Source organism: Ranitomeya imitator, chromosome 2 (assembly GCF_032444005.1).
Source record: "Ranitomeya imitator isolate aRanImi1 chromosome 2, aRanImi1.pri, whole genome shotgun sequence".
Classification (NCBI taxonomy): Eukaryota; Metazoa; Chordata; class Amphibia; order Anura; family Dendrobatidae; genus Ranitomeya; species Ranitomeya imitator.
Genome location: NC_091283.1, coordinates 649,694,629 through 649,838,807, shown reverse-complemented (window position 1 = coordinate 649,838,807; position 144,179 = coordinate 649,694,629). Strand labels below are relative to the sequence as shown.

The 144,179-nt window shown below is 44.5% G+C and overlaps 1 protein-coding gene across 2 annotated transcripts; it reads left to right on the top strand.

The window, feature by feature from the left end:
- Positions 1–34,912: 34,912 nt before the first annotated feature.
- Positions 34,913–103,961, top strand: LOC138667060 (oocyte zinc finger protein XlCOF7.1-like). Of its 2 annotated transcripts, none has more exons than XM_069755307.1 (15): positions 34,913–35,068; positions 59,529–59,656; positions 62,215–62,272; positions 64,440–65,516; positions 82,477–82,630; positions 83,271–83,462; positions 83,546–83,672; positions 83,757–83,839; positions 83,925–84,027; positions 94,795–94,931; positions 95,017–95,211; positions 95,290–95,413; positions 95,918–96,135; positions 96,282–96,387; positions 99,507–103,961. In XM_069755307.1, exons 1-15 carry the CDS (start codon positions 35,016–35,018, stop codon positions 100,352–100,354), a joined length of 3,603 nt encoding a protein of 1,200 aa, XP_069611408.1. In that variant the 5' UTR covers positions 34,913–35,015; the 3' UTR covers positions 100,355–103,961. The 2 variants fall into 2 exon arrangements, with proteins under 2 accessions (XP_069611408.1, XP_069611409.1); XM_069755308.1 differs by having other exon boundaries at positions 34,919–35,068; positions 59,532–59,656.
- Positions 103,962–144,179: the final 40,218 nt, after the last annotated feature.

The window sequence follows — 144,179 nt, the reverse complement described above, 5'->3', positions numbered from 1 at the left end:
AGGCAATTTAGACAAGGGTACCATCTTAGAGAAGCGATCAAAAACCACCCAAATGACCGACATCCTTTGAGAGACAGGGAGATCTGAAATAAAATCCATGGAAATATGCGTCCAGGGCCTCTTCGGGACCGGCAAGGGCAAAAGCAACCCACTGGCACGAGAACAGCAGGGCTTAGCCCGAGCACAAGTCCCACAGGACTGCACAAAAGAACGCACATCCCGTGACAAAGAAGGCCACCAAAAGGATCTAGCCACCAAATCTCTGGTACCAAAGATTCCAGGATGACCAGCCAACACCGAACAATGAACCTCAGAGATAACTCTACTAGTCCATCTATCAGGGACAAACAGTTTCTCCGCTGGACAACGGTCAGGTCTATCAGCCTGAAACTTCTGCAGCACCCGCCGCAAATCAGGGGAGATGGCAGACAAAATTACCCCCTCTTTGAGAATACCCGCCGGCTCAGGAACACCCGGAGAGTCAGGCACAAAACTCCTTGACAGGGCATCAGCCTTCACATTCTTAGAGCCCGGAAGGTACGAAACCACAAAATCAAAACGGGAGAAAAAGAGCGACCATCGAGCCTGTCTGGGATTCAACCGTTTGGCAGACTCGAGATAAGTCAAATTCTTGTGATCCGTCAAGACCACCACGCGATGCTTGGCTCCTTCAAGCCAATGTCGCCACTCCTCGAATGCCCACTTCATGGCCAACAACTCTCGATTGCCAACATCATAATTGCGCTCAGCAGGCGAGAACTTTCTAGAAAAGAAGGCACATGGTTTCATCACCGAGCCATCAGAACTTCTTTGCGACAAAACAGCCCCTGCTCCAATCTCAGAAGCATCAATCTCGACCTGAAACGGGAGCGAAACATCTGGCTGGCACAACACAGGGGCAGAAGAAAAACGACGCTTCAACTCCTGAAAAGCCTCCACAGCCGCAGAGGACCAATTGACCACATCAGCACCATTCTTGGTCAAATCAGTCAACGGTTTAGCAACACTAGAAAAATTAGCGATGAAGCGACGGTAAAAATTAGCAAAGCCCAGGAACTTCTGCAGGCTCTTCACAGATGTCGGCTGAGTCCAATCATAAATGGCCTGAACTTTAACAGGGTCTATCTCGATAGTAGAAGGGGAAAAAAATGAAACCCAAAAATGAAACCTTCTGAACTCCAAAGAGACACTTTGACCCCTTCACAAACAAGGAATTCGCATGAAGGACCTGGAACACCATTCTGACCTGCTTTACATGAGACTCCCAATCATCCGAAAAGACCAAAATATCATCCAAATATACAATCATGAATCTATCCAGGTACTTTCGGAAGATGTCATGCATAAAGGACTGAAATACAGATGGAGCATTAGAAAGCCCGAATGGCATAACCAGGTACTCAAAATGGCCCTCGGGCGTATTAAATGCTGTTTTCCATTCATCGCCCTGTTTAATACGCACAAGATTATACACCCCCCGAAGATCTATCTTGGTGAACCAACTAGCCCCCTTAATCCGAGCAAACAAATCAGACAGCAGCGGCAAAGGGTACTGAAATTTGACTGTGATCTTATTAAGAAGGCGGTAATCAATACAAGGTCTCAAAGAACCATCCTTCTTGGCCACAAAAAAGAACCCTGCTCCCAACGGTGATGACGATGGGCGAATATGACCTTTCTCCAAGGATTCCTTTATATAACTCCGCATAGCGGCGTGCTCTGGCACAGATAAATTGAACAGTCTGCCCTTAGGAAACTTACTACCAGGAATCAAATTAATAGCACAATCGCAATCCCTATGAGGAGGTAGGGCACTGGATTTGGGCTCATCAAATACATCCCGGTAATCCGACAAAAACTCAGGGACTTCAGAAGGAGTGGAAGGCGAAATTGACAGCAATGGAACATCACCATGTACCCCTTGACAACCCCAGCTGGACACAGACATAGATTTCCAATCCAATATTGGATTATGGACCTGTAGCCATGGCAACCCCAAAACGACCACATCATGCAGATTATGCAACACCAAAAAGCGAATATCCTCCTGATGTGCAGGAGCCATGCACATGGTCAATTGAGTCCAGTACTGAGGCTTATTCTTGGCCAAAGGCGTAGCATCAATTCCTCTCAATGGAATAGGATACTGCAAGGGCTCCAAGAAAAAACCACAGCGCCTGGCAAACTCCAAGTCCATTAAATTCAGGGCAGCGCCTGAATCCACAAATGCCATAACAGAATAGGACGACAAAGAGCAAATCAGAGTAACGGACAAAAGAAATTTAGACTGTTCCGTACCAATGGTGGCAGACCTAGCGAACCGCTTAGTGCGCTTAGGACAATCGGAGATAGCATGAGTGGAATCACCACAGTAAAAACACAGCCCATTCTGACGTCTGTATTCTTGCCGTTCAGCTCTGGTCAAAGTCCTATCACATTGCATAGGCTCAGGCCTATGCTCAGAGAATACCGCCAAATGGTGCACAGCTTTGCACTCACGCAAGCGCCGATCGATCTGAACGGCCAAGGACATAGACTCATTCAGATCAGCAGGCGTGGGAAATCCCACCATGACATCCTTAAGGACTTGAGAAAGACCCTTTCTGAAAATTTCCGCCAGGGCACACTCATTCCACTGAGTAAGCACAGACCACTTTCTAAACTTCTGACAATATACCTCCGCTTCATCCTGACCCTGACACAAAGCCAGCAAGATTTTCTCTGCCTGATCCACTGAATTTGGTTCATCATAAAGCAATCCAAGCGCCAGAAAAAACGCATCTACATCACGCAATGCAGGATCTCCTGGCGCAAGGGAAAATGCCCAGTCTTGAGGGTCGCCACGCAGCAAAGAAATAATGATCTTTACTTGTTGAACGGGGTCACAAGAGGAGCGGGGTTTCAAAGCAAGAAACAGTTTACAATTATTTTTGAAATTCAGGAACTTAGATCTATCCCCAGAAAACAAATCAGGAATTGGAATTCTAGGCTCTAACATCGGATTCTGAACAACAAAATCTTGAATGTTTTGTACACTTGCAGTGAGATGATCCACACAAGAGGACAGACCTTGAATGTCCATATCTACACCTGTGTCCTGAACCACCCAGAGGTTAAGGGGAAAAGAAAGACAAAACACATTGCAGAGAAAAAAAAATGGTCTCAGAACTTCTCTTATCCCTCTATTGAGATGCATTAACACTTTGGGCCAGCTGTACTGTTATGGACCTGGTGGTTAGGAGCACCCGGAACGACCTGATAGTTAAACTAACACAGGACAAGCTCTGGGAAGTGGGAGCTCTGCTGACCGCAACCCCTAATCCTATCACACACACTAGAAATAGCCGTGGAGCGTACCTAACTCTGCCTAGACGCCTCTTCACAGCCTAAGAGCTAACTAGCCCTAGAGATAGAAAATAAAGCCTACCTTGCCTCAGAGAAATTCCCCAAAGGAAAAGGCAGCCCCCCACATATATTGACTGTGAGTTAAGATAAAAGTCACAAACACAGAAATGAAACAGGTTTCAGCAAAGGAGGCCCGACTTACTAAACAGACTGAGGATAGGAAAGATATCTTTGCGGTCAGCACAAAAAACTACAAAAAGACCACGCAGAGTGTGCAAAAAGACCTCCGCACCGACTCACGGTGCGGAAGTGCCACTCTGCATCCCAGAGCTTCCAGGTAGCAAGGCAAAATCATGATAGCAAGCTGGACAAGAAAACAATGAACAAATAATTAACTAGCAGGGACTTAGCTTCTGCTGGAGTAGACAGGTCACCAGAAAGATCCAAGAGCGAACTGAACTGCACCTCAGAAGCAGCAGCTCCACTCACAGCCACCAGAGGGAGTCCATGGACAGAACTCGCCGAAGTACCATTCATGACCACAGGAGGGAGTTCGATAACAGAATTCACAACAGCATTCCAAATGCCGCTCCTTCCCTTCCGAGCCCTCCCATGCGGCCAAACAGTGGTTCCCCCCCCACATATGGGGTATCAGCGCACTCAGAACAAATTGTACAACAAATTTTGGGGTCCAATTTCTCCTGTTACCCTCGGGAAAATACAAAACTGGGGGCTAAAAAATAATTTTTATGGGAAAAAATTTTTGTTTTATTTTTACGGCTCTGCATTATAAACTTCTGTGAAGCCCTTGGTGGGTCAAAGCGCTCAAAACACATCTAGATAAATTCCTTAGGGGGTCTACTTTCCAAAATGGTGTTTCAATGTTTAGGCACATCAGTGGCTCTCCAAACGCAACATGGTGTCCCATCTCAATTCCTGTCAATTTTGCATTGAAAAGTCAAACGGCGCTCCTTCCCTTCCGAGCTCTCCCATTCGCCCAAACAGTGGTTTACCCCCACATATGGGGTATCAGCATACTCAGGGCAAATTGTACAACAACTTTTGGGGTCCAATTTCTTCTCTTACCCTTGGGAAAATAAAAAATTGGGGGCGAAAAGATAATTTTTGTGAAAAAATATGATTTTTTATTTTTACGGTTCTGCATTATAAACTTCTGTGAAGCACTTGGTGGGTCAAAGTGCTCACCACACCTCTAGATAAGTTCCTTAGGGGGTCTACTTTCCAAAATGGTGTCACTTGTGGGGGGGTTTCAATGTTTAGGCACATCAGTGGCTCTCCAAACGCAATATGGTGTCCCATCTCAATTCCTGTAAATTTTGCATTGAAAAGTTAAACGGCGCTCCTTCCCTTCCGAGCTCTCCCATTCGCCCAAACAGTGGTTTACCCCCACATATGGGGTATCGGTGTACTCAGGACAAATTGTACAACAACTTTTGGGGTCCATTTTTTCCTGTTATCCTTGGTAAAATAAAACAAATTGGAGCTGAAGTACATTTTTTGTGAAAAAAAGTTAAATGTTCATTTTTATTTGAACATTCCAAAAATTCCTGTGAAGCACCATAAGGGTTAATAAACTTCTTGAATATGGTTTTGAGCACCTTGAGGGGTGCAGTTTTTAGAATGGTGTCACAGTTGGGTATTTTCTATCATATAGACCCCTCAAAATGACTTCAAATGAGATGTAGTCCCTAAAAAAAAATGGTGTTGTAAAAATGAGAAATTGCTGGTTAACCTTTAACCCTTATAACTCCCTAACAAAAAAAAATTTTGGTTCCAAAATTGTGCTGATGTAAAGTAAACATGTGGGAAATGTTACTTATTAAGTATTTTGTGTGACATATCTCTGTGATTTAATTGCATAAAAATTCAAAGTTGGAAAATTGCGAAATTTTCATAATTTTCGCCAAATTTCCATTTTTTTCACAAACAAACGCAGGTACTATCAAAGAATTTTTACCACTATCATGAAGTACAATATGTCTCGAGAAAACAATGTCAGAATCACTGGGATCCGTTGAAGCGTTCCAGAGTTATAACCTCATAAAGGGACAGTGGTCAGAATTGTAAAAATTGGCCTGGTCATTAACGTGCAAACCACCCTTGGGGGTAAAGGGGTTAAAATTTTCACTCTTTGTTTCATTGCAGCCATTTGGTAAACTCAAAGTTAATTTTTTTCACATTAATGTACACTCTGCACCCCATGTTGACTGAAAAAAACAGAAATGTAGAAATGTTTGCAAATTTAATAAAAAAGAAAAACTGAAATATCACATGGTCATAAGTATTCAGACTCTTTGCTCAGACACTCGTATTTAATTCACATGCTGTACATTACCTTGTGATCCTCCTTGAGATGGTTCTACTCCTTCATTGGAGTCCAGCTTTGTTTAATTAAACTGATAGGACTTGATTTGGAAAGGAACACACCTGTCTATATAAGACCTCACAGCTCACAGTGCATGTCAGACCAAATGAGAATCATGAACCTGCCAAAGAGCTCAGAGACAGAATTGTGGCAAGGCACAGATCTGGCCAAGGTTACAACAGAATTTCTGCAGCTCTTAAGGTTTCTAAGAGCACAGTGGCCTCCATAATACTTAAATGGAAGAGGTTTGGGACCACGGAAGTCTTCCTAGACTTGGCCATCCAGCCAAACTGAGCAATTGTGGGAGAAGAGCCTTGGTGAGAGAGGTAAAGAAGAACCCCAAGATCACTGTGGTTGAGCTCCAGAAATGCAGTAGCGAGATGGGAGAAAGTTCCACAAAGTCAACTATCACTGCAACCCTCCGCCAGTCGGGCCTTTATGGCAGAGTGGCTCGACGGAAGCCTCTCCTCAGTGCAAGACATATGAAAGCTCGCATAGTTTGCTAAAAAACACATGAAGGACTCCCAGACTATAAGAAATAAGATTCTCTGGTCTGATGAGATGAAGATAGACCTTTTTGGAGATAATTCTAAGCAGTATGCGTGGAGAAAACCAGGCACTGCTCATCACCTGCCCAATACAATCCCAACAGTGAAACGTGGTGGCAGCATCATGCTATGGGGGTGTTTTTCAGCTGCAGGGACAGGACGACTGGTTGTCATTGAAGGAAACATGAATGCAGCCAAGTACAGGTTCACCTTCCAACAAGACAATAACTCTAAGCACACAGATAAAATAACAAAGGAGTGGCTTCAGAACAACTCTGTGACCATTATTAACAGACATTATTGACAGAACTTCCGGCGGAAGATTCCATATAATGAGGCAGATGGAGGCACTGTGAACGCCATAGGACCTGTGATCCCGCGGTGTCCGTCTTTTTAGGCGTGCATAAAAATGCAGACCATAGATTTGTACACCTCCTGAAAGGAAGGACAATGCTGAACAGAGGCTAGACTGAGTCCAGAGTAACTCTGCTGCCTCATTATAGTGAATAAATCCCTCAGGGTTTCATCTGTCACGTCACTCAGAGATTTAGATGAATTCCCCAAATCCATACTGTACAGCAGCATATGGGGTATTACCACATTCAGTAGAAATTGTGGGACAAATTCTGATGCCAATTTTACCCACTTCTTCTGTGAAAATATAAAATCTGGGGCTGAAAAAAAAATTTTGTGGTTAAAAATGTAATTATTTTTTCTTCACTTATAGTGAATCAATCCCTCAGGGTTTCATCTGTCACGTCACTCAGAGATTTAGATGAATTTCCCAAAGTATGTGCTCAGTGTAGAGCGCCGGATAAATGTGATCCCGAACGGCATGAAAATTTTTCCCAATAAAAGCTTCAACTCAATCCACAAAAAAGACCTGAGTGGGGACTTGCTGTCATCTGTTAACGGAAATATGGGGGCTTCTACGTTACTAGGATCTGGAAAAACAAAATGGCTCATTCTCTGTTGTGAGTTCTGTTTTTGGGCTCCCTCTGGTGGTTACTGATGGTACTGGGTGATTTGTGTTCTGCTGTCTCTGGTGTCCACCTGTTCTATTAGGATTTGGGAGTTTCCTATTTAACCGGGCTTTCTTGTCATTTTCCCGCCGGCTATCAAGGTTATCAGAGTGTTTTGTTTCCTCAGCTTCTGGCTTCAGTAATCTTCAGGACAAGCTAAGTTTTTGATTTTCTTGTTTCTCGTTTTGCTTTATTTTTGTCTTGTCCAGCTTGCATCTAATTTTTTCTTTGCTGCTGGTTGCTCTAGTGGGCTGTAATTGCTCCTCATGTTCCATGAGTTGGAACATGAGTTCAAGTAATTACAGGATGGTTTTTTGAAGGGTTTTTTGCTGACCGCGCAGTTTACTTTTGTATCCTCTGCTATCTAGTTTTAGCGGGCCTCATTTTGCTAAATCTGTTTTCATACTGTGTATGTGCCTGCCTCTCATTTCACCGTCATTATATGTGGGGGGCTGCTATTTCTGTGGGGTATTTCTCTGGAGGCAAGAGAGGTCTGTGTTTCTTCTAATAGGGGAAGTTAGATCTTCGGCTGGTGCGAGACGTCTAGGATCAACGTAGGCACGTTCCCCGGCTATTGTTATTTGTGTGTTCAGGTTTAGGGTCGCGGTCAGCTCAGGTTCCATCACCCTAGAGCTCGTGGGTGCTTGTCCTTTTGTGATTCCCTGCCATTGGAATCATGACAGTATAGCCGGCCCAAAAATGTTTGGGCTGAAGTAGGAGGAAAAGTAGTCTGAGGAAGTTTTTTTTTTTTTTTCTCTCCTCTGAGGTTGCTGCCTAGCCTTATTTGCAGCCTGGCTGATTTTTTTTTTTTTTTCCTCCTCTTAATCCTTGAATGGCTCTGACCTTAGCTGTTTATCATGGACGTCCAGAGTTTAGCTTCCAGCTTGAATAATCTTGCTGCTAAGGTTCAAAATATACAAGATTTTGTTGTACATGCTCCTATGTCTGAACCTAGAATTCCTATTCCAGAGTTCTTTGCTGGAGATAGATCTAGTTTTCTGAATTTTAGGAACAATTGCAAGCTGTTCCTTTCTTTGAAATTTCGCTCTTCTGGAGACCCTGCTCAGCAGGTTAAGATTATTATATCTTTCCTGCGGGGTGACCCTCAAAATTGGGCATTTGCATTGGCACCAGGGGATCCTGCGTTGCTTAATGTGGATGCGTTTTTTCTGGCATTGGGTTTGCTCTATGAGGAACCTAACCAGGAGATTCAGGCTGAAAAAGCTTTATTAGCTCTCTCTCAGGGGCAAGATGAAGCAGAAATATATTGTCAAAAATTTCGTAAATGGTCAGTGCTTACTCAGTGGAATGAGTGCGCCCTGGCTGCAAAGTTCAGAGATGGCCTTTCTGAGGCCATTAAAGATGTTATGGTGGGGTTCCCTGCGCCTACGGGTCTGAATGAGTCTATGACTATGGCTATTCAGATTGATCAGCGTTTACGGGAGCGCAAACCTGTGCACCATTTGGCGGTGTCTTCTGAACAGGCACTTGAGACAATGCAATGTGATAGAGTTCAGTCTAGAAGTGAACGGCAAAACTATAGGCGGAAAAATGGTTTGTGCTTTTATTGTGGTGATTCAGCTCATGTTATATCAGCATGCTCTAAACGCACAAAAAAGGTTAAGTCTGTTGCCATTAGTACGTTACAGTCTAAGTTCATTCTGTCTGTGACTCTGATTTGCTCATTATCATCCATTTCTGTCGATGCCTATGTAGATTCAGGCGCTGCCCTGAGTCTTATGGATTGGTCATTTGCCAAGCGATGTGGGTTTAGTCTTGAGCCTCTGGAAGTACCTATTCCTTTGAAGGGAATTGACTCTACACCTTTGGCTATGAATAAACCTCAGTACTGGACACAAGTGACCATGCGTATGACCCCCGTTCATCAGGAGGTGATTCGCTTCCTGGTATTGTATAATTTACATGATGTTCTAGTACTTGGTCTGCCATGGTTACAAACTCATAATCCAGTCCTTGACTGGAAAACAATGTCTGTGTTAAGCTGGGGATGTCAGGGGGTTCATGATGATGCACCTCCGATTTCTATCGCTTCATCTACTCCTTCTGAGGTTCCTGTATTTTTGTCTGATTATCGGGATGTTTTTGAGGAGCCTAAGCTCAGTTCGCTTCCTCCTCACAGGGATTGCGATTGTGCTATAGATTTAATTCCTGGTAGTAAATTTCCTAAAGGTCGTTTGTTCAACCTGTCAGTGCCAGAGCATACTGCTATGCGGGATTATGTTAAGGAGTCCTTGGAAAAGGGACATATCCGTCCATCTTCGTCCCCTTTGGGAGCAGGTTTTTTTTTCGTGGCCAAAAAAGATGGGTCCTTGAGGCCTTGTATAGATTATTGTCTTTTGAATAAGATTACCGTGAAATATCAGTATCCTTTGCCTTTGTTGACTGATTTGTTTGCTCGCATTAAGGGGGCTAAATGGTTCACTAAGATTGATCTTCGGGGTGCGTATAATCTTATACGAATAAAGCAAGGTGATGAGTGGAAAACCGCATTTAATTTTGAGTATTTGGTAATGCCTTTCGGACTTTCTAATGCTCCTTCAGTCTTCCAGTCCTTTATGCACGATATTTTCCGTGAATATCTGGATAAATTTATGATTGTGTATTTGGATGATATTTTGTTTTTTTCTAATGACTGGGAGTCTCATGTTCAGCAGGTCAGGAAGGTGTTTCAGGTCCTGCGGGCTAATTCCTTGTTTGTAAAGGGCTCAAAGTGTCTCTTTGGAGTCCAGAAGATTTCTTTCTTGGGGTATATTTTTTCCCCTTCTACTATTGAGATGGATCCCGTCAAGGTTCGGGCTATTTGTGACTGGACGCAGCCTGCATCTCTTAAGAGTCTGCAGAAGTTCTTGGGCTTTGCTAATTTCTATCGTCGTTTTATAACTAATTTTTCTAGTGTTGTTAAGCCTTTGACGGATTTGACTAAGAAGGGTGCTGATGTTGCTGATTGGTCTCCTGCGGCTGTGGAGGCCTTTCAGGAACTTAAACGCCGGTTTTCTTCTGCTCCTGTGTTGCGTCAGCCTGATGTTTCGCTTCCTTTCCAAGTTGAGGTTGATGCTTCCGAGATTGGAGCGGGGGCGGTTTTGTCACAGAGAAGCTCCGATTGCTCGATGATGAAGCCATGTGCGTTCTTTTCTAGAAATTTTTCGCCCGCTGAGCGGAATTATGATGTGGGTAATCGGGAACTTTTGGCCATGAAGTGGGCATTTGAGGAGTGGCGTCATTGGCTGCAGGGTGCTAGACATCGTGTGGTGGTCTTGACTGATCACAAAAATCTGATTTACCTTGAGTCTGCCAGGCGTCTGAATCCTAGACAGGCTCGTTGGTCACTGTTTTTCTCTCGTTTCAATTTTGTGGTTTCATACCTGCCAGGTTCAAAGAATGTGAAGGCGGATGCTCTTTCTAGGAGTTTTGTGCCTGACTCCCCTGGAAATTCTGAGCCCACTGGTATCCTTAGGGATGGGGTGATTTTGTCGGCCGTCTTCCCAGACTTGCGACGTGCTTTGCAGGAGTTTCAGGCGGGTAAACCTGATCGTTGTCCGCCTGAGAGACTGTTTGTTCCGGATAGTTGGACCAGTAGAGTCATCTCCGAGGTCCATTCTTCTGCGTTGGCAGGTCATCCTGGAATATTTGGTACTAGAGACTTGGTGGCCAGGTCTTTTTGGTGGCCTTCCTTGTCGAGGGATGTGCGTTCTTTTGTGCAGTCTTGTGAGGTTTGTGCTCGGGCTAAGCCTTGCTGTTCTCGAGCCAGTGGATTGTTGTCACCTTTGCCTATCCCGAAGAGGCCTTGGACGCACATTTCCATGGACTTTATTTCGGATCTCCCTGTCTCTCAAAAAATGTCCGTCATCTGGGTTGTGTGTGACCGCTTTTCTAAAATGGTTCATCTTGTACCCTTGCCTAAGTTGCCTTCCTCCTCTGAGTTGGTCCCTCTGTTTTTCCAGAACGTGGTTCGTTTGCATGGGATTCCGGAGAACATCGTTTCTGACAGGGGATCCCAGTTTGTGTCTAGATTTTGGCGGACGTTCTGTGCTAAGATGGGCATTGATTTGTCCTTTTCGTCTGCATTCCACCCTCAGACGAATGGCCAGACGGAGCGAACTAATCAGACCTTGGAAACTTATTTGAGGTGTTTTGTTTCTGCTGATCAGGATGACTGGGTTACCTTTTTGCCGCTGGCCGAGTTTGCCCTTAATAATCGGGCTAGTTCTGCTACCTTGGTTTCTCCTTTCTTTTGTAATTCGGAGTTTCATCCTCGTTTTTCCTCTGGTCAGGTGGAGCCTTCTGATTGTCCTGGAGTGGACATGGTGGTGGATGGGTTGCATCGGATTTGGAGTCATGTGGTGGACAATTTGAAGTTGTCCCAGGAGAAGGCTCAGCAGTTTGCTAATCGCCGTCGCCGCGTGGGTCCTCGACTTCGTGTTGGGGACTTGGTGTGGTTGTCTTCTCGTTTTGTTCCTATGAAGGTCTCTTCTCCGAAGTTTAAGCCTCGGTTCATCGGTCCTTATAGGATCTTGGAAATTCTTAACCCTGTGTCGTTTCGTTTGGATCTCCCGGCATCGTTTGCTATTCATAATGTGTTCCATCGGTCGTTGTTGCGGAGGTATGAGGTACCTGTTGTTCCTTCGCCTGAGCCTCCTGCTCCGGTGCTGGTGGAGGGAGAATTGGAGTATGTTGTGGAGAAGATCTTGGATTCTCGTGTTTCCAGACGGAAACTCCAATATTTGGTCAAGTGGAAGGGTTATGGTCAGGAGGATAATTCTTGGGTGGTTGCCTCTGATGTTCATGCTGATGATTTGGTCCGCGCTTTTCATAGGGCTCATCCTGGTTGCCCTGGTGGTTCTCGTGAGGGTTCGGTGACCCCTCCTCAAGGGGGGGGTACTGTTGTGAGTTCTGTTTTTGGGCTCCCTCTGGTGGTTACTGATGGTACTGGGTGATTTGTGTTCTGCTGTCTCTGGTGTCCACCTGTTCTATTAGGATTTGGGAGTTTCCTATTTAACCGGGCTTTCTTGTCATTTCCCCGCCGGCTATCAAGGTTATCAGAGTGTTTTGTTTCCTCAGCTTCTGGCTTCAGTAATCTTCAGGACAAGCTAAGTTTTTGATTTTCTTGTTTCTCGTTTTGCTTTATTTTTGTCTTGTCCAGCTTGCATGTAATTTTTTCTTTGCTGCTGGTTGCTCTAGTGGGCTGTAATTGCTCCTCATGTTCCATGAGTTGGAACATGAGTTCAAGTAATTACAGGATGGTTTTTTGAAGGGTTTTTTTGCTGACCGCGCAGTTTACTTTTGTATCCTCTGCTATCTAGTTTTAGCGGGCCTCATTTTGCTAAATCTGTTTTCATACTGTGTATGTGCCTTCCTCTCATTTCACCGTCATTATATGTGGGGGGCTGCTATTTCTGTGGGGTATTTCTCTGGAGGCAAGAGAGGTCTGTGTTTCTTCTAATAGGGGAAGTTAGATCTTCGGCTGGTGCGAGACGTCTAGGATCAACGTAGGCACGTTCCCCGGCTATTGTTATTTGTGTGTTCAGGTTTAGGGTCGCGGTCAGCTCAGGTTCCATCACCCTAGAGCTCGTGGGTGCTTGTCCTTTTGTGATTCCCTGCCATTGGAATCATGACAATTCTCCCCAAAAAGAAATTCAGCGAATTCTGCGCTACCAAATCTAGATGCCCCCCTCCCTTCTGAGCCCCTGTGTGCATAAACCACCTTTAGCGTTCACATTTGGCAGGGGTATAATTTCCAAAATGGCATCACTTGAGGGGGGATTCTGCTCTCTAGCACTTAGGGGCTCTGTATATGGAGTCCACAAACTATTCTAGGAAAATCTGCACTCCAGGAGGCAAATAGCGCTCCGTTCCTCCAGAGACTCTCCGTATGGCTAAGCAGTACTGTACAGCAGCATATGGGGTATTACCACATTCAGTAGAAATTGTGGGACAAATTCTGGTGCCAAATTTACCCACTTCTTCTGTGAAAATATAAAATCTGGGGCTGAAAAAAAAATTTTGTGGTTAAAAATGTAATTATTTTTTCCCAATGGTATAAAATTCTGTGACCCAACGATAGTGAGAAAATGATCACTGCACCCCTAGTTTAATTCATCAAGAGGTGTATTTTGTAAAATGGGGTCACTTTGAGGAGTCCTGCTATTATGGCACCTCAGGAGCTCTCCCAGTGGGTCATGGCACACTCAAACCATAATAGTAAAATCTGCACTATAATATGTGCTCCTTCCCTTTATAATGTGCCTCAAAAGTAGTTTTTACTCACACATGGGGGTATTGGCACACTCAGGAGAAATTGCACAACAATTTTTGGGGTCCATTTTCTCCTGTTACCCTAAATAAAATAAAAAAAAATTTGTGCTAAAAGATGTTTTTTTGTGGAAAAAGTCTTAGTTACTCACCGGTTAACAGTGTTTTTCGGAGTCCATGACAGCACCACGGAGAGAGGGGATCCGCCCTTCAGGAACAGGAAACCTACAGATACATAAGGGCGGCACCTCTCCCACGCATCAGTTGGTTTACAGAGCACAAGAGGACCATCAAGGTTAATAGCATACATAATAAACAATAATACAATAACTAACTATTCACTACCCGTGAATTATATAAACAAAGGAAGAGGTGTACACCCAGAACTTAAGAAGATGGGAGGGTATGTACGGGTGCTGTCATGAACTCCGAAAAACACCGTTAACCGGTGAGTAACTAAGACTTTATCGGTCGTCCATGATAGCACCACGGAGAGAATTACAGAGAGTAACTGTTTTAGGGAGGGATTACGGCTTGCAGCACCCTTACACCGAAAGAGAGGTCAGAGGAGGCACCCAGGTTCAATCTATAATGGTTATAGAAAGTGTTTGGAGAAGACCAAGTAGCAGCCTTACAAATTTGGTCGATCGACACCTCCAACCTTTCCGCCCACGAGGCCGCCATAGCTCTAGTGGAAAGCGCTTTTAGACCTTCAGGTGCAGGCTTGCCCTTTGAGATGTATGCCAGCGAAATAACCTCCCTGATCCATCTAACCAATGTAGATTTCGATACTCTATAACCTTTCCTGCTACCCTGGACACGAATAGGGCGTTATCTATCTTCCAAGGATCAGTCAGTGCTAGATATTCCAGGATACATCTTTTTACATCTAAAGTGTGTAGTTTCCTTTCCTTATCATTAGTAGGATTAGGGAGGAAAGATGGAAGAACTATCTCCTGTGTTCTATGGAATCTAGACACTACCTTAGGAAGATATGCTGGATCAGGGGACAGTATCACTCTATCATCCCTAAGTTGGATGTAAGGGAGAACCCTGGATAACGCCTGGATGTTGCCTATCCTACGCGCTGACGTTAGGGCCACCAGGAAGGCTACTTTAAGAGACAGATTTTTAATAGAGGCTGAAGAAATTGGCTCAAATGGGGCCTCTGTCATGGCTGAGAGGACTACGTTCAGGTCCCATGGCATGACCCTATTCTTCACCACCATTGGCCTAGACCATTTTGTCGCTTTGATGAATCTGCTGACCCAGTAATTTTCAGCAATGTTGCAGCCAAAGAGGGCCCCTAAGGCCGACACCTGTACTTTAAGAGTGTTTGGGGATAACCCCATATCTAACCCCTTTTGCAAGAATTCCAAAATCTGGTCTATTGGTATTGACTGACCAGCTACTACCCCTGAGTTTTGAAGAAACCTCTTCCAGATCCTGACATAAATTTTTGTGGTGATTATTTTTCTGCTCTTCAGTAGAGTGTTAATGAGGCCCAAAGAGAACCCCCTATCTTTTAACAGCGCCCGCTCAAAATCCACGCCGTCAGATGAAGGCCAACTGCCCGAGGATGGTAGACTGGGCCCTGGGATAGGAGATCCGGGATGTCTGGTAAGACCCATGGGTCGGATATTGACATAGTCCTGAGGCATGGAAACCACGTCCTTCTGGGCCAGAAAGGGGCAATTACTATAACTGTGGCCTTGTCCTTCCTGATTTTCCTCACCACCAGACGAAGTAGAGACAGGGGAGGAAAGGCGTAAGCTAGTCTGAAGTTCCAGTCTATGAGGAGGGCGTCTACTGACAGAGGATTTTCTCTGGGGTTCAGAGAGCAGAGTTGTGCCACTTTTCTGTTTCCCTTTGTGGCGAACAGATCTACCTCCGGTTGACCCCACCTTTCCACAATGAGGTTGAAGATTGAGTCGTTCAGGGACCATTCTCCCTGCCTCAATGTGTTGCGGCTTAAGTAATCCGCCATAGTATTTTCTGCTCCTCTTATGTGAAGAGCCGTCAATGAGAGAAGATGTTGCTCTGCTAGATGGAACAGACGATCTGCTACGTTCATTAGGGATTTGGAACGGGTTCTGCCTTGATGATTGATATATGCCACGGTGACCCGATTGTCGGAGAATATCCGCAAGTGGTGGCCCTGTAGATAGACAAGGAGTGTTTTAACTGCCTATTCCACTGTCGTTAATTCCTTCAGGTTGGAGGACATTTCCATCTGACGCTGATCCCAAAGCCCCTGGACCAATATTTCACCCATGTGAGCCCCCCACCCAGAAGGGCTGGCGTCTGAGGTGACTATACGAGTTACATTATATTCCCAGGGGACCCCTGTGGATAGGTTCTCTCGGTCCAGCCACCATTCGAGGGATACAATAGTGTCTTGGGATAAAGTCAGCTGGCTCTCTAGACAACCCCCCAACATTTTTTGTTGTGACAGCACCTCGCCCTGAAGTATTCTTGTATGATACTGGCCCATCGGACCGCTGGAATGCAGGACGAGAGAGAGCCTAACAGAGACTTCACTTTCCTAAGGGACATGGTGGGGTTTTTAGAGGCATTCAGCACCTGAAGGTGCAGGCGATCAATTTTTTCGTGAGGTAAACGGCATTCCTGAACCTGGGATTCCAAGGTCAGGCTTAAAAATCGCTGCACCGTCATGGGCTGTAACCGTGATTTTTTGACATTTAGCAACCACCCCAGATGCTCCAGGGCCAACATTACTTTATGTAATTGTTCTAGACTGTGATTCGCCGTTTTACCCACAATAAGGAGATCGTCCAGGTAGGGGATTATTAGAATGTCAGACTCATGTAGGTGGGCCATAACTTCAGCCATTACCTTAGTAAACACCCAAGCGGTGACCGATATACCAAAAGGGTGGGCCCTATACTGGAAACGTCTGACCACCCCATCCAACCGGACCGCCACCCTCAGGAATCGTTGGTGTCCTGCATAAATGGGGATATGGTAATAGGCGTCCTTTAAATACAACACTACCATAAAGCAGTTTTTAAACAGTAGCTTTATTGCGGTGTTAACAGTCTCCATTTTAAACGATTGTACGGTCAGAAAATTGTTAAGAGCCCTAAGGTTGATAATAGTTCTGAAAGAGCTGTCTGGTTTACGAATCAGGAATAGAGGAGAGTAGAACCCTCTACCCCGTTCTCCTTCCGGAACCTCCGATAGGACATTCTTATTGAGCAGGTCGTGAACTTCCGTTTCCAGGGCTGGAGAGGACCTGAGTGGCGTAACTCTGAAAAAATTATGAGGGATAGAGGAGAACTCTAGCCGCAGACCCGTGGCTATTATCCCCAAAATCCAATCGCTACTGGAAATTTTGGACCAGGCCGGGTAGAAGGCAGATAGTCTACCTCCCACCGGGGCGACTAGTCATTGGGGTGGTTTTTTGACCTCACGGGATGGCTCCTGACGTCCCCCTCCTCCAAACATAAATCCAGTACCTTTTTTTCTTTTTATCGTCCCATCTGCTCTGGTCCCTAGCTGGTCTTCTGCGAAAGAACCTTTTCCCAGTGAAGGGACGCCTATAATAAGTAGTCGGTAGACTGGGAAATTTTGTTTTCTCGTCTTCGGCTTTCTCCAGCAGTTCGTCTAGGACTGAACCGAACAGGAATTCTCCTTCGCACGGAATAGAGCACAAACGGGATCTGGATTGAAGGACACCTGGCCAACATTTCAGCCATAGGGCCCTGCGTGCTGCATTTGATAATCCTGCCGCTCTAGCCGCCATTCTTGCACAATCTGCAGATGCGTCTGCGAGAAAAGCAGCGGCATTCTGAATTGTTGGCAGGAATTTTAACATGGATTCTCTGGAGACTCCATCTTCCAATTTAGACCCTAGTTGATCCAGCCAGACCATCATTGATCTGGCTGCACAAGTCGCAGCTACTGCAGGTCTTGGGGCACCTGCCGACATCTCCCAAGTCCCTTTAAGAAAGGAGTCTGCTTTCTTATCAAGAGGATCTTTTAAGGAAGCCATGTCATCATAGGGAATAGAGGATTTTTTAGACGCCTTAGCCACCGCTGCGTCCAATTTTGGTGCCTTATCCCACGTGTTCACCAAGGGGTCCTCAAAGGGATATCTCCGTTTAAAGGCTGGTGGAAAGGAGCCTTTTTTCACTGGCTTTTTCCATTCCCTCTTGATAAGGTTATGAACCTTGTCATTAAGCGGAAATGATTTATGCTTTTTCGGGTCTAGACCGCCAAACATTAGGTCTTGCGCTGAAAGCTCTGGCCTTTCGTCAGCCACCCCCATGGTGGATCTAACCAATTTAATCAGCCTGTCCATCTGGTCCAGCGGGAAGCAGAATCGATTAGAATCCTCTTCTGAAGAGGACGCCGAGGAGATGGAGGTTTCCGAATCATTTTCCTTTCTAGGGCCAGCGGACGAATCTGAATCTGAGGCGCTAGGCTCCCTTCTTCTCTTGGAAGGCTCCCCCTGGGACAAGGATTTTAGGGAATCTTTTACTTCTTTCCTGATAATCTCTCTAATGTTTGAAGTAAAATCGGGAGACTCTTCCGCCACCTATGGGAGCGGAAAAAAGAGACAAAACAAACCCCTATGTAATTTAACTGGTGCTACCGCTACACAATGTCCCATCATTTTATTCTCTACCGTCTGTCGCACACACGACTGACAAAGTATTTTAGAGTAGGCGTCTGGCAAAGGACAACCGCATAGTGCGCACTCCTTGTTCTTTACCTTACCAGTGCATTTTTTCCCCTAAGGAAATAAACATAGGAAAAGACTGCATCAGGGTACTTTCACGTAGAACTCTTACCCAGGCAGTAGCGGTAGGTACCGTATTACTAAGGGGGCGAACCGGATGCTTCTGTTTAGATTTGCGACTGGGCTGGCTACTGCATCCGCGGGTCTTCGGCTGGGGGTTTGCATGGGACCTTTCTGAGGCTCTGTCCTGCTCCAGCAGACCGACGGCAGCTTCCGGCTCATCCATAGCTGCAGATAGGCTCACAAGCAGCCCTGCAGCGTTGCGGCGCTCCCAGCAGAAGCCGGCCGGCGTTTGAGTTCTGGTCCCGGCCCCGCCTCCTGTGCGTCACTTCCGGTATCGGGCAGTGCGCTCAGGGATGCGCCGGGAAGCCGGGGAATGTCGCCGTCGGACGACCACGCTGCCACGCCATCGCCGCTCGTGGCCGCAGCATAGCAGCAGAAGCCGGCCTGCGCCCGACCCCCGATCCCGGCCCCGCCGCGTCACTTCCGGCCCTGAAGAGAGCGCACAGGGATGTGCTGGGAAGCCTGGGCACGGCGCCGCACACCGCCCCGGCCGACGATGACCAGACGCAGGGGAAGCAGAGGCACAGGAGACTGAACGGACCCCCGGGGGGGGAGAACATACTCACCTCGCTGGCCTCTGGAGACGGATGTCCTCCAAACCCCGCTCCTCTCTGCACCGCTCACTGTCGTGGAGCCCTACCCGGACCCACCGTGGCGCTTCCAGGGACCCGCACTGCCCTAGGTAGGAGACCCCCTCGCTACCTGAGTCAGCCGGCCTGGGTATTCCAGATGAAACTGCAGTCATATCTGTAGGGCATCCTGTCCTCCAGGAACAGGAAACCAACTGATGGGTGGGAGAGGTGCCGCCCTTATGTATCTGTAGGTTTCCTGTTCCTGAAGGGCGGATCCCCTCTTTCCGTGGTGCTGTCATGGACAACCGATAAATTATGTGATTTTTAATTTGCACGGCTCTACGTTATAAATTTATATGAAGCACCTTGAGGATTCAAGGTGCTCATCAAACATCTAGATAAGTCCCTTGAGGGGTATAGTTTCCCAAATGGGGTCACTTGTGGAGGGTTTCAACTGTTTAGGTACATCAGGGGCTCTCCAAATGCAACGTGGCATCCGCTCTCGATTCCAGACCATTTTGCGTTCAAAACATGAAATGGTGCTCCTTCCCTTTTACGAGCTCTGCCATGCGCACAAACAGTGGTCTTCCTCCACACATGGCGTATCAGCTTACTCAGGAAAAATTGCCAACAAATTTTGTGGCTCATTTTCTCCTGATACTCTTGAGAAAATAAAAAAAATTGTGTCCGAAGTAAAATTTTTGTGAGGAAAAGTTAAATGTTCATTTTTTCCTTTCACATTGCTTCAGTTCCTGTGAAGCACCTGAAGGGTTAATAAACTTCTTGAATGTGGTTTTGAGCACGTTTAGGGGTGCAGTTTTTAGAATGGTGTCACTTTTGGGTATTTTTTATCATATAGGCCCCCAAAGTCACTTCAAATGTGAGGTGGTACCTAAAAAAATGGTTTTGTAAATTTGGTTGTAAAAATTAGAAATTGCTGGTCAGCGTTTAACCCTTATAACTTCCTAACGGAAAAAAAATATGTTTCAAAAGATGTGCTGATGTAAAGCAGACATGTGGGAAATGTTATTTACCGTATTAACTGTTTGGTGTGACATAACGCTTTGATTTAGGGGCATAAAATTAAAAGTTTTACATTTTTTCTCACAAATAAACGCAAGGTTGTATCAAAGAAATTTTTTTTGCATATATTCTTTATTTAGAAAATATTAAAGAAACCTTACCACTATCATAAAGTACAATATGTCATGAACAATCATTCTCAGAATCACCGGGATCCGTTGAAGCGTTCCAGAGTTATAACCACATAAAATGACAGTGGTCAGATTTAAAAATTAGGGCCTGGTCATTAACCTACAAAGTGGATTGGTCCTTAAGGGGTTAAACTGTGCCGTTACCTGTTAGTCCTTTATTCAGGTATTTCAGTAATGTTTTCATTGTTTTATGCAACTGCATATATTTGAGTAAAATCAATTTATATGCATCACATTGCTATGTGCCAATTAAGTAGGACTAGTCAGACAAAGTGTATACTCACTAAAGGTGCTATTTGTGACGTAGCAACGATATCGTTAATGAAATCGTTATGTGTGACAGCGACCAACGATCAGGCCCCTGCTGGGAGATCGTTGGTCGCTGAATAAAGTCCAGAACTTTATTTTGTCGCTGGACTCCCTGCTGACATCGCTGGATCGGCGTGTGTGACACCGATCCAGCGATGTCTTCACTGGTAACCAGGGTAAACATCGGGTAACTAAGCGCAGGGCCGCGCTTAGTAACCCGATGTTTACCCTGGTTACCATGCTAAAAGTAAAAAAAAAAACAAACACTACATACTTACCTACCGCTGTCTGTCCTCCAGCGCTGTGCTCTGCACTCCTCCTGTACTGTCTGTGAGCCGGAAAGCAGAGCGGTGACGTCACCTCTGCTTTCCGGCTCACAGACAGTACAGGAGGAGAGCAGAGAAGCAGAGCGCAGCGCTGGAGGACAGACAGCGGTAGGTAAGTATGTAGTGTTTGTTTTTTTTTACTTTTAGCATGGTAACCAGGGTAAACATCAGGTTACTAAGCGCGGCCCTGCGCTTAGTTACCCGATGTTTACCCTGGTTACCGGCATCGTTGGTCGCTGGAGAGCGGTCTGTGTGACAGCTCTCCAGCGACCAAACAGCGACGCTGCAGCGATCCGGATCGTTGTATCGCTGCAGCGTCGCTTAATGTGAAGGGGCCTTAAGCCTAGTCCAGGTTCAGTAGTTACAATCAAGCCCCCATGATTGACAGTGCCCACCCTGCCAGCCTCTTCAGTGTTTGCTCTTCTCCTGGCACCACATCTCTGTTCTGCAGTAGACTATTGGGAGAGCTAAGGCAGAGGAACAATGGTGCCGGGAGGATCAGAAACTGTGAAGATGCCGACAGTGTGGGACTGTCAGTCACAGTCAGAGGGGGCATGACGAGGATAAAAACATAAAAAATTTACTGTAGTAGAAAAACTTCACAGTTCACATCACAAATGGGAAAAAATCACGTTTCAAATGCGTCATGCATTCTCAATTGTGGTTTAAGACAAAGCAAACGGAAATCAGGTAATATAAGATCACAAATATCTGTTAATTATGCAAAACAGATGAGGATTTCCTTTCTTGGCTCACAACAATTAGGCTTCCAAGGACGCATCGGGGGAGGTTGCCCAGGGCCCACTCACACACTGGGGCCCACCCAGATCGCCTTCACCTATAACTGTGTCATTGTGCAAGGCATGTCAAAACAGTTAAACTCTGTGATAGAGTACCTGTAGTATACAGAATGGCAGGAATATGCACTGGACGTCCGCATCCAGACAAGCTGGTGTGATGACATCACTTTTAGGCTTCACCTATGCTAGGACACTGACTGTGCTTGAGGATTCTGCAGGATCTGAGGCTAAATTAGTACATAGGGTCTGATTCATCAAAGCTTTATTCCAGAATTCTGGTGTACAAAGCTTTGAAGTGGCAACATTTTGGCACAAACCAAGGCTGCGCTAAAATTGTGTGGATTTTGGCGTTCTCATTCCATTTACGCCCAACACAAACAGTGGGCAAAGCTAGGGAAGGACGGGGTGTGGTGACTCCCACTCCTCAAATTCATGATGAGCAGTGGCGTTCCTTAAGCCACAAATATTACTCCAGTCCTCATCTGTAGTAAGATTTCTGGGGAGGCGCACATGTTATGAACAAGCCTCTTGTCAGATACTCATGATTCATTAAGTGGTATGCATCTCTTATGTGGGTTTTCCCATGATTGAAGTACACTGTAATCAATAGATATTGGAATAAAAATAAGTTCCACATTTGAATGTGTTAAAAAACAAAATGTTCCTGTCCCGTGATAATATTATAAATGTGTAAATTAATTTACTCATTTGTCCTATCACCTTTCGGTTGCAGCTTTATATACTTTCCCCTGCTGGTATTTTCAGCTGGTGATAGTCTCATTTGGATGTCCAGCCATACTGCTGTAGTGTAAGCCAGTCAGTGAAAGATCAGCTAGGGCTTATTTAATTGCTGTTTATTATCTTTACCCTGCACCTATCTTCTGTTTCTTTTTAGGAAGTAGGCGGCATATTTTCTAACAGTTCATACTTAATCCTTTATTTTGTATTTTGTTGTTTGTTTACTTACTCTGGGATATTTTTCTAATTCAGCACACTCTCCCTTTTGTAGGTAATTTACACTCTGCTCCGCCCTCCGGTTCTTCAGGCGGACCGTGAAACGCTCAATGGCCTTTCAGGCAGCATAGGTCAAAGTTGCAATTGTCTAGTCTGAGACTAGGGCTAGCTCAGCTCAGGCAGGAACCACTAGGGACTGCAGGGTCAGGATCTCTGGCCTATACAGGACCCAGCACAATCAGTTGCAGTTTTAATGTGTTAAGTATTTTCCAGAGTGAGTTGCTATGTTATCATAACTGTGTGTGATATACTGATGTATTGTATACTATGTGTATGTGTGTTATACACTGATCTGTGTAATGCATACAGTGGGGGAAGTAAGTATTTGATCCCTTGCTGATTTTGTAAGTTTGCCCACTGACAAAGACATGAACAGTCTATAACTTTAAGGGTAGGTTAATTTTAACATTGAGAGCATGTTGAGATAATAGAATATCAAAAATAAAATCCAGAAAATCACATTGAGTTAGCGCCACGCCAAATCCCTGCTCTTACAGACAGGGCCTCCGGCATGTCACTTCACTCACCCGCGCTGCGGTCGGTTCTCCCCTTTCTCGTGCCACACTCCGTATATATTGCTTCCTCCCCACTGAGGAGGTGCCTGAGAAACCTTCCTGTTCTGCAGTCTAAGTTGTGTAAGGTAGCGTACCAGTCCTTGCTGCACTCTGGTGCAGATCCTGCCTGCTGCACTCTGGTGCAGATCCTACTCCTGCGCTCTGGTGCAGATCCTGCTTGCTGCACTCTGGTGCAGATCCTGCCTGCTGCACTCTGATACGAACTCTGTCTTCTACACCATCCAGTCTGTCCTTCTGGGTCCAGCTGCTGAGCGTCCATTGTTCTGTCCTGGAGTTGCACCTAGTGAACTGTCTGGTGCTCGCTTAGTCACGCCCCTCCAGACTCTCCGCGGTCCGAGGCACAGTGGTTCCACGACCATTTTCGTGACGGTTTGCTTAGGCCATGGAGCCCGCTGGATCCCGGATCCATGATTGGATGATTGGAACATGCACTAAGTGCTCTGCTGACAGAAAAGCATACAGGAGAAATTGTCTATGCAGTTGCAGTCCCTGACTACCAAGTTGGAGGCCTTAAATATCTCTCCAGAATCTCCCCATTTTCATGCAGTCGTGTCTTCTCTGGAGACTTCTCAGTCTGTCTGCCGTGGGTTCATCAATCAGTGCCGGCTACATTTTGAACTCCTTCCTCATCACTTCCTGTCAGACCAAACAAAGGTAGTATTTCTTATGTTGCATCTTGGAGGTGAGGCCCTGGCGTGGCGGAATCCATTATGGGAGAGAGAGGACCCTATCATCTCCAATTTGTCCGTATTTGTGGAAAGCTTTCTCAAAGTATTCGATGAACCCGGGTGAACCACCTCATTAGCTTCCGCTTTTCTTTGCTTACAGCAGTCCAACTCATCTGTGGGACAATATGCAGTATGCTTCCGTACTCTGGCGTCCAAACTCGGTTGGAGTAACGAAGCATTGTTGGCAACATTCAGGGAGGGGCTCTCTGGAAACATTAAGAATGAGCTAGCTGGTTGTGACCTACGAACGACCTGGTCTCCCTTGCCATCCGTATAGACCTTCGTTTCCAGGGGCGTGCCCATGAGGTGGCACGTGAAGGAGTATCGCGGCGTCTGGCTCCGTCCTTTCAAAGACCACTTGTTCCTCCACCCTCCCTTGTTGAGGTCTTACTGGAACCCATGCAGGTTGACCACTTTGCCCTTGACAGTCAGAGATAGAGGGATCGCCGTGCAAAAGGCTAGTGCCTGTATTGGGAGACATAGGCATTTTCATTCACGCCTGTCCGGTGAAGTTGGAAAACTCCGGCATCTAGGGTTGGTAGGAGAAGCCTCGCTAGACGGAAAAGACACCTCTCAACCCTTGACTCTTAAAGAGGCTGTGACAACCGGTGAAACCCAGTTTATTGAGACAGCGTATGTGGATTCTGGGGCAGCAGGAAATTTTGTCCTCCAGGCTGTAGTGGATCGCTTCCAAATCCCAGTTCCTCTCCTCCAAAACCCTCTGGCTATAACATCTGTTGATGGGAGAACTCTTCAGGAGATGGTTTGTCTGGTTACTTAGCCACTTGTGGTCTGTATCGGGATGCTTCATACGGAGAGGATAGTCTTCTGTTATTCCTTACATGTCTCACGCCTTTCTATTATGTCTACGATGGGTACAACAACACGAACCTGTGTTGGACTTGGCAACTGGAGAAGTGCTCCGCTGGTGACATTCCTGTCATGAGAAGTTTCTGGTTCTAGTACGTTCGGCTAAGGTCCCGTCTTCTCCAGCATCGCTGCCCGGTTTACCGTCTGTATATTGGTCCTTTGCCAATGTATTTGACAAAAAGGAAGTAGAGACTTTGCTGCCCCACAGGCTGTTTGACTGTCTTATCAATTTAATTACCGATCTACACTACCTAGAGGTTAACTTTACCCTCTGTCCCCAGCCGAGACTCAAGCTATGTCAGACTACATTTGGGAGAATTTGGCCAGGGGGTTCATTCAGAAGTCCTCCTCTTCTGCTAGGGCTGGGGTTTTCTTTGTTAAAGAGAAAGACGGATCTCATCCGACCCTGTATAGATTATCGGGGCCTCAACCAGATGACGGTGAAAAATGAACACCCTATCTCATTGATCCCTGAGTTGTTTTACCGATTAAGAGGTGCCAGGATCTTCACCAAATTAGATTTAAGGGGCACCTACAATCTAATCCGCATTCGCCGGGGAAACGAATGGAAGATGAATAGAAGACGGTTTTCAACACCAGGGACGGACATTATGAATACCGAGTGATGCCCTTCGGTCTCAGTAATGCACTGGCTGTTTTTCAAGATTTCGTCAATATCTTCCGGGACCTGCTTTATTCCTGCATTATTGTGTATCTGGACGATATTCTGGTATTTTCCCCGGATCTGGCCTCCCACAGATGAGCAGTTCGGCAAGTTCTTCAGCATCTTAGGGGGAGTCGACTCCACGCCAAGTATGAGAAATGCGTTTTTGAACAGTCCTCCCTTCCCTTCCTGGGTTACATTACCTCAGATATCAGACTCAACATGGATACTGAGAAAGTCTCTTCCATCCTTAAATGGCAACTGCCCGTTGGAGTCAAAGCAATCCAGAGATTCCTTGGCTTTGCTAACTATCACCGACAATTCCTCACTTCTCCACTCTGACCACTCCTATCTCTGCTATGACCTGAAAAGGAACCAATCCAAAGAACTGGTCCTCTGAGGAGGCCTTCCGCTCTCTTAAATGGTCCTTTTCCACCGCTCCAGCCAGTGGCTGTGGGGCAGTATGTGTATATTCCATCCTCCCCACTGTGGAGGTGCTTGAGAAACCTTCCTGTTCTGCAGTCTTAGTTGTGTAAGGTGGAGTACCAGTCCTTGCTGCACTCTGGTGCAGATCCTGCCTGCTGCACTCTGGTGCAGATCCTGCCTGCTGCACTCTGGTGCAGATCCTGCCTGCTGCACTCTGGTGCAGATCTTGCCTGCTACACACTGGTGCAGATCCTGCCTGCTGCACTCTGGTGCAGATCCTGCCTGCAGCACTCTGGTGCAGATCCTGCCTGCTGCACTCTGGTGCAGATCCTGCCTGCTGCACTCTGGTGCAGATCCTGCCTGCTGCACTCTGGTGCAGATCCTGCTTTCTGCACTCTGATACAAACTCTGCCTGCCGCACCATCCGGTCTGTCCTTCCGGGTCCAGCTGCCGAGCGTCCGTTGGTCTGTCTTGGAGTGGCACCTGGCGTACATCGGGAGCCAAGCCTAACCTCACCATCAGAGACTCTAGTGAACATTCCGGTGGTCACTTAGTCATGCCTTTCCAGGCTTTCCATGGTCTGAGGCACAGTGGTTCCACAACCACGTCCATGGCACATTGCATAAATTATCTAAATGTATTTCCATTTTGAAATGAGAAATAAGTATTTGATCCCTCTGGCAAACAAGACTTAATACTTGGTGGCAAAACCCTTGTTGGCAAGCGCAGCAGTCAGACTTTTTTTTGTAGTTGATGATGTTTTGGGTCATTGTCTTGCTGGAAGACCCAGCCACGAACCATTTTTAATGTCCTGGCGGAGGGAATGAGGTTGTCACTCAGGATTTTACAGTACATGGCTCCATCCATTCTCCCATTGATGCGGTGAACTAGCCCTGTGCCCTTAGCAGAGAAACACCCCAAAACATAATGTTTCCACCTTCATGCTTGACAGTGGGAAAGATGTTCTTTGGGTCATAGGCAGCATTTCTCTTCCTCCAAACACGGGGAGTTGAGTTAATGCCAAAGAGCTCAATTTTTTGTCTCATCTGACGACAGCGCCTTGGCAAACTTGAGATGGGCCTGCACATGTGCCTTCTTGAGCAGGGGAACATTGCGAGCACTGCAGGATTTTAAACCTTTACGGCGTAATGTTACCAATGGTTTTCTTGGTGACTATGGTTCCAGCTGCTTTGAGATCATTAACAAGTCCCCCCCACTCCCCGTGTAGTTTTAGGTTGATCTCTCACCTTCCTCATGGTCAAGGCTACCCCACAAGGTGAGATTTCACATTGGTGCCTCAGATCGGTCGATTGACATTAATTTTGTATTTTTTCCATTTTCTTACTATTGTACCAACAGTTGTCTCCTTCTCACCCAGCATCTTACTTATGGTTTTGTAGCCCATTCTAGCTTTGTGCAGGTCTACGATCTTGTCCCTGACATCCTTAGAAAGCCCTTTGGTCTTGCCCGTGTTGTATATGTTAGAGTCTGACTTATTGAGTCTGTGGACAGGAGTCTTTTATAAAGGTGACTATGTAAGACAGCTGTCTAACAAGCTGATTATGAGCGTCTAACTGGTCTGTAGGAGCCAGATCTCTCACTGGTTGGTAGGGGATCAAATACTTATTTCTCATGGATATAATTTATACAATGTGATTTTTTTTGGATTTTATTTTTGCTATTCTATCTCTCAATGTTATAATTGACCTACCCTTAAATTTATAGACTGTTCATGCCTTTGTCAGTGGGCAAACTTACAAAATCAGCTAGAGATCAAATACTTATTTCCCCCACTGTACTGATATTTGTTACACACAAGTAACACACTTGTACAGAAGGAGAGAGGACCCTGCCCGCAAGGGCTCATAGTCTATAAGGCAACAATAGCAAAAGAATAAAAAAAAATGCAAAAATAATAACCACTGTTGTACTCCAGGACACTATTCCAGGTCTGTTTACATGGACTGACCGGAGGCGTATACGACTGCCCACCAGTAGATATTTTCTGATTGATGGTCTGATAATTGGCAGACCCCGGTACACAATGCGCAAAGGCCGCCGTCACACATGCGAGTTTTACGGACGTAAGAGCGCAGAATCTACGTCCGTAAAACTCGCAAAAAATACGGCACAATTATTCTCTATGCCCCTGCTCCTATTTGCCGTATTTTACTGATCAGTATTATACGGCTTTCTACGGCCGTACAAAATCGCAGCATGCTGCGTTTGTCACCGTACTGCGCAAGAAATACGCCAATGAAAGTCTATGGAAGCGTGAAAAATACGGATTACACACGGACAAGCAGTGTGACTTGCGAGAAATACGCAGCGCTGTTAGAGAGAAAAGCCGGTAATTCAGTGCGGTGTACAGTAAAATCACACTGACAGCTTACAGTAGAATAGGTAGAATAAATGTGTACACATAGAATAGGTATATATATATATATATATGTCAGTGAGACACATATATGTATATATATTAATATTTATTCCAGCGCTAGACAGCTTGAAAGCCGGTAATTCAATTACCGGCTTTTTCCTTCTCCTTCCTAAAACCCGACATGATTTGAGACATGGTTTACATACAGTAAACCATGTCTTCTCTCCATTTTTTTTGCAGATTCCACACTACTAATGTCAGTAGTGTGTATCTGCAAAATTTGGCCGTTCTAGCTCTTAAAATAAAGGGTTAAATGGCGGAAAAAATTGGCGTGGGCTCCCGCGCAATTTTCTCCGCCAGAGTAGTAAAGCCAGTGACTGAGGGCAGATATTAATAGCCTGGAGAGGGTCCACGGTTATTGGCCCCCCCCTGGCTAAAAATATCTGCCCCCAGCCACCCCAGAAAAGGCACATCTGGAAGATGCGCCTATTCTGGCACTTGGCCACTCTCTTCCCATTCCCGTGTAGCGGTGGGATATGGGGTAATGAAGGGTTAATGCCACCTTGCTATTGTAAGGTGACATTAAGCCTAATTAATAATGGAGAGGCGTCAATTATGACACCTATCCATTATTAATCCAATTGTAGTGAAGGGTTAAATAAAACACAAACACATTATTTAAAATTATTTTAATGAAATAAAAACAATGGTTGTTGCAGTATTTTATTCAACGCCCAATCCAGTCACTGAAGACCCTCGTTCTGTGAGTAAAAAAACATAATAAACCAACAATATACTTACCCTCCGCAGATCTGTAACGTCCAACGATGTAAATCCTTCTGAAGGGGTTAAAACATTTTGCAGCAAGGAGCTGTGCTAATGCAGGCTGCTCCTCGCTGCAAAACCCCAGGGAATGAGGCTAAAAATAGATCAATGATCTATATTTAGCTTCATTTGCGGTGAGGCGCCCTCTGCTGGCTGTTCATAGATCGTGGGAAATTACTTAGAAAGCTCACAGGCATGCCCCTGAACATGTACTATCCTGGCCCTGAACATGTACTATCCTGGCCCTGAACATGTACTATCCTGGCCCTGAACATGTACTATCCTGGCCCTGAACATGTACTATCCTGGCCCTGAACATGTACTATCCTGCCCCTGAACATGTACTATCCTGCCCCTGAACATGTACTATCGTGCCCTTGAACATGTACTATCGTGCCCCTGAACATGTGCTATCCCGCCCCTGAACATGTACTATCCCGGCCCTGAACATGTACTATCGTGCCCTTGAACATGTACTATCCTGCCCCTGAACATGTACTATCCTGGCCCTGAACAAGTGCTATCCTGCCCCTGAACATGTGCTATCCTGGCCCTTAACATGTGCTATCCTGGCCCTGAACAAGTGCTATCCTGGCCCTGAACAAGTGCTATCCTGGCCCTGAACATGTACTATCGTGCCCCTGAACATGTGCTATCGTGCCCCTGAACATGTGTTATCCTGCCCGAGCATGTGCTATCCTGCCCCTGAGCATGTGCTATCCTGCCCCTGAGCATGTGCTATCCTGCCCCTGAGCATGTGCTATCCTGCCCCTGAACATGTGCTATCCTGCCCCTGAGCATGCGCTATCCTGCCCCTGAACATGCGCTATCCTGCCCCTGAGCATGTGCTATCCTGCCCCTGAGCATGTGCTATCCTGCCCCTGAACATGTGCTATCCTGCCCCTGAGCATGTGCTATCCTGCCCCTGAGCATGTGCTATCCTGCCCCTGAGCATGTGCTATCTTGCCCCTGAACATGTATTATCCTGCCCCTGAACATGTGCTATCCTGCCCCTGAGCATGTGCTATCCTGCCCCTGAGCATGTGCTATCCTGCCCCTGAGCATGTGCTATCCTGCTCCTGAACACGTGCTATCCTGCCCCTGAACACGTGCTATCCTGCCCCTGAGCATGTGCTATCTTGCCCCTGAACATGTATTATCCTGCCCCTGAACACGTGCTATCCTGCCCCTGAACACGTGCTATCCTGCCCCTGAGCATGTGCTATCCTGCCCCTGAGCATGTGCTATCCTGCCCCTGAACATGTGCTATCCTGCCCCTGAGCATGTGCTATCCTGCCCCTGAACATGTGCTATCCTGCCCCTGAGCATGTGCTATCCTGCCCCTGAGCATGTGCTATCCTGCCCCTGAGAATGTGCTATCCTGCCCCTGAACATGTGCTATCCTGCCCCTGAGCATGTGCTATCCTGCCCCTGAGAATGTGCTATCCTGCCCCTGAACATGTGCTATCCTGCCCCTGAGCATGTGCTATCTTGCCCCTGAACATGTATTATCCTGCCCCTGAACACGTGCTATCCTGCCCCTGAGCACGTGCTATCCTGCCCCTGAGCACGTGCTATCCTGCCCCTGAGCACGTGCTATCCTGCCCCTGAGCACGTGCTATCCTGCCCCTGAGCACGTGCTATCCTGCCCCTGAACACGTGCTATCCTGCCCCTGAGCATGTGCTATCTTGCCCCTGAACATGTACTATCCTGGCCCTGAACATGTACTATCCTGGCCCTGAACATGTACTATCCTGGCCCTGAACATGTACTATCCTGGCCCTGAACATGTACTATCCTGCCCCTGAACATGTACTATCCTGCCCCTGAACATGTACTATCGTGCCCTTGAACATGTACTATCGTGCCCCTGAACATGTGCTATCCCGCCCCTGAACATGTACTATCCCGGCCCTGAACATGTACTATCGTGCCCTTGAACATGTACTATCCTGCCCCTGAACATGTACTATCCTGGCCCTGAACAAGTGCTATCCTGCCCCTGAACATGTGCTATCCTGGCCCTTAACATGTGCTATCCTGGCCCTGAACAAGTGCTATCCTGGCCCTGAACAAGTGCTATCCTGGCCCTGAACATGTACTATCGTGCCCCTGAACATGTGCTATCGTGCCCCTGAACATGTGTTATCCTGCCCGAGCATGTGCTATCCTGCCCCTGAGCATGTGCTATCCTGCCCCTGAGCATGTGCTATCCTGCCCCTGAGCATGTGCTATCCTGCCCCTGAACATGTGCTATCCTGCCCCTGAGCATGCGCTATCCTGCCCCTGAACATGCGCTATCCTGCCCCTGAGCATGTGCTATCCTGCCCCTGAGCATGTGCTATCCTGCCCCTGAACATGTGCTATCCTGCCCCTGAGCATGTGCTATCCTGCCCCTGAGCATGTGCTATCCTGCCCGAGCATGTGCTATCTTGCCCCTGAACATGTATTATCCTGCCCCTGAACATGTGCTATCCTGCCCCTGAGCATGTGCTATCCTGCCCCTGAGCATGTGCTATCCTGCCCCTGAGCATGTGCTATCCTGCTCCTGAACACGTGCTATCCTGCCCCTGAACACGTGCTATCCTGCCCCTGAGCATGTGCTATCTTGCCCCTGAACATGTATTATCCTGCCCCTGAACACGTGCTATCCTGCCCCTGAACACGTGCTATCCTGCCCCTGAGCATGTGCTATCCTGCCCCTGAGCATGTGCTATCCTGCCCCTGAACATGTGCTATCCTGCCCCTGAGCATGTGCTATCCTGCCCCTGAACATGTGCTATCCTGCCCCTGAGCATGTGCTATCCTGCCCCTGAGCATGTGCTATCCTGCCCCTGAGAATGTGCTATCCTGCCCCTGAACATGTGCTATCCTGCCCCTGAGCATGTGCTATCCTGCCCCTGAGAATGTGCTATCCTGCCCCTGAACATGTGCTATCCTGCCCCTGAGCATGTGCTATCTTGCCCCTGAACATGTATTATCCTGCCCCTGAACACGTGCTATCCTGCCCCTGAGCACGTGCTATCCTGCCCCTGAGCACGTGCTATCCTGCCCCTGAGCACGTGCTATCCTGCCCCTGAGCACGTGCTATCCTGCCCCTGAGCACGTGCTATCCTGCCCCTGAACACGTGCTATCCTGCCCCTGAGCATGTGCTATCTTGCCCCTGAACATGTATTATCCTGCCCCTGAACATGTGCTATCCTGCCCCTGAGCATGTGCTATCCTGCCCCTGAGCATGTGCTATCCTGCCCCTGAGCATGTGCTATCCTGCTCCTGAACACGTGCTATCCTGCCCCTGAACACGTGCTATCCTGCCCCTGAGCATGTGCTATCTTGCCCCTGAACATGTATTATCCTGCCCCTGAACACGTGCTATCCTGCCCCTGAACACGTGCTATCCTGCCCCTGAGCATGTGCTATCCTGCCCCTGAGCATGTGCTATCCTGCCCCTGAACATGTGCTATCCTGCCCCTGAGCATGTGCTATCCTGCCCCTGAACATGTGCTATCCTGCCCCTGAGCATGTGCTATCCTGCCCCTGAGCATGTGCTATCCTGCCCCTGAGAATGTGCTATCCTGCCCCTGAACATGTGCTATCCTGCCCCTGAGCATGTGCTATCCTGCCCCTGAGAATGTGCTATCCTGCCCCTGAACATGTGCTATCCTGCCCCTGAGCATGTGCTATCTTGCCCCTGAACATGTATTATCCTGCCCCTGAACACGTGCTATCCTGCCCCTGAGCACGTGCTATCCTGCCCCTGAGCACGTGCTATCCTGCCCCTGAGCACGTGCTATCCTGCCCCTGAGCACGTGCTATCCTGCCCCTGAGCACGTGCTATCCTGCCCCTGAACACGTGCTATCCTGCCCCTGAGCATGTGCTATCTTGCCCCTGAACATGTACTATCCTGGCCCTGAACATGTACTATCCTGGCCCTGAACATGTACTATCCTGGCCCTGAACATGTACTATCCTGGCCCTGAACATGTACTATCCTGCCCCTGAACATGTACTATCCTGCCCCTGAACATGTACTATCGTGCCCTTGAACATGTACTATCGTGCCCCTGAACATGTGCTATCCCGCCCCTGAACATGTACTATCCCGGCCCTGAACATGTACTATCGTGCCCTTGAACATGTACTATCCTGCCCCTGAACATGTACTATCCTGGCCCTGAACAAGTGCTATCCTGCCCCTGAACATGTGCTATCCTGGCCCTTAACATGTGCTATCCTGGCCCTGAACAAGTGCTATCCTGGCCCTGAACAAGTGCTATCCTGGCCCTGAACATGTACTATCGTGCCCCTGAACATGTGCTATCGTGCCCCTGAACATGTGTTATCCTGCCCGAGCATGTGCTATCCTGCCCCTGAGCATGTGCTATCCTGCCCCTGAGCATGTGCTATCCTGCCCCTGAGCATGTGCTATCCTGCCCCTGAACATGTGCTATCCTGCCCCTGAGCATGCGCTATCCTGCCCCTGAACATGCGCTATCCTGCCCCTGAGCATGTGCTATCCTGCCCCTGAGCATGTGCTATCCTGCCCCTGAACATGTGCTATCCTGCCCCTGAGCATGTGCTATCCTGCCCCTGAGCATGTGCTATCCTGCCCCTGAGCATGTGCTATCTTGCCCCTGAACATGTATTATCCTGCCCCTGAACATGTGCTATCCTGCCCCTGAGCATGTGCTATCCTGCCCCTGAGCATGTGCTATCCTGCCCCTGAGCATGTGCTATCCTGCTCCTGAACACGTGCTATCCTGCCCCTGAACACGTGCTATCCTGCCCCTGAGCATGTGCTATCTTGCCCCTGAACATGTATTATCCTGCCCCTGAACACGTGCTATCCTGCCCCTGAACACGTGCTATCCTGCCCCTGAGCATGTGCTATCCTGCCCCTGAGCATGTGCTATCCTGCCCCTGAACATGTGCTATCCTGCCCCTGAGCATGTGCTATCCTGCCCCTGAACATGTGCTATCCTGCCCCTGAGCATGTGCTATCCTGCCCCTGAGCATGTGCTATCCTGCCCCTGAGAATGTGCTATCCTGCCCCTGAACATGTGCTATCCTGCCCCTGAGCATGTGCTATCCTGCCCCTGAGAATGTGCTATCCTGCCCCTGAACATGTGCTATCCTGCCCCTGAGCATGTGCTATCTTGCCCCTGAACATGTATTATCCTGCCCCTGAACACGTGCTATCCTGCCCCTGAGCACGTGCTATCCTGCCCCTGAGCACGTGCTATCCTGCCCCTGAGCACGTGCTATCCTGCCCCTGAGCACGTGCTATCCTGCCCCTGAGCACGTGCTATCCTGCCCCTGAACACGTGCTATCCTGCCCCTGAGCATGTGCTATCTTGCCCCTGAACATGTATTATCCTGCCCCTGAACACGTGCTATCCTGCCCCTGAACACGTGCTATCCTGCCCCTGAACACGTGCTATCCTGCCCCTGACCACATACTATCGTGCCCCTGACCATGTGCTATCCTGCCCCTGACCACATACTATCGTGCCCCTGACCATGTGCTATCCTGCCCCTGAGCCCACTTCCTGCAGATGTTCCTGCACCAGCAATGTTCCTTTCGGACTCTGGCTGTATGAATTCGCAGTTTGCTATACTGCAAAAAACAAAAGCAACGTTACCAATGGAAGCCTATGGGCAGCGTGCACACCAGTGAGGCTCATGCCGTAACGACGTGCCACAGCAACATAAAAATGCCCGGGCGCCCACACTGGAGTTCGCCTCATCATTTGTGCACGAGTCGGCTAGCCCATCTACAGAGCATGCGCAGAACACACCACACGCAGCGCTTCACAGAGAAAGTCCGGGGAAATCACAACACTGCGCAGGTCCGGATCACTTTACGGACAACCAGCTGCAACACTAAGTGATGCTAGGCCAACAGGTCACATGATCGACGTCGCCACAGTTCCTTTAGCGTGTTGGTTCGCCGCCAAGTATAGGTTAGTAGCGATGTAGGACTGCTAGTAGTCATTGCTGTACTGATGTATGTGGTGTATGTAACCATAGCATGTACACACAGTATGTATGTAACCATAGCATGTACACACAGCATGTACGTAACCATAGCATGTACACACAGCATGTACGTAACCATAGCATGTACACAGTATGTATGTAACCATAGCATGTACACACAGCATGTATGTAACCATAGCATGTACACACAGCATGTACGTAACCATAGCATGTACACACAGCATGTACGTAACCATAGCATGTACACACAGTATGTATGTAACCATAGCATGTACACACAGCATGTACGTAACCATAGCATGTACACACAGTATGTACGTAACCATAGCATGTACACAGTATGTATGTAACCATAGCATGTACACACAGTATGTATGTAACCATAGCATGTACACACAGTATATATATGTAACCATAGCATGTACACACAGTATGTACGTAACCATAGCATGTACACACAGCATGTACGTAACCATAGCATGTACACACAGTATGTATGTAACCATAGCATGTACACACAGTATGTATGTAACCATAGCATGTACACACAGCATGTATGTAACCATAGCATGTACACACAGTATGTACGTAACCATAGCATGTACACACAGTATGTACGTAACCATAGCATGTACACACAGTATGTACGTAACCATAGCATGTACACACAGTATGTACGTAACCATAGCATGTACACAGTATGTATGTAACCATAGCATGTACACAGTATGTATGTAACCATAGCATGTACACACAGTATGTACGTAACCATAGCATGTACACACAGTATGTACGTAACCATAGCATGTACACAGTATGTATGTAACCATAGCATGTACACAGTATGTATGTAACCATAGCATGTACACACAGTATGTACGTAACCATAGCATGTACACACAGTATGTATGTAACCATAGCATGTACACAGTATGTATGTAACCATAGCATGTACACACAGTATGTACGTAACCATAGCATGTACACAGTATGTATGTAACCATAGCATGTACACAGTATGTATGTAACCATAGCATGTACACACAGTATGTACGTAACCATAGCATGTACACACAGTATGTATGTAACCATAGCATGTACACAGTATGTATGTAACCATAGCATGTACACACAGTATGTACGTAACCATAGCATGTACACAGTATGTATGTAACCATAGCATGTACACAGTATGTATGTAACCATAGCATGTACACACAGTATGTACGTAACCATAGCATGTACACACAGTATGTATGTAACCATAGCATGTACACACAGTATGTATGTAACCATAGCATGTACACACAGTATGTATGTAACCATAGCATGTACACAGTATGTATGTAACCATAGCATGTACACACAGTATGTATGTAACCATAGCATGTACACACAGTATGTATGTAACCATAGCATGTACACACAGTATGTATGTAACCATAGCATGTATACACAGTATGTATGTAACCATAGCATGTACACACAGTATGTATGTAACCATAGCATGTACACACAGTATGTATGTAACCATAGCATGTACACACAGTATGTATGTAACCATAGCATGTACACACAGTATGTATGTAACCATAGCATGTACACACAGTATGTATGTAACCATAGCATGTACACACAGTATGTATGTAACCATATGTATGTACACACAGTATGTATGTAACCACATGTACACACCGTATGTATGTAACCGTATGTATGTAACCACTTGTATGTACACACCGTATGGATGTAACCACTTGTATGTACACACAGTATGGATGTAACTAGATGTATGCACACAAAGTACAGTGGGTGCAGAAAGTATTCAGACCCCTTTAAATTTTTCAACTCTTTGTTTCATTGCAGCCATTTGGTAAATTGAAAAAAGTTCATTTTGTTTCTCATTAACCCCTTTACCCCCAAGGGTGGTTTGCACGTTAATGACGAGCCAATTTTTACGGTTCTGACCACTGTCCCTTTATGAGGTTATAACTCTGGAACGCTTCAACGGATCCCAGTGATTCTGACATTGTTTTCTTGTGACATATTGTACTTCATGATAGTGGTAACATTTCTTTGATATTACCTGCGTTTATTTGTGGAAAAAAAACGGAAATTTGGCGAAAATTTTGGAAATTTCACAATTTTCCAACTTTGAATTTTTGTGCAATTAAATCACAGAGATATGTCACACAAAATACTTAATAAGTAACATTTCCCACATGTATACTTTACATCAGCACAATTTTGGAACCAAATATTTTTTTTGTTAGGGAGTTATAAGGGTTAAAAGTTGACCAGCAATTTCTCATTTTTACAACACCATTTTTTTCCCGTCTCCCATGACAGCACACCTGAGAGAGGGATCCGCCCAGTCGGGACAGGAAACCTACTGAAATAAAAGGGCGGTACCTCTCCCTCGCTTCAGTTGGGTTTCCTGTCCTGATGGGAACCCTTGTGCTGAATCACGGCGGCCGGCATATCTGCCGAAAGTAGTTCTTAAATTCCATAGGAGTCAAGAAATTGTGTTGCCCTCTTTCTGTAATAATCCCAAGAACCCAGGGGAAGAGAAATTTCATACGCTTGACGTAAGAAGAGCTATTTTGCAGTATACAGGTCCTTCTCAAAAAATTAGCATATAGTGTTAAATTTCATTATTTACCATAATGTAATGATTACAATTAAACTTTCATATATTATAGATTCATTATCCACCAACTGAAATTTGTCAGGTCTTTTATTGTTTTAATACTGATGATTTTGGCATACAACTCCTGATAACCCAAAAAACCTGTCTCAATAAATTAGCATATTTCACCCATCCAATCAAATAAAAGTGTGTTTTAATAACAAACAAAAAAACCAACAAATAATAATGTTCAGTTATGCACTCAATACTTGGTCGGGAATCCTTTGGCAGAAATGACTGCTTCAATGCGGCGTGGCATGGAGGCAATCAGCCTGTGACACTGCTGAGATGTTATGGAGGCCCAGGATGCTTCAATAGCGGCCTTAAGCTCATCCAGAGTGTTGGGTCTTGCGTCTCTCAACTTTCTCTTCACAATATCCCACAGATTCTCTATGGGGTTCAGGTCAGGAGAGTTGGCAGGCCAATTGAGCACAGTAATACCATGGTCAGTAAACCATTTACCAGTGGTTTTGGCACTGTGAGCAGGTGCCAGGTCATGCTGAAAAATGAAATCTTCATCTCCATAAAGCATTTCAGCCGATGGAAGCATGAAGTGCTCCAAAATCTCCTGATAGCTAGCTGCATTGACCCTGCCCTTGATGAACCACAGTGGACCAACACCAGCAGCTGACATGGCACCCCACACCATCACTGACTGTGGGTACTTGACACTGGACTTCAGGCATTTTGGCATTTCCTTCTCCGCAGTCTTCCTCCAGACTCTGGCACCTTGATTTCCGAATGACATGCAAAATTTGCTTTCATCAGAAAAAAGTACTTGGGACCACTTAGCAACAGTCCAGTGCTGCTTCTCTGTAGCTCAAAAGTGGCTTTACCTGGGGAATGCGGCACCTGTAGCCCATTTCCTGCACACGCCTGTGCACGGTGGCTCTGGATGTTTCCACACCAGACTCAGTCCACTGCTTCCTCAGGTTCCCCAAGGTCTGGAATCGGTCCTTCTCCACAATCTTCCTCAGGGTCCGGTCTCCTCTTCTCGTTGTACAGCGTTTTCTGCCACATTGTTTCCTTCCAACAGACTTACCATTGAGGTGCCTTGATACAGCACTCTGGGAACAGCCTATTTGTTGAGAAATTTCTTTCTGGGTCTTACCCTCTTGCTTGAGGGTGTCAATGATGGCCTTCTTGACATCTGTCAGGTCGCTAGTCTTACCCATGATGGGGGTTTTGAGTAATGAACCAGGCAGGGAGTTTATAAAAGCCTCAGGTATCTTTTGCATGTGTTTAGAGTTAATTAGTTGATTCAGAAGATTAGGGTAATAGGTCGTTTAGAGAACCTTTTCTTGATATGCTAATTTATTGAGACAGGTTTTTTGGGTTATCAGGAGTTGTATGCCAAAATCATCAGTATTAAAACAATAAAAGACCTGACAAATTTCAGTTGGTGGATAATGAATCTATAATATATGAAAGTTTAATTGTAATCATTACATTATGGTAAATAATGAAATTTAACACTATATGCTAATTTTTTGAGAAGGACCTGTATATCTCTGACTAGTCAGTGGAGGAAGGATCAATCCCTATTTATAGCTTTCCAGGGTAGTAGGAAGGGATATGGGGTATCCAAGGGTACTATTGCTAGGTGGATTAGGGAGGCCATTTCCTTATCCTATGCTTCTCGTGGTGCCCCGATCCCTGAAGGCATCAAGGCTCACTCCACCAGAGCCGTGGCTACTTCCTGGGCAGAAAAAGCAGAGGTATCGATTGATCAAATTTGTAAGGCCGCTACCTGGTCCTCACCGTCTACCTTCTTTAGACACTACCGGCTAGATCTATCCTCCTCAACTGACCTTACCTTTGGTAGAAGGGTGCTGCAAGCGGTGGTCCCTCCCTAAGGTGTTTCTTCTCCAAAAATCTCTCAGGTGTGCTGTCATGGGAGACGGGAAAACACCAAGGTTACTTACTGGTAGCCGGTTTTTCCGGAGCCCATGACAGCACCTGTATATTCCCTCCCTTTTTTCTCCCTTTGGTGTGCACTTTTAGTTGGGTGTTTTTGTTATTATTATGATGTGGTGGTGGTTTACCATGTGTACTAACCAAGGAGGCCTCTCATGCTTTGAAAACCAACTGAAGCGAGGGAGAGGTACCGCCCTTTTATTTCAGTAGGTTTCCTGTCCCGACTGGGCGGATCCCTCTCTCAGGTGTGCTGTCATGGGCTCCGGAAAAACCGGCTACCAGTAAGTAACCTTGGTGTATTTTAGGGACCACATCTCATTTGAAGTCATTTTGAGGGGTCTATATGACAGAAAATACCCAAGTGTGACACTATTCTAAAAACTGCACCCCTCAAGGTTCTCAAAACCACATTCAAGAAGTTTATTAACCCTTCAGGTGTTTCACAGGAATTTTTGGAATGTTTAAATAAAAATTAACATTTAACTTTTTCACAAAAAATTTACTTCAGCTCCAATTTGATTTATTTTACCAAGGGTTACAGGAGAAAGTGGACCCCAAACGTTGTTGTACAATTTGTCCTGAGTATGCCGATACCCCATAAGTGGAGGTAAACCACTGTTTGGGCGCATGACAGAGCTCGGAAGCGAAGGAGCGCCATTTGACTTTTCAATGCAAAATTGACAGGAATTGAGATGGGACGCCATGTTGCGTTTGGAGAGCCACTGATGTGCCTAAACATTGAAACCCCCCACAAGTGACACCATTTTGGAAAGTAGACCCCCTAAGGAACTTATCTAGAGGTGTGGTGAGCACTATGACCCACCAAGTGCTTCACAGAAGTTTATAATGCAGAACCGTAAAAATAAAAAAATCATATTTTTCACAAAAGTGATCTTTTTGCCCCCAATTTTTTTATTTTCCCAATGGTAAGAGAAGAAATTGGACCACAAAAGTTGTTGTACAATTTGTCCTGAGTACTCTGATACCCCATATGTGGGGGTAAACCACTGTTTGGGCGCATGAGAGAGCTCGGAAGGGAAGGAGCGCCGTTTGACTTTTCAATGCAAAATTGACAGGAATTGAGATGGGACGCCATGTTGCGTTTGGAGGGCCACTGATGTGCCTAAACATTGAAACCCCCCACAAGTGACACCATTTTGGAAAGTAGACCCCCTAAGGAACTTATTTAGATGTGTGGTGAGCACTTTGACCCACCAAAAGCTTTACAGAAGTTTATAATGCAGAGCCGTAAAAATAAAACAAAAATTTTTTTCCCACAAAAATTATTTTTTAGCCCCCAGTTTTGTATTTTCCCGAGGGTAACAGGAGAAATTGGACCCCAAAAGTTGTGCAATTTGTCCTGAGTGCGCTGATACCCTATATGTGGGGGGGAACCACCGTTTGGGCGCATGGGAGGGCTCGGAAGGGAAGGAGCGCCATTTGGAATACAGACTTAGATGGAATGGTCTGCAGGCGTCACATTGCGTTTGCAGAGCCCCTAATGTACCTAAACAGTAGAAACCCCCCACAAGTGACCCCATATTGGAAACTAGACCCCCCCAAGGAACTTATCTAGATGTGTTGTGAGAACTTTGAGCCCCCAAGTGTTTCACTACAGTTTATAACGCAGAGCCGTGAAAATAAAAAATCTTTTTTTTCCCACAAAAATTATTTTTTAGCCCCCAGTTTTGTATTTTCCCAAGGGTAACAGGAGAAATTGGACCCCCCAAAAGTTGTTGTCCAATTTGTCCTGAGTACGCTGATACCCCATATGTTGGGGTAAACTCCTGTTTGGGCACACGGGAGAGCTCGGAAGGGAAGGAGCACTGTTTTACTTTTTCAACGCAGAATTGGCTGGAATTGAGATCGGATGCCATGTCGCGTTTGGAGAGCCCCTGATGTGCCTAAACAATGGAAACCCCCCAATTATAACTGAAACCCTAATACAAAGACACCCCTAACCCTAATTCCAACGGTAACCCTAACCACACCTCTAACCCAGACACACCCCTAACCGTAAATGTAATCCAAACCCTAACTTTAGCCCCAACCCTAACTGTAGCCTTAACCCTAACTGTAGCCTTAACCCTAACTGTAGCCTTAACCCTAACTGTAGCCTTAACCCTAACTGTAGCCTTAACCCTAGCCCTAACCCTAGCCCTAACCCTAATGGGAAAATGGAAATAAATACATTTTTTTTTATTTTTCCCTAACTAAGGGGGTGATGAAGGGGGGTTTGATTTACTTTTATAGCGGGTTTTTAGCTGATTTTTATGATTGGCAGCCGTCACACACTGAAAGACGCTTTTTATTGCAAAAAATATTTTTTGCGTTACCACATTTTGAGAGCTATAATTTTTCCATATTTGAGTCCACAGAGTCATGTGAGGTCTTGTTTTTTGCGGGACAAGTTGACGTTTTTATTGGTAACATTTTCGGGCACGTGACATTTTTTTGATCGCTTTTTATTCCGATTTTTGTGAAGCAGAATGACCAAAAACCAGCTATTCATGAATTTCTTTTGGGGGAGGCGTTTATACCGTTCCGCGTTTGGTAAAATTAATAAAGCAGTTTTATTCTTCGGGTCAGTACGATTACAGCGATACCTCATTTATATCATTTTTTTTATGTTTTGGCGCTTTTATACGATAAAAACTATAATATATAAAAAAAAATATTTTTGCATCTCTTTATTCTGAGGACTATAACTTTTTTTATTTTTTTGCTGATGATGCTGTATGGCGGCTCGTTTTTTGCGGGACAAGATGACGCTTTCAGCGGTACCATGGTTATTTAGATCTGTCTTTTTGATCGCGTGTTATTCCACTTTTTGTTCGTCGGTATGATAATAAAGGGTTGTTTTCTCTAGTAACCTTCCACGACGGCATACGGAGGTTGCCTCTTTGCCCTAATGGGGAACAGGAAATGGAGAGGTTAAAAGGCCCTCCCACCTCCCTCTCACCAGTGTCTTTCCTGTTCCCCATGGGACAGGAGAGGTTTACTTCGTATGCAGTGGTGGCCGGTAACTACTGCTATGCAGGCTCTGCCTAAAAATTATAACCGGGCAGCATGGGGTCGTTTCTTACCTCCCCTTCCCGCTTATGCTGCTCCCGTCGCGCCGCGCTGCGGTGTCCTCGGGACCTGGTCCTAGCCTTCCCGCGCCCCCGTGAGGGCAAAGCAGGCTAGTGTTCCTATCCGGAGTCCTCCTGGAGCTCTCCGGTGTCCTCTCCTCCACATGCCGCTGGCAACCCGGAAGTGATCGCGCGCGTCACTTCCGGTCTTCTCTGGGCGCCTAGAGGCACTTCCGCCGGCGGCATCTCGTGCAGGACGGCGTCCTCCACCCTGGGCCATGGAGGGGAGGAGGAATTCCAATCGCTGGGGGCTGGGACATGCCTTAGAGCATAAAACCTGCCAGAAGACGTCGCAGGTAAGACTATCCTATCATGGAGAGCAGTACCTGCCCTGCACTTGCAGAGCCCAGCGCTGCCCCTGCCACAGTAAGTGTTGCAGGGACAAGGGGTCCTTAGATGGTATTTTTGGGATATTACTATTAGCATGACTCTCTCTCCCCTCTCATTGCAGGGAGAAAAGTCTACCCCCAAAACTACTACAAAAAAGAAGTGTGCCATCTGTAACGTTAAGCTGCCACCAACTTGGGAGAAAAAACTCTGCAAGACCTGTACTGACAAGATTGTCAGGGCAGAGCAACCTTCTTTATTAGAAGAAATACGCTCCTTGGTCAAACAAGAGGTGCAATCCTCCCTAGCGGCCTTTACCCCCCCACCCCCACAGCCACCCTCCCCAGCTAAAAAAAGGAAAATCCAGGAGGAGGATTCTGAATCCGAATCAGACCTCTCCTATGCCTCATCCTCGGGTAGACGGGAGGAACCTACGTCCCCTATAACCTCTGAAGTTCGGAAATACCTTTTCTCTTCAGAATGGGTTGAGGATTTAGTAGCTGCTGTACGCAGTACTATGGGGCTGGAGGAAGAGCCAGAACCACAGTCCATACAGGACCAGATGTTTGGCGGTATATCCAAGGGTAAACGGGTGGGGTTCCCGATCCACTCAAATATATCTGATATGATCGATCAGGAGTGGGAACTTCCTGAAAAACGTCTCAGTACTCCATCTGAGATGAAGCATAGATTCCCCTTAGAAGGAGATCTGACTAAATGGGATGTTCCGAAAGTTGATTCACAGGTGGCAAGAGTGGCTAAAAGAACGGCTCTTCCATTCGAAGACTCGTCTCAATTGAAAGACCCGATGGACAGAAAAATTGAAAGTCTGTTAAAAAAATCGTGGGAAACCTCCTCGGTAGCCCTCAAAGCCAACATTGCTTCAACCTGCGTGGCTAGAGCACTTTTTCGTTGGTTAGGTGAACTAGAATCTCATATATCCCAAGGTACATCTAGGGCTGAATTATTGGAATCACTACCCAGTCTCCTTAGAGCCACGGGTTTCCTAGCAGACTCTTCTATGGAAACCATCAGAATTGCTGCCAGGTCATTAGTACAGACCAATTCGGCTAGAAGGGCGCTTTGGTTAAAAATGTGGTCTGGTGACATCACCTCCAAGGCCAAATTATGCGCCATACCATTTAAAGGTAATTATGTCTTCGGACCTTCCCTGGATGACATCTTGGAGAAGGCAACCGATAAAAAGAAAGCCCTCCCAGAGCAAAAAACTCCCAAAAAGAAGTTTTTTCGTCCCTTTCAGGGCCAAACCTCTCAGAGAGGGAAAGGCAAGTCTGGGAGATGGAGTTACCCGAAGGGAGGCGGGAGAAACATCCTTATCCCTCAGCAACAGCAGCAGCAGTCTCAACAAGAGAAGCGGTGACTTCGACCCGGTGGGGGGGAGACTCTCAGATTTTATTCCCCAGTGGCAAAAAATTACCAATTTCTCCTGGGTCCTCAAGGTCATCGAAGAGGGTCTTCTAATAGAACTCATCTCCTCTCCCCCACGGGGTCTAAAAATCACCTCCCTTCCCTCCATGAAAGACCAGTCCACTCTAGAGTCGGGTCTCAGGACCCTGAAGATGTCAAATGTGATATCACAGGTTCCGGAATCCGAGAAGGATCGGGGACACTACTCTCGTCTATTTCTGGTTCCCAAACCATCGGGCGAGTCCCGTATTATTATAAATCTGAAGGGCCTCAACCGGCATGTCAAATACCGGAAATTCAAGATGGAATCAGTGAAAAATGCGATTCCCTTGATAAGCCCGCACTCCTACATGGCCACTATCGATTTGAAAGATGCTTACTTTCACATCCCCATTCATCAGAGGCATCGCCAATATCTCAAGTTTGCAGTGCAGAAGGGACATATGATAGAACACTATCAGTTCAACGTCCTTCCATTTGGGATCTCCTCTGCTCCAAGAGTTTTTTCCAAAGTAATGGGGGAAGTAGTCTCCTTCATCCGGAGGCAAGGCGTCTGTATAGTGCCATACCTAGACGACCTTTTATTAGTGGCTCCCACCAAACAATCTCTGGAGTCTCATGTATCAAAGACCCTCGATATTCTGACATCTCTGGGATGGGTGCCGAATGTAGAGAAATCTCACCTACGACCCTCCAAATGCAGAAAATTCCTGGGAGTTCTTCTGGACTCTGCAAGACAAATGTCCTTCCTCCCTTTGGAACATCGTCTAACTCTACTATCAAAAGTCAAGATGTTCAGAGACACCAGATCTCCTACAATCAGAGAAGGCATGTCTCTACTAGGATCGATGACAGCTTGCATCCAATCGGTACCCTGGGCCCAAGCCCATTCCAGGATTCTTCAGGCACATATCCTACAGAATTGGAATGGTCAGCCCAGTTCTTTGAACAGGAGACTATACACACTGGGCTGTGTCAAGGCCTCTCTGGCATGGTGGATGACTCCGAAAAATTTACAAAAAGGAGTCAGTTGGTCTCAGATTCCTCTAACTACGGTCACAACAGATGCCAGCAAAAGAGGCTGGGGGGCCATGATAAATCACACACCTCTCCAAGGGCTCTGGGATCAATCGACGAGCAGAAAATCATCCAACTACAGAGAGCTAAAAGCTGTAGAGGAAGCCCTCCTGATGGGGGGTCATCTTATCAAGGGACATCATGTCCGAATATATTCGGACAATGTGACCACGGTGGCTCACATCAGACATCAGGGCAGTTCAAAAAACAACAACCTGAAGAAACTATCTGCCAGAATATGTTCCTGGGCAGAAAGACATCTGTTATCCCTGACAGCAGTTCACCTGAAAGGCTCATCCAACACTCAGGCGGATTATCTAAGCCGTCAGGACATTCACCCTGGGGAATGGGGTTTGAGCAACCAAAGTTTCGAAATGCTGGTGGACAAATGGGGTCTTCCAGAAATCGACCTTTTTGCATCTCGGCAAAATGCGAAAGTCGAAGCATTCTTCTCCCTAAACCCCAGAGACGGCTCCAGAGGAGTGGATGCATTGGCCCAGGAATGGAATTTTCGACTGGCATATGCGTTTCCACCAATTCCGTTATTGGCAAAGGTCTTGCAGAAGATTCGGGAAGAACGTACACCAACTATATTGGTAGCTCCTTTGTGGCCAAAGAGGAGTTGGTACAACCTGATTGTGGAATTACAAGTGGATGGGCCATTCCAGTTTCCGATGGAAGAAAATCTTCTCTCTCAAGGACCAATACATCTCCTAGACGTCCACAAATGGAATCTGGCGGCATGGCTACTGAAGCCCAGGTGTTGAGAGCCAAAGGACTATCAGAAGCAGTGGTTTCCACACTTCAAAAATCAAGGAAACCGGTGACCATTGCTATATATAATAAAATCTGGAAGAAATTCTCATCCTTTTGTCTTCCCGAAGTACCAGATCCTCTTAATCCAAATCTGTCGCAAATTCTAGATTTTTTACAAAAAGGCCTAGAAATAGGCCTCAGGCCGAGTACCCTAAAAGTACAAGTTTCCGCACTCAGTTCAATATTTGACCAGGATCTGGCAAATCATCGCTGGATTAAGAGGTTCATGACATCAGCCTCTAGGATGAATCCTAAAAAACAAATAACAGTACCTTTATGGGACCTGAACCTGGTATTACAAGGACTTACAGGTGCACCCTTTGAACCATTATCCTCCTGCTCGCAGAAAAATCTGATTTATAAAACAATTTTTCTAGTGGCCATTACCTCAGCAAGGAGGGTAGGAGAATTACAGGCTCTCTCAATGAGAGAACCATACTTGTCTATCCGTGATGACTCTATAATACTGCGCCTTGACCCCTCCTTTCTTCCAAAGGTCGTATCAGATTTCCACCGCTCTCAGGAAATCATTTTACCTTCTTTTTGCCAGAATCCAACAAATCCAAAAGAAGAGAAATTTCATACTCTGGATGTCAGACGCATTGTATTATTTCACCTAGAGCAGACCAGCTCGTACAGAATTGATCAGAATCTGTTTGTCCATCCATCAGGACAAAATAAAGGAAAGAAAGTAGCAAAAAGCACTATTGCCAACTGGATAAAGAAAGCAATAGCAGAAGCATATCTCGCTCAAGATAAAACTCCTCCAGTAGGAATCAAGGCTCATTCGACTAGATCAACCTCAGTCTCTTGGGCAGAAAGAGCAGGTGCATCAACAGAGCAAATCTGCAGGGCAGCCACGTGGTCTTCGTTGCATACTTTCGCCAGACATTACAGACTAGACGTAATGTCCAACAAGGATTTAGTCTTCGGCCGGAAAGTTCTCCAGGCTGTTGTCCCTCCCTAGCGCCAATATTAGTTGGTATTCCTCCGTATGCCGTCGTGGAAGGTTACTAGAGAAAATAGAATTATTCTTACCGTTAATTCGGTTTCTAGGAACCTTCCACGACGGCGCTAGTTCCCTCCCTATATACTCCTGGATTAAAATCTGGGATTTAAGGTAAACCGGTGCTATGGTTTTCAGTTATAAGTCACTGGTGAGAGGGAGGTGGGAGGGCCTTTTAACCTCTCCATTTCCTGTTCCCCATTAGGGCAAAGAGGCAACCTCCGTATGCCGTCGTGGAAGGTTCCTAGAAACCGAATTAACGGTAAGAATAATTCTATTTTTTTGCCTTGTTTTTTTTTTTTTTTTTCTTATGGTATTTACTGAAGGGGTTAACTAGTGGGACAGTGTTATAGGTCGGGTCGTTACGGACGTGGCGATACTAAATATGTGTACTTTTATTGGTTTTTTTTATTATTTAGATAAAGAAATGTATTTATGGGAATAATATATATATTTTTTTTTTCATTATTTAGGTTGTTTTTTTTTACACATTTGGAAATTTTATTTTTTACTTTTTTACTTTGTCCCAGGGGTTGACATCACAGATCGGTGATCTGACAGTTTGCACAGCACTCTGTCAGATCACCGATCTGTCTCAGAGCGCTGCAGGCTTACCAAGCGCCTGCTCTGAGCAGGCGCTTGGTAAGCCACCTCCCTCCCTGCAGGACTCGGATGCCGCGGCCATCTTGGATCCGGGCCTGGAGCAGGGAGGGAGGTAAGAGACCCTCGCAGCAACGCGATCACATCGCGTTGCTGCGGGGGTCTCAGGGAAGCATGCAGGGAGCCCCCTCCCTGCGCGATGCTTCCCTGCACCGCCGGCACACCGCGATCATGTTTGATCGCGGTGTTCCGGGGGTTAATGTGCCGGGGGCGGTTCGTGACCGCTTCTGGCACATAGTGCCGGATGTCAGCTGCGATATGCAGATGACACCCAGCCGCGATCGGCCGCGCTCCCCCCGTGAGCGCGGCCGATCGCCCTGGACGTACTATTCCATCCTTGGGAAGTAGGGCCCACCCCACATGGACGGAATAGTACGTCCATTGGCAGAAAGGGGTGAATTAAACACAGCTGGACTCCAATGAAGGAGTAGAACCATTTCAAGGAGGATCACAAGGAAATGGACAGCATGTGACTTAAAGGGAACCTGTCACCCTCCCCCAGGGCCTATTAAAGTAAAAGAGCCACCTTCAGCAGCATTAAGGCTGTGAAGGTGGCTCTTATGTTTATTATCTCTAGGAACGCTGAAATAATGACTTTTATAAATTTCCCGCCATACCTCTATTGAGTCAGGGAGGTATGTTTTCTCCCCCTGACTCAGCCGCCTCGCACCCGTCCATCATCCCCCGTCTTGCCTCCGGGCACCGCCTCCTCTCTTTGTCATGGCGTCACCGTTGCCTTATTGTAGCGGAGGCCCCAGATCCGTGTGTTATGATGTATTCACACTGCGGGGCTGGGAATCTGGCGCCTCATCAGTGGAGCTGGTCACCATGCTCCATTGAAGATAGTGCCGATGTTTCATGGGATTTGAGACCTCTGGTCCGTAATATGGTCTTTGGATGGAATAAGTTATGTGCAAGAATGATCACTCACATCCAAGCTAGTGTGAACAGGCGCCAACCAAAAAAACATGTAAGTTGAAAAACGATAAAGGTTTCACCATTATTTACCAAGAATGATTACCCTAGAACATTGAAAATGCATTACTGCCATAGAAAATAGGAAAAAAAAGTGCTATATATTGTACACACGAAATATTTTCAACTTACCGTATATACTCGAGTATAAGCCGACCCGAGTATAAGCCGACCCCCCCTAATTTTGCCACAAAAAACTGAGAAAACTTAATGACTCGAGTATAAGCCTAGGGTGGAAAATGCAGCAGCTACCGGTAAATTTCAAAAGTAAAAATAGATACCAATAAAAGTAAAATTAATTGAGACATCAGAAGGTTAAGTGTTTTTGAATATCCATATTGAATCAGGAGCCCCATATAATGCTCCATAAAGTTTGATGGGCCCCATTAGATGCTCCATATTAAAATATGCTCCATATTAAAATATGCCCCATATAATGCTGCATAAAGGGTAATAAGGGCCCCATAAGATGCTCCATAGAGATATTTGCCCTATATAGTGCTGCACAAGTGTTATGGCCCCATAAGATGCTCCGTACAGTCACTTGCCCCATATAGTGCTGCACAAGTGTTATGGCCCCATACAGATGCTCCGCACAGCTACTTGCCCCATATAATGCTGCACAAGTGTTATGGCCCCATTATAGTGCTCCGTACAGCCACTTGCCCCATATAGTGCTGCACAAGTATGGCCCCATAAGATGTTCTGCACAGCTACTTGCCCCATATAATGCTGCACAAGTATGGCCCCATAAGATGCTCTGCACAGCCACTTGCCCCATATAGTGCTGCACAAGTATGGCCCCATAAGATGCTCTGCAGAGCCATTTGCCCCATATAGTGCTGCACAAGTATGTCCCCATAAGATGCTCTGCACAGCTACTTGCCCCATATAGTGCTGCACAAGTATGGCCCCATAAGATGCTCTGCACAGCTACTTGCCCCATATAGTGCTGCACAAGTATGGCCCCATAAGATGCTCTGCACAGCTACTTGCCCCATATAATGCTGCACAAGTATGGCCCCATAAGATGCTCTGCACAGCCACTTGCCCCATATAGTGCTGCACAAGTATGGCCCCATAAGATGCTCTGCACAGCTACTTGCCCCATATAGTGCTGCACAAGTATGGCCCCATAAGATGCTCTGCACAGCTTCTTGCCCCATATAGTGCTGCACAAGTATGGCCCCATAAGATGCTCTGTACAGCTACTTGCCCCATATAATGCTGCACAAGTATGGCCCCATAAGATGCTCTGCACAGCCACTTGCCCCATATAGTGCTGCACAAGTATGGCCCCATAAGATGCTCTGCACAGTCACTTGCCCCATATAGTGCTGCACAAGTATGGCCCCATAAGATGCTCTGCACAGCTACTTGCCCCATATAGTGCTGCACAAGTATGGCCCCATAAGATGCTCTGCACAGCTACTTGCCCCATATAATGCTGCACAAGTATGGCCCCATAAGATGCTCTGCACAGCCACTTGCCCCATATAGTGCTGCACAAGTATGGCCCCATAAGATGCTCTGCACAGCTACTTGCCCCATATAGTGCTGCACAAGTATGGCCCCATAAGATGCTCTGCACAGCTACTTGCCCCATATAGTGCTGCACAAGTATGGCCCCATAAGATGCTCTGTACAGCTACTTGCCCCATATAATGCTGCACAAGTATGGCCCCATAAGATGCTCTGCACAGCCACTTGCCCCATATAGTGCTGCACAAGTATGGCCCCATAAGATGCTCTGCACAGTCACTTGCCCCATATGCTGTGGCTGCCATAAAATAAAAAATCACATACTCACCTCTCCGTCGCTCAGGACCCCGGCACTGTCACCTGCTCCTCGTGCGGCTCCGTCTTCGGCACTGGCGTTCAGCAGAGGGCGCGCACTGACTACGTCACCGCGCCCTCTTACCTGAGCGTCACTGCTGAAGACAGCGACACCCGGACCGAGGAGCAGGTGACTATCGCGCAGCGCAGCGCTCCCCCTCCCCATGTACTTACCTGGTCCTGGCGCTGCGTCCCTGCTTCTTCCCCCGCGCTGCATCTTCTTCCTGTATTGAGCAGGCAGCGTCACCGCTCATATACAGTAATGAATATGCGGCTCCACCTCTATGGGGGGTGGAGCCGCATATTCATTACTGTATCTGAGCGGTGCCATGTGACCGCTCAATACAGGAAAAAGATGCAGCGCTGGAAGAAGCAGGGACTGCAGGGACCGCCCCGGAGCAGGTAAGTATAATTAGACAGCCCCCGCTCCCTCTCCCGTGCCGACCCCCGGGTATGACTCGAATATAAGCCGAGAGGGGGACTTTCAGTCCAAAAAAATGGGCTGAAAATCTCGGCTTATACTCTAGTATATACGGTATATGTTTTTTTGGTTGGCGCCTGTTCACACTAGCTTGGATGTGCTGGTCTTGTTCTCTATTTGTATTAAGCCTTTTTGGACATTTGCACTCCCACTCCCAATAGCCACAGGTGATTTTAAGTACCGTAGTTAGCTGGTCCACTCCCGACCCATAAATTGTAGGCTTTTTTTGCCCAGGAGAGGTGACAAAACAGGACAGGGACCCAAATATGAAGGACGCCTTGACGTGGCAACTGGGCTCACATACATTGGCCAATTTATGCGCGAACTAACCTTCCTTTTTTCATAGCAATTTTTGCAGATAAATATTTCATGTGTACATTATGTAGCACTTATTTCCTATTTTATATGGCAGTAATGCATTTTCAATGTTCTAAAGTAATCATTCTTGGTAAATAATGGTGCAATGTTTATAGTTTTTCAACTTACTGTATATGTTTTTTTGGTTGGCGCCGGTTCACACTAGCTTGGATGTGCTGGTCTTGTTCTCTATTTGTATTAGCCCTCTGTACTGACTATAAGCAGAATAGATGCACAGCCATTCTATCACTATAGAGTGCCCCATAATGTATCAAAATTGGATGCCAGACAAGAACAGCAATACACTAGTAATGTGCACACATGAATAATACAAGATAATTTTATTGAAAAAAGACTATGCTACATAATAAAAGCAGAATAAAGTCAAGCAACATAAGACTCTATTCACACTAAGTACAGTGTATCATGCACAGAGCTAAGTTGTGCAGTACAGGCAATCAATTGGTATATTGCACACTACCCAAAAAAACATGAAACCGTAATTGAAAAGTGGACTGAAACAGCATAAACCTATGTAGAGCAAGATACAGTGCCTTGCGAAAGTATTCGGCCCCCTGGAACTTTCCAACCTTTTCCCACATATCATGCTTCAAACATAAAGATACCAAATGTACATTTTTGGTGAAGAATCAACAACAAGTGGAACACAATTGTGAAGTTGAACGAAATTTATTGGTTATTTTACATTTTTGTGGAAAATCAAAAACTGAAAAGTGGGGTGTGTAATCTTATTTGGCCCCTTTAAGTTATTACTTTGTTGCACCACCTTTTGCTGCGAATACAGCTGCAAGTCGCTTGGGGTATGTCTCTTATCAGTTTTGTACATCAAGAGACTGAAATTCTTGCCCATTCTTCCTTGACAAACAGCTGGAGCTCAGTGAGGTTTGACGGAGATCGTTTGTGAACAGCAGTTTTCAGCTCTTTCCACAGATTCTCGATTGGATTGAGGTCTGGACTTTGACTTTGGCCATTCAAACACCTGGATACGTTTATTTGTGAACCATTCCATTGTAGATTTTGCTTTGTCTGGGATCATTGTCTTGCTGGAAGACAAATCTTCGTCCCAGTCTCAGGTCTTTTGCAGAATTCCAAAGAATGGTCCTGTATTTGGCTCCATCCATCTTCCCAGCAATTTTAACCATCTTCCCTGTCCCTGCTGAAGAAAAGCAGGCTCAAACCATGATGCTGCCACCACCATGTTTGACAGTGGGGATGGTATGTTCAGGATGATGAGCTGTGTTGCCTTTAAACCAAACATATCGTTTGGCATTGTTGCCAAAAAGTTCGATTTTGGTTTCATCTGACCAGAGCACCTTCTTCCACATGTTTGGTGTGTCTCCCAGGTGGCTTGTTGCAAACTTTAAATGACACTTTTTATGGATAGCATTGAGAAATGGCTTTCTTCTTACGACTCTTCCATAAAGGACAGATTTGTGCAGTGTACGACTGATTGTTGTCCTATGGACAGACTGTCCCACCTCAGCTGTAGATCTCTGCAGTTCATCCAGAGTGATCATGAGCCTCTTGGCTGCATCTCTGATCAGTCTTCTCCTTGTTTGAGATGAAAGTTTAGAGGGACGGCCGGGTCTTGTAGAATTGCAGTGGTATGATACTCCTTCTATTTCAATATGATCGCTTGCACAGTGCTCCTTGGGATGTTTAAAGTTTTGGAAATCATTTTGTATCCAAATCCGGCTTTAAACTTCTCCACAACAGTATAACGGACCTGCCTATTGTGTTCCTCGGTCTTCATGATGCTCTCTGTGCTTTAAACAGAACCTTGAGACTATCACAGAGCAGGTGCATTTATACGGAGACTTGTTGATTACACACAGGTGGATCACATTTATCATCATTAGGCATTTAGGACAACATTGGATCATTCAGAGATCCACAATGAACTTCTGGAGTGAGTTTGCTGCACTGAAAGTAAAGGGGCTGAATAATATTGCACGCCCCACTTTTCAGTTTTTAAATTTCCACAAAAACTTAAAATAACCAATAAATTTAGTTCAACTTCACAATTGTGTTCCACTTGTTGATTCTTCACCAAAAAATTACATTTGGTATCTTTTATGTTTGAAGCATGATATGTGGGAAAAGGTTGAAAAGTTCCAAGGAGCCGAATACTTTTGCAAGACACTGTATATAGAGGATATTGATAATGCTACTTGTGGCCTGTAAGATGTAAGTATATACCAATCCATACGAATATAGTAGGAGCGCATTTAATGAAAATGTGCTCTAGGGAAGTCAGATAAATACAATATTGGGTACAAAGACCATTAATCTCCAATAACTCTTCGACATAGATGTCTTAAAGTCTCTCCAATGGTCATAATCCCCTGTATATGCTAGTAAACCAACCCCACATAAACCCATAATAAACTCATAAACCCCTGTATATGCTAGTGACCCCCCCACAGGTCAAATAGCGGTATTCGTCAGTCTCCCCGTACGACCAGGTAACTAGATAGAAAGTAAAATAATACTTTCCATGATTAAGCTGTAGGTAACAGAGATACTCACGGGGTGTCTGGTTGCAGTCTTCTACCCTGGGCGTTGCTTATGGGTGATCTTATCACTATTTCCATGGTGGATTGGCTGCTATAATTGCCTATGATGCGTTGCCCATATTGTGTTCTGCCTTATATGCTAGTGTGAATGGAGTCTGATGTTGTGTGATTTTATTCTGGTCACCAATAGTATTTTTTTTCAATAAAATTATCTTGTATTCAGGTGTGCACATTACTAGTGCATTTCTGTTTTTACCTGGAGTCCTTTGTACTGACCACGCATATATTTATACACGTAAATGAGATCCCCTCAGACATCTTTTTTTCTAACAAGACCAACTTTTCCAACCTCTCATTATATGAGAAGCCTTCTATCCCTTATAATAATCTGGTTGCCCGCCTATGAACTGACTCTAACTTCTGAATGTCCTTTATAAAATGTGGAGCCCAAAATTGGATCCCATATTCTTGATGTGACCTCACCAGTGATTTATAAAGGGGTAATAATAATATGTTGGGATCACAGGCTTTTATCTTTTTATACACCCTAAAATCTTGTTTGCTTTTGCAGCTGCCTCCTGAAATTGAGTATTGTTGCTTACTTACAACCAGAATACGCAAGTCCTTCTCAAGTTCTGTAGTCCCGAGTACACTCTTATTTAATGTATATGCAGCAATAGGATTACTCCGTCTGAGGTGCATTACTTTTACATTTATCAACATTAAACCTCATTTGCCAAGTGTTTGCCCATTCAGACATCTTATCCAGATAGTTTTGTAATATTGTAATGTCAAGGTCAGATTTTAGTATCCTACATAGTTTGGCTGACACTGACACCTAACTTTCAATCCCATCCACCAGGCCATTAATAAAAAGGTAAAAAAGAATCAGTCCTAGCACAGATCCCTGCGGTCCCCACTGCTGACTATATCCCATATAGAGAACGTACAATTTATGACAGCTCTTTGTTTCCTGTCATTTAGCCAATTTCTTACCCATCTGCATGTAGTTTCCCGTTATTGGCCAAAATCTCGCAATACATGATCCCATCCATTTCCCCCCTTACAGAAAAGCACCCCCAAAGTATGATGCTTCCCCCACCATGCTTCACGGTTGGGACGGTGTTGTACTCATTCTTCTTCCTCAAAGCACGGCGAGTGGAGTTGATATCAAAAAGTTTTATGTTGGTCTCCTCTGACCACATGACCTTATCCCATGCCTCCTATGGATCATACAGATGATCATTGGTGAACTTCAATCAGGCCTGGACATGTGGTGATGTGAGCAGGAGGACCTTGCGTGCCTTGCAGAATTTAAATCCATGACGGCATGTGTTACTAACGGTAATGTTTGAGACTGTGGGTCCAGCTCTCTTCAGGTCATTAACTAGGAGTTTGAGAGCTGTAGTGTATTTGACAATCTGCATTATGTAATTTCTTTCTGCATTTTTGCACCGTTTTTTGCCCATTGAAGTTAATGAGAAACTGCAAAAACACACTGTAACATGCTGTATTTTTTTTTGTTGAATGAATATGTACTCTAGACAAATCATACATGTACTTCACCTGAAAAATTCTGCAAAAACGTCACATGTGAACATACATTAAATCTTTTTTTCTGCAATTTTGGAGTAGAAACTATAAGTTCTGAGGAATGTTTTTGAGGATTTGGATTATTTCTCCTCAAAAATTCCGGAAAAAAACAAAAACCTGCGTGAGCTTACAAAAAAGGGTATATGCATAGAGCATCTTATAGATGTCAGTCTACCCGCTGAGTTTTTGCTACAGGAAGATAATTGCGTAAACACTGGAACTGCGACTTTGACTTGTTTTTGTTGTTTCTTTAGCTTCTTTACCGCCGGCATCTTTCTGAACTTTTTTTTAAACTACCGTATATACTCGAGTATATGCCGACCCCCCCCCTAATTTTGCCACAAAAAAATGGGAAAACTTATTGACTCGAGTATAAGCCTAGGGTGGAAAATGCAGCAGCTACCGGTGAATTTAAAAAATAAAAATAGATGCTCCATACCGTTCATTATGGCCCCATAGCTGTGCCATATAGTGCTCTGCACCGTTCATTAATGCCCCATAGATGTACCATAGAAAGGTGTGCCATATAGTGCTCTGCACCGTTCATTATTGCCCCATAGCTGTGCCATATAGTGCTCTGCACAGTTCATTATTGCCCCATAGCTGTGCCATATAGTGCTCGGCACCGTTCATTCTTGCCCCATAGCTCTGCCATATAGTGCTCTGCACCGTTCATTCTTGCCCCATAGCTGTGCCATATAGTGCTCTGCACCGTTCATTATTGCCCCATAGCTGTGCCATATAGTGCTCTGCACTGTTCATTATTGCCCCATAGCTGTGCCATATAGTGCTCTGCACCATTCATTATTGCCCCATAGATGTGCCATATAGTGCTCTGCACCGTTCATTATTGCCCCATATATGCTCCTTATAAAGCTGTGCACTGTTCATTCTTGCCCCATATATGCTCCTTATAAAGCAGTGCACCGTTCATTCTTGCCCCATATATGCTCCTTATAAAGCTGTGCACCGTTCATTCTTGCCCCATATATGCTCCTTATAAAGCTGTGCACCGTTCATTCTTGCCCCATATGTGCTCCTTATAAAGCAGTGCACCGTTCATTCTTGCCCCATATGTGCTCCTTATAAAGCAGTGCACCGTTCATTCTTGCCCCATATGTGCTCCTTATAAAGCTGTGCACCGTTCATTCTTGCCCCATATGTGCTCCTTATAAAGCAGTGCACCGTTCATTCTTGCCCCATATATGCTCCTTATAAAGCAGTGCACCGTTCATTCTTGCCCCATATATGCTCCTTATAAAGCTGTGCACCGTTCATTCTTGCCCCATATATGCTCCTTATAAAGCAGTGCACCGTTCATTCTTGCCCCATATATGCTCCTTATAAAGCAGTGCACCGTTCATTCTTGCCCCATATATGCTACTTATAAAGCAGTGCACCGTTCATTCTTGCCCCATATATGCTCCTTATAAAGCAGTGCACCGTTCATTCTTGCCCCATATATGCTCCTTATAAAGCTGTGCACCGTTCATTCTTGCCCCATATATGCTCCTTATAAAGCTGTGCACCGTTCATTCTTGCCCCATATATGCTCCTTATAAAGCAGTGCACCGTTCATTCTTGCCCCATATATGCTCCTTATAAAGCTGTGCACCGTTCATTCTTGCCCCATATATGCTCCTTATAAAGCAGTGCACCGTTCATTCTTGCCCCATATATGCTCCTTATAAAGCTGTGCACCGTTCATTCTTGCCCCATATATGCTCCTTATAAAGCAGTGCACCGTTCATTCTTGCCCCATATATGCTCCTTATAAAGCAGTGCACCGTTCATTCTTGCCCCATATATGCTCCTTATAAAGCTGTGCACCGTTCATTCTTGCCCCATATATGCTCCTTATAAAGCAGTGCACCGTTCATTCTTGCCCCATATATGCTCCTTATAAAGCTGTGCACCGTTCATTCTTGCCCCATATATGCTCCTTATAAAGCAGTGCACCGTTCATTCTTGCCCCATATATGCTCCTTATAAAGCAGTGCACCGTTCATTCTTGCCCCATATATGCTCCTTATAAAGCAGTGCACCGTTCATTCTTGCCCCATATATGCTCCTTATAAAGCAGTGCACCGTTCATTCTTGCCCCATATATGCTCCTTATAAAGCAGTGCACCGTTCATTCTTGCCCCATATATGCTCCTTATAAAGCTGTGCACCGTTCATTCTTGCCCCATATATGCTCCTTATAAAGCAGTGCACCGTTCATTCTTGCCCCATATATGCTACTTATAAAGCAGTGCACCGTTCATTCTTGCCCCATATATGCTCCTTATAAAGCAGTGCACCGTTCATTCTTGCCCCATATATGCTCCTTATAAAGCAGTGCACCGTTCATTCTTGCCCCATATATGCTCCTTATAAAGCAGTGCACCGTTCATTCTTGCCCCATATATGCTCCTTATAAAGCAGTGCACCGTTCATTCTTGCCCCATATATGCTCCTTATAAAGCTGTGCACCGTTCATTCTTGCCCCATATATGCTCCTTATAAAGCTGTGCACCGTTCATTCTTGCCCCATATATGCTCCTTATAAAGCTCTGCCATTGCTGCTGCTGCTGCAATAATTAAAAAAAAAAAGCCAGTCAGAGCGCAGAGATGCCGGGAAGACAGAGCGGCGCCGGGAAGATGGAGCGACGCCCGGCGTGTGGAACGCGGACAGGTGAATATAAAATACTTACCTAGTCCCGGCGCTCCTGACACTGCCCCTGCCTGTCACACTGTCTCCGGGTGCCGCAGCTCTTCCTGTCAGCGGTCACTGGCACCGCTCAGAGGAATGAATATGCAGCTCCACCCCTATGGGAGTGGAGTCAATATTCATTTCTCTAATGAGCGGTCCCACGTGACCGCTGACAGGAAGAGCTGCGGCACCCGAAGACCGTGTGACAGGCAGGGGCAGCGTCAGGAGCGCCAGGACTAGGTAAGTATGCCTCAGCGCCCTCTCCCCCTCACCCACCGACCCTGCCGCCCACCGTGACTCGAATATAAGCCGAGAGGGGCACTTTCAGCCCAAAAATTTGGGCTGAAAATCTCGGCTTATACTCGAGTATATACGGTGTATATAAATTAGTGCATGGCTTCCAAGTAAAAGCCACTAAAAGACATTTCAAGTAACTGTTTAGCTGCTTCATGCTTTTCAATGCCTGAAGTAGTTAAAAGAAGCTGAAAAACCCTGAACATACACACAGCAAGTGGTCTTGACATTGCAGTTCACATGTTCATTCTTTTTAGTATTTTTAAGTGCTTTTTCAGATGGATTCAAGGCGGAATCTGCCTGAAAAAAGACGTGATGTGCACATACTCTAAGAGTATTTGCATATTCTGGAGTGGTTTTTGTCATGGATTCTTAGCATAATCGGCATGTATTACATTTTCATTGTGGATTTCCCTCTATACAATGCAATGGGTGACATCCACAGAAAGAATTCACAGGCTGCTCATACACAATTTGCACTGCTTAAGGTTTCTACAGTTCAAGAATTAGACTGTGACACTCTGCTGATAATGAAGCCGCTAATCCAGAAGGGATAGCTGCAACGTGTGAGCACGCTCTAACATTCTGAATGTTTCTTTCACAGCAGGAGTGCTGGAAGCTGTTTTCTTGCTGGAGTTGCCCATGAGGGATGCACACAAATCTGCAGTTGTATTTTCAGCCAACCTGATGGTCATGAGACTACAAGGAAAGAGGACACTGTTGTGATTCCAGGTGGGTTGGAAGTGGGCATTCAATGGTATTGTTTGCTTCAGAACGTGTAATGTAAATGGTGCATCTGTGATATTAGATTCTGTATATGTATACATAGCGGGGAAAATGAGTATTTGATACACTGCCGATTTTGCACGTTTTGCCACCTACAAAGAATGGGGAGGTGTGCAATCTTTCTCATAGGAACACTTCAACTGTGAGAGACAGAATCTAAAAATAAAAACCAGAAAATCACATTGTATGATTTTTAAAATAATTAAATTGCATTTTATTGCATGAAATAAGTATTTGATCACTTAAAATCAGCATAAATTCTCGCTCTCACAAACTTGTTAGTTTTTCTGTAAGAAGCCCTCCTACTCGCACTCATTACCTGTATTAATTGCACCTGTTTGAACTTGTTACCTGTATAAAAGACTCCTGTCGTGCAACTCAATCAATCACACCCCGACCTCTCCATCATAGCCAAGACCTAAGAGAAATCTAAGATCACCATGGAAAAAAATTTAGACCTGCACAAGAGTAGGATGAGCTACAGGACAATAGACAAGCAGCTTAGTGAGAAGGCAACAACTGTTGGCACAATTATTAGAAAATGGAAGACACACAAGATGACTGTCAATCTTCATCAGTCTGGGGCTCCATGTAAGATCTCATCTCGTGAGGTAAGGATGATTCTGGGAAAGGTAAGGAATCCGCTCAGAACTATATGGGAAGACCTGGTTCCTCTGTTCATGACAGCACATGTCCAGGCCTGTTTCAAGTTCGCCAATGAACATCTGGATTATCCAGATGAGGCATGTGAGAAGGTCATGTAGTTAGATGAGACCAAAATAGAACTATTTGGTATCAACTTCACTCGCCATGTTTGGAGGAAGAAGGATGAGTACAGCTCCTAGAACACTGTCCCAACCTTGAAGCATGGTGGGGGAAACCTCATACTTTGGGAGTGCTTTCCTACAAAGGGGACAGGACGACTGCACCATATTGAAGGGAGTATGGATGTGGTCATATGTTGCGAGATTTTGGCCAACAACCTCCTTCCCTCAGTAAGAGCATTGAAGATGGGTCATGGCTGGGTTTCACAGCATGACAATTATCTGAAATACACAGCTGGGACAACTAAGGATTGACTCCATAAAAAAACATTTCAAGGTCTTAGTGTGGCCTAGCCAATCTCCTGATCTGAACCTAATAGAAAATCTTTGGAGGGAACTGAAACTCAATGTTGCTCAGCCACAGCCCCAAAACCTGAAAGATCTGGAGGAGATCTATATGGAGGAGTGGGACAACATCCCTGCTGCAGTGTGTGCAAACTTGGTCAAGAACTACAGGAAACGTCGGACCTCTGTAATTGCAAACAAAGGTTTCACTTTCTGTACTGTGATGCAGCGGTAGCACCATACGCAGTGAAACGGCAGTGACCCAAGCAAGTTCAAACAAAACGTTCCTTTAATGTGTTACTTCACACAGTCTATTAGAAATACACAATACACAGCTTTTTCTTCCAAACCAATGGAAATACATAGTACACGGCTTCTTCATACAGCCCATCAGAAATACACAATACACGGCTTTAGTTTGCAGTCCATAAACAGGCCGGACTTCCCTCTGTCCAGTTTCCCTGCCCGACCGCACGCTGGTACTAAGTCTCTTTACTCACACCGTGCACCACATGCTATCCTCTGGATTGCAGCCTGGTAAACAAAAGACAGCCCGAGACGCATGGTGTCTCTTTTGTTTCCTTTGCCCCTGTGTTGCTCCACACAGAAAGAGCTCTGCAGACAGCTGCCCTGTCTGCTTCCAAACCAACACTGACACACCTCCCCCTCTACTACAGGGCTTTTTAATCAGTCACTGCTTCACCATTCTAATCACAGCCACACCTGTGTCTGCCATACGCCCTCATGGCCTCACTACGCCTCCGTGCGCATTCTGGAGAGCTCAAACAGCGCCCCTAGCTGTAACAGGGGTCACTACCTCACAGTACCAAATATTAAGGCCTGTTCCTGTATCAAATACTTATTTCATGTAATAAAATGCTAATCAATTATGTAAAAATCATACAATGTGATTTTCTGGAATTTTTTTTTACAGATTCTGTGTATTTCACATTAGAAGTGTACCTACGGTAAAAATTACAGACCTCTCCATTATTTGTAGGTGGGAATACTATCAAAATCAGCAGTGTATCAAATACTTATTTTGCCCACTGTATAGGTGTGTGTGTATATGTAAGTGTGATATATCTATAGATATATATATATGTTTATCAGATATGTCTCGTGATAACTTTAAACTGACGTGTTATTTGCAAATTGTATAGTTATTAGCAACTATAAGTAAATTCTAAAACATTACTGTATAATAAGTAGCTGCACCAGATCATGCAACCACAGGAGCAGGGAGCCACGTGTCTATGGATGTCTCAAAAGAAAAGACAGAGATGGTTTATTGCCATCTTTGCTTTCCTGATTGCTATATGCACAGCGTTGGACATGTATTATGTATAGAATATAAGAAGCGCTAAGAGAATCTGCATATGGCCTCTTTTTCAGAAGGATCATACCTGAAAAGTGCTCAGAAAATGCTCAAAAGAATGACTGGCTTGTCAAGGTAAGGAGGCTTATTCGCCATGCAATGCTCCTCTGGGAAATATAATATGCAAATTGCCTCTTCTGAGAAAAAGAGGACTTAAACTCTGTAGCGCCACCTGTTGGAAGTAGCAATCCTACAAGTCACAATCAACCCTTCAACGAGTCGTGCAATATGACTTAGGATAAAAGCCAAATCAATATCTCAATTCGCAGACACGGTGTTTCGGGCTGTTGGCCCTCGTCAGTGCAAAGCATGAGAACTGATTTGGCTAGGTGAGAGGCTCTGGGCTGGGGTCTAAGGGGTATGTCACTTTCCATAAGGAGAAACGATACCCCTTAGACCCCAGTCCAGGAAATGTGTGATTAAGGCTGGCCATACACATTAGATGGCTGTTGGCCGATCGATTATTCGGCCAATTGAGAGCCATCTCTGCCAGCACTCCCCTACACAGGAGCACTTGTTCAGTCAAGTCCTCCTGTGTTCTCTATGAAAAAGCTGCCGGCTGACACTTCAATTGGCGACTTATCTCAAGGAGAACAATGCAATCATCAGTTCAAAATCGGATATTCCTGGTCAACATCTCTCCCAATCATCAGTCGCCGGCGCCCAATACACAAAGACAGTTGGCCGAACCTGTCAATATCCGTGAATTCAGACTACATTAGTCCGATGTGTATGGGGGCCTTGAATTGACAGCTGAATGTTATCGTTCCCATTGTCAGGTGGGTGAACTCAAAACCAGGCTGCTTGAAAAATAACACCTTCATGTCAAGGTGACAATGGTATCAACCAGGCGTTCAATTCATATCCAAAACGGATAACTTAGAATACTGCAAATTCATGGAACTTTATGTAAATAGACAAATGATTAAACGGAACCTGTCAGCAAGTTTTTGCAATTTCATCTGAGAGCAGCATAATATAGGGCAAGAAAGCCTGATTCCCCACAGATGTGTCACTTTACTACACTAAATGTAGTTTCAATACAATTAATGTTTTATTAGCAAGAGTTTACCACTACCTGACTAGGTTTTTTGTGCAGGCCAGTCAGGCTAATCTGTGTAACCATGTCCCCACCACTGATTAGCACAGCTCAGTATTTTGACCACTGCTACGTCTACTATTATCTAAATCAGAAACAAAATGAACATACACCCTGCTGTTAGTAAATAAGTAAAAGCAAAAGTGCATATAAATAACATGGGGTACTTAGTAAGCACTGTTTTTTTATTTTTAAAAAAAGGCATAAAAGCCATCCCACCAGCGTCTTAGGTTGTCTGTTTTATGGCCAGTTAATATTCCAGTTTATACTCCAGTTAATATTTCAGTTTAGTTTTAGGTTTCTGCATTTAGTGCAGGTAAGGGCACTGCCTCTCTTTCTTTGAGCTGGGCATTACGTTTATATAGCTTCCCATTTGCTGGGTATTCATATTCGACACCCGGTGCTACTCAGACCTTATTAACATTGACGTCACATTGACACAGTGTAAGGTTTTTAATACTAGAGGTTAGGACCATCACCATGTGTACGCCTTGACGCTGGTGGGGTGGATTTTACACTTTTTTTTATTATAAAATGGTGTCTACAAAGTGCCTAATGTTATGTGCACTATTTCTTTTACTTATTTACTTACAGCAGAGTATGTGTTCATTTTGTTCCTGTCTTAGATTTTGTCTGTTAAATGGCCAGTGTGAACATGCTCCTCTTTTGCATGCATACCAACTTATACTCCAGTTAATTTTTTTAGGCAATACTACTATTATATAGTAGTATACGTCACTCCATTAGAGTAGCGGTGCCCGAGTAAGGATCCAGTCTGTATATATATATACAGTAGAATATGGCACTCTGGTTGAGCAGTAGAATAGTGATCGTTTTATTTAAGCAATCCAATTACAATATATATTTGACGTTTCGGTCCTAGATTCCGGGCCTTCATCAGAAAGCAACGACTTGTCATGGATGGAGTAGTTACAGGAGAATAAGCGTGAAGGAATTGCTGCTATAGTCACACGTGCAGAGGCGACCTTTTAATCAAAACAGTATATGAGAGTTCTAAAAAGATAATTATTTTCTGGGTAATGCAGGCTTTTTCCTAGAAAAGATGGCAGCTCCTTTGCATTTTGCATAAGTAGTGCAAGATACGGTAATATGATAATTAATTTATTCCCATTCTGTTGACAGCATGCCAGCGTGTTTTGTCCATGGGTGTTGGTATCACTGGAAGAAAGATGATGATGTTATTCTCCATTATTTTCCACATGAATTTGAGCTCATTAAAAAATGGCTTCTCCACTTGAACCAGGATCTCGGTGACACAAATCAGCTGGCTGAGAAAATATCAAATTCTAAAAAAGGGTCGTACAGAATTTGCTCCAAACACTTTAGACCAGAAGATTATGTAGTGAGAGGAAGTTCAAGACTACTTAAAAAAACTTCCCTCCCCTCCATTTTTCCAAAAGCATTACCATCTTCTTGTATACGGAGAAGAAAAAAAAAGAAAAATCCTTTTTCCCACTTCAATGCAAATGTCTTTAATGAAGAGGACTTCACATTTGCCCAAAGTCTGATGTTAATGCCTGAAAGCTCATTTTTCTCCACTGATGTGACCAACTTTTTATCTGAACATTCTTACTCATCTGTACCTCGAGAAGGAACTTGTCCTTCCACTCAGACTGTTGGGACAAACACTGAATATTTCCCAGGTCAAAGACATAAAAATATCCAAACATTTCACCTCGTCCACAAGAGTAGCAAAAGAATTCAAGTGTGTAGACGCTTGTCACAGCGCAGCTTTGGGATCCAGTGTGCATTGGTTCCACTACCACCTTTACAATGTTTTACAAGTTCTGGAAATAATACCAAAAAATGCCCAAGTTTACCTGCTGATCTGGTCTATTTTCCAATCGAAGAGGAGGACAACATGGAAGAGGAGGATAACGTGGAAGAGGAGGAGGATAACGTGGAAGAGGAGGAGGATAACATAGAAGAAGTGGAAGATGATAGTAAAATGACGTTAAATTTAGACATTAGTATTGACCCAACAGAACTGAAAAATTCCAGTACTTATGGAACCATCACAGGGTCAAAGGCCAATCTGGAAACTGATTTTAGAATGTATCAAAAAGGGTCTACACTGCCAATGCATGGCAATCACCAAGAATCTTATTTTCCTCTGGCTGAGAATCACCAGTACTTGTCAACCGAGCAGCGGCGAGATGGCATGTGGCGATCACCAAATCCGGGAGCAAGGCTTTCCAGGTAGGTCATATATCCTTTGTTGTTTACATTACAGACTTTCATAATTTCCTTCACATTTGAGCTGAATTTCAGTGTGCATCTTAACAATTTTTAGGACAATTTTTAAATGGTTATTACAATTATAGCAAATTATCACCTAATCCCTTTAACATGGTGATCCCTGGAGGTACGGCCACAGGGAACCTTGGATGATCCCAAGAACAAGCTTTGAAATGAAAATGGGACTGCCAGAGATATGGTAGTTTCAATGCATTTGCTTTCACAATTCTATTCTAACGGTATTCAAAGCCTAGGCTGCGGTTATCCCGGTTGCTTGTGCACCTTCCTCTACCACACTTTTTCCTTTCACTCAACTTTCCATTAATATGCTTGGATACAGCACTCTGTGAACAGCCAGCTTCTTTAGCAATGACCTTACAAGTCTGCAGTCTTTCCCATGATTGTGGAGCCTACTGAAACAAACTAAGGGACCTATTTAAACGCTTAGGAAGCCTTTGCAGGTGTTTTCTGTTAATTATTCTAATTTACTGAGATAATGACTTTTGGGTTTTCATTGGCTGTAAGCCATAATCATCAACATTAACCCCTTCATGACCCAGCCTATTTTGACCTTAATGACCTGGCCGTTTTTTGCAATTCTGACCAGTGTCCCTTTATGAGGTAATAACTCAGGAACGCTTCAACGGATCCTAGCGGTTCTGAGATTGTTTTTTCGTGACATATTGGGCTTCATGTTAGTGGTAAATTTAGGTCAATAAATTCTGCGTTTATTTGTGATAAAAACGGAAATTTGGCGAAAATTTTGAAAATTTCGCAATTTTCACATTTTGAATTTTTATTCTGTTAAACCAGAGAGTTATGTGACACAAAATAGTTAATAAATAACATTTCCCACATGTCTACTTTACACCAGCACAATTTTGGAAACAAAATTTTTTTTTGCTAGGAAGTTATAAGAGTTAAAATTTGACCAGCGATTTCTCATTTTTACAACGAAATTTACAAAACCATTTTTTTTAGGGACCACCTCACATTTGAAGTCAGTTTGAGGGGTCTATATGGCTGAAAATACCCAAAAGTGACACCATTCTAAAAAATGCACCCCTCAAGGTGCTCAAAACCACATTCAAGAAGTTTTTTAACCCTTCAGGTGCTTCACAGCAGCAGAAGCAACATGGAAGGAAAAAATGAACATTTAACTTTTTAGTCACAAAAATTATCTTTTAGCAACATTTTTTTTATTTTCCCAATGGTACAAGGAGAAACTGAACCACGAAAGTTGTTGTCCAATTTGTCCTGAGTACGCTGATACCTCATATGTGGGGGTAAACCACTGTTTGGGCGCACGGCAGGGCTTGGAAGGGAAGGAGCGCCATTTGACTTTTTGAATGAAAAATTGGCTCCACTCTTTAGCGGACACCATGTCACGTTTGGAGAGCCCCCGTGTGCCTAAAAATTGGAGCTCCCCCACACGTGACCCCATTTTGGAAACTAGACGCCCCAAGGAACTTATCTAGATGCATAGTGAGAACTTTGAACCCCCGGGGGCTTCACAAATTGATCCGTAAAAATGAAAAAGTACTTTTTTTTCACAAAAAAATTCTTTTAGCCTCAATTTTTTTCATTTTCACATGGGCAACAGGATAAAATGGATCCTAAAATTTGTTGGGCAATTTCTCATGAGTACACCGATACCTCACATGTGGGGGTAAACCACTGTTTGGGCACATGGTAAGGTTCGGAAGGGAAGGAGCGCCATTTGACTTTTTGAATGAAAAATTATCTCCATCGTTAGCGGACACCATGTCGTGTTTGGAGAGCCCCCGTGTGCCTAAACATTGGAGCTCCCCCACAAATGACCCCATTTTGGAAACTAGACCCCCCAAGGAACTTATCTAGATGCATATTGAGCACTTTAAACCCTCAGGTGCTTCACAAATTGATCTGTAAAAATGAAAAAGTACTTTTTTTTTCACAAAAAAATTCTTTTCGCCTCAGTTTTTCATTTTCACATGGGCAATAGGATAAAATGAATCCTAAAATTTGTTGGGCAATTTCTCCCGAGTACGCCGATACCTCATATGTGGGGGTAAACCACTGTTTGGGCACACGGCAGGGCTCGGAAGGGAAGGCGCGCCATTTGACTTTTTGAATGGAAAATTAGCTCCAATTGTTAGCGGACACCATGTCGCGTTTAGAGAGCCCCTGTGTGCCTATGCATTGGAGCTCCCCCACAAGTGACCCCATTTTGGAAACTAGACCCCCCAAGGAACTTATCTAGATGCATATTGAGCACTTTAAACCCCCAGGTGCTTCACAGAAGTTTATAATGCAGAGCCATGAAAATAAAAAATAATTTTTCTTTCCTCAAAAATGATTTTTAGCCTGGAATTTCCTATTTTGCCAAGGGTAATAGGAGAAATTGGACCGCAAATGTTGTTGTCCAGTTTGTCCTGAGTACGCTGATACCCCATATGTGGGGGTAAACCACTGTTTGGGCGCACGGCAGGGCTCGGAAGGGAAGGCACGCCAATTGGCTTTTTAAATGGAAAATTAGCTCCAATCATTAGCGGACACCATGTCACGTTTGGAGAGCCCCTGTGTGCCTAAACATTGGAGATCCCCCACATATGACCCCATTTTGGAAACTAGACCCCCAAAGGAACTAATCTAGATGTGTGGTGAGGACTTTGAACTTCCAAGTGCTTCACAGAAGTTTATAACGCAGAGCCATGAAAATAAACTAAAAATTTTATTTTCTCTAAAATGATTTTTTAGCCTGCAATTTATTATTTTCCCAAGGGTAAAAGGAGAAATTTGACCCCAAAAGTTGTTGTACAGTTTCTCCTGAGTACGCTGATACCCCATATGTGGGGGTAAACCACAGTTTGGGCACATGTCGGGGCTCGGAAGTCAAGTAGTGACGTTTTGAAATGCAGACTTTGATGGAATGCTCTGCGGGCGTTACGTTGCGTTTGCAGAGCCCCTGATGTGGCTAAACAGTAGAAACCCCCCACAAGTGACCCCATTTTAGAAACTAGACCCCGAAAGGAACTTATCTAGATGTGAGGTGAGCACTTTGAACCCCCAAGTGCTTCACAGAAGTTTATAACACAGAGCAGTGAAAATAATAAATACGTTTTCTTTCCTCAAAAATAATTTTTTAGCCCAGAATTTTTTATTTTCCCAAGGGTTACAGGAGAAATTGGACCCCAAAAGTTGTTGTCCAGTTTGTCCTGAGTACGCTGATACCCCATATGTGGGGGTAAACCACTGTTTGGGCACATGTCGGGGCTCGGAAGTCAAGTAGTGACGTTTTGAAATGCAGACTTTGATGGAATGGTCTGCGGGCGTCACTTTGCGTTTGCAGAGCCCCTGGTGTGCCTAAACAGTAGAAACCCCCCACAAGTGACCCCATTTTGGAAACTAGACCCCCCAAGGAACTTATCTAGATATGTGGTGAGCACTTTGAACCCCCAAGTGCTTCACAGACGTTTACAACGCAGAGCCGTGAAAATAAAAAATCATTTTTCTTTCCTCAAAAATGATATTTTAGCAAGCAATTTTTTATTTTCTCAAGGGTAACAGGAGAAATTGGACCCCAGTAATTGTTGCCCAGTTTGTCCTGAGTACGCTGATACCCCATATGTGGGGGTAAACCACTGTTTGGGCACATGTCGGGGCTCGGAAGTCAAGTAGTGACGTTTTGAAATGCAGACTTTGATGGAATGGTCTGCGGGCGTCACGTTGCGTTTGCAGAGCCCCTGGTGTGCCTAAACAGTAGAAACCCCCCACAAGTGACCCCATTTTGGAAACTAGACCCCCCAAGGAACTTATCTAGATATGTGGTGAGCACTTTGAACCCCCAAGTGCTTCACAGACGTTTACAACGCAGAGCCGTGAAAATAAAAAATAATTTTACTTTCCTCAAAAATGATGTTTTAGCAAGCAATTTTTTATTTTCTCAAGGGTAACAGGAGAAATTGGACCCCAGTAATTGTTGCCCAGTTTGTCCTGAGTACACTGATACCCTATATGTGGGGGTAAACCACTGTTTGGGCACACGTCGGGGCTCGGAAGGGAAGGAGCACCATTTGACTTTTTGAATAAAAGATTGGCTGGAATCAATGGTGGCGCCATGTTGCGTTTGGAGACCCCCTGATGTGCCTAAACAGTGGAAACCCCTCAATTCTAACGCCAACACACCCCTAACCCTTATCCCAACTGTAGCCGTAACCCTAACCACAACCCTAACCGCAACACACCCCTAACCACAACCCTAACCCCAACACACCCCTAACCCTAACCACAACCCTAATTCCAACCCAACCCTAACCCTAAGGCTATGTACCCACGTTGCGGATTCGTGTGAGATTTTTCCGCACCATTTTTGAAAAATCCGCGGGTAAAAGGCACTGCGTTTTACCTGCGGATTTCACCTGCGGATTCCTATTGAGGAATAGGTGTAAAACGCTGCGGAATCCGCACAAAGAATTGACATGCTGCGGAAAATACAACGCAGCGTTTCCGTGCGGTATTTTCCGCACCATGAGCACAGCGGATTTGGTTTTCCATAGGTTTACATGGTACTGTAAACCTGATGGAACACTGCTGCGGATCCGCAGCGGCCAATCCGCTGCGGATCCGCAGCCAAATCCGCACCGTGTGCACATAGCCTAATTCTAAAGGTATGTGCACACGCTTCGGATAACGCTGCGGATCCGCAGCAGTTTCCCATGAGTTTACATTTCAATGTAAACCTATGGGAAACAAAAATCGCTGTACACATGCTGCGGAAAAACTGCACGGAAACGCAGCGGTTTACATTCCGCAGCATGTCACTTCTTTCTGCGGATTCCACAGCGGTTTTACAACTGCTCCAATAGAAAATCGCAGTTGTAAAACCGCAGTGAAATGCGCAGAAAAACCGCAGTAAATCTGCCATAAATCCGCAGCGGTTTAGCACTGCGGATTTATCAAATCCGCTGCGGAAAAATCCGCAGAGGACCAGAATACGTGTGCACATACCGAAACCCTAACCCTAACCCTAACCCTACCCCTAACCCTACCCCTACCCCTAACCCTAACCCTAACCCTAGTTCTAACTCCAACCTTAGTGAAAAAAAAAAAAAATTCTTTATTTTATTATTGTCCCTATCTATGGGGGACAAATGGGGGGGGTCATTTACTGTTTTTTTTATTTTGACCACTGTGATAGATTATATCACAGTGATCAAAATTCACATTGGAACGAATCTGCCGGCCGGCAGATTCGGCGGGCGCACTGCGCATGCGCCCGCCATTTTGGAACATGGCGGCGCTCGGGGAAGAAGACGGACGGACCCCGCCAGGATCGGTAAGTATAAGGGGGGGAGATCAGGGCACAGGGGGGGGGAGATCAGGGCACGGGGGGGCGTCGGAGCACGGGGGGGGAGGGATCGGAGCATGGGGGAGAGTGATCGGTGTGCGGGCGGGTGGATCGGTGTGCAGGGGGGGTGGATCGGTGTGCAGGGGGGGTGGTTCGGAGCACGGGGGGGGGATCGGAGTGCGGGGGGGTTTGATTGGAGCACGGGGGGAGCGGACAGGAGGACGGGGGAGCGGAGCACAGGACGGAGGGGAGCGGGCCACAGATCGGGGGGCTGGGGGGGCGATCGGTGGGGTGGGGTGGGGGCACATTAGTATTTCCAGCCATGGCCGATGATATTGCAGCATCGGCCATGGCTGGATTGTAATATTTCACCATTTTTTTAGGTGAAATATTACAAATCGCTCTGATTGGCAGTTTCACTTTCAACAGCCAATCAGAGCGATCGTAGCCACGAGGGGGTGAAGCCACCCCCCCTGGGCTAAACTACCACTCCCCCTGTCCCTGCAGATCGGGTGAAATGGGAGTTAACCCTTTCACCCGGCCTGCAGGGACGTGATCTTTCTGTGACACAGCATATGCGTCACAGGTCGGATTGGCACCGACTTTCATGACGCATACGCTGTGTCACAGGTCGGGAAGGGGTTAACAGAAATAAACACTTGAAATAGATCACTCTGTTTGTAATGACTAAATAATGAGATTCACTTTTGTATTGAAGAACTGAAATAAAATTAACCTTTTGATGATATTCTAATTTTGTGAGAAGCAACGGTCTTGTGGAATGATGCACTACCTTGCCGATGTATGTTAAATGCCACTGTCACAAATTGACAGTGGCACGTGACAGGTTAAGTCGTGGGCAGAGCTCAACTCTACCCGCAGCTGTTAAATGCACTGTTGCTGGCTACACCAGGCATCATCTGCTAGGAAAGATCAAAGTCGGGGAGTTGGCCTATGATGTACCATAAGTCATGTCATTAAAGGGAAGGTGCCACCAGTTTTCTCGTATTTTGTTTTTTTGTGAAATTAAGCTTAAAATAGTAATTAAAATGTATTAATGCAATGTTTGCACTGTTTGCAAACATTTCTATATGAAAAATATTATATATTTTTCTACAAATATACATATTTACCACTAGGGGGAGCATTTTCCGTTTTAGACCTCAAGCAGCTATAGTAAGATTTAGCAGCTCTGCCCCAGGGATATTAGACCACCCAAAAGGGGAGGGAAATGGTGATGTCAGCAGTTACTGCCCCAACAGTAAGAATGAAGAGCAGCATCACAGGGCAGAGCCATTTTGTGTGTGACTGTCCTGTGACCTGCTGTCACCAGCAGTTACTGCATCAGAGGAGCAGAACACAGTGGGCTCAGCAGCATCTGGACCCAAGAAGAGTGAAGACATGTGGTGTGCATGGAGCAGCATTAGGAGCTGTCTGGGAGCTCCAGCTCTGCAGTGAATAGCCAGGCATTATGGAGGGAGGGGAGAGATGCATTGTATGGCTAAGGCCGGGGTCACACTAGACCGTAATACGGACGAGTGCAATGCGATAAAAAATCGCATAGCGCTCGTCCCAATGTTAATCTATGGGGCAGCTCCCATCATCCGATATTTTCTCGGCCGTATTCAGGATCCGAGTGAAATCGCAGCATGCTGCGATTGTCAGCGTTTCTCGGCCGAGAATCGCCAATGAAAGTCTATGGGGGCGAGAAAAAATAGCACAGCACACGGACCATCAGTGTGACTTGCGAGAAATTCTCAGGCATTGGGCAGGTGACAGGAAAGGCTCAGCCATTATTTGCTCATTTTGCAAGTGTTTGAGAAAATCTCACCATACGGATGTCGCACGGATCATTGGATGCGAGAAAATCGCATCCTCGCACTGCACACGGATCACTGTTTTGGTAACATTTGTGCGATTCTCGTCCGTCAAAAACGGACCGTTTTTTTATACGTTGTGTGTGTCCCCGGCCTAAGAGTGACTGATGGGAGAGAAAGAGGCGTGAAGTATGATGAGTGAGACACATATGGAGTGTGATGGGGAGATACACCTTGAGGCTGTGTGCACACGTTCAGGATTTTTCGCATTTTTTTGCGTTTGTTCGCTATAAAAATGTGATAAAAACAATTTAAAAATGCATACATCATTTATAATGCATTCCGCATTTTTTGTGCATATGTTGCGTTTTTTCTGGGGGAAAAACGCATCGCAGTAAAAAACGCAACATGTTCTGCGCATGTCGTGTCTCCTCCTTTGATGTGGGCTCCGGCGGTGAGCCCACATCAAAGTCACGACATGTCGGCTGTTTTGTACAGCTGACGTGCGCGCAATAGCGGCAGGTGAAATCGCGATTCACCCGCCGCTATTAACCTGTTAAATGCCGCTGTCAAATGCTGACAGCGACATTTAACTACCGCTTCCAGCCGCGCGGCCAGAAATGAGCGCATCGTCCATCCCCGTCACATGATCAGGGGTTGGCGATGCGTCAGGATGGTAACCATAGAGGTCCTTGAGACCTCTATAGTTACTGATGCCGGCCTGCTGTGAGCGCCACCCTGTGGTCGGCACTCATAGCAAGCCTGTAATTCAGCTACGGAGCAGCAATCTGATGATCGCTGCTATGTAGCTGAGCCGATCGAGTTGTGCCAGCTTCTAGTTTCCCATGGAGGCTATTGATGCATGGCAAATGTAAAAAAAAATGTTTTTAAAAATATGAAAAAAAAAAAAAAAATTAAAGTTTAAATCACCCCTCTTTTGCCCCATCAAAAATAAAACAATAAAAAAATCAAACCTACACATATTTAGTATCGCCGCGTTCAGAATCGCCCAATCTGTCAATAAAAAAAAACATGACTGACATGTGCCCGCAATAGCGGCGGGTGAGATCGCGATTCAACCGTTCCTCTGTATGTGTTTTCCGTCCGGCGGAAACAGCTGTTTTGACGGATCCTGCAAAAAACGGATGAAACGTGTGGCCATCCGGCGCTAATACAACTCAATGAGAAAATAACGGATACGGCGAAAAAAAAACTGATCTGGCAGAAAAAAAAGTAAATTGTGGAAAAAAAACGGATCTGGCGTGAAAAAACGGATTAGGCGGGAAAAAAAGGATCCGATGGAAAAAAAACTGATCTGGCAGAAAAAAAAGGAACTTGTGGAAAAAAACGGATAAGGCGGAAAAAAACGGATAAGGCGGAAAAAAATGGATCTGGCGGGAAAAAACGGATCCGGCAAAAAAAAACTGATCTGGCAGAAAAAAAAGGAACTTGTGGAAAAAAACGGATCCGGCGGAAAAAAAAAGGATCAGGCGGGAAAAAAAGGATCCGATGGAAAAAAAACTGATCTGGCAGAGAAAAAAGAAAATTGTGGAAAAAAACGGATCTAGCAGGAAAAAAAAGGATCCGATGGAAAAAAAACTGATCTGACAGAAAAAAAAAGGAAATTGTGGAAAAAAACGGATCAGGCGGGAAAAAAAGGATCCGGCAGGAAAAAATGGATCCGGCGGGAAAAAACGGATCCGGCGGGAAAAAATGGATCCGGTGGGAAAAACGGATCTGGCGGAAAAAAACAGATTCTGCAAATGTGCTCGCAGGATGCGTTTTTTTCCCCATAAACTTGTATTAGCGACAGATCGTGACGGATGGCCACACGTCGCGTGGTCGCGTCCGTCGTGCAATGGATCCGTCGTGTTTTGGCGGACCGTCGGCACGAAAAAACGTTCAAGTGAACTTTTTTTGTCCAGCGCGTCCGCCATTTTCTACCGCGCATGCGCTGCCAAAACTCCGCCCCCTCCTTCCAGACTTCAGAATGGGCAGTGGATGTGTTGAAAAACTGCATCCGCTGCCCACGTTGGGCACAAATTTCACAACGTGCGTCGTTACGTCGGCCCGACGCATAGCGACGGACTCGTACCGACTCAAGTGTGAAAGAGGCCTTTATGAGGGTTGAATTTAAAAAAAAAACAAAAAAAACCGCGTGGGCGCCCGTGCAATTTTCTGCGCCAGAGGGGGAAAGCCAACGGCCGGGGGCCAATATCTGTAGCCTGCTATGAATATCAGCCCGCAGCTGTCTGTATAGCCTTTACTGGCTATTAAAATAAAATTGTGGGGTCCCCCTATATTTTATAGCCAGAAAGGCTACGCAGACAGCTGCGGGCTGATAGTCATAGCCTAGAGAGGGGCCATGGATATTGCCCCCCCCCCCCCCCCCTCAGGCTACAAATACCAGCCCGCAGCCGCCCCAGAAATGGCGCCAATTCCGGCACTTAGCCCCTCTCCCCTCTCTTCCCACTCCCGTGTAGCGGTGGGATATGGGGTAATGAAGGGTTAATGTCACCTTGCTATTGTAAGGTGACATTAAGCTGGGTTAATAACGGAGAGGCGTCAATAAGACGCCTATCCGTTATTAATCCAATAGTAAGAAAGGGTTAAAAAAAACACGCACACATTAGGAAAAAAGTATTTTAATATTCTTCATTTCACCATACTTACCATACTTCAGCGCCTGCAAAAAACGTAAAATAATAAACTGTATACTACCTATCCGCCGTAGTCCAATTAATATCGAGTGTCCCACGACGATCTCCCCTATAGAACAGTGACATCGGGTGATGTCACTACTCTATAGGACCCTCAGTGACACACAGACAGGAGACAATGGCTCCTGCAGTGCATCACTGAGAGGTTACCCTAGGACAAAGGCTCACTTTATGGCAATTGCTGCCTGGGAAAATTTCTCATACAGCAATGCCAAAAGTGAGACTAGGGACTTTTTTTTTTACAGTGGCGGAGGAATACAGTGGTGGAAGGATACCTTCCTGCTGTCATTGTGTTCCTGGGGCCCCTAGAGAGCAGTCGCATTATCTGATGCTGCTGCTCTCCACGGGAGATCGTCGTGGGACACTCGTGGATTTCTGCGGACAGGGAGTATATTGGTTGTTTGTTTTTTTAATATTTTTTTTACAGATGACACTGGCTTCGGGTAACAAAGTGACAAGTAATGGTGAGTATGAAATCTATGTTTAATGTACTGTATGTCTATATGTATGTAATGTATGAATGTAGCATGTATGTAGCATGTATGTGTGGAGTATTTTTTTTTTTCTCATTCAACACATTAGCCGGATGATGGGACTATTACTGTCCCATAATTGGCTAATGTGTCAATCACTGTCATTGTAGCAGGCATCGTCCGATGGGACGTGTAGTCCCATCGGACGATGCTTGCATACACGCATAGAGACCCCCCCACGCCGCACAGAGATCCCCCACGCCGCACAGAGATCCCCCACGCCGCACAGAGACCCCCCCACGCCGCACAGAGACCCCCCCACGCCGCACAGAGACCCCCCCACGCTGCACAGAGACCCCCCACGCCGAACGAGACCTCCCCACGCCGCACAGAGACCCCCCCACACCGCACAGAGACCCCCCCCCCACGCCGCACAGAGACCCCCCCCCACGCCGCACAGAGACCCCCCCCACGCCGCAGAGACCCCCCACGCCGCACAGAGACCCCCCACGCCGCACAGAGAGGGAGAGTGACACGGGGAGAGTGCAGTTTACCGGAGATCACTGGGACTCTGTGCAAGTGGGGAGGTGGAGACAGAGCAGGGGGAAGCACACAGGGCAGAGTGTGAGAGCAGAGGATGTCTGCCCAGAACCTGCAGTGCCTGGAGTACAGAGGAGAAGTGAGGGCTTCGTCTCCTGCGATAGAGAGTAAGTGGAGCTCGGCAGATAGCACAGGGCTCTAATAAAATGGCAGCTAGTCACACCTACAGCAGTGAGTTGTGCAGCCCACAGAGGCGTGCCCAGCTCACTGCTAATGCTGCTGCAATGTTACAGATAGGGTCCGAGCCGGTCTATTATCTCCTATGTCCATGGGGTGCCGTAATCTGACACTGATAGTGACGTACTACTGCTGCAAAACAAAGATGTCAGCCCCCACTGCATTCTTTCTACTCATATAACACACGAAATCTGTTTTACATGCATTCAAATCTGGGTTATAACAGCATGTTATGCTACATTACATTGATTAATTAATGATCTACAAACGCGGTACCTTCCCTTTAAGGGTTTAATGACCACCGTAGACAAAAGACAGGTTTTGGAGATAGGAGAGGACACATTAGGGGAATATATCTGAAACATAATAAGAAATGGAGGATTAGAAACCTTTATACATTTGGTGGTGTAGGTGGAGTTATACAGAGCTCAGCATTCAGAGAACTGCCAGATCGGCAGCAGAGAAACCGATTTTATCAAAACAACCGCAAGCAGCCAAGTAAGTGACACAATGCTGCAGTTGTGGTCTCCGCTCATCATGCTGCTATAATATCGCGTAGAGAAAATCCTGGTGACAGATTCCCTTTAACAGATAAATTCCACTGAATATTTATCATGGTGAGATGCAGGGAGAGGGACGAAGGAGCTTACCACGCTGAGAATGTGTAGCTGGAAATTTGGCTCGGAGGTCCTCCTGAGGGTGTAGTTTCCATTGGTGATCACAGGAAGGTAGACGAAAAAATGGAGAAAGATTCTGGCACAACCATACAGGGATAAAAACGGATTCTTTATTCAAACGTAGTTAAAACATTAAAAAGCGAGGCCTCGTACCTTACCCGTTTCAGGTGTATACACAACCTTAGTCATAGGCTAACTGAGGCATAAGGGTAACAATCCAACATATATAAATTGGATTAGGGGTGTGTTGGGGTTAGGGTTGGAGTTAGAATTGGGGGGTTATGCTGTTTAGGTACATAAGGGGGGGTCTCCAGACGCGACATGGCGCCACCATTGATTCCAACCAATTTTGCATTCAAAAAGTCAAACTGTGCTCCCTCCCTTCTGAGCCCTGCCATGAGCACAAACAGTGGCTTTCCCCCCACATACGGGGTATCTGTGTACTCAGGAGAAATTGCACAACAAATTTTATGGTCCGTTTTCTGCTGATACCCTTGTGAAAGTAAAAAAATTTGTTCCAAAATAATTTTTTTGTGAAAAAGTAAAATGTTCATTTTTTCCTTCCACATTGCATTAGTTCTCGTGAAGCACCTGAAGGGTTAATTAACGTCTTGAATGAGATTTTGTACACCTTGAGGGGTGCAGTTTTTTTGAATGGTGTCACTTTTGGGTATTTTCTGTTATATTGACCCCCCTAAACTCACTTCAAATGTGAGGTGGTCCCTAAAAAATGGTTTTGTAAATTTTGGTGGAAAAATAAGAAATCGCAGGTTAACTTTTAACCCTTATAACGTCCTAACAAAAGCAAATGATGTTTCCATAATTGTGCTTATGTAAAGCTGACATGTGGGAAATGTCACAAAAATACAGTCTCAGAATCAGTGGGATACGTTAAAGTGTTCCAGGGCTATAACCTCATAAAGTGACAGTGGTCAGAATTGTACAAATTGGCCCGGTCATTAAGTACCAAATTGGGTCTGTCACTAAGGGGCTAAAAAGGGGGTACTGGTGGCTAATGTATTACAAGTAAGTGTGATGTTACAGGAATTAGAATTGAAGTATGATGTGAATTCAGATTAAGTGGAGGCATCACCTTTCCAGGCTAGAAGGACGTCATCCACATAACGAGCATGCCATACCAGGTGTGGAATGAAAGGGTTATGTAAGGGTTAAGATGTAAATTTCCTCCCACCAGGCCATATAGAGTATTGCCAAAGAAGGAGAAAATTTAAACCCCATTGGGGTTCCAAGTGTCTGTAGAAAATTTTTTGATTGGAACATGAAATAGTTACAGTGGGGAAAAAAGTAGTCAACCACCAAATGTGCAGGTTCTCCCACTTAAAAAGATGAGAGGCCTATAATTGACATCATGGGTAGACCACAACTATGAGAGTCAAAATGAGAAAACAAATCCAGAAAATCACCTTGCCTGATTTGGCAAGATTTATTTTGCAAATTATGGTGGAAAATAAGTATTTGGTCATTAACAATAGTTTGTCTCAATATTTTGTTATATATCCTGTTTTGGCAATGATAGAGGTCAAACATTTTCTGTAATGAGTGAAAAGACGTGGGCACTGCTACTCAGGTGCTCGGGTAGGTTCCCAAACCGTGTGCATATAGATAAAAAGAACCCGGCACTCAACTTTAAGTCAAACTTGTGATTTTTATTTTGTAGTACGTAAAACGTTTCGGCCTGGTCTGGCCTTCGTCAGTTACTACAGTGTTATAAAGAAAATAAATAGTGAGTACATACATGGCTACAGCTGTACATACATCAGAGAATACATGCGGTGTATGATACATCAACAAACAAAAAAACGGAATAAACAGAAGAACAAAAAACAGAAGTATATACAGAGTATCCTATGGTCCTGGTATGATAATCTTAGAAATCCACCATAAGAGGAATCAACTAGTATATCCCGGCCCTCCCTAGTGGTGAAAAAATGTGAGAAACAGGGTGCTACTATGCGTACCGTACTGAGAGGTGTCTGGATAAATGGAGGAGTGCTTCTATGAGCGTAATGAGCTCCAGGGAGATCCCTGGGGAGGGAGAAAGGGAGAATAAGCCCATAATAGGAGCTACCATCAATATGCTGAAGTGGGACAGTGACAGTGTTATGTGCGGTCACTGTCACTGTCCCACTTCAGCATATTGATGGTAGCTCCTATTATGGGCTTATTCTCCCTTTCTCCCTCCCCAGGGATCTCCCTGGAGCTCATTACGCTCATAGAAGCACTCCTCCATTTATCCAGACACCTCTCAGTACGGTACGCATAGTAGCACCCTGTTTCTCACATTTTTTCACCACTAGGGAGGGCCGGGATATACTAGTTGATTCCTCTTATGGTGGATTTCTAAGATTATCATACCAGGACCATAGGATACTCTGTATATACTTCTGTTTTTTGTTCTTCTGTTTATTCCGTTTTTTTTGTTTGTTGATGTATCATACACCGCATGTATTCTCTGATGTATGTACAGCTGTAGCCATGTATGTACTCACTATTTATTTTCTTTATAACACTGTAGTAACTGACGAAGGCCAGACCAGGCCGAAACGTTTTACGTACTACAAAATAAAAATCACAAGTTTGACTTAAAGTTGAGTGCCGGGTTCTTTTTATCTATAAACATTTTCTGTAAGTCTTCACAAGGTTGGCAGACAATGTTGTTGGTATGTTGGCCCATTCCTTCATGCAGATCTCCTCTAGAGCAGTGATGTTTTGGGCCGGTCGCTGGGCAACACGGACTCCCTCCAAAGGTTTTCTATGGGGTTGAGATTTGGAGACTGGCTGGGCCACTCCAGGACCTTCATATGCTTCTTACAAAACCACTCCTTCGTAGCCCTGGCGGTGTGCTTGGGATCATTATCATGCTGAAAGACCCATACATGTTTCATCTTCAATTCCCTTGCTGGTGGAAGGAAGTTTGCATTCAAAATCTCAAGATGCATGGCCCCATTTATTCTTTCATGTACATGGATCAGTTTTCTTGGTCCCTTTGCAAAGAAACAGCCTCAAAGCATGATGTTACCACCTCCATGCTTCACATTAGGTATGGTGTTCTTTGGATGCAACTCGCCATTCTGTCTCCTCCAAACACGACGAGTTGTGTTTCTACCAAACAGTTCTACTTTGGTTTCATCAGACCATATGACATTCTCCCAATACTCTTCTGGATAATCCAAATGCTATGTAGCAAACTTCAGACGGGCCCGCACATGTATTGGCTTAAGCAGGGGGACACATCTGGCACTACAGGATCTGAGTGCCTGGCGGTGTAGGGTGTTACTGATGGTAGCCTTTGTTACAGTGGTCCCAGCTCTATGCAGGTCATTCACTAGGTCCCACCATGTGGTTCTGGGATTTTTGCTCACCGTACTTGTGATCATTTTGACCCCACATTGTGAGATCTTGCGTGGAGCCCCAGATCAAGGGAGATTATCCGTGGTCTTGCATGTCTTCCATTTTCTTATTATTGCTCCCACAGTTGATTTCATCACACCAAACAGCTTGCCTATTGCAGATTCAGTCTTCCCAGCCTGGTGCAGGGCTACAATTTTGTTTCTGGTGTCCTTCAACAGCTCTTTGGTCTTCACCATAGTGGAGTTTGGAGTGTGACTGTTTGAGGTTGTGGACAGGTGTCTTTTATACTGATAACAAGTTTAAACAGGTGCCATTACTACAGGTAATGAGAGGAGGACAGAGGAGACTCTTAAGAAGTTACAGGTCTGCGAGAGCCAGAAATCTTGCATGTTTTTAGGTGACCAAAAACTTATTTTCCACCATAATTTGCAAAATAAATCTTGCCAAATCAGATAAGGTGATTTTCTGGGTTTGTTTTCTCATTTTGACTCTCATAGTTGTGGTCTACCTATGATGTCACTTACAGACCTCTCTCATATTTTTAAGTGGGAGAACCTGCATAATTGGTGGCTGACTAAATACTTTTTTCCACACTGTATGTTTCAAAAGGTAATCAAGTGACAGGAGATTAAACCTTTTCAAAGGCAGTGCACATTGTTTGCACGGTCACCCATGCATTTGTGGTTTGTGACTTGGATCTGGGAATGATTTTGTTATCAATTTTTGTTACTTTTGTTTTTCATTCATTTGTTTTTCTGAAGTTTTTCCATGTTTCCTGCGATGTATATGTTTTATGTTCCAGCTTCCACTTAAGGCTAGGTTCACATTGCGTTAGTGGGTGTCCGCTAACGGACTCCGTTACATGGCGAAATTGTTGCAATTAACGCAATGTAACGGATCCGTTAGCACACCCATTGACTGCAATGTGCTAACGGATCGTAACGCATCGCTAAATGTATGCCTTTTGTGGCATGCGTCTGCGATGTGCCGTTAGTCTCGGACAGACCTCGATCGCTGCTTGCAGCGTTCAGGGTCCGTTCCTCGCTAGCGCAGATCGGCCATCTGTGCTAGCGGGAATGCCGAACGCAATCCCTTTTTGGACATTGCGTTAGCGCAATTTGTTGGCATATCCGCTAAACGGATTGCACTAACGCAATGTGAACCTAGCCTAATGTTTTCCGGTGCCAGGTCTCATCATAGTGCAGCCTCCATTTTTTCATACAAGTCTGCAGGTTTTTTTTAATGTCTTTATGTTCTGGCCATCATATGTGTACTTCATTGCATGCATTGAGTTTATTCTGTTACCATCATGTGTGTTCCTCTCTCCTCTCCAGCCACAGGTTCCAACTTATGGGCATTGACTTTGTTCTAACCTATTGTAATTGTCCTTTTGTTTAGACAATGTATATATGTTGGATCGTTACACTTATGCCTCAGTTAGCCTATGACTAAGGGTGTGTCAGGTACATGGCCTCGCCTTTTAATGTTTTAACTACTTTTGCATAAAGAATCCATTCTATCCCTGGATGGTTGTGCATGCATCTGCCTTGCTGTCATTACCTACATTTGCGTTTTCTTAGATTGCTTGCCTTGCTGGAATGTGTTTATGCTCCTCCTAAGTGACAATGCGTTATTCTTTTACAAACTGCTCTGTTTACCTTGCTGGAAAACTAATTTTGAATGAATGAGTACATATTTGTGAGATGATGCAAATTGGGGCATAAATAACTATAAAGCTGTACGTTTTTATTTTCAGCACGGGATTTTCCCAGATGAAGCCTTTGCAAACACTACATGATAACACAACAGTCTATTCCATTAAAAAGTCTCTGGCGGAGGAAACAATGATCAAGGTTTCAAAGAAGATGTTAAACCTCACCCTGGAGGTCCTTTTCCTGCTTAGTGGGCAGGTGAGGTATTCCCGGCATCAGTTCACAATTCGTCATATAGAGCTGTGAAAGGATTATTCTCCTGTTCTGAAATTGGTATAATTAGGCAGCATAAAAATAGGCAAATTGGCAATTGACTTGCCTTTTTCTACCTGCTTTCATTCTTCTGCACTGTGAGAGCTTTTTTCTTACATGTTGAACTGCTTGTTGACTAGGAGATTGAGCACTGTAGCCTTACCAAGTATGCGCAGTAGTTATATTCTAGGCTAAGTTAACTCATGAGATCCCAGACACCCCTCAACCTGATTTCTAGAAAGCAGTTAGACAGCTACGCTCTTTCTTCCCCCTTCTTGTCAGCTCCTGAACCAGAGCTACTATCAGTCCTGGAAAATCACAATGTTTTCAGAGCAGTTCTCCTATTCATTGAACAAGTGCAATCAAGCACAAGTAATCAAAGGCCCTGTTTTCTCTATGTGCAAGTATAGTAACAATAGGTTAGACTCTAGAACAAGCCCCCCAGAAACAAGGAAATGAAAGAAGCTGTGGAGCAGTGTGCTGCTGAGGACACATGTTGAAAATAATCCTTTAATAAGACTAGAGAGATGAAGGACTCTGGGACTACATACAGTGATATTACAAAAGGTCTCTCTTCCATGTATAGGATTATACCGTTGTTAATAAGTCATCTGGTGAGCATTTAACACCTAGAGAACATCCTCGTATATCAGGGGGCTATAGCAGTACCCTGAACTCCATCACACAAGCTCCACCTCCCACATTGATGCTTGAGACAAACAATGGGCAGAAGATCCTAAGACTCATCAACAAGATAATTGAGCTTCTGACTGGAGAGGTGAGCACTACTGGGAACGCTGGGATATTATGAAGTAACTCCAAGATAGATATATGAATGGTGACTGTATCACTGTGTGTCAGGTTCCTGTAAGGTGTCAGGATGTCGCTGTCTGTTTCTCCATGGAGGAGTGGGAGTATTTAGAAGGACATAAGGATCAGTACAAAGGAGTCATGATGGGGAGTTATCAGCCTCTTAACTCATTGCTGGGTGAGACTTTTTTTTCATTGTGGCGGAGAGACCTGTGTGGATGGCTGTTTAAATGTATCCTGTTTCATGGTGTGTTTTCAACAGATAGATCAAGAAGTACAGCAGGAATATTTCCCAGACCTCAGAGCTGTTCAGAGGAAAATCAAAATGTAACGAAGGATCCACAGGTAGATAACCCTCACCATGATAATCCTGGAGATATACTGCATGATCTTTAGGTGTTGTTCATTATTGGTTGTGTATTTGAATCAGGATGAAGAAATTGTGGTGAAAGTTGAAAATGTGGAGGATGAAGAGATTATGATTGGAGATCAGCAATGTAAAAATGAGGAAGCCCCTGTTACTATTAATTCAGGTGGGTAATGAACCATATATGTTTAATTATGATTTTGAATTAGACTGAATTGGACTGGAATTGACTGGAAGGTAACAGAATACCAACCACTACAATGTTTCGGTTTCTTTTCTCTTTCACCCCCATACTACTTTCCTTCTTACAATCTCCTGCAATTCCTCCACCTAGTAAGGAACTATTCATTTCTTCCTCCATCCTCCCCAGCCATCTCACCTTCTCCTCAGAACTGTTCCTCCACATACAATCCTTTTTCTCCAGACACCCAAGGCCGCATCATGTCCTATCCTGCTCCCACCTTCTAACGCTCTGTCTGCTACTCCTCATTGCTGGTGACATATCCCGGCCCTCCCCAACTCATCCCCACACTCGTTTCTAACCCCCTGCCACGATCCTCCGCACGTTTTCCCAACCATGAGAACCTCATACCCATTCATCCAGCCCCCACTCCCACGGCCCCCTTACCTGGAGCACTATGGAACGCACGCTCCCTCTGCAACAAACTGCCATTTATCCATGACCTCATAATCACCAACAAACTCCTTCCTTGGCCTCACTGAAACCTGGCTCACCCCCTCTGACTCGGCCTCTCCAGCTGCGCTCTCCTATGGCGGATTCCACCTCTCTCACACCCCTCGCCCCAGCAACAAACGTGGTGGAGGAGTTGGCTTGCTCCTGTCCGACACCTGCTCCTTCACTCCAATCCCTCTACCACCCTCCGCTACTCTTCCCTCGTTTGAGGTGCACTCTGTCCGCATCTATTCCCCCTCCAACCTCCAGCTGGCTGTCATCTACCGCCCCCCAGAACTAGCCATCTCCACCTTTCTCGACCACTTCACCACCTGGCTACTTCATTTCCTCTCTGTCGACATCCCCACTATCATCATGGGTGATTTCAATATCCCCATTGACACTTCCACCTCAGCTGCCTCTAAACTTCTATCACTGACTGCCTCCTTTGGCCTCACTCAATGGTTCTCTGAGGCCACTCACAAAGATGGCCACATGCTGGACCTCATCTTCACCCGCCTCTGCTCCCTTACTCCCTTACTAATCTCATTTTTCCAACAAAATTTACAAAACCATTTTTTTTGAGGGACCACATCAAGTGACCGTGAGGGTTTTATATGACAGAAAATACCCAATGACACCATTCCAAAAACTGCACCCCTAAAGGTGTTCAAAACCACATTCAAGACGTTTATTAAACCTTCAGGTGCTTCGCAGAAATTAATGGAATGTGGAAGGAAAAAATTAACATTTAACTTTTTTTCACCCAAATTTTACTTTAGACCCAAATTTTTTAATTTTTCCAAGGTTAATAGGTACAAATGAACCCCAAAATTTGCTGTGCAGTTACTATATTTATACCCCATATGTGGGGTAAAACCACTGTTTGTGGCATGGCAGAGCTCGGAAGGGAAGGAGCTCCATTTGACTTTTTGAATGTAACATTTGCTGGAATAATTAGTTGATGCCATGTTGCGTTTGGAGAGCCCCTGATGTGCCTAAACAGTAGAAACCCCCCACAAGTGACACTATTTTGGAAACTATACCTTTCAGGGAACATTGGGGCTTACATATATGCCTAATCCTTTTTCCTTCTAGGTTGCCGTGCAGTTTATCTGCTGACTGGTGTATCTTTGGTTTTGCCTGCATTCCATCTTCTGTTGGCTCTACCATTCATTCAAGTCCTCATTTTTCTCATACTCTCTTATGTATATATGTTTCAGCCATTGTTGCCCTTTTCCCCTTGGTGCACGCCTTGTTTGCGTGCTTGTAGTAGGAGCTCTGCATCTTTTGCTCCTCCCCTTGCTTCTTGTGCGGCCGTACAACGCGCCTGCTTTCACTTTCACTTTCCCACACATGCTCTTTTCCCTCCCTACTCACCCGGTCTCTGCGCCTGCGCCTCCTGCCCTGATGGGCACTTTCGTCCGGTCTGCTGGATTACGACACACCGCTCTTGCATTGGTAATTATCGCAGCTATTTAGAGCAGTACTCGTGCTTGGGAGAGCTATCCTCCCTGACGAAGCTGCCTAGCTGCAGCGATACGCGTGGGATTCTCCCACACCGTCTCCTCCATCTCCCACTGACCAGCCAGCATGGGGCTTTTTCTTCCGGTGACCGCGCTGATCCATTTTTTGGATCTCTACTCCTTGTGAGCATACTTTATATATAGTTTGGCCTCATTAGCAACAGGTTGCCACCAGGCTGTGTTTTCACAGCGGGCATACCCAGCTTTTGGCCTGATACCTGCTTCTACTTCATCTTTGCTAGCAATCCCAGTGCTGCTGTATATTGGGCTTTGATTCTGGCTTATATCCAGTTATTACTATATAGCACTGGGTTTGGTGCTGTTGGTCTTTGACAACTCTGGGGACGCCCTGTGTGTTGTCACTTTTTGTGGGAGTATATATACATATGGTTAATGCCAGTTACTTTATTTAGGTTTAAATGTATACCTTATATTGTATTTAACTTTCCGATACTGATATATATTATTACTGTACCAGTATCCATTTTTTGCCTTTCGCTGGTTTAACACCGCATGGGGGAATGGTGTGCTCGTGTTTGATCCTTATGGATCAGGTTTTAATTGGTTTTATATTTTGTATGTCCTTTGCTTCTACACAATAAAGTTGTATCTTATTATATATATATTGTAGGTGTGCACGCATTTATGCAGTGTCTTTCTTCTTTTGTTCAAAACAGAAATGTAACCATAAATTTTGTTATGCAATTTCTCCTGAATACGCCAATACCCCATATGTGGGGGTAAACCACTGTTTGGGCGCACCGCAGAACTTGGAAGTGAAGGAGCGCCGTTTGACTTTTTCAATGCAGAATTGGCTGGAATTGAGATCGGACGCCATGTCGCGTTTGGAGAGCCCCTGATGTACCTAAACAGTAGTAACTCCCCACAAGTGACCCCATTTTGGAAACTAGACCCCTTAAGGAACTTATCTAGATGTGTGGTGAGCACTTTGAACCCCCATGTGCTTCACAGAAGTTTATAACGTTGAGCCGTGAAAATAAAAAATCGCATTTTTTCTACAAAAATGATCTTTTTGCCCCAAATTTTTCTTTTCACAAGGGTAACAGGAGAAATTAGACCACAAAAGTGGTAGTGCAATTTCTCCTGAGTACGTCGATACCCAATATGTGGGGGTAAACCACTGTTTGGGCGCACCGCAGAGCTTGGAAGAGAAGGAGTGCAGTTTTACTTTTTCAATGTAGAATTGTCTGGAATTGAGATCGGACGCCATGTCGCGTTTGGAGAGCCCCTGATGTACCTAAACAGTAGTAACTCCCCACAAGTGACCCCAATTTGGAAACTAGACCCCCCAAGGAACTTATCTAGATGTGTGGTGAGAACTTTGAATGCCCAAGTGCTTCACAGAAGTTTAGAATTCAGAGTCGTGAAAATAAAAAAATATTTTTTTTTCCACAAAAAAGATTTTGTAGCCCCCAAGTTTTTATTTTCACAAGGGTAACAGGAGAAATTGGACCCCAAAAGTTGTTGTCCTATTTATCCCGAGTATGCTGATGCCCCATATGTGGGGGTAAACCACTGTTTGGGCGAAAGGCAGAGCTCAGAAGGGAGGGAGCACCATTTGACTTTTTGAGCGCAAAATTGGCTGTCGTGTTTGGAGACCCCCTGATGTAACTAAACAGTGGAAACCCCCCAATTCTAGCTCCAACCCTAACCCCAACACACCCCTAACCCTAATCCCAACCTGATCCATAATCCTGATCACTAACCCTAACGATAATCACAACCCTTACCCCAAAACAACCCTAATGTCAACCCTAACCATAACCCTAATCAAAACCCTAAATCCAACACACCCCTAATCCTAATCTCAACCCTAACCTCAAACCTAACCCTAATCCCAATACACCCCTAATCACAACCCTAACCTTAACCCTAATCCCAAGCGTAACCCTAATGCCAACGCTAACCCTAATACCAACTCTAATCCTAACCCTACCTACTGTATCCTCACCCATCCCTTGTAGATTGTGAGCCCTCGCGGGCAGGGTCCTCTCTCCTCCTGTACCAGTTGTGACTTGTATTGTTCAAGATTATTGTACTTGTTTTATTATGTATACCCCTCCTCACATGTAAAGCGCCATGGAATAAATGGCGCTATAATAATAAATAATAATAATAATAAAATAATAACTTACATATATATTTTGACAGAGACAACATTTTTCTTATTTTGGTTAGGCTGCTTTCACACATCAGGTTTTTTGTTTCAGGCTAAATCCAGCTCTCGGGAGAAAAACTGGAACCGGAAAAAATAAAATCCAGATCCGTTTTTTAACCCATTGACTTGTATTAGTGCCGGATTGCGCCGCATGGCCCAGCGTTCCTTCCGGTTTGATGCCGGATCCGACGTACACTCGATTCCGGTGTCTGGAAAAAAACGTCTACTGTAACTTTTTTTGTCTCCGGTGAAAAAGCCTGAAGCGCTGAATCTGGCGCTTCCGGCTGTTTGCTAGAATGGGAGCCAGAAGGTGCCGGATGCAGAAAATGGCGGATCCGGCGGCGTAATCCATTTTTTTAAACTGAGCATGCTCCAATTTTTTCTTTTTTATCCAATTTTCTAGATGGGCTAGACGGATCCGTCAAAAAAACTGATCCGTCGCATCAGTTTTTCACAATCTGCGCCAGATCCAGTTTTTCCAACATTCGCCGGATTTAGCCTGAAACAAAAAACCTGATGTGTGAAAGTAGCCTTATAGACATTATCACAATGCATTTTAAGCAAAACAATTCAGATGCAGTTGAAGTTCAGACTTTCAGCTTTCATTTGAGGGTATCCACATTAAAATTGGATGAAGGGTTTAGGAGTTTCAGCTCCTTAACATGTGCCACCCTGTTTTTAAAGAGACCAAAAGTAATAGGACAATTGACTCCAAGACTATTTCATGGACAGCTGTGGGCAATCCCTTCATTATGTCATTCTCAGTTAGGCAGCTAAAAGGCCTAAGTTGATTTGAGGTGTGGTGCTTATCTTTGGAAGGTTTTGCTGTGAAGTAAACATGTGGTCAAAGGAGCTCTCCATGCAGGTGAAACAAGCCATCCTTAAACTGCGAAAACAGAAAAAATCCATCTGAGAAATTGCTACAATATTAGGAGTGGCAAATTCTACAGTTTGGTACATCCTGAGAAAGAAAGAAAGCACTGGTCAACTCATCAATGCAAAAAGACCTGGGCGCCCATGGACGATAACCGTGGTGGATGATCGCAAAATAATCTCCATGGTGAAGAGAAACCCCTTCACAACAGCCAACCAAGTGAACAACACTCTCCAGGAGGTAGGTGTATCAATATCCAAATCTACCATAAAGAGAAGACTGCATGAAAGTAAATAGAGAGGGTTCACAGCACGGTGCAAGCCACTCATAAGCATCAAGAATAAAAAGGCTAGACTCGACTTTGCTAAAAAAAAAAACATCTAAAAAAGCCAGCACAGTTCTGGAAGAACATTCTTTGGACAGATGAAACCAAGATCAACCTCTACCAGAATGATGGAAAGAGAAAAGTATGGTGAAGGCGTGGTACAGCTCATGATCCAAAGCATACCACATCATCTGTAAAACACGGCAGAGGCAGTTTGATGGCTTGGGCATGCATGGCTACCAGTGGCACTGGGTCACTAGTGTTTATTGATGATGTGACACAGGACAGAAGCAGCCGAATGAATTCTGAGGTATTCAGAGCCATACTGTGTGCTCAGATCCAGCCAAATGCAGCCAAACTGGTTGGTCGTCGTTTCATACTACAGATGGACAATGACCCAAAACATAAAGCCAAAGCAACCCAGAAGTTGATTAAAGCAAAGAAGTGAAATATTCTTGAATGGCCAAGTCAGTCACCTGATCTCAACCCAATTGAGCATGCATTTCACTTGTTAAAGACTAAACTTCAGATAGAAAGGCCCACAAACAAACAGCAACTGAAAACCACTGCAGTGAAGGCCTGGCAGAGCATCAAAAAGGAGGAAACACAGCGTCTGGTGATGTCCATGAGTTCAAGACTTCAGGCAGTCATTGCCAACAAAGGGTTTTCAACCAAGTACTAGAAATGAACATTTTATTTAAAATTATGTAATCTGTCCAATTACTTTTGGTCCCTTTAAAAACAGGGTGGCACATGTTAAGGAGCTGAAACTCCTAAACCCTTCATCCAATTTTAATGTGGATACCCTCAAATGAAAGCTGAAAGTCTAAGCTTCAACTGCATATGAATTGTTTTGTTTAAAATTCATTTTGGTAATGTCTATAACCAAAATTAGAAAAATGTCTCTGTCCAAATATATATAGACTTAACTGTATCTAGATGTGTGCTGAGCACCTTGAATTCCCAGGTGTTTTACAGAAGTTTATAATGTTGAGCCGTGAAAATAAAAAAAAATCTAAGTTTTCCCACATAAATGTTTTTTAGCCCCAAATTTTGCATTTTCACATGGGTAACAGGAAAAATTGCACCATACAATTTGTTGTTCAATTTCTCCTGAGTACACCGATACTCCACATGAGGGGGAAAACAACTGTTTTGGCGCACAGCAGGGCTCAAAAGGGAAGGAGCGTCATTTGACACTTTGAGTGTAAAGTTTTTTGGATCAATTAGTGGACACTATGTTGTGCTTAGACAGCAACTGATGTGCCTGGACAGTGAAAATCACCCCCAAATGACTCCATTTTGGAAACTAGACCCTTGAGGGAACTTACCTAGATGTGTGGTGAGCACCTTGAACCCCTAGGTGCTTCACAGAAGTTTATAATATTGAGCTGTGAAAATAAAAAAAAATCTTACTTTTTCCCACAAAAAATGTTGTTTTAGCTCCAATTTTTTCATTTTCACAAGTATAGCAGGAGAAACTGGATCCCAAAATTTGTTGTGCAATACCTCATATGTGGTCGAAAACTACTTTTGAGGCACAGTGCAAAACTCAGAAGCTCAGACGGGAAGGTGCTATATTACAAAATTATATTAAGCCCCCATAGTTATACATTTTATGAAAATAGAAAGCTGGCACATTGCTAAATTGTCAATAACTGTGGAATTCATTTACGAATCCCAGTGTTTCGAAGACTTCTTTTTTACAGTCTTAATGTATCGGGTCTATAATGTACAACATGAAGAAAACTACATATTTTATTCAATGGTTTGCATAATATTGCACATAGTTGATCTACCACAGGAATATTTGGTGGGCAACATAGGTGTCAAAAATCATTGTACTGCATCACGACAACCTCTCCATGAGAGAAATGCACTCTGTGGAAACAAATCACACCACTGCCTTTTAATTGTAATTATAGTAACCCTAATTGGAAATTATATAATTTTATACATGCCATCTAGAAATGCACCTATACACACTTTCTAAAATTTTCCATTTGCACCCAGTTTTCCATACGGTCCTGTTTTCTAAATTCAGGAGCCACTATATTTTGTGAATAGTTGGACCCTTATCATCTGTCCAATGTTGTGCTAACAATTTCCTTGCCATATAGAGCATTCTTGCTGCCGAAGTCTTTCCTAGAGCTGTAGTCTCTAGATTTTCCACACAAACCGTTTCTAGAGAAATTAGGAACCCCCTTGGCTTTTTAATTATTTTGTTATATTACAACCTTTGTTCAAATATTTTTGCAATCCGATTTGTGTCTGATACATCAGCACTAAATAAGCTAGGTTGGTGAAGTGAGAAAGAGATAGGCATAAATTCAGTTTATGGGATCAAATAACTAGCATCTGCATATGTGTTCATCCCTTTTGCTATGAAACCCCTAAAAAATTCCTGTGCAATTACCTTCATAAGTCTCTTGCAAAGTGACAGTCCATGTGTGTGCAATCTAAGTGTCACATGGTCTGTCAGTATATACACACCTTTTCTGAAAGGCCACAAAGGCTGCAACACCATTAAGCAAAAGGTACCACTAATCAAACAACACCATGAAGACCAAGGAGATCTCCAAACAAGTCACAGACAAAGTTGTTGAGAAGTCCAAGTCAGGGTTGGGTTATAAAAAGAATCCCAATATCTGATGATCCCCGGAGCACCATCAAATTCATTATCATCAAATGAAAAGAACATGGTACCAAAAAAAACTGTCAAGAAAGGGCTGCCCGCAAAAACTCTCAGCCCAGGCTAGGATGACGTTAGTCAAAGAGGCAGCACAAAGACCAAAGGTAACCCTGAAGTAGCTGCAGAGTTCCCAAGCAGAGACTGGAGTATCTGTCCATACGACCACAAAAACCTGTACACACCATAAAGGTGGCTTTTATTGAAGAGTGGGCAAAAAAACCTTTACTTACACACAAAAAATGTATGGCTCATTTTGAGTCTGCCAAAAGACATGTGGGAGACTCCCCAAATGTATGGAGGAAGATGCTGTGGTCAGATGAGACCAAAAGTGAACTTGTTGACCACCAAGGTAAATGCTACACAGCTCATCACCACAAGAACACCATCCCCACAGTGAAATATTGTGGTGGCAGCATCATGCTGTGGAGATGTTTTCCTGCAGCAGGGACAGGAAAAATGGTCCAAGTCGAGGGGAAGATGGATGATGAGAAATACAGGGATATACTTGAGCAAAACCTCTTTGTCAGTGATTTGGGACTGAGGATCAACTTTGAACAAGACAATGACCCAAAGCATACTGCTAAAGCAACACTTGAGTAGTTTAAGGGGACACATGTAAATGTTTTGTTGTGGCATAGTCAAAGTCCAGACCCTAATCCAATTGAGAACCTATGGTCAGACTTGAAGATTGCTGTTCACCAGAAGAGACATCTAAAGGTACCGTCACACTCAGCGACGCTGCAGGGATATAGACAACAAGCCGACCTAAACTAGATCGCTGGAGCGTCGCTGTTTAGGTCGATGTAGAGACATCAAACACAGCAACTCCAGAACGATGCAGGAGCGATCCAGTGACGTAACGGCGACTCACTTATCATTCTCGCTCCATGTAAAAACGTTGCTGGCGTCGTTGCTTTTGATGTCAAACATGACGATACACGCCGATCTAGCGACCAAATAAAGTTCTGGACTTCTAGCTCCGACCAGCGATTTAACAGCGGGATCAAGATCGCTGCTGCGTGTCAAACACAATGAGATCGCTATCCAGGACGCTGCAACGTCACAGATCGTTGTCGTTCTCGTTCCAAAGTTGCTGAGTGTGACGGTACCTTAACTTGAAGGAGCTTGAGCAATTTTGCCTTGAGCAATGGAGGGTAAATAATTATGCACACGGAAGTTTAAAGTTAATTTGTCCTATTTGTTGTTTCCTTCTCAAAAAAAGAAAACCAAATGTTCACAATTGTAGGCATCTTCTTTACATGAACTGATGCGAACCCTAAAAAAAAAACAAGGAAATTCCAGGTTGAGTTAGCAAAACACAAAAAATGGCAAGGGGGAGAATACTATTGTAAACCACTGTATGGTGAGTACGTTTGCAGAATAGATATTATGTTTGTAACACTCTTGAAAACCAGGTTCATATTCCTGTATATGCAAAACAGAGTTAAAGGGAATCAGTCAGCAGGTTTTTGCTATTTCATCTGAGAGCAGCTTGTTATGTAGGTAAACAGACGCTGAATCCAATGATGTATCTCTTAAGGTACCGTCACATTTAGCGACGCTGCAGCGATATAGACAACGATGCCGATCGCTGCACTGTCGCTGTTTAGGTCGTTGTGTGGTCACTGGAGAGCTGTCACACAGACAGCTCTCCAGCGACCAACGATGCCGAGGTCCCCAGGTAACCAGGGTAAACATCGGGTTACTAAGCGCAGGGCCGCGCTTAGTAACCCGATGTTTACCCTGGTTACCATTGTAAAAGTTAAAAAAAAAAACAGTACATACTCACATTCCGGTGTCTGTCACGTCCCTCGACGTCAGCTTCCCGCACTGACTGTCAGCGCCGGCCGGCGGTAAAGCAGAGCACAGCGGTGACGTCATCGCTGTGCTCTGCTTTACGGCCGGCCGGCGCTGACACAGTGCAGGGAAGCTGACGCCGGGGGACGTGACAGACACCAGAATGTGAGTATGTACTGTTTGTTTTTTTTAACTTTTACAATGGTAACCAGGGTAAACATTGGGTTACTAAGCACGGCCCTGCGCTTAGTAACCCGATATTTACCCTGGTTACCAGTGAACACATCGCTGGATCGGCGTCACACACGCCGATCCAGCGATGACAGCGGGTGATCAGCGACCAAAAAAAAAGGTCCTGATCATTCCCAGCGACCAACGATCTCCCAGCAGGGGCCTGATTGTTGGTCGCTGTCACGCATAACGATATTGTTGCTACATCACAAAAAGCAACGATATCGTTAACGAAATCGTTATGTGTGAAGGTACCTTTAGATTACTGGGTGCAGCCGTTCTGAGACAATCAGATCTTTTAGATCTAGAATGGAGCAAAGCTGAGAAAGTTAACCCTGCCCTTTACCAGGATCTCTGTGTTCAAAGTCCACAGACAGTGAGCTGCTTATCACAGGACGGGGCGCTGCCATACTAGTCTAGTCCAGCAATGTTAATCTCTTAATCCTAAATCCTTCACAGTTCGTAAACAGCACACACTGTGACAAGTGACACATCCCTGAATTCTGTGTTTCAGCCTCTATCTCCTGCTTACATAGCAAAAACCTGCTGACAGATTCCATTTTATAACATAATTGAGATTCTTAAAACCTGATGTCCCAATGCACTTCTTACTATCTAGATTTCTTAAACTTTCAGGTTCCATTTCATCATCTCATTTGACCTTTCTTCAAAAATTAATCCAATTGCCTGACCTATCCAGAAGGCACAGGGATGATATGACCAAGAGAATACTGAATCTCACCTTGAAGATTATCCACCTGCTGACCGGAGAGGTGACATATTTTTGGACATGACTGATGAGGTTATTGAATTTCTACATTTTTCTATCTCCATTTATCAGTTTCTCTTTATATGCAGAATTACAGTTTGCTGAAGAAGACATCTGATGAGTTTCTAACCCCCATTAACCATTCCAGTATGTCTGGAGGAAGGTGCAGCAGAAACCAGAGTCCCATTCCGATGCCTCCTCCACAATCACTATTCAATGAGAAAGACCATGAACAGAAGATCCTTGAACTTGTCAATGAGATTGCACATCTCCTAACTGGAGAGGTGAGCAATTCATGGAGAGGTGTTATACATGAGCAGCAAAAATGATTTCTGGAGGTTAAGTCTATCATTGTATCTCAGGTCCCTATAAATTGTCACGGCGGTACTGTGTATTTCACCATGAAAGAGTGGGAATACTTAAAAGATTGCAAGGATCTTTACAAGGATGTCATGATGGAGACTCACCAGCCCCTTACTGCGATGGGTAAGAGAATGCAACTAGAAAAGCGGTCATCTGATCATCACAGGTCAACAGAATATTAAAAGGAACCTGTCACTATTTTTTTTTTGCCTCATAATCTGAGAGCAGAATGATTTTGTCCCAGAGACCCCCATTCACTTTCTGGGCTGCTTGCTGCAGTTTTTATAAAACCACTGTTCTATCATCAGCAGATTATTACTAGTAAACCTGCTGTCATGTAGTCCTGCATATTGTGTATGACCCCGCCCCCACCACTGATTGGCTGCTTTCTGCATATGTACAGTGTACACTGGAAGCTGTCAATCAGTGGTGTGGGTGGGGATTATACAGAGCTCAGCATTCAGAGAACTGAGAGATCTGCAGGAGATAAAGCTGTGATTTTATGAAAACTGCAGCAAGCAGCCCAGTAAGTGACACATTGCTAGAAACAGGGTTTCTACCCCTACATCGTGCTGGCAAAAACTTGCTGACAGATTCCCATCAAGGCACCATGTGTGCTTCTTACAGATGTTTCTGGTGAAAGAAAAACCCCAGAGAGATATCCCAGTCCTGCTTCTTCCGAAGACTTTCAAGAAGATTACAATGTCCAACTAGATCACCAAGAAGATGACGTCCAACTAGATCACCAAGAAGGTGACGTCCAACTAGATCACCAAGAAGGTGACGTCCAACTAGATCACCAAGAAGATGACGTCCAACTAGATCACCAAGAAGATGACGCTGAGGTTTGCCAAATTCCACCCTGCATCTTTCCAAATTATTCTTTAATTCAGTTGAGAATCTGAATAGCTGGTTCTGAATGAATTCTGTAAATGGTTTTATGGAATTAATAAAATAATATGCTTTTATGATTATTTTCTTTTTAATCCAGGGACAAGAGTTCTTTATTAAAGTTGAAGATCTTGTGGAAGAAGGCATGTACGTTATGGGTGATCACCAGTGTAAGGAGGAAGAAGTCTCCATAGATATTAGTACAGGTAAGCGCTCCTGTATCCAATTGGGAAGCCAGGGACATTGGCTCTTATGAGATGTTTTGTATTTCACAGAAGTCACGAAAATGAAAAATCCAAGTCAGCAGTCACTAAAACTGCAATAACTTATGATAACAATAGTGAGTCCTTATACGCTCTGAAGTGTTTGAAAGCTTTTCCACCTGTATGCCAGTTGACACTTTATGCTGCTGTTTGGGCAGCCACTCTATCTCCATCTCATCACAAGCAGTATTCCTAGAGGAGAGAGTACAAAGGAGGGCAACAAAATTAATAAAGGGGATGGGAGAACTACAATACCCAGATAGATTAGCGAAATTAGGATTATTTAGTCTAGAAAAAAGACGACTGAGGGGCGATCTAATAACCATGTATAAGTATATAAGGGGACAATACAAATATCTCGCTGAGGATCTGTTTATACCAAGGAAGGTGACGGGCACAAGGGGGCATTCTTTGCGTCTGGAGGAGAGAAGGTTTTTCCACCAACATAGAAGAGGATTCTTTACTGTTAGGGCAGTGAGAATCTGGAATTGCTTGCCTGAGGAGGTGGTGATGGCGAACTCAGTCGAGGGGTTCAAGAGAGGCCTGGATGTCTTCCTGGAGCAGAACAATATTGTATCATACAATTATTAGGTTCTGTAGAAGGACGTAGATCTGGGGATTTATTATGATGGAATATAGGCTGAACTGGATGGACAAATGTCTTTTTTCAGCCTTACTAACTATGTTACTATGAGAACACGTCGGTAATATGGTATCATTTGTTGACTTCTGTATGTTTTCATATAAAAAAGCACAGCTTAAACTTAACATTAAAAAAAAAAAAAACGAAATGTGTGAACATAGCCTAAGACTGCATTAACCCCTTCATGACCTTTGACATACAGGTGCTTCTCACAAAATTAGAATATCATCAAAAAGTTAATTTATTTCAGTTTTTCAATACAGAAAGTGAAACTCATATATAGAGTCATTACAAACAGAGTGTTTATTTCTGTTAATGTTGATATATGGTGATGGAAAAACTAGGTGTTTTTTAAATGCATCTTTTAGTGTGACAGTAGTCAAACATAAAAAAAGGCAATATAAATCTGTAATCGTAAAGAATAAAGTCATCCAATCAATACGTCCACTCTCGATTCCAGTCATTTTTGCATTCAAAAAGTCAAACTGTGCTCGTTCCCTTCCAATCCCTGCCATGCACCCAAACTTAGTTATCCCCCACATATGGACGAACTCAGGAGAAATCGCACAACAAATTTTGGAGTCCATTTTCTCCTGTTACCCTTGTCAGAAGAAAAAATTGGGGGCTAAAGTAACATTTTTGAAAAAAAAATACAAAAAAGTTAATTTTTATCTTCCATGTTGCACTAATTCCTTGTGAAGCACCTAAAGGGTTAATTAACTTCTTGGATGGGGTTTTGAGCAGGGTGAGGGGTGCAGTTTATAGAATGGTGTCACTTTCAGGTATTTTTTGTCATATAGGTTTTAATCTTAGTTATGTACATTTTGTTGGAAAAATTTGAAATTGCTGATCAACTTTTAACCCTTCTAACTTCCTAGCAACAAAAAAAGTTTTAAAAATTATGCAGATGTAAAGTAGTCATGTGGGAAATGTCATTTATACATTATTTTGTACAGCATGACTAACTGGCTTAAGGGCATAAAAATTGAAAGTTTGAAAATTTCAACATTTTTGCCAAATTTCCGATATTTTACAAATAACTGCAAGTTATTAAATTTTACCACTATCATGAAGTACAACATGTCACAAAAAACATTCTCTGAATCCCTTGAAGCGTTACAGAGTTATTACCACATAAAGGTGAAAACAGACTCGGGGATGAAGAGGTTAAAAAAGAACTCCCAGCAACTTTTTTCCACAGTACCTTCTAAATGTGTATGTGATGTAGTATAAGTGCACTAAAATACTTACTGATTACCATCTACCCCAATTTTCATCGCTGATCCAGTCCTCTTAATCATCATGTGATTGCTCCTCAGCTTTGCCAAAGTACTAATGGACTGTTGTGTGGGGTGGAGCTACTTCCCTCTAGTTAAGCCGTATATAGACTTGTATAAAGAAAGTGACTTGCGTTTCACACACAAACCCGTGGGATCCAGCAAGTCTATTTTCAGGTCACATGATCCAGAAGAGGACCTGAGTGATGCTGGAACCAGGGAAAGTGTATTAACAAACATGCTCGGATAACGTCTTATCCGAGCATGCTCTGTGTTATCTGAGCATCTGTGAGTGCTCTTATATTATCTTCAAGTCGCTAGAGCTGCATGATTTGCGGCTGTTAGACGGCCTCAACACATGGGGATTGCCGGTTTGTTAGGGAATCCCCACATGTGTTAAGGCATGCAAATCATGCAGCCACAGAGACTCAAACCTAATGTACGAGCTCGCTCAGATAACACCCTAGAGTGCTCGGATAAGACGTTATCCAAGCATGTTCTCTCATCACTTGTTTTAACCTCTTTGTAATATATTGAGTTCTCTTCTTTAATGCAAGCTCAGGAGCTGAACACACATCATTGCAGTCAGTCAATGGCGGTGTTATTTACCCAGCATCTGCCTACTCTACCTACTTCTGTTAACCGCTTAAATGTTGCTGTCAGCCAGGGTGTCAATTCAAATTCTTCATGGAAATTGAAAAAACAAAAAAAAAAAATGTTTAATAATTCAGATCTGTAAAATGAACACTATAAATGCAAAACCAAAAAACAATAGCAAAATTGCGTTTTTTTTGTGCAATTTCACCGTACTTGGATTTTTTTCCCTATTTTCCCATCCATTGAATGGTAAAATGAATGGTGTCATTGAATACTATAACTTAACGTCCGTCAAAACAACAAGCTCTCACATGACTACGGTATGTTGCCAGAAAAATTAAAAAGTAATTGCTTTTGAAAAACAGGGATGAAAAAATTAAAAGTTCAAAAACAGAAATTCATCATGTTGGGAAGGGGTTATTGCACCTACACTACATTACATACTTCAATTTAGGAGGGATAATAGAATAAAAATTTTGCTGGGAGATCTTATTTAAGGCTGTCTATTTGATATCTAACTACAATATATTCTATTTCCTTTTTAGAACATGAAATGGGATATTCATGTGCCGATTATGGCAAGTCGTTTGCTAATGGATTACAGCTTGATGAACATCAAGAAACCCACTTGGAGGAAAAAACATATATCTGTTCAGAATGCAGGCAGTATTTTATACATCAACTTGACCTAGAGAGACATCAAAGCATTCACAGAAAAGAAAAAACATTTTCATGTCTGGAATGTGGAAAATGTTTTTTTCAGAATACTGATCTTGTTGAGCATGAGCGAATTCACACAGTGGAGAAGCCGTTTTCATGTCAAGAATGTGGGATATCTTTTACTCAGTTGTCATATATTGTTAAACATCAAAAAGTTCATATGGAAGAGAAGCCATTTTTATGTTCGGATTGCGGGAAATCATTTACACTTAAAATTTATCTTGAGAGTCATCAGAAAATTCACACCTATGATAAGTCATTTAAATGTACAGAATGTGGGAAGCATTTTAATCAAAAATCAGATCTTGTTGTACATCAGAGATTTCACACAGGGGAGAAGCCATATTCATGCCCAGAATGTGGGAAATGCTTTTCCCAGAAATCTGATCTATCTAAACATCAAAGAGTTCACACAGGCGAGAAGCCATTTTTATGCTTAGAATGTAGGAAACGTTTTTCTCAGAAATCAGACCTGATTAAACATTGGAGAACTCATACAGGAGAAAGACCTTTTTTATGTTCAGAATGTGGGAAATGCTTCACTCAGAAATCAGTTCTTGTTCAGCATCAGAGAATTCACACGGGGGAGAAGCCATTTTCATGTACAGAATGCGGGAAATGTTTTAGTCATAGATCAAATTTTATGAAACACAAAGTTGTTCACACACGTTAAAGCGGAAACTATATGTAAGGTTCTCAGACTCTTTGCCATATCTGCCGTTATTTTTAATTGAATCTAGTTTTCCCCGTCGGCCATTTTGCTTTCTGTCCTGCTGCAGCTACCTTGCCCTCAGTCAGTATGGAGTTTTCAGTTTGTATGTTTCCACCCTGTTCTCTGCCACTTGCCTTTTTAAGTAACCTCAGCTATTCAATCAGTGCTTCTGAATCAAGTCTGCAGTTTACCTGTGACCTACTCCAGGAAGTCTTGGACTTATTATCCTAACCACCTTCCACTTCGGAACCTTGGACATGTGTGGACTCAGGAATCCCTCCTCTTACTATCAACATTTCCAAGGGAAGTAAGAGAGAAAGACTTGAACTTATTTCTACAACTTTGCTGGACTTAAAGTTTATTCTTGCCTGTCTTGTCTCCTGCCTTTGTACCTGCAACTGTGTTAACTCTTACTTGCATGAAGTAATACAAAAACTACTTAAATAAGCCTGTGTTTCCTCGCACCCAAGCACAAGACTCTATACAGACTGTATTCTATATGTGACACTATAACACTCCTTATATATTTTGGTTATGATTCACAATATTACAATATCTAATGGAGGAATTGGAGTGCACTGTGTTTTTAAGTAATGGAGCTAACACATCTTCCTTGTCACTGTATTTTTTGACAAGATTTTCTGAGAGTTTGTTCAACCTGAAGAGTCTCCTGGATTTTTCAGACTTGGTTACTGAAAAGCCACTTACTACTCAAGTTGGCAATGTTAGGAAAGCTCCTACAATAGAACCTCACAAACTCTCCAAAACTACAGGTATACTGTCATTTATACATGTTGACTATTTTCAGTTTGTATTCGCAATTATCTACCTGTAAATGCTATTATCCTATTTATACTCTATCCATAGAATGGATCTCAATAAACAGAAACTTTTTCTACATCTTCAAAGATGTGTTCTTTCTAATGTCTATGTACTTTGATTCCTTAGAGAGCCAACAAAACAACATTTTTGTAGGTGTTAAATCTTGTTTTATGTTTGATTTTATTTTTGTAATGTACTAAATTGTCTTGGTGAGATTTTTTTTATGATGTCTGGCAATTTTACAGAATTATAACAACTATCAGGCATAACATTAAAACCCCATTTTGCAATATACAATCATGGCGGAAAGTGTTGGCACCCTTGAAATTGTTCCAGAAGATTAAGTATTTTTCCCAGAAAAGTATGGCAACTACACATGTTTTGTTATACACGTTTATTTCCTTTATATATTGGAACGACACAAAAAACAGAAAAAAGGCAAACTGAACATAATTTCACACAAAACCTCAAAAATGGGCCGCACAAAATTGTTGGCACCCTCAACTTAATATTTGTCTGCACACTGTTTGAAAAGAATACCTGCAATCAATCGCTTCCTATAACCATCAACAAGCTTCTTACACCTCTCAACTGGAACCTTGGACCACTGTTCTTTTGCAAACTGTTAGAGGTCTCTCATATTTGAAGAGTGCCTTCTCCCAACAGCATTTTTAATATCTCATCGCAGGTGTTCAATGGGATTTAGATCCGGACTAAATTATGGCCACATCAGAACTCTGCAGTGCTTTGTTTCCATCTATTTCTAGGTGCTTCTTGAAGTATGTTATGGGGTCATTGTCCTGCTGGAAGACTCATGACTAGGGTTGAGCGACCTTGACTTTTTTAGGGTCGAGCCGGGTTTCGCGAAACCCGACTATCTCAAAAGTCGAGTCGAGTGAAATCGGCCGATTATGGCGAAAAGTCGAGGATCGACCGAAACACGAAACCCAATGCAAAGCCAATGGGATTTTTTTTTCTCTCTCTCTCTCTCTCTCTCTCCCCTCCGTCCGTCCCTGAACTGAAAAGCTGGTGTTACACAGTGCAAATCGCTACAGCGCACAAGCGACAACATGGCGATAGGCGTCCACGCCCCTAAGACCTATGTCATCACTCTGCCCACGCCCCTTCATTGGCTGAAAAAAATGGCGCCAAGCGCGTCATACGAAACGCGACTTTGGCGCGAAAGTCGCGTACCGCATGGCCGACCCCACACAGGGATCGGGTCGGGTTTCATGAAACCCGACTTTGCCAAAAGTCGGCGACTTTTGAAAATGAACGATCCGTTTCGCTCAACCCTACTCATGACCTAGGACGCAAACCCAGCTTTCTGATACTCGGCACTACATAGCAACCCAAAATCCTTTGGTAATCTTCAGATTTCATGATGACTTGCACACAGTCATGGCACCAAGTTGCAGAAGCAGCCCCAAAACATCTTTGAACCACCACATTTGACAGTAGGTACAGTGTTCTTTCCTTTGTATCTCTCATTCTATTCACTGTAAAGAGAATATAGTGCTTTACCAAAAAGCTCTAGCTTGGTCTCATCTGACCACAAGATGCTTCCCAAAAGGATTTTCGTTACTCAAGTACATTTTAGCAAACTGCAGTCTAGCTTTTTTATGTCTCTGTGTCAGCAGTTGGGTCCTCTTGGGTCTTCTGCCATAGCATTTTATTTCATTCAAATATTGACGGATATTTTGCTCTGAGACTTATGCACCCTGAGCCTGCAGTACAGCTTGGATTTCTTTGGAACTTGATTGAGGCTGCTTATCCACCATCTGGACTATCCTGCGTTGCAACTTTACATCACTTGTTCTCTGCTGTCCACGTCCAGGGAGCTTAGCTGCAGTGCCATGGATTGTAAACTTCTTGATTATGTTGCACAACATGGACAAAGGAACATCAAGATCTTTGAAGATTGAGATTGTTGGTATTTTTTGGCAACTTTGGTTCTCAAGTCCTCAGACAGTCCTCTTTTCAGTACTACTTGCTTAGTGCGGGACACACAATGCAAAGATTGAATCAACTTCTCCCCTTTTTATCTGGTTTTAAGTGTTATTTTTATATTTCCCACACCTGTTACTTGCCACTGGTGAGTTTGAACGAGAATCACATGCTTGAAACCAAGTTGTTCAACCACAATTTTGGAAAGGTGCCAACAACTTTGTCCTGCCCATTTTTGGAGTTTTGTGTAAAATTATGTACAATTGCATTTTTTTTGTTGTTCCAATACACACAAATGAAATAAACTTATATAACAAAACGTGTAATTGCAATATTTTTCTGGGAGAAATACTTTATTTTTTGGACCAATTTCAAGGGTGCCAACAGTTTTGGCCACGACTGTTGTAGGATGGCCACTGGACAGGTCCTTGAGGGGAGATATGTATCATCGAGATTGGTAGCTTCGGTGATGTAAGCCCAGGAACGCAGGCTACAGCACGTATACTGCACAATCATTTTGCCTTGTCGTTGGCTACTGGGCATGCATGAATTGACCAAATTATCTGCTAAGTATCTCAAGTTTTTCCTATTATCTAGAGCAGAAATGCAGCTGAAATTTCATATATTTCATGTTTACATGGTATAGCACTACAGAGTGCAACTTTGTTAGTTATGCTCCTGTACACACAAGTTTTCTGTTTGTAAGTGACTTTTGTTATTTATTTATTTTTGGTTATGCTGAGTGGTTTATGAAGTTTTAATAAACCAACCAGCCTGGACATTTTACCTAAATCGCTTCCTGTGCCTACCTCAACCGCAAATGACTGAGTAGAAACCCTACAATTGGTGCTAGAAGCACAGGCACAAATCCTGAGAGGCAGTGTGACTGCCGAAGAGATACCACATGTCCTCGGTAAGGCCGGCCTCACACTAGCGAGTTTTACGGACGTAAGAGCGCAGAAACTACGTCCGTAAAACTCGCATAACATATGGCACAATTATTCTCTATGCCCCTGCTCCTATCTGCCGTATTTTACTGATCAGTATTATACGGCTTTCTACGGCCGTAGAAAGTTTGTCACCGTATTGCGCAAATAAAACGTCAATGAAAGTCTATGGAAGCCCCAAAAATACGGATTACACACGGACCAGCAGTGTGACTTGCGAGGAATACGCAGCGGTGTTGGAGAGAAAAGCCGGCAATTCAGTGCGGTGTACAGTAAAATCACACTGACAGCTTACAGTAGAATAGGTAGAATAAATGTGTACACATAGAATAGATATATATATATATATATATATATGTCAGTGAGACACATATATGTATATATATTAATATTTCATCCAGCACGATATAGCAGAAAGCCGGTAATTCAATTACCGGCTTTTGCTATCTCCTTCCTAAACCCGACAAGATATGAGACCTGGTTTACATACAGTAAACCATCTCATATCCCCATTTTTTTTGCATATTCCACACTACTAATGTTATTAGTGTGTATATGCAAAATTTGGCCGTTCTAGCTATTAACTAAAAGGGTTAAATGGCGGAAAAAATTTGCGTGGGCTCCCGCACAATTTTCTCCGCCAGAGTAGTAAAGCCAGTGACTGAGGGCAGATATTAATAGCCTGAAGAGGGTCCATGGTTATTGGCCCCCCCCTGGCTAAAAACATCTGCTCCCAGCCACCCCAGAAAAGGCACATCTGGAAGATGCGCCTATTCTGGCACTTGGCCACTCTCTTCCCATTCCCGTGTAGCGGTGGGATATGGGGTAATGAAGGGTTAATGCCACCTTGCTATTGTAAGGTGACATTAAGCCAGATTAATAATGGAGAGGCGTCAATTATGACACCTATCCATTATTAATCCAATAGTAGTAAAGGGTTTAAAAAAACACACACATTATTAAAAATTATTTTAATGAAATAAAAACAAAGGTTGTAATAATTTATTCTTCGCTCAATACAATCACTGAAGACCCTCGATCTGTACCAAAAAAAAAAAACAAACAACAATATCCATACCTTCCGCAGATCTGTAAAGTCCAACGATGTAAATCCATCTGAAGGGGTTAAAATATTTTGCAGCAAGGAGTTCTGCTAATGCAGCGCAGCTCCTTGCTGCAAAACCCCGGAGAATGAAGGTAAAGTAGGTCAATGACCTATATTTACCTTCATTTGCGGTGAGGTGCCTTCTGCTGGCTGTTCCTAGATCGTGGGAACTATCCTAGAAAGCTCCCAGGCTCGAGTTCATAAGAGGCGCCCTCTGCTGGTTGTCCTCGTATGAACTCGAGCCTGGGAGCTTTCTAGGAAAGTTCCCACAATCTAGGAACAGCCAGCAGAGGGCGCCTCACCGCAAATGAAGGTAAATATAGGTCATTGACCTACTTTACCTTCATTCTCCGAGGTTTTGCAGCAAGGAGCTGCGCTGCATTAGCAGAACTCCTTGCTGCAAAATATTTTAACCCCTTCAGATGGATTTACATCGTTGGACTTTACAGATCTGCGGAAGGTATGGATATTGTTGTTTTTTGTTTTTTTTTTTGGTACAGATCGAGGGTCTTCAGTAATTGGATTGAGCGATGAATAAATTATTACAACAACCTTTGTTTTTATTTCATTAAAATAATTTTTAATGTGTGTGTTTTCTCTAGTAGCCTTCCACGACAGCCACCAGGAGGTTGTCTCCATACCCTAATGGGGGACAGGAAGCACAAGAGGTTAAAAACCCCTCCCACCTCCCATTAGCCAGTGTCTTTCCTGTCCCCCATGGGGCATGGAGAGGTTCCTGGTGCGCTGCAGTGGCGGCTCTAGCAGTGTACCTGTTCTTTTATTTCTTTGCCGGGCACTAATGGTCGGGCCCCCCGTGGCTTCCTCCTGCGCTGTGCCTCCCGTCTCCTCTGGATTCTGGGACCACGTTCCCGGTCCTCCTGTGTCCTCTTGCGGGGACAAAGCTGGCCGGTGAGCCCACCCGGAGGCCTCCCTGAGCTCTCCGGCGTCTCCCCCTCCAGCGCACGCTGTACGGCGACCCCGAAGCCAGGTGACTCTCCACTTCCGGGTCGGCGCTCCTGTACAGGAGCGACACAGTCCAGCGCTATGGATCACCGAACGGCGTGCGAGGCACGCTGCATCCTCGCACGCCTGCCTGGGACTGCGGAGGGGGAGGGGCGGCTAATTGCCACGTGCTGGTGCAGGCTTATTTTCTATATAAGCTGTGAAGACGTCTCAGGTAAGCCTGCTGTAGCATGGATTCGTCTTGCCCTGCAGCTGCAGAGCCCAGCGCTCCTCAAGCCCTAGTAAGTGTGGCAGAGGGGGTCCCATTTAAAGGTAGATATATATATACCTTCTTACACTGCTTCCTCTCTCATTGCAGGGAGTCAAGCCTGGCCCTAAAAACATTACCAAACGCAAATGTGCCACCTGTAATGTGAAAATGCCGCTAGATTGGGAGAAAAAGTTGTGCCAACCTTGTACGGATAAAATCGTCCGAGCGGAACACCCTTCATTGATGAAATTCGCTCCTTGGTTAGGCAGGAGGTTCAAACCTTTTTGGCCACACTCGCCCCACCTCCACCGCCACCACCATCCTCACCTGGTCCATCACTCCCCAAAAAGAGGAAAATCCAGGAGTATTCTGAGTCAGAGTCTGAGGGGTCTTATACGTCTTCCTCTGTTAAATGGGAAGATGTGTTACCCCATAAATCTGCGGAAATTAGAAGATACCTTTTTTCCTCTGAATATATTGAGGAATTGGTGTCTGCAGTGAGGAACACCATGGGGTTAAAGGAGGAATCAGTTCCTCAGTCTATACAAGACGAACTGTTCGGTATACATACTGAAAAACAACCTGGGTTTCCCGTCCATAAAAGCATAATAGATATGATTAATAATGAATGGGAATTGCCCAAGAAGCGGCTAACAACGCCTCCAGATTTTAAACATTGGTTTCCTCTTGATGAGGACTCAATAAAATGGAGCATCCCAAAAATTGATGTCCAGGTGGCTAGAGTGGCTAAGAAGACGGCTCTGCCGTTCGAAGATTCTTCCCAATTAAAGGACCCCTTGGATAGGAAGATTGAGAGCCTTCTCAAAAAGTCCTGGGAAACGTCTACCTCGGCCCTCAGATTCAATATAGCATCCACCTGCGTGGCCCGCTCTCCCGTTGGATAGCAGAGTTAGAAAGCCACATCTCTCAGGGTACCCCGAGAGAGGAGGTACTGGACTCCTTGCCTATCTTGCACAGAGCAACAGGTTTCCTTGCTGACGCCTCACTGGAATCTATCCGTGTGGCCGCCAGATCCTTGGTCCAGACAAATTCAGCCAGAAGAGCTCTCTGGTTAAAAATGTGGAGCGGAGACGTTACTTCAAAAATAAAACTATCTTCCATTCCCTTTAAAGGTGACTACGTGTTTCGGCCCTCTTTAGATGACATCTTGGAGAAAGCCACAGACAGAAAGAAAACCCTTCCTGAACAGAGACCTCCCAGGAAGCGTTTTTTTCGACCCTCCCAGCCCCAGCCCTCCCAGGGTAAAGGGAAAGGAAAAACAGGGAGGTGGAGTTATGCTAAGGGGAAGCCTAAAAACATCCTTATTCCCCAACAAACACAACAAGAAAAGCAATGACTCCGATCCGGTGGGGGGGAGGCTTTCGAACTTCATTCACAGTTGGCAGAATATCTCCAACAGCCCCTGGGTGGTGAGTGTTATCCAACAGGATCTACTGATAGAGTTCGATGCGCCTCCTCCCAGGATCTTAAGAGTCACCTCCCCATCATCTCGGGAGACTCAAAAATTGATGATGGCTGGAATACAGGACTTGCTAGACTCAAGAGCTATTTCCATGGTCCCGGTGAACGAGCAAGGGAAAGGACACTATTCCCATATCTTCATGATAAAAAAGCCTTCCGGGCAATCTCGGATTATAATAAATTTAAAAGCTCTCAACAAATACATAACCTACCGCAAGTTCAAGATGGAGTCAGTAAAACCAGCCATCCCTCTAATAGCTCCTCATTCATATATGGCAACAATAGACCTCAAGGATGCCTATTTCCATATTCCAATGCATCCTCGTCACAGGAAATACCTAAGATTTGCGGTCCAATTCAACCAAAAAATCTTACATTTCCAATACAATGTTCTCCCCTTCGGGATCTCCTCAGCCCCAAGGGTGTTTTCCAGAGTCATGGCGGAAGCAGTAGCCCATATCAGGAGCCAAGACATCGCTATAGTACCGTACTTGGACTACCTGTTAATAATTGGTCCTTCCGCCGAAGTTCTCAATCAGAGAATTTCCAAAACTCTGAACATCTTACAGCTTTTGGGTTGGATTCCAAATCTAAAAAAGTCTCAGCTCTTACCATCAAAGGTGAGGAAATTCCTCGGAGTCCTCTTGGATTCAGAAGGTCAAAAATCCTTCCTACCAGAGGAACACCGGATAAATCTAATTTCCAAGGTCTCACACTTCAGAAAACAACGTTCTCCGACTCTACGGGCTGCGATGTCTCTTCTGGGGTCAATGACGGCCTGTATACAATCAGTCCAGTGAGCTCAGAGCCACTCCAGAGTTCTACAGGCACACATCTTAGGGAACTGGAATGGGAATCCAAATTCCCTAAACAGAAGAGTTTACACTCCAGGGAAGGTAAAGGCCTCGTTAACCTGGTGGGCGATCCAATCAAACCTGCTGAAAGGAGTAGACTGGGTACAAGATCCGCTGATTACGGTGACAACAGACGCCAGTCAAAAAGGTTGGGGAGCAGTGGTCTCGCAAATCCCATTCCAGGGTCACTGGCATCAGAGAGAAAGCTCCAGTTCCTCCAACTCCAGAGAATTGTTGGCAGTGGAGAGGGCCCTTCTGGCAGCCAGCAGTCTCATTAGAGGTCAGCATGTCAGAATTTACTCAGACAATATGACGACTGTTGCGCATCTAAAACACCAGGGAAGTCCAAAGTTCAACCAATTAAGACCAATATCAAACAGAATATTTTGCTGGGCAGAGAAACATCTCTCACTTTCAGCAATACACCTCAGGGGGTCAGTGAACATTCATGCAGATCGCCCCCTAAGTCGTCACGACTTGCATCCAGGAGAATGGAGCCTGAAGGCGGATGTTTTCAGAATGTTGACAGACAGATGGGGTCTTCCCGATATAGACCTTCTAGCGTCCAGCCAGAATGCACAGGTCGAGAACTACTTCTCCCTAAACCCCAGGGACAGGTCTCAGGGAGTAGATGCCTTCGCTCATGCTTGGAGGTTCCATCTGGCATACGTGTTCCCTCCAATACCGTTACTTGCAAAGACCCTCCGGAAGATCCGGGACGATCAGGTCCAGGCTATCTTAGTAGCTCCAGCATGGCCGAAGAGGAGCTGGTACCACCTCATCGAAGAGCTGAAGGTGGACGGTCCAGTCTTTCTTCAAGCATCAGAAGATCTTCTCTGCCAGGGCCCCTTTTATCATCCAGAACCACAAAAGTTCAAACTAACAGCCTGGCTATTGAAGCCCAGGTACTAAGAGCTAGGGGCCTTTCAGAGTCAGTAATCTCTACTCTACAGAAATCTAGAAAACCTATTACCAATGCCATATATGGCAAAATCTGGAATAGATTCTCCTCGTGGTGTCATCCTCATGAACCTGACCCTTTTCATCCTAATATTTCACAAATATTAGATTTTTTACAAAAAGGGTTAGAGTTGGGCCTGAAGCCAAGTACCTTGAAAGTTCAGGTGTCAGCCTTGAGCTCCGTCTTCGATCAAGACCTTGCGGGTCATCGTTGGATAAAGAGGTTTATGGTCGCAGCATCAAGACATTGTCCAAGAAAACAAATTTTCGTGCCGTCATGAGACTTAAACATAGTTCTAAAGGGTCTTACGGCTCCTCCATTTGAGCCATTATCATCTTGTTCCTCGCAACTTCTGTCCTGCAAGACGGCCTTCTTGGTTGCAATTTCTACTGCAAGACGAGTGGGGGAAATACAAGTCCTTTCAGTAAGAGAGCCTTATCTTACCATAAGGGATGACTCCATCGTGTTCCGTCCAGATCCATGTTTCCTACCGAAGGTAGTGTCAGAATTTCATCGATCACAGGATATAGTCCTCCCATCGTTCTGTCACATTCCTTCAAATCCGGAAGAACACAAATTTCATACCTTGGATGTACGACGTATAGTGTTATACTACTTAGAACATACTAAATCGTTTAGAATTGACAAAAATCTCTTCGTTCATCTTTCTGGCAGAAACAAAGGCAAGAAGGTAGCGAAGAGTACCATTGCCAACTGGATAAAAAAAAGCCATTTCTGAAGCATACCTAACTCAGAATATTGCTATTCCTGCGGGCCTAAAGGCTCATTCCACCAGATCTACTTCCGTCTCTTGGGCTGAAAGGGCTGGCCTTTCAACAGAGCAGATTTGCAGGGCAGCAACATGGTCTTCTCTACACACATTTACTAAGCATTATAGATTGGACTTCTGGTCCAATCGGGATTTTGCTTTTGGCCGAAAGGTTCTTCAAGCTGTGGTCCCTCCCTAAATACAGAATTGGTTGCCATTCCTCCTGGTGGCTGTCGTGGAAGGCTACTAGAGAAAATAGAATTATTCTTACCGTTAATTCGGTTTCTAGGAGCCTTCCACGACTACATTAATTCCCTCCCGATGTTCTTGGATATTTTTCTGAGAACCTAAAGGTAACCGGTGCTATGGGTTCAGTTGTAAGTCACTGGCTAATGGGAGGTGGGAGGGGTTTTTAAGCTCTTGTGCTTCCTGTCCCCCATTAGGGTATGGAGACAACCTCCTGGTGGCTGTCGTGGAAGGCTCCTAGAAACCGAATTAACGGTAAGAATAATTCTATTTTTTTTTAACCCTTTACTAGTATTGGATTAATAATGGATAGGTGTCATAATTGACGCCTCTCCATTATTAATCTGGCTTAATGTCACCTTACAATAGCAAGGTGACATTAACCCTTCATTACCCCATATCCCACCGCTACACGGGAATGGGAAGAGAGTGGCCAAGTGCCAGAATAGGCGCATCTTCCAGATGTGCCTTTTCTGGGGTGGCTGGGGGCAGATGTTTTTAGCCAGGGGGGGGCAATAACCATGGACCCTCTCCAGGCTATTAATATCTGCCCTCAGTCACTGGCTTTACTACTCTGGCGGAGAAAATTGTGCGGGAGCCCACGCCAATTTTTTCCGCCATTTAACCCTTTTATTTAATAGCTAGAACGGCCAAATTTTGCATATACACACTAATAACATTAGTAGTGTGGAATATGCAAAAAAATGGGGATATGAGATGGTTTACTGTATGTAAACCAGGTCTCATATCATGTCGGGTTTAGGAAGGAGATAGCAAAAGCCGGTAATTGAATTACCGGCTTTAAAGCTATCTAGCGCTGTATGAAGTAATAATATATATATACATATATGTGTCTACTGACATATATATATATATATATAGACAGTATATATGTTTGTTTTTTTAACACATGGATCCCTTGTATAGCCGTATGTCGGTTTTGCAAGCCTGCGAGAAAAACACGCAGTACGGATGCCATACGGATTACATACGGAGGATGCCATGTGCAAAAAACGCTGACACACCCTGCCTACGGAGGAGCTACGGACCACTATTTTGGGGACTTTTCAGCGTATTACGGCCGTAAAAAACGGACCGTATTTTCATATGCTGAGTGTGAAGCCGGCCTAAAAGTGACTGCAGGACGAAAGCTGACAACATGGAGGAGTTGATAAAGCAGGCTAATCTCCAACAGCAGATGGAACTCCTAGCAAAAGCAATTTGTGGCAGGGCAACCGCCCCAGCTTCAAGTCAAGGTGATGACTTAAACATGATGAAGACAGTAAGCAGAGCCTTGCAAAAGATGACCCCAGGTGATGATTTTGAGATATTCTTGACTGTTTCAGAAAGGGTGGCGGAACTGCAGAATTTGCCTGCCGAGCAGTGGGCGGAGGTTTTAACACCATATCTAACAGGAACTGCAGAATGCCTATTATGGCCTAGCTTTGGCACGCTTAGGAGTGACTGACTGTCAGGGTACAACGGGTTCACCACTGGGCCTATTGCGGTGACAAACCACCCCGGTCCCAAATATTCAACCTCCTACACGTGGTCCAAATATGGTTGCAACCTTAATCCTCTGCCCTAGCACAGATGGTGGAGAGGGTCGTCATGAACAGGTTCATACGCTCCCTTCTGAGGCTGGAGCAATCCTGGGTTGCCCAGGGAGATACCCAGAATGCCTATGACTTGGTGGGCCCGGTGAAAAGGTACCAGGCGGTCAAGAGTTCCTTAGGGAAGCAAGGGGTCTTAGCATCTCCGTACTGGGGTTCCAGAAGCGGGACTGACACCGAAAAGAGGGGAACTAGAGCCACATATGGGGGCATCCAAGAGCCCATGAAGCATCTTGGTTGTTGCCCCATCAAATAACATGATTTGTTGAAGGTGTCATACCCTTGGTCACATAGCCTTCCATTGCCCGAACACCACCAAGTCAGTGGACTTCAGCATAAGACAACACTGCTCATATCTTGCATACCCCGCCTGCAGTGCTGTCCCTCAACCAGGCGAGGGGCTGCAGGTATGTCCAGTATCAGTGAATGGAGTGCAAATGGCTGGTCTTTTGGTGTCATGAAGTTTGGTAACCTTAGTGAGGATCACAGTTCCTCATCGGCTGATTCCTGGGAAGATAGTGGGCGTCAGCTGTATCCATGGAGACGCTAAAGACTATACTGTGGCTCAAGTGGCCATAGACACCAACTGTGGCCCATGAGGTTGGTGTAGTCATGGACCTATTACACCCTGTTATAATATATTGTTCTTGGACTTGTGGGGGAAAGCAGGGTCACCCGGTTGTGCGGATGATAGCCAGGTCGCTCTTAAAAATACGGCCGCAGCTGAATGTTTTTCTTTTTGTTTGCTTGTTGGCGATGAGTATGAGGTAACATCTGCAGATGCCAACCTGCCTAAGCTGGAGGAGTCGAGGGGAAGAAAAAAACCAGGAATGGATCCTTCAGAGGTTCTCCTGGCCCGGTTGTCACTGATAAATCCTGAATTATTGTAGATCCTGTGTCACCTGCCAGCTGAACTCACCAGTGGCTCACTTCTGTAGCTCCTTAGTGCCATTGCCCATAGCCATGGATCTAGTGAGACCCCTGGTAATGTCCACCAGAGTGCATTAGTATATCCTGGTGGTCCTGGACTATGCTACACGGTATCTGGAGACCTTACCACTAAGAAACTCCTCCGCCATATAGCTCAGGAGTTGGTCCATATATTTTCCAGAACGAGATTGTCCAAGGAAATACTAATGGACCAAGGAACTGCATTCATTTCAAATGTGATGAGAGAGTTGTGTAAAACTCAGCATATCACACAACTTAGTACCTCAGTCTATCATCCACACATGGACGGTTTGGTAGAGAGGTTTAATAAAACCTTGAAGGCCATGTTGAAGAAGGTCATAGAGAAGGACATCCGAGACTGGCACTGTCTACAGCCATACCATGTTATCCATCAGACAAGTCCAGCAGGCCTCTATGGGTTTCTCCCCTTTTGAACTGTATCGCAGACACCCCCATGGACTCGTGGATGTTTCAAAGGAGACCTGGGAGGGTTAGTCTACACCCTACAGAAGTGTAATAAAATATATGTCCCAGATGCAAGAGAGAATTGCCGAGATGATGCCCATCGTGAAAGAACACCTAAAAGCACGAGCCACAGTCGAGGGTGTACAGTAGATCGTCAAGGGTGAGACACTTCAATGCTGGGGATTTGGGACTGGTAACTACGGTAGAGAGAAAATGTCTGGCCAAGTGGCAGGGCCCCTATGAAGTAGTTGAAAAGTTTGGCGACATCAACTATAAAGTCCAACAACCAGGGAGAAGGAAACCCTACAAGGTGTACCACATCAACCAGACTAAGCCATGGTGCGATAGCAAGCCTGTGGAGCTCCGTGTTTGGTGGCTAAGTCTGAAGCCAATGTGCAAGAGTTCAAGGTAGCAGAGTCACTGTAATATGCCAAAAAGCAGCAGTGCAGAGTGATGCTACATTGGAACAAAGACCTGTTCTCAGAATTACCGGGTTGCACTCAGGTCACAGAGCATGAGGTTCTCACGGAACCTCATGTTTGTGTGAACTTGAAGCGGTATTGGCTTCCCGAACCCTGCTAAGATGTGATCTCGAAAGAGGTGAAGCAGATGCTGAGCCTGCGAGTCATTGAAGAATCCGAAGAGATTCTATCTAACACCTCCCCATTCAACAGATTGGTGTGCTAAAGTAAGAGTTAGAGTGATGGGAGCGTGATCAGACCACGTTATTAAGCCTATAGTTGAGGATCTACATCTGGACAAGGTTGCACTGTCTGTTAGAAAATAATCAATACTGGAGTATGTGGAATGCCTGGAAGAGTAAAAGGTATAATCCCTCTCAGATGCATGCGAATATCTCCAATAATCATGCAGGTGAAATTCGCCTGTGAGGAGAGTCAAGTCCCCTCTAGGTCGTCTGCTACCAGAAGAGCAATCAAGGTCCACATGCATGGGGAGATTAAAGTCACCACATATTATATTGCTGCCCTTCACATTCTCAGAGACCTCATGAAGAGTTGTTCTCAGGAATTTATGTTGTCCTTCATTGGGAGCATAAAGATTTGTCAACGTGTGTAACTCACCATTCAATAAGCATGTGATAGTTAAGCACCTACCCGTGGGGTCATTATTTTGCGCTATCAATTTAAAAGCTATTGTATTTTTCACCATGATGCACACACCAGCCTTTTTGGTTAGGCCATTAGCAAATAGAATGTGTGGGAAGAGGGGATGACGAAGCCTAAAATTATCCTCGAGCAACAAATGGGTCTCCTGCAAGCAGATAATATCTGCCCTCGACCGCTTCACCTCACTCCACATCATAGATTTCTTCTCAGGGGAGTTTAAACCCCTGACATTCAAAGAAAGAATTTGTAAAGTCATGGTACCATTATACTAAAGTCTATACTGCTGGTATTACCCAGTGACCCCACTGGCGGTGTACCAAAGCTTATATAGAAATAACTGCCAGTTCCATAATAACAATCAAAAACCAATATAGACAGAGAATGCCCGGGGATTTGGAGAGAAAAAACCTGGAGGGAAGAAAGGGGAAGGGCAAGTATGTAGTAAAAAGAACCAGAAAACAAAAAGTAAAAAAAAGCAAAAAAACCCAAAACAAAACATAGGTCAATATACGAGGAATCCTCGTAGGAACGTCTGGAAGAGTCCAGACAGTCCGCAGAACAGAATCTGCGTGGAGGGGGTGGAAGTGAGAGGTTCACAATCCAAAGGCCCACTGAGGGGTGCAGTAGGAGAGCTCAGCAATCCAGACACCGTCCGTGTGGCACTGTCAAACCGTAGACCAGTCTGAGGCTATTTTCTTTCCTGTATCCGCAGGTCTGGGAGCAAAGGGTATTTTCCAGGCCGTAAGCCTCTCCTCTGCCTGTTTAGGCGAGGGGCAGGCGACCGTGCATCCTTCATAAGTGATAATCAAACGCACAGGATTAAACCCCCATCGGTAACGTATGTTGATGTCCCTCAATGCTTTACAGACATGGGCGTATTCTCTCCTTTTGGCCAGGGTAGTAGCTGACAAATCCGGGAAGACCTGGAGATCCCGGAATTCAGGGGGAAGGTCAAGGGGGCTCCTTATCTGCCGTCTGAATGTCTCATTAGTAGTGTACAAATGAATCCGTGCAAGGATGTCTCTAGGAAGAGATGGGTCTAGATGCTTGGGCTTGGGTGTTCGATGTACCCTGTCTGCCAGTAGATCTCTCGAGGAAAGTGAGGGCAGGGCAGCCTGCATAAAATTCTGGAGGAAAGCAGCTAAATCTTTATCTGCAACATTCTCAGGGATTCCTCTCACACGAATATTGTTCCTCCTGGATCTGTCCTCTAAGTCGTGCAATTTATTAAATGCCCCTGCTAACTTGCCTTTTATAACTTGGTTTTCATCCACCAGAGCGTTAATTACAGAGACATATTCGGACATTTTGTTTTCCAAATGATCCGTGCGGGCCCCTAAGGAGTTAGGGTACCGTCACACTATACGATTTACCTACGATCACGACCAGCGATATGACCTGGCCGTGATCGTAGGTAAATCGTAGTGTGGTCGCTGGGGAGCTGTCACACAGACAGCTCTCCAGCGACCAACGATGCCGAGGTACCCGGGTAACCAGGGTAAACATCGGGTTACTAAGCGCAGGACCGCGCTTAGTAACCCGATGTTTACCCTGGTTACCAGCGTAAAAAAAAACAAACAGCACATACTTACATTCCGGTGTCCGTCAGGTCCCTTGCCGTCTGCTTCCCGCACTCACTGACTGCCGGCCGTAAAGTAAAAGTGAAAGCACAGCACAGCGGTGACGTCACCGCTGTGCTCTGCTTTCACTTTACGGCCGGCAGTCACTGAGTGCGGGAAGCAGACGGCAAGGGACCTGACGGACACCAGAATGTAAGTATGTGCTGTTTGTTTTTTTTTAGTTTTACGCTTGTAACCAGGGTAAACATCGGGTTACTAAGCGCGACCCTGCGCTTAGTAACCCGATGTTTACCCTGGTTACAAGCGAACGCATCGCTAGATCGCATCGCTAGATCGGTGTCACACACACCGATCTAGCGATGCCAGCGTGAGATCCAGCGACGAAAGAAAGTTCTAAACGATCTGCTACGACGTACGATTCTCAGCAGGATCCCTGATCGCTGCTGCGTGTCAGACACAGCGATATCGTAACGATATCGCTGGAACGTCACGAATCGTACCGTCGTAGCGATCGAAATGGCAGTGTGTGACGGTACCCTTAATGTCTCCTCTTATCTCCTTCAACATGTCCTGCATATCCTCTTTTAATGAGGCGCGTATAGATGTGAGGAATTCTTTCATATCCCCCCTGGTCATAGGTGCAGAGCTGCTATATTGTGCTCCCGCTGAGGTCTCACCTCTTTCTGAATCCTGTGAGCCGCGGGAGGAGTGTGATGATCTGGAGGGAGAAGCCTGCGCCATTTTCCCTGCGGCATGTGCGGTTTGAGACTGCGGAAAGAAGTCTGGCAGGCGAGGTGGAGAGGCCTTCTTGTGAGATCTGCCTCGGGTCATCATGTGCCCAGTCGTGCTGCGGTTCTAGCGGTAAGCGCCTCAGTGGTCAGGAGAGTCAGTGAAAGCCGGTATGAGCCGCGTTATGTCTGGTGATGCCAAAGCTCGTCACCTCATTTTAGGTCCAGCATGACAAGGTTAGGTGTGGGACAAGCCCAGGACAGTGTACTTGAGGGTACAACTCAGTGATGATGTTGTAGAAGCAGAGAAAACACATACAGGAAGCACACTGTCTCTGATATATGTCTTATTGTTCTCCTGGGTGCTGCTGCAGGAAAAGGGATGGGATTCCAAAGAAATAGTTTATCTTCTCTTATGGAAGAGAGTGACAGTGGTAGACAATCAGCTTCTGTTGACTAGAAGGGATATTGTCAGCCTCCCTTATCTCTCACACTGGAGTTGTGTTTGCTCAGCAGAGGAGGATCCGTCCTGGCCCCCCCCACTATGAGAACAGGGCTATTGCAAGCCTGTGCAGGCTGTAATCACCTCTCTGCTCAGGGGGAATCTCCTAATAGATCTGACTGTGGGCAGAGAAGGATTAAGGAAACCTCTGGAAGATGATAAAAGTGCTGGTGTTTCTGCTGTTAGATGTTTGGGAAGCGAAAGGTGCAGAGAGCAAATCACAAGCCCTCCCCCACAGGAGAAGCACTGGCCTGTTACACTCACCAGGCCTCGAGGCTCAGGCTCCAGAGATCCCTTCACACTCTGTAAAAGCTATTTTCTTGTGGTCAACCAGATGCAGCACACTCTCATGGAGGCTTAGATGGTAAGACAAGATGATTTACAGCGGCAATGTGGCTGATGGATGTTGATTTCCAGGCTGAAGATCAGGAGCTCCTGGAAGAAGCTTCCTCTCTTGATGGTGCCTAAGCCACACCCCCTTCACAGAAGTTTATAACGCAGAGCCGTGATAATAAAAAATCATTTTTATATCCTCAAAAATTATTTTCTAGCAAGCAATTTTTTATTTTCACAAGGGTAACAGGAGAAATTGGACCCCAAATGTTGTTGTCCAGTTTGTCCAGATCGAGGCAATGTGGACACTGTCTGACCTGTGATCCAATTAAAAAACACAATGAACACCTCTTAAAACCACAAATCAAACCTAAATAGGAATAAAAATCGTAATGTGTCTCATGGGGTTAGGGTGCACTGTGAAAGCTTCAGTGAATAATCACTGAGAAAGGAGAACCAAACCACCTAACCACCACAGGATAAGAAATCGCCAGAGAGTACCACAACGCTAGGATCAATAATATGCCTTTATTAAATATATTGGCAATTCATACATTAATGAATATGTTTAAAAAGTGAACAAATACATATATATATAAAAAATATATATAAAAAATAATAACAGAAAACGCAGGAACAATATTGTATGGTACCCAGAGAACCCTAAATAATGGAGGTAGCAACCCACCAAGGATAAAATTGCCTTTGCTCGCTGTGCTTACACAAAAATGTAAAAAATGAAAAGTAATAAATAATAAAAAATAAAATAAAAAATAATGAAGAGGTCTATAATAGACCCAAAAATGTGTAAAATTGAATTATATAAAAAAATATTGTATTAGAGGTGAAACAAATTGGTGAAACCAAACACAGTAAGGCTATATATCCACTACAAATATTATTGTAAAAAATATAAATGAAAAAAACGTGTAAAACCTCATAAAAAAATATATATATACAGTGGGGCAAAAAAGTATTTAGTCAGTCAGCAATAGTGCAAGTTCCACCACTTAAAAAGATGAGAGGCGTCTGTAATTTACATCATAGGTAGACCTCAACTATGGGAGACAAACTGAGAAAAAAAAATCAAGAAAATCACATTGTCTGTTTTTTTAACATTTTATTTGCATATTATGGTGGAAAATAAGTATTTGGTCAGAAACAAACAATCAAGATTTCTGGCTCTCACAGACCTGTAACTTCTTCTTTAAGAGTCTCCTCTTTCCTCCACTCATTACCTGTAGTAATGGCACCTGTTTAAACTTGTTATCAGTATAAAAAGACACCTGTGCACACCCTCAAACAGTCTGACTCCAAACTCCACTATGGTGAAGACCAAAGAGCTGTCAAAGGACACCAGAAACAAAATTGTAGCCCTGCACCAGGCTGGGAAGACTGAATCTGCAATAGCCAACCAGCTTGGAGTGAAGAAATCAACAGTGGGAGCAATAATTAGAAAATGGAAGACATACAAGACCACTGATAATCTCCCTCGATCTGGGGCTCCACGCAAAATCCCACCCAGTGGGGTCAGAATGATCACAAGAACGGTGAGCAAAAATCCCAGAACCACGCGGGGGGACCTAGTGAATGAACTGCAGAGAGCTGGGACCAATATAACAAGGCCTACCATAAGTAACACACTACGCCACCATGGACTCAGATCCTGCAGTGCCAGACGTGTCCCACTGCTTAAGCCAGTACATGTCCGGGCCCGTCTGAAGTTTGCTAGAGAGCATTTGGATGATCTAGAGGAGTTTTGGGAGAATGTCCTATGGTCTGATGAAACCAAACTGGAACTGTTTGGTAGAAACACAACTTGTCGTGTTTGGAGGAAAAAGAATACTGAGTTGCATCCATCAAACACCATACCTACTGTAAAGCATGGTGGTGGAAACATCATGCTTTGGGGCTGTTTCTCTGCAAAGGGGCCAGGACGACTGATCCGGGTACATGAAAGAATGAATGGGGCCATGTATCGTGAGATTTTGAGTGCAAACCTCCTTCCATCAGCAAGGGCATTGAAGATGAAACGTGGCTGGGTCTTTCAACATGACAATGATCCTAAGCACACCGCCAGGGCAACGAAGGAGTGGCTTCGTAAGAAGCATTTCAAGGTCCTGGAGTGGCCTAGGCAGTCTCCAGATCTCAACCCTATAGAAAACCTTTGGAGGGAGTTGAAAGTCCGTGTTGCCAAGCGAAAAGCCAAAAACATCACTGCTCTAGAGGAGATCTGCATGGAGGAATGGGCCAACATATCAACAACAGTGTGTGGCAACCTTGTGAAGACTTACAGAAAACGTTTGACCTCTGTCATTGCCAACAAAGGATATATTACACAGTATTGAGATGAAATTTTGTTTCTGACCAAATACTTATTTTCCACCATAATATGCAAATAAAATGTTAAAAAAACAGACAATGTGATTTTCTGGATTTTTTTTTCTCAGTTTGTCTCCCATAGTTGAAGTCTACCTATGATGTAAATTACAGACGCCTCTCATCTTTTTAAGTGGTGGAACTTGCACTATTGCTGACTGACTAAATACTTTTTTGCCCCACTGTAACTGTCCATAGACAACAATGGTGCTATAAAAAATGATACAAATAAAATATATAAAAAATAGCAGCAAAGTGTGAGGAGGATTGCAGCAACGTATTTCATACAAAGTGTCCAAGTGCATAAAGTGATTATGGCACAGCGAGGTAGATGGGGATGGTGTCAGCGAGGTAGATTAAAGTTATATTAGCTCACTGCATACAAAGTGTCCAAGTGCAAAAAGTGATTATAGCACAGCGAGGTAGATGGGGGTGGTGTTAGCTCACCGCATATATATGTGTCCAATTGCGATGGTAAGCCGTGGGTTAATAACCCTGCAGTCTATCGACTCACTATATAAACAGATACCCACATGCATTAGACAATAGCTAGTTAGTAACTCAGCGGTCAAAACATTGCCGCAGATAAGCTTTCCATAGACAATAGCAAATTAGTAGCTAAACGGACAAATCATTACCGCAGATGAGCTATTATTAGCTACCTTTAGGGGAAGACTGAGTCCAGGACCTGCGTGTGCCCGACGCGCGTTTTGGATATCTTCCTTCGTCAGGGGGTGGTGAGTAATGATCCCAGAGGGGTTTTTATAGAGCTCTCAACGAGCGCTGTGGCCCTGATATATGCGGCGCATGCGCAGTCTGGAGGTCGGCAGGTTCCGGTCTCCACGTCACATGATCTGTCACCACGGTAACGGAGTACCCGGCGTGACCAAACAACCAAGGACGCAGAGCGCCGGCGCCCACAGGCACGGACCGCGCATGCGCACCACCAGGGACACAGCGTGGGTGAAGCGGTCCCCGGCTGTATGTCCAGTGGAGCACTATAGAACAGAATAGTAAGATAGCTGGATAATAACGGGGCCGGATTAGCATAAGGGGGATGAAGTCCCCAGCCACAGGTCTGGTGAATAGCAATGGCCCTAAATAATAAGGGGGAGACATTAACTATGACTTAATAGATATAAAGGGAGGTAGGTCACGGCAGAGACATATATAAGTATGCGTATATAGATGTGCCGTGCCAGATACAGTTGTTTGGTCACGCCGGGTACTCCGTTCCCGTGGTGACAGATCATGTGACGTGGAGACCGGAACCTGCCGACCTCCAGACTGCGCATGCGCCGCATATATCAGGGCCACAGCGCTCGGTGAGAGCTCTATAAAAACCCCTCTGGGATCATTACTCACCACCCCCTGACGAAGGAAGATATCCGAAACGCGCGTCGGGCGCACGCAGGTCCTGGACTCAGTCTTCCCCTAAAGGTAGCTAATAATAGCTCATCTGCGGTAATGATTTGTCCGTTTAGCTACTAATTTGCTATTGTCTATGGAAAGCTTATCTGCGGCAATGTTTTGACCGCTGAGTTACTAACTAGCTATTGTCTATTGCATGTGGGTATCTGTTTATATAGTGAGTCGATAGACTGCAGGGTTATTAACCCACGGCTTACCATCGCAATTGGACACATATATGCGATGAGCTAACACCACCCCCATCTACCTCGCTGTGCTATAATCACTTTTTGCACTTGGACACTTTGTATGCAGTGAGCTAATATAACTTTAATCTACCTCGCTGACACCATCCCCATCTACCTCGCTGTGCCATAATCACTTTATGCACTTGGACACTTTGTATGAAATACGTTGCTACAATCCTCCTCACACTTTGCTGCTATTTTTTATATATTTTATTTGTATCATTTTTTATAGCACCATTGTTGTCTATGGACAGTTATATATATATTTTTTTATGAGGTTTTGCACTGTTTTTTCATTTATATTTTTTACAATAATATTTGTAGTGGATATATAGCCTTACTGTGTTTGGTTTCACCAATTTGTTTCACCTCTAATACAATATTTTTTATATAATTCAATTTTACACATTTTTGGGTCTATTATAGACCTCTTCATTATTTTTTATTTTATTTTTTATTATTTATTACTTTTCATTTTTTACATTTTTGTGTAAGCACAGCGAGCAAAGGCAATTTTATCCTTGGTGGGTTGCTACCTCCATTATTTAGGGTTCTCTGGGTACCATACAATATTGTTCCTGCGTTTTCTGTTATTATTTTTTATATATATTTTTTATATATATATTTGTTCACTTTTTAAACATATTCTTTAATGTATGAATTGCCAATATATTTAATAAAGGCATATTATTGATCCTAGCGTTGTGGTACTCTCTGGCGATTTCTTATCCTGTGGTGGTTAGGTGGTTTGGCTGACCTGTGATCCAGTGGTGTCTGTCTTTTAAAGGCATGTGCACACGTTGTGGAAAGGTGTGCAGATTTTTCAGCACTGATTTTGGTAAATCCGCAGAAAATCCGCACTGCGGATTTACTGCGGAATTACCGTGGTTTTTCCGCGGTTTTTGTGTGTTTTACACCTGTGGATTCCTATTGAGGAGCAGGAGTAAACCGCTGCAGAATCTGCACAAAGAATTGACATGCTGTGGAATAAACAACGCAGTGTTTCCGCGCGTTTTTTTTCCATAGGTTTACATGGTATTGTAAACTCATGGAAAACTGTTGCAAATCCAATCCGCTGCGGATCCGCAGCAAAATCCGCGTGTGCACATACCCTTAGGATTGCATAAAAGTGCTGTCGGCCACAGTTTTGTGCACTTATGAAAAGAAGGACACCGCTGAACAGAAGCTAGGTGGAGTCCAGAGTAACTCTGCTGCCCGATTATAGTGAATGGATCCATCGGAAGTTTCATCTGTCACGTCACACAGAGATTTAGATGGAAACCCCGATGTAAGTGCTCAGTGTGGCGTGCCGGATAAATTTCATCATAAATGTTATGTAAAATGTTCCCAATAAAAGCTTCAACTCAATCCTCAAAAAAGCAAGTTCTCACTCAGGTTCGTCATCTGTTAAAGGAAACATAGGAGGCTTCCATGTTACTGGTAATACATAGGCTCTGGAAAAGCTAAATGGCTTCACGCCCCCCCATACGAAATTCAGCAAATTCTCCACTCTCAATTCCAAATGCTCCTCCTCCCTTCTGAGCCCCAGTGTGCTGTAACCACATTTAGCACCCATATGTTTGGCATTTCTGTAGTGATGAGTGTCCACCTAATTTACAGATTCGTGTCTCCAGAAGTATGAGCTGGGCATAATGTACTGGTCACTATAACGCCAGTTTACAATTTTCACTCAGCAACATCCACTACTGCTTGTTTCTGGAAAACATCCATAAAGTCAAAATCACAACTACATCTGTAGGTAAATTCCCAAAGGGTTATAATTTCCAAAATGGGGTCATATGAGGGGGGATTCTGTTTTTCTAGCACTTAGGGGTTCTGTATATGGAGTCCGCAATCTATTCTTGGAAAATCTGCACTCCAGGAGACAAATAGCGCTCCGTCCCTCCTTAGTCTCTAGGTATGGCTAAGTACTGTACATCCACATATGGGGTATTGTCACTTTCAGTTGAGATTGTAGAACAAATTTTGGTGCCATTTTTACCAATTTCCCAGGATGAAAATGTAAACCTTGGGGCTAACATACAATCTTGGAGGTAAAAATGTAAATTATTTTATCTTCACTGCCAAATGGTATAAAAGTTTGTGACACACCTGTGGTGTCAATATAAATCACTGCACCCCTAGATGAATTAATTGAGAGCTTTAATTGGTAAAATGGGGTCACTTATGGGGGGGAGGTTCTGCTATATTGGCACCTCAGGGGGCTCTGTCAATGTAACAAGTGCAGCAAAATCTGCACTGTAATATAGCGTTTCTTCCATTCTGAGCTTTGCAATGTGCCTCAAAAGTAGTTTTTGATGACATATGGGGTATCTTAACTCAGGAGAAATTGCACAACAAATTGGTATCCATTTTCTCATAACCCTTGTGAAAATACAAAATTTGGAGCTAAAAAAATAAAGATTTTTGTGGGAAAAATTTGATTTCTTTTAAATTTTCACAGCTCAAAGTTATAAACGTCTGTGAAGCACCTGTGCATTCAAGGTGCTCAATACACATCTAGTTAAGTTCCCTAAGAGGTCTAGTTTCCAAAATGGTGTCGCTTGTTTGGGATCTCCACTGTTTAGGCACATCAGGGGTGTCCACTCATTATGCCAGCAAATTTTACATTCAAAGTGAAATGGTGCTCCATCCCTTCTGAGCCATGCCGTGCGCCCAAACAGTATATTTCCCCCACATATGGAGTATCCACATACTCAGGTGAAATTGCACAACAAATTGTATGGTCCATTTTCTCCTGTTACCCTTGCGGAAGTAAAAACAATTAGGTCTAAGGGTATGTGCACACGTTGCGGATTTGGCTGCGGATCCGCAGCGGAATTGACACTGCGGATTTGCAGCAGTTTTCCATGTGTTGTACAGTACTATGTAAACCTATGCAAAGCCAAATGCGCAGTGCACATGCTGCAGAAAATACTGCTTCATAATTGGAATCCGCAGGTGCAAAAACACAGGTGAAATCCGCAGGACGTTTTACCTGCGGATTTTTCAGAATCTGCGCGAAAAAAATCCATGTGTGCACATACACTAAAGGAAAATTTTTGTTAAAGAAAAGTAAATGTATATTTTTCCTTCAACATTCCAAAAATTCCTGTGAAGCCCCTAAAGGGTTAACAAACTTCTTGAATGTGGTTTTGAGTACCTTGAGTGGGTGTAGTTTTTAGAATAATGGCACTTTTGCGTATACTCTGGTAAAAGTCACTTTAATTGTGATGTGGTCCCTAAAAAAAATGGTTTTGCAAATTCTGTTGTAAAACAGGAGAAATTTGCTGGTCAACTTTTAACCCTTAACTTCCTAACAAAACATTATGTTTCCAAAATTGTGCTAATGTAAAGTAGACACATGGGAAATGATATTTATTAACTATTTTGTGCAATATGACTGATTTAAAGGGCATAAAAATTAAGCTTGAAAATTTTAAAGATTTTCGTCTAAGTAAAATGCAAGTCATATCAAAGAAATCTTTCCACTATCATGTAGTACAATATGTCACGAGAAAACAACCTTAGAATCAGTGATATCCACTGAAGCGTTCCAGAGTTATGACCTCAAAGTGATAGTGTTCATAATTGCAAAAATTGGCCTGGTCGGGAAGGTGAAAACAGGCTTCGGGGTGAAGGGGTTAATGCAACTATTTAGAAAATATCCAATGATGGGAAAGTGTCAATATGTCACCAACCCAACTTCATTTGAAAATGGATCAATACATGAAAAGACACTGCTCTGCCCTTAAGGTACCGTCACACTTAGCGACGCTGCAGCGATACCGACAACGATCCGGATCGCTGCAGCGTCGCTGTTTGGTCGCTGGAGAGCTGTCACACAGACCGCTCTCCAGCGACCAACGATCCCGAGGTCCCCGGTAACCAGGGTAAACATCGGGTAACTAAGCGCAGGGCCGCGCTTAGTAACCCGATGTTTACCCTGGTTACCAGCGTAAAAAAACAAACAGTACATACTTACATTCAGCTGTCTGTCCCTTGCCGTCTGGTTCCTGCACTGACTGCTGGCCGTAAAGTGAAAGTGAAAGCACAGCACAGCGGTGAGTCACACAGCGGTGACTCACCGCTGTGGCTGTGCTCTGCTTTCACTTTGCGGCCAGCAGTCAGTGCAGGAAATAGACGGCAAGGGACAGACAGCTGAATGTAAGTATGGACTGTTTGTTTTTTTACGCTGGTAACCAGGGTAAACATCGGGTTACTAAGCGCGGCCCTGCGCTTAGTTACCCGATGTTTACCCTGGTTACCAGTGAAGACATCGCTGAATCGGTGTCACACACGCCGATTCAGCGATGTCTACGGGGAGTCCAGCGATGAAATAAAGTTCTGGACTTTCTTCCCCGACCAGCGATCTCCCAGCAGGGGCCTGATCGCTGCTGCCTGTCACACTGGACGATATCGCTAGCGAGGACGCTGCAACGTCACGGATCGCTAGCGATATCGTCTAGTGTGACAGTACCTTTAATCCTGGATGACACAAAGGCATCCCTAGAGCAATTATTTGAAGAATAGGAGGTACTTCAGGTCATCCAAAGTTCCCCATCTAATAAATTCCCAGGTCAAGATGGTTACTCTGCCAAATTTTGCGAAACATTTGCTACGCTATTAACACCATTCTTAACCAAAGTATTTAACTCTGTTTCGACTTCAAACCATTTTCCAAAACTCTGGAAGCCCATATTTCGGTGATACCAAAACCTGGGGAAGATCAAACATTATGCTCATGTTATTGGCCAATATCCTTAATTAACATTGATGTTAAACTTTTCTCTAAAATTATAGCGACCAGACTAGCCCCCCTGATGCCTCATATCGTGCACAACGGTCAAGTAGGATTTGTGCCCCAGAGGGAGGCAAGAGACAACATGATTAAAACAATACTGTTTATGTCCTATACTAAACTGAAAAAGATCCCAGAGTGCATTCTATCAGTTGATGCTGAAAAAGCATTTGACCGGGCTAGCTGGCCATTTCTACATAGTGCTCTTAAATCAATTTAGGTCCCAACATTCTCAACAAGATAATTGCTTTATGTCAAGACCCCTCTGCCAAGGCCCGCTGCAATGGCATCTATTTGGAATCTTTTGTCGAATGGAACAAGACAGGGGTGTCCACTCTCCTCGTTATTGTACATTATTGTGATGGAACATCTGACAATGGCCCTCAGTAAAAAAAAAAAAAAAAAAAGAACAAACTGGCACTATACGCAGATGACTTTATATTGTACATCACTAATTCTAAAACATGACTGCCCTCTATTCTGAAAGAATTTGGAACATATAGTCGACTGAGCATATCCCATAGGAAGAGGTACAGTTGTTGAAGGGGTTCTTTTCTTTCCGTTGGTGTAATGATTCTATGAAATATCTTGGTGTCCAATTGCCCTCAGACTTGTCCATCTGAATCCTGAGCCTTTACTCAGTTGTGTCAAAGCTGAGATCAAGGCTTATTATCTTGGTTTGGTAGAATTAACGTATTAACCCCTTAACCCCCAAGGGTGGTTTGCATGTTAATGACCGGGCCAATTTTTACAATTCTGACCACTGTCCCTTTATAAGGTTATAACTCTGGAATGCTTGCATAGATCCCGGTGTTTCTGACATGGTTTTCTCATGACATAATGTACTTCATGTTAGTGGTAACATTTCCTAGACATTACTTGCGTTTATTTGTAATTTTGCAATTTTCCAACTTTGAATTTTCATGCCCTTAAATCACAAAGATATGTCACACAAAATATTTAATAAGTAACATTTTCCACATGTCTACTTTACATCAGCACACTTTTGGAACCAAAATTTTTTTTTCTTAGGGAGTTATAAGGGTTAAAAGTTGACCAGCAATTTCTCATTTTTACAAACACCATTTTTTTTTAGGACCTACATCACATTTGAAGTCACTTTGAGGGATCTATCTATATGATAGAAAATATCCAAGTGTGACACCATTCTAGAAACTGCACCCCTCAAGGTGGTTAAAATCACATTCAAGAAGTTTATTAACCCTTCAGGTGTTTCACAGAAATTTTTGGAATCTTTAAAAAAAAAAAAAAAAATTAACATTTAACTTTTTTTCACAAAAAAATTACTTCAGATCCAATTTGTTTTATTTTTACCAAGGGTAACATGAGCAATTGGACCCCAAAAGTTGTAGTACAATTTGTCCTGAGTACACAGATACCCCATATGTGGGGGAGGAACCACTGCTTGGGTGCATGGCAGAGCTCGGAAGGGAAGAAGCGCCGTTTGACTTTCCAATGCAAAATTGGCTGGAATTGAGATAGGATGCCATGTGGCGTTTGGAGAGACCCTTATGTGCCTAAACATTAGAAACCCCCCACAAGTGACACCATTTTGGAAAGTAGACCCCCTGAGGAACTTATCTAGATGTGTGGTGAGCACTTTGACCCACCAAGTGCTTCACAGAAGTTTATAATGTAGAGCAGTAAAAATAAAACATATTTTTTCACAAAAATGATATTTACGCCCCCAATTTTTTTTTATTTTCCCAAGGGTAACAAGAGAATTTGGACCCCAAACGTTGTTGTCCAATTTGTCCTGAGTATGCAGATATTCCATATGTTGGGGTAAACCCCTGTTTGGGCGTACAGGAGAGCTCGGAAGGGAACGAGCACTGTTTTACTTTTTCAACGCAGAATTGGCTGGAATTGAGATCGGATGCCATGTATTTGGAGAGCCCTTGATGTGCCTAAACAGTGGAAAACCCCAAATTCTAACTCCAACCCCAACCCCAACACACCCCTAGCCCTAATCCCAACCCTAACCATAACCCTAACCCGATCACTCCCCTAACTCCAACACACCCCTAACCCTAAGCACACCCCTAACCCTAATCCCAACCATAAATGTAATCCCAACCCTAAACCTAACTTTTGCCGTAACCCTAATGGGAAAATAGAAATAAATGCATTTTTTATTTTATTATTTTTCCCTAACTAAGGCTGTGATAAAGGGGAATTGATTTACTATTCATAGCGGGTTTTTATGTTTGCCAGCTGTCACACACTAAAAGACGCTTTTCATTGCAAAAAATATTTTTTGCATTACCACATTTTGAGAGCTATAATTTTTCCATATTTTGGTCCACAGAGTCATGTGAGGTGTTGTTTTTTGCAGGACGAGTTGACATTTTTATTGGTACCACTTTTGGGCACATGACATTTTTTAATCACTTTTTATTACGATTTTTGTTAGGCAGAATGAACAAAAACCAGCAATTCATGAATTTCTTTGGGGGGGGGGGGGAAGGCGTTTTTAACGTTCCACGTTTGGTAAAATTGATAAAGCAGTTTTATTCTTCGGGCCAGTATGATTACAGCGATACCTCATTTATATCATTTGTTTATGTTTTGGCGCTTTTATACAATAAAAACTATTTTATAGAAAAAATAATTATTTTTGCATCGCTTTAATCTGAGGGCTATAACTTTTATTTTTTCGCTGATGACGCTGTATGGCGGCTCGTTTTTTGTAGGACAAGATGATGTTTTCAGTGGTACCATGTTTATTTATATCTGTCTTTTTAATCGCGTGGTAATCCACTTTTTGTTCGGCTGTATGATGATAAAAGCATTGTTTTTTGCCACTTTTTTTTTACGGTGTTCACTGAAGGGGTTAAATAGTGGGACAGTTTTATAGGTCGGGCCGTTATGGACGTGGCGATACTAAATATGTGTACTTTTATTTTTATTTTTTTATTTACATAAAGAAATGTATTTTTTGGAACAATATATTTTTTTTTCTTTATTATTTTTTTTTATTTTGTTTTTACACGTTAATATTTTTGTAACTATTTTACTTTGTCCCAGGGGTGACATCATTGTATAGCGTCAGATCGCTGATTTGACACTTTGCAAAACACTTTGTCAGATCAGCGATCTGACAGGCAGTGCAGGAGGCTTGCCAGCGCCTGCTCAGCAGACACTTGCAAGCCACATCCCTGCAGGACCCGGAAGGACACCGCAGCCATTTTGGATCTGGGGCCTGCAGGGAGGATGGAGGAGATGCTCGTAACAACACGATCACATCGCATTGTTCCGAGGGTCTCAGGGAAGCATGCAGGGAGCCCCCTCCCTGCGCGATGCTTCCCTATGCCGCCGAAACACTGTGATCATGTTTGATCGAAGTGTTTCGGGGGTTAATGTGTCGGGAGCGGTCCTTGACCGCTCCTGGCGCAAAGTGCTGGATGTCAGCTGTAATAATCAGCTGACACCCGGCCGCGATCAGCCGCACTTCCCTCGTGAGCGCGACTGATCGCCTGTGACGTACTATCCCGTCTCTGGGAATTAAGTCCCAGGTCACCTCGACGGGATAGTACGTCAGATGGCAGAAAGGGGTTAAAGATGGACATTCTTCCAAATCTGCTTTATGTATTTCAAGCGGTTCCAATTGCACTCACCTATTCCTTTTTTAAGCAACTAATTATAGTCTGTAACAATTTCATTTGGAGATCAAAAAGATAGAAACTGGCAATGACATTTTTGCCTACATCTAATTCTCAAAGGGGGGCCGACCTCCTGAAATTTCAAGTCTATCATGCTGCAGCTGTGCTGAGGCGGAAGGTGGACTACTTTCATGGTGTGAATCAGAAGAATTGGGTCACACTAGAATCATTCCTATCACGCCTAGACTTAACTTCTCTACCCTGGATTTTTAAGCACTTTCGTTCTGCAATGAAACCACTCCCCCCATTAACAGTTGATCTTCTGAGAGTTTGGGACCAATTGGTAAAGAAACTTAAGATTTCTAAGATTCCAGGACCTATCATTGACAATCCAGAATTTCCCCCTGGAGGTGGAGTGAGTAAATTCCTGGTTTTCAACTATAAAACTAATAAAACTAGACTCCATCAGGTCCTTACAAATGTCATTAATCTACCATCACTAAACTAGCTTAAAACTCTCTACTCCGACCAAACTGTACCTTGGTTTTCATACCTCCAGTTCCGTTCATTCATTGACCCTTCTCATTTTGATTCATTGCAGATCGGAGAAGCTGCACCCAAGAATACGATCTCCCAAATACCGTATATTATATTTTGTCATCTCAGACTAATACAGAGCACCTACGGTTCAAGAAAGAGTGGGAGAGAGAGATTGGGATGACCTCGGCGGAGCAATGAAACAAAACTTTCTTTTGCACACACAGACTTCCACTGACTTGCAAAGCTCAAGAAAAAAATTACAAAATCATAACTAGATAATATCATTGCCCTGCAGATCTTCATAAAATATTTCCATCAGTCTTCAATAAATGCTGGAGATGTGAAAATGCTGAAGACACTATGCTTCATATCTGGTGGGAATGCCCTCAGATAAGTGACCTCTGGAGCAAAGTCTTTGATGTTCACAAACACATTACAGGGGAATCATCATCTATATCTTCTCAGATCAGACTTCTTTCTATACCAAGGTCTTTTAAATCTATCAAAAGAGGAATACTTTGACACTGTTTATCCGCCACTAGAATAGTCATTCCCAGACAATGGCGTTCTAGAATCACTCCATCTATCCAAGAATGGTCTCTTGAAATGGATTTGTGTAGAATGGAAAGACACTTTGCTCATTATAGAAAAAATTAGCTCAGACAACTTTTTCCGTACTTGGCAAGGATGGATTTTATTCAGATTCCAAGGAGTACTCCTCAATCCTTCTGTCGTGATGAAGACACCATACATTGTACTTGTACATACCTGAATCTGGGTGGATTCACAAGCCTTGGTCGTCTCTTCCTCTCCCCTTAGGATCTCTTCTTGACTTCTCTATTTTGTTATAATTTTATTTTTCTACTAAAAGTTCTTTTCTTCCCCTGTCAGACTTGACAAAGCTCAATTTGATTGCAAGAAGTTAATTAACAATTTGTTAACCCCTTTACCCCCAAGGGTGGTTTGCATGTTAATGACCAGGCCAATTTTGTCTGTCCCTTTATGAGGTTATAAATCTGGAACGTTTCAACGGATCACGGTGGTTCTGACATTTTGTTCTCATGACATATTGTACTTCATGTTAGTGGTAACATTTCTTTGATATGACTTGTGTTTATTTGTGAAAAAAAACGGAAATTTGGTGAAAATTTAGCAACTTTCCAACTTTGAATTTTAATGCCATTAAAGGGAACCTGTCACGCCCAAAATCAAAAATGAGCTAAGCCCAGCAGCATCAGGGGCTTATCTACAGCATTCTTTAATGCTTTAGATAAGCCCCTGATGTATCCTGAAAGATGAGAAAAAGAGATTAGATTATACTCACCTGGGGGGCGGTCTGATCGGATGGGCATCGCGGTCCGGTCCGGGGCCTCCCATCTTCATAGGATGACGTCCTCTTCTTGTCTTCATGCTGCGGCCCCGGGGCAGGCGTACTTTGTCTGCCCTGTTGAGGGCAGAGCAAAGTACTGCAGTGCGCATGCGCCGGGCCTCTCTGACCTTTCCCAGCACCTGCACACTGCAGTACTTTGCTCTGCCCTCAACAGGGCAGACAAAGTACGCATGTGCCGGAGCCTCAGCGTGAATACAAGAAGAGGACGTCATTGTAAGAAGATGGGAGGCCCCAGTCCGCAACACTCATCGGACCGGACCGCAGCGGGACCGCCTCTGGGTGAGTATAATATAACCTTTTTCTCATCTTTCAGGATACGCCAGGGGCTTATCTACAACATTACAGAATGCTGGAGATAAGCCCCTGATGCCAATGGGCTTAGCTCATCTTCGATTTTGGGGGTGACAGGTTCCCTTTAAATCACACAGATATGTCACACAAAATACTTAATAAGTAACATTTCCCACATGTCTACTTTACATCAGCACAATTTTGGAACAAAAATTATTTTTCGTTAGGGAGCTATAACGGTTAAAATTTGACCAGCGATTTCTCATTTTTAAAACACCATTTTATTTATTTTTTTTTTTTTAGGGAACACATCACATTTGAAGTCACTTTGAGGGGTCTATAAGATAGAAAATACGCAAAAGTGACACCATTCTAAAAACGGCACCTCTCGAGGTGCGCCAAACCACATTCAAGAAGTTTATTAACCCTTCAGGTGCTTCACAGGAATTTTTGGAATGTTTAAAAAAACAAAACAAAAAACAAACAAATGAACACTAACTTTTTTCACAAAAAAATTACTTCAGATCCAATTTTTTTTATTTTCCCAAGAGTAACAGGAGAAATTGGACCCAAAAGTTATTGTGCAATTTGTCCTGAGTACACGGATACCCCATATGTGGGGGTAAACCACTGTTTGGGTGCATGGCAGAGCTCGGAAGGGAAGGAGTGCCATTTGACTTTTTCAATGCAAAATTGGCTGGAATTGAGATCTGATGCCATGTCGCGTTTGGAGAGCCCCTGATGTGCCTAAACAGTGGAAGCCACCCACAAATGACCCCATTTTGGAAACTACGCCCCCCAAGGAACTTGTATAGATGTGTGGTGAGAACTTTGAACCCCCAGGTGTTTCACTAAAGTTTATAACGGCCGAGCGTGAAAATAAAAAAAATCATTTTTTCCACAAACATGATCTTTTAGTCCCCAACTTTTTTATTTTCCCAAGGATAACAGAAGAAATTGGACCCCAAAAATTGTTGTCCAAATTGGCCTGAGTACACTGATACCCCATATGTGGGAAAAAGTAGGAATTAGTCCTACCGGTAATATTGTTTCCAGGAGTCCATCATGACAGCACCACCAGGAGGTTGTCCTTCATAACCTTGATAGGGACAGTACCACAGAAGAGTTTAAATAGCCCCACCACCACCCTTCAGTGATTTGCCAAAGTACCACACCAGGATGGATGCAACATTATTTTATTGAACTTCCTTCTACACATGTTCACATCACATATCAGACAGGAAATTCTAGGGAGGGTAAATAAGGGGTGCTGACATGATGGACTCCTGGAAACAATATTACTGGTAAGACTAATTCTTACTTTCCAGGACATCCCTCCTGACAGCACCACCAGGAGAAATACAAAAAAACTCCTATTAGGGCGGGATTACTGCCTGAAGCACTTTCCTCCCAAAGGCCGTCTGTTGGTTTGCCCGAACGTCTAATTTGTAATGTTTACAAAAAGGTATTTAATCTAGACCAAGTTGTAGCTCTGCAGATTTGGTCCATGGATGCTCCAGCACTTTCTGCCCACGAAGCCGAGACTGCACTCAGTGAGTGGGCTTTGAGATTTTCAGGTGGAGTTTTTGCTGCCGCCACTTATGCTGCAGATTGTTGCCTTTAACCATCTAGCTAAGGTAGCTTTCTTCCCCTTGTTCTTAACTGCCTTCTGGACGAAGAGGTTAGAGTCCATTTTCCATCCCTTAGGTAAGGTTCACATTTGAGTCCGCAGCGTATCGTCCGCAAAACGAAAATGCATGCAAAGGCATGATAAGGCAGCGTTTTTTATCCACATCCGCTTACGCATGACGGGAGAAAAAAACGCAGCGTTTGCATACGTTTTTACATGCGTTTTTTATGAGCATGAGTTTGATATTTCCAGGAGGGCGTGTCTCAATGAGTGTGTCTAAATTTGTTCCTGGGCATGCGCAGTCCGAAGTACGCAAGCGCATCGAACGCATGTGTACGCATGCGTTCCCATAAACAGTAATGCGTTTTTTTAACGCACTCACACGCATGCCTGCGCATATTTGACGGAAATTTGCCGCCTCAAAAATTCCAACATGGTGTGGTGGCCTCCCCCCCCACACACACACACCGTGAGAAAATGCATGCGTAAGCAAATGCGGGCGAACGCATGCACCTGCATCTACAATGGTAAAGATAGGAAATCTAGACAAATGCGGATGAAAGCGTCAGAAACGCTGCAGACACAACCGCAAATGTGAAACCAGCCTTAGTGAGTTTTAGGTGCTGAAGGACCGTCCTTTTAACGTCCAAAGAATGAAGGGAGAGAGAGAGTTCTTTCTCATTTTTGTAGTTCTGGCAAAAAGTGGGTAACACCATCTCTTGATTCCTGTGAAAGTCTGAAACTACTTTAGGAAGGATGGCAGCATCTAACTTTAAGACAGTAAAGTCTTCCTGGATTTTTAAATATGGGTCTTATGGACAGAGCCTGGATCTCGCCTATCCGTCTCGCTAAAGTTATTGCTATGAGGAAAACCGCCTTGAATGTTACGGATCTTAAATGTGCCTGATCTAGTGGCTCATATGGGTCTTTACGAAGCTCATTCAGAACCAAGTTGAGATTCTATGGGGGGCACTGAGCTACGAATTGTGGGCCTAATACGCTGAGTGGCTTTTATGAATCTCCCCACCCAAGGATGGTTGGCTAGTGGGAAGTAAAAAAAGGAACTTAGGGCTGAAATCTGCACTTTTAACGTACTAGACCAAAGCCCTTTGTCAAAGCCAGCTTGAAGAAAGTCTAGAATCTGAGGGATATTTGGGCCCTGAGTGACAGATACTGGTACTGTACTCGGAGCAGAACTTTTTCCAGATCTTCCGGTATATCGCTGAGGTTACTGGCTTCCTGCTTTTTTGTATAGTAGAGGTGGCTAGCTCTGATAACCCTTTTGATCTCGAGATCTCTGTCTCAGGATCCAATCTGATAGATGTAACGTCCCTGGGTTCTGATGGACTAGAGGGCCCTGGGTAAGAAGATCCGGTCTTGCTGGAAGTAGAATTTGGTCCTCCAATGCCATCCGCTTTAGTAGTGAGAACCAGCTCCTTTTGGGCCAGTAAGGGACTATCAGGATTACGGTTGCACTGTTTTCCTGGATCTTCCTCAAGACTCTTGGTATAAGGGCGAGTGGTCGGAAGGCGTAAGCGAGTCCCATATGCCAGTTCTGAGCCAAGGCATCTACCCCTATTGGGTTGTCCCCTGGATTTAGGGAAAACTCTTGTTTTTGTATTTTACCTTGAGGCGAATAAGTCTATCTCTGGCGTCCCCCAGTTTTGGCATAGTTGAATAAAGACTCTAATTTAGGTACCATTCTGAAGAATGGACTTTCTCGCTGCTTAGAAAGTCCGCCACCTGGTTTTTTGAGCCTTTTAGGTGAACTGCTGTAATTGATTTTACCGTGAGCTATGCCCAGGAAAATATTTTTTTCTGATAAGTCTTGTAAGGCTGGTTTCACATTTGCGTTTAGTAACGCTGCGTTTGTACCGCATATAAACGCATGCGTCATGTTTTCCTATGTTTAACACTAAAAACGCATGCGTTTATTTTTTAGGCGTTTGGCCGTGTTTAACCAAGCATGCGTTTTTTCGATGCATGCGTCCTGCCACGGAAATGCAACATGTAGTAATTTTCAGAGGCGTCTTTTTGGCGCATAGAAACGCATGCGTTCGTTTGCGTTTGATTTGCGTCAAAAAATACATTGTTGTCTATGTGAACGCATGCGTTTTTACGCACATGCGTTTGGTTGCGTTTTTGAACGCATGCGTTTCAATTGAGATAACCATGTCTAGACACTGATAAGCCACCCCCTACCATCAAGGTGATAAAAGGGAGTGTGTGGACAGTTGCAGGTCACTTCTCACCAGACTCTGAAGAAGACGAGACACAGCCAGGCAGCATCTTGGAGGACAAGTCTCAGAACAATGTGAGTATATCCTAGCCAATGCCTTTATTTTCTATTTTTTGGCTCTACATGTCCTAATTTCTTCCATTTCTGAGGAATTTCAGCCGCGTCAGTCGGAAGTGGAGCATGTCAGTGAGGTATTTGCCTCGTCAGCTTGGTAAGTATTCACTGTCACATCGACACATGTGACAATTTGATTTTTCCTTTTTTTTAGAGCACTTCTACTGAGGCACAGACCGGGCAGGAGCAGTGGAGTCAAGCTCCGGTGGGAAGACGGCAGCGGGTACGTATACAAGGCTGACTGTCCTCATTGTAATATTCTTGAATCTTCCTTTCTTTCCACTCGTATTTCTTAACTTTTTTCTTCTGGAATCCTTTTGTATGTTGACTTTCGTATTCATGCCATTTGTCATCATCTGTTCGCTTTCTTTTCCTTATGTAATTGAGCAAACTTTAATGACTTTCTTTAATTTTTAGGTTTCACAACGGGACGATGACCTGATTGACAACAACCTCCTAATCACCCTGGTCCAGGAGCGAGTCCCGTTGTTGGACAGCCGGGATCCACTGCATTCGATCAACACCACGCTCTGGCGTTTATGGAATGAGGTGGCCCAAGCGATGTGGGATGGCTGGGACAACGCCCCGCCACGGGTCCGTAGTGCATTTGGTAAGTATTGCACTGCAGTGTGAAGCAGCAGAGACCTTGGCCGTGCTCTCTTGACTGTGTGTGATGAAAGAAACTCTCCGGAGTTTGTCATCACACACAGTTGTCTGTGCACGGCAAAAAGTCCATTTCCTGACCATAATGTGTTTTTTTTAAAACAGTGGACAAAGTAAAAACACATTGGCGTTCGATGAAGGACCGCTTCAACAAGGACGTGCGCCAAGAGTCGTGCTGCCAGTGGTTCAAGAGCAAGGATCCGAACGTACAAGTATCATCACGTTCTGTCATTTTTAAGACCGTTCCTTGCCCAGAGAACGTAAGTATTTGTCACATGCTTTCGGTTGTATTGTATTGACATAATCTGTATTTTTAAATTACACAGGATTTTGCGTCTGGTTATTTTTTGGTATTAATTTTGTTTCCTTTTTTCACAGCACATACAGCACGACTGTCGGCCCAGGTTCTGGAGCGGTCCTTCATCCGACAGCCACGGACCCGTCCCAGCCATCCAGCAGCGCAGCAGCAGGTGGGCCTTCCACACTATCTGGAGACCAGGGAGCTGGCCCATCAGGTCTTCCCCTTTCGCAGTCCTCTTCCACTGCCCCATTTTTTTGGGCTCATCCCGGCAGCGGCAGAGGGCTTTGTACAGGTCAGTCATGCCCGAGTTTTTGCACTTGAGCTCGGTTTTACATGAAGCAATCAAGGCTTTAGGTGACCGAATGGATATTTCTCATAACCTCTTGAATGCCCGTATCCAGGAGGTCACCAAAAGCCTTGATCAAGTGAAAGCCGACCTCCAGAGGCCAGCTCATCATTTTTTTAACCAAATTGAGCAGGGCATGTCGGAACACCTTACCCCTGATCTCCAGCTCAGTGTGATGCAGGCCTGCAATGCTGCTTACGTGCAGGCTATGCAGCAGAGTCGGTATTTCCAGCAGACAGTGGCGGCATATCCAACTGTGCCGTCACTGTCACGATTAACCTCAATGCCGACCTCTGCATACCACTGCACGGCCACCTCAATTCCTTCCACAGGCGGACTCCACTACAGCGCCAACACCATGACGAGTGCAGTTGGACATCCCACCGCCACAACCATGACAACCGCTGCTCCGGCTTGGACCTCTTCCACTGACACCACAATGCAGCAGGACCCTGGCGTGGCTTTTCGGACTGGCCCCACCACGATGCAGCACGACCCTGCCATGCCTTTACGGACCGGCCCCACCACGATGCAGCAGGACCCTGGCAGGGTTTCCGGACCGCCCCCACCACGATGCAGCAGGACCCTGGCATGCCTTTACGGACCGGCCCCACCACGATGCAGCAGGACCCTGGCAGGGCTTTCCGGACCGCCACCACCACGACGCAGCAGGACCCTGGCATGGCTTTATGTACCGCCCCCACCACGACGCAGCAGGACCCTGGCATGGCCGTTCGCTCGACAAGCGCTATGGACTGTGAGACAGTGCAGCCGGACCCTGACAGGTCACCCGACACCACGCTACGGCATGAGCCCACCAAGACGTCCCCCTACCAGGCAAACCCCCCAAAAAACTCAGAAAAAAACAAACAAAAAACTCTTAGCATTCCTCCCCCTTCACCTACCGATGTGTCTGTATTGTCAGCTTTGTCTCACCCTTCCAGTGCGTCTCAAGCCTCTCGTGTCAAGCCCCATCCCCGAACTTCCAGACCCTTCTAGTTTTCTTGCCCCTTCTCCTGCCACCTCTGCGTCGTCCACGGTTAGCCAGGCCTCAGTTCTTCACACCCCCCGCTTACATCACTCTACCCCAAACTGGTGCAGTAAAAAATAATTTTTTGACTTTGTTAACAAAATAAAACAAGTTTGATTTGACACAATTATGTTTGGTTTATTGTGTCTATTGCCGCCGGCAACACACACCGTGCGCCAAGAAACGTCGCCACACACTTACTTTTTGGGCCACATCATATCTCCAGTAGTTAAAAATACAAGACTGCAGCTATATGTGTGTCTTTAGTATACAGATATGAGGTGTGCCCAAAAATATAACATGCATCTCCATATTCTCTTTTTGTCTATGCCTAGTGTGGCAGTATGAAGAGAAAATGGTGGAAATACAGTGCAGTCCTCTACTGAACAGGTCAGGTGTAAAAAAAAACTCATTAGTTATGACACCTTACCTGTTGAGTAGATAACTGCCTTGTATAACCACCATTTTCTCTTCTTTATACATAATCGATTACACACAAATTGAGGGCACAATGGTTGTCACGCTACATATCTATGCTCACCTGCCCAGGTGTCAGAAATAGTGAATTCATGAGCCTGTATATGTTTATCATGAATTCATTATTTCTGACACCTGACTTGATGAGTATAGATAGCGTGACAGTGATTGTCTCTTCAGTTTGTGTCCAATGGATACATGAGAAGACAATCATGACGCAATGACGTCAACAAGCTTACCAATAAAGCAACATAGCTGCCATTACTAGCAGTATGTGGCCAGTGTTTTATATCAGTATTTGTAAACCAAAACAAGGAGTGGAACAATTAGAGGTAAATTATGATAACATAATAACTAGCACCTCTGCCTGTATCACCCACTCGAGGTTTTGGATTACAAAAAATGATATTAAATACCAATCAAATACTGCCAGTTTTTGGAAATCCTTGGTTTGGAGAGGAAAAAGTTTACTAATGTGAAATATTATTTTCATTGTAGAAAATTACTGGTACAGATAAAGTTACAACAGGACATTTACACAACATTGTCCTGCCATGACACCCGGCCAATATCTGAATCAAAAAAGGCAGCAAATTGGTTCCGCATGTGACCAACGGCTGCAGTTGACCACAGCGGGTGATGCTGGAAATCAGGCAGTGGGTGTGCAACTGGTTCATCCAGTTCAATGTTGGGTCGCTCCTTAGTCATTATGTAATTGTGGAGAACCACACAGGCTTTGACCACCTCGTCAACTGTTTCCACTTTTAGATTTATGGCTGATGCAAGAATGCGCCATTTAGCGACCAGAATGCCAAAGGTACACTCTACTGTTCTTCGGGCCCTGATCAGTCTGTAGTTAAAGATCCTTCTAGTGTGGTTCAAGTCCCGACTTGAATAGGGCTTCAGTAGATTTTCACACATCTGGAAGGCCTCATCCCCAACCATAACAAATGGCAGCGGTGGACCTTGAGTGTTGGGGAGAGGCTGTGGCGGGGGAAAATTGAAATTTTTGCCATACACACGTCGGCCCATATCCGAGCTCTTGAAAGTCTGGGAATCGTTGCCACGGCCAAAAACTCCAATGTCCACGGCGATGAAGCGACAGTCCGCATCAGCTATTGCCATGAGCACTACAGAAAAATATTTTTTATAGTTAAAAAACTCTGATCCGGTTCTGGCAGGTTTGATAATGCGGATGTGCTTTCCATCCACCGCTCCTAAACAGTTGGGGAAATCACACATTCCAGAATTTTTCTGCAATTTCACGCCACATGTCCGCGGTGGGTAGGGGTATAAACTCATCACGGAGTACATTCCACAAAGCCCGACAGGTGTCCACAACTATTCCGGACAGGGTGGATATTCCAAGCCGGTATTGGAAGTGGAGGGATTATAAACTCTCTCCTGTGGCAAGAAATCTAGAAGAAAAACACACACACAAAAAAACATTACAATCTATTCTTTTTATGGTATGGTTACAATAAAAAAAAAAAAAAAAAGGAAAATACACAAAAAATACATGTCAGAATAACCAAAATTTGGACTGTCATTGGTTTAGATTTTGAACGTACCTTAATGTCACCAGCAGACGTTCCTCGGGTGGAATCGCTCTACGGAGCTGGGTGCCCTGTCGCCGTATGGCTCCTTGGACACGAGAAAGCAAATCCCGGAACGATTCTTGCGACATTCTCATGTACTCCTGGAATTTCTCTGGGTTGGCATTCAGCTCGGCATAGAGCGTGTGATAGGCTCCACAGCTCTCACGCAGTTCAATAATGGGGTGCCTCCAAAAATGCCTACGTTGTCTCCTTCTCCATCTTTCGCGATTTCGGTCTTGCTCCCAAGCAAAAGCACAGGCAAGAAACAGCTTGAAGCTGAAATCCAGGTTGAAATAAAAGCTCTCCATGTGAAGATCCATCATGACACAGGATACAGTAGCAAGCTGTTAAAATTTCAGTAGCCCTAGGGTCTATATATAGAGATCCCATCATATACACCCTCTCTAGTCCCATTGGTGGTGTCTGGTTATCTTGATTTTTCTCTTGTGAAATTTCTCTTCTCGCGCACCAAAAACGCAAACGCAGGAAAAAACGCATGTAAACGTGTACAAACGCAACGTTTTTTTTTAGCCGCATACGTTAACGCATGCGTCTAAAAAACACTGCGTTTGTACGCGTTTACATGCGTTTTTTCCTGCACTTGCAGATGCGTTTAAAACGCTGCAGATTAAAACGCAAATGTGAAACCAGCCTTAGTGACGGTGCCTGGCACTGCCTTGATGTTAAAGGAAGGCTACTGTAGTCGAGTTGTCTGAGAATACTTTGATGTGCTGATTTTGTAGCTCTTCCTGGCATCTCCTCAGTGTTTCCAAGACCGCTCTGAGTTCTCTGTGGTTTGAGGACTGGTTGTGTATAGATGTAGGCCAGGTTCCTTGGAGGTAATGCCCCTCCACGTGGGCACCCCAACCTTTGAGGATTGCATCTGTGGTGACATTCACACATGGAAACGCTTTCCAAGGTCTTCCTCTCTTGAGGTTTGATATAGTTGTCCACCATGATAGTGACCGCTTCACCTTTCTGGATAACCACATCTTTTTGTCCAATGATGGATCCTTGCCGTCCCATCCTGCAAGTACTTCCTGCTGCAAGATTCTTAAATGGTGCTGGCTCCACTGGACGCTGGGAATACATGAAGTCATTAAACCCAGGACTCTCATGGCTTTCCTTATGGAGATGCATTTGCTTCTCTGTACCGTCAGAACCTCTTGTCTGATTGTCTGAGCAGGAATACTCTTTTATTCCCCTACACAAACAGAGTCCAGGAGTACTCCAGAAACACTTTCTTCCTTTCTGGATTGCAGGTTGACTTCTTCCAGTTTATTAACCACCCCAGTTTTTCCAGGAGTGACATGGTTGTTGTTAGACATTCCTCTATTTGATCTGGAGTCTGCCACCAGTAGCAGGTCGTATGGGATGATGAGAATATTCCTTTCTCTTAGAAAGGCCATCACCTCCGCCATAAGCTTTGTGAAGATTCTGGGTGTGGCAGAGAACATCGGAACTGGAAGTGTTGCATCTTCCCCTGGTCCTTTATTGCAAACCTGAGGTACTTCTGATGTGAGACATGGATAGGTACGTGGTAAGGCCGGGATCACACACAGCGAGATACGGCCGAGTCTCGCAGGTTAAAACCAAGCTCTGGCACCGGCACTCAGGAGCGGAGCGTGTGGTCGCACAGCAATACATGGAGCTGCACGCTCCGCTCCGTAGTCCCGTTGCCAGAGCTTGTTTTTAACCTGCGAGACTCGGCCGTATCTCACTGTAGTGTGACTCCGGCCTTATAGGCACTTTTTAGATCTAGTGTGCACATTACTGAGTCTCTTCCTATTAACGGTCTGACTGATTTTAGGGATTCCATCTTGAAACGCTTGTAGGCCACACACCGATTTAGCAGTTTCAAATTTATTATTGTTCGATACTCTCCTCCAGGTTTCTTTATGAAGAATAGGCTTGAATAGTGACCCTGGAATCTTTGGGAGTGCGGTACCTGGGTTATAGCCTGTACCTCTATCAGCTCTTTTATGTCCTTCAAAAGTCTTTGATGGGCCGCTAGAGATTGGGTGCAGGTTAGGCAATATCTCCTGAAGGGTAGCTGTGTGAGTTCTATCCTGTACCCATTTGCAGCGGTGTTTAAAATCCACTGATTTTGGGTTATATCCTGCCAACTTCCCAGGAAGTACTGAAGTCTGCCTCCAACATTCCTGGCGTCATTACCTGCTGGATCTTGGCCTCTGATCTTGAAAGGAGCTTCTACCTTTCCCACCATTGGGGTAGCTCCACCTACCGGACTTCCCCTTTCCTTTATAGTCCTGCCTGGGGTGGGAGCGCATCCTCCAACAGGACGGCATTTTCTTAGGCCTTTCTTCGGGAAAGCCCTTCTTTTTGTCTGATGCTTTTTCAAGCAGCTCATCCAGAACAGGCCCGAATACGTGAAGGCCTAAAAAAGATATGGAACATAATTTGTTCTTTGACTGAGTGTCCCCTGTCCAGGATCTCAGCCACAGAGCCCGCCTCGCTGCATTAGACAGTGCATTATCTTTTGCGGCAAAACAAACTGTTTTAGCTGAGGCATCCGCCATAAAGTCAGTTGCCATTCTCAGTAATTGGAAGAGACTTTAGAATTTCCTTCCTAGGATTTTATTTCTAATGTAATCCTCCAGCTCGTCGACCCATAAGCTCATCGATCTAGCTACTGCGGTGGCTGCTGTATTAGTTTTCATAACAGCTGCTGACGACTTTTTTGAGGTCTTCTGATTTCTTGTCCATCAGATCCTTAAGACCGGATGAATCCTCAAAGGGAATAACTGTTTTCTTAGAAAACTTTTCCATGGGTATATCGATCTTTGGAAGAGTTTCCCAGATGTTGGTCTCCTCTGGATCAAAGGGGAGGCGGTATCTGAAGTCTCTTGGGAGAACAAGCTTCTTCACCGCGTCTTCCCATTCTTCCAAAATCATGACTTATGTGATTGTTCACTGGGAATATTATTTCTACGCGCTCTCAACTCGCCGAACATTTCGTCCTGGGTTATTAATGGCTCTGTAGGGTCCTCAACCTTGATTGTTGTCCCGACGGCCTGTAGGAGCCTGTCGGTATTATCGG

Bases quoted from the DNA above. Each gene is read 5' to 3' on its own strand.
- LOC138667060 (XM_069755307.1), top strand. From the start codon at position 35,016: ATGATCGACGTCGCCACAGTTCCTTTAGCGTGTTGGTTCGCCGCCAAG. The intron at 59,657-62,214 runs GTGGGTTGGAAG...CCTCTTTTTCAG, and splicing joins GGACACTGTTGTGATTCCAG to AAGGATCATACCTGAAAAGT. The intron at 95,414-95,917 runs GTAAGAGAATGC...TGCTTCTTACAG, and splicing joins CCAGCCCCTTACTGCGATGG to ATGTTTCTGGTGAAAGAAAA.